The 144,179-nt window shown below is 39.6% G+C and overlaps 5 protein-coding genes across 7 annotated transcripts; 3 read left to right on the plus strand and 2 right to left on the minus strand.

The window, feature by feature from the left end:
- The first annotated feature begins 40,918 nt into the window (after positions 1-40,918).
- Positions 40,919-62,537, plus strand: LOC127620023 (importin subunit alpha-7-like). Its single transcript, XM_052093089.1, has 14 exons — positions 40,919-41,038; positions 48,829-48,962; positions 49,164-49,259; positions 49,466-49,565; positions 49,670-49,764; positions 50,516-50,647; positions 50,766-50,854; positions 51,002-51,101; positions 51,463-51,626; positions 54,456-54,534; positions 54,668-54,793; positions 55,000-55,127; positions 57,611-57,789; positions 58,609-62,537. Exons 1-14 carry the CDS (start codon positions 41,035-41,037, stop codon positions 58,794-58,796), a joined length of 1,614 nt encoding a protein of 537 aa, XP_051949049.1. The 5' UTR covers positions 40,919-41,034; the 3' UTR covers positions 58,797-62,537.
- A 3,524-nt stretch (positions 62,538-66,061) lies between these two features.
- Positions 66,062-81,757, plus strand: txlna (taxilin alpha). 3 transcript variants are annotated; one of them, XM_052093054.1, is made up of 11 exons: positions 66,062-66,162; positions 66,712-66,867; positions 66,986-67,237; positions 69,551-69,642; positions 71,259-71,429; positions 74,551-74,745; positions 74,830-74,949; positions 75,052-75,126; positions 78,391-78,483; positions 79,691-79,786; positions 79,912-81,757. In XM_052093054.1, the coding sequence occupies exons 2-11, from the start codon at positions 66,714-66,716 to the stop codon at positions 80,224-80,226; spliced, it is 1,563 nt and encodes a 520-aa protein (XP_051949014.1). In that variant the 5' UTR covers positions 66,062-66,162; positions 66,712-66,713; the 3' UTR covers positions 80,227-81,757. The 3 variants fall into 3 exon arrangements, with proteins under 3 accessions (XP_051949014.1, XP_051949012.1, XP_051949013.1); XM_052093052.1 differs by having other exon boundaries at positions 74,551-74,949; XM_052093053.1 differs by having other exon boundaries at positions 66,989-67,237; positions 74,551-74,949.
- Positions 81,758-82,472: 715 nt separating this feature from the next.
- On the plus strand, positions 82,473-91,334 carry LOC127619981 (eukaryotic translation initiation factor 3 subunit I). Its single transcript, XM_052093025.1, has 11 exons — positions 82,473-82,617; positions 82,939-83,031; positions 83,128-83,215; positions 83,337-83,402; positions 83,607-83,756; positions 87,842-87,969; positions 88,061-88,171; positions 88,277-88,366; positions 88,599-88,672; positions 90,733-90,825; positions 91,050-91,334. Exons 1-11 carry the CDS (start codon positions 82,615-82,617, stop codon positions 91,129-91,131), a joined length of 978 nt encoding a protein of 325 aa, XP_051948985.1. The 5' UTR covers positions 82,473-82,614; the 3' UTR covers positions 91,132-91,334.
- A 1,285-nt stretch (positions 91,335-92,619) lies between these two features.
- Positions 92,620-100,152, minus strand: LOC127619899 (probable histone deacetylase 1-B). Its single transcript, XM_052092930.1, has 14 exons — positions 100,020-100,152; positions 99,156-99,268; positions 98,961-99,078; positions 98,684-98,758; positions 98,425-98,563; positions 97,031-97,172; positions 96,795-96,887; positions 96,536-96,644; positions 95,431-95,571; positions 95,231-95,339; positions 94,001-94,128; positions 93,737-93,895; positions 93,536-93,581; positions 92,620-93,311 (listed from the first exon to the last, which is right to left on the minus strand). Exons 1-14 carry the CDS (start codon positions 100,069-100,071, stop codon positions 93,284-93,286), a joined length of 1,452 nt encoding a protein of 483 aa, XP_051948890.1. The 5' UTR covers positions 100,072-100,152; the 3' UTR covers positions 92,620-93,283.
- Positions 100,153-103,269: 3,117 nt separating this feature from the next.
- On the minus strand, positions 103,270-105,892 carry LOC127620026 (MARCKS-related protein 1-B-like). Its single transcript, XM_052093092.1, has 2 exons — positions 105,622-105,892; positions 103,270-104,566 (listed from the first exon to the last, which is right to left on the minus strand). The coding sequence occupies exons 1-2, from the start codon at positions 105,706-105,708 to the stop codon at positions 104,042-104,044; spliced, it is 612 nt and encodes a 203-aa protein (XP_051949052.1). The 5' UTR covers positions 105,709-105,892; the 3' UTR covers positions 103,270-104,041.
- Between the last annotated feature and the right edge of the window lie 38,287 nt (positions 105,893-144,179).

The following is a 144,179-nucleotide window of genomic DNA, read 5'->3' on the forward strand; positions in this document are numbered from 1 at the left end:
CATCCAGTCATTTTGGCTAAAGACCAACATATCTCCACTCTCATTCTTTGCCACATTCATGAGAAGTTAGGACATTGTGGAAGAAATCAACTGCTTTCTAGACTTCGTCAGCGGTATTGGATCACCAGTGCAAATGCCGCTGCTGGAAAGATCATTTCATCCTGCGTTATTTGTAGACGTTTTAGAGGAAAGCTGGGTGAACAAAAGATGGCAGATTTGCCGAAAGACAGACTTCAACCTGACCTCCCTCCATTCACGAATGTGGGTGTTGATTACTTCGGGCCTTTTGAAGTGAAGAGAGGCCGCAGCTTTATAAAACGCTATGGTGTTATTTTCACCTGCATGGCCAGCAGTGCATTTGGAAATGGCATATTCATTAGATACCAGTTCTTGCATCAATGCATTGCGCAGATTTATATCCAGAAGAGGCCAGGTATCGCACATCAGATCAGACAACGGAACTAATTTTGTAGGAACAGAACGTGAGCTGAGAGAGGCTCTATCTGCTCTTAATCACCAAAAAATTCAAAATGCATTACTTCAGTCAGGAGTGAAATGGAGCTTCAACACTCCTGCTGCTTCACATCATGGCGGAACATGGGAACGAATCATTCGCATGGTCAGACAGGTGCTGAACTCAGTCCTTCATCAGCAAAGTGTGGATGATGAGGGGTTACAAACTCTTCTATGTGAGGTGGAAGCCATATTAAATGACCGTCCCATCACCAAAGTGTCAAATGATCCTAACGATCTGGAACCCTTGACCCCAAATCACATCCTCCTGTTGAAAGGCAAACCTGCACTCCCATCTGGGCTTTTCGAGAAGAGTGATTTATACACGAAACGACGTTGGAGGCAAGTTCAGTTCTTACTGGATCTCTTCTGGTACAGATGGATCCGGGAGTACTTACCTCTGTTACAGGAACGACAACGGTGGTCCAAGGACAAGAGAAGCTTCATCATTGGAGACATAGTCATTGTGGCGGACTCTACTGCCCCTCGCGGATCCTGGTTGTTAGGGAAGGTACTGCAGACCTTTGCTGACTCACGAGGACTTGTGCGGTCTGTTAAAGTCCAGACCAAATCCAACATTCTGGAGAGACCAGTCACAAAGATTTGTCTTCTGCAAGAAGCTGGATAAAGACTGGGGTATTAGACATATGTATGTACTGTATACATGGACATTATGAACTGAAAGCACACATGTGCATGATGGATATTTTATTGGCTCCTTTGTTTGTATGGTGTTTAATTGTTATGTTATTATAGAGTAACAATTAGGGGCCGGTGTGTTGTAGCCAATTTTGATATGTGTTATATGTTTTTTGTTGGTGGTAAGTTGTGAGGGGTGACGCTCTTCCACCTGCACACCAGGGGGCATAGGCATGAAGTCACAGTGGTTACGTTGGCTACATAAGAAAGTCACGGGAATAGCGATGGGGAATTACGATCTGGAGAAGCCACACAGTTTTTCAACCGTACATGTGTGTATGCGTGGATGTTCGTGGTGGATTTTATCATGTCTGTTTTTCACATCAGAAATGCAAGCATTGTTTTTTAAGTAACTTTAATACAAATAAAGTGTTGATCGAACACCATGGTAGACCCAGTTTCTTGCACCATTACGCGTTGAAGATGACTTCAAATTCCCTCAAGTGTTTTTTTGTGGTACGATCGCCACTACAAAAAGATCCGTAAAGTTGTGTATTTAAAAATGTATACAAAGGCAAAGATGCTGCGATATATATATGTTATATTAAACATATAAGAGAACTCATGTAAGATTAAATGCAAAGGTGAAACAATGCAGCAATATGGAATAAATTATGAAGACAATCTACATAAGATCAGATCATATTTAAAAGGGATGCAAGGCAGCGATGCAGCATTATCATTTAAATGTTAAGATAACCCATATACGTTTTTATGGCATTTGATGCAAATTTAATACACATCCTCAGTACTAGTTTAGGATTTCTTCCACAAGTTACTTCACCTTTTAATGTTGGTGGTCAAAACAGCTTTAGTGCCTCCTGTTACTCTGGTTCTAGTAACTGCAACAGCAAGCGTCTTCTCACTTTCAACTGCTTTTATTTTCAGCAAAATGAATATGTGTAAATATTTGTATGAACATAAAATGATTCAACAACTAAGACATAAACAGAACAAGTTTCACAGACATGTGACTAACAAAAATGGAATAATGTCCCTGAACAACGGGGGTGGTGACTGCACCAGATTTGCCAGTTCTTGCTGTGAGATATTACCCCACTCTTCCACCAAGGCACTTGCAAGTTCCCGGACATTTATGAGGGGAATTGGCCCTAGCCCTCACCCTCTGATCCAACAGGTCCCAGACGTGCTCAGTGGGATTGAGATCCAGGCTCTTCGTTGGCCATGGCAGAACACTGACATTCCTGTCTTCACACACAGAATGAGCAGTATGGCTGGTGGCATTGTCATGCTGGAGGGTCATGTTAGGATGAGCCTATAGGAAGGGTACCACATGAGGGAGGAGGATGTACAAAGTACAGGCCTCAGTGTAACTCTCATTCCTTCGACGATAAATGCGAGTCCGGCTATCACCCTGGTGAGACAAAAGATTGACTCGTCAGTGAAGAGCACTTTTTGCCAGTATTGTCTGGTCCAGCGAAGATGGCTTTGTGCCCGCAGGTGACATAGTTGCCGGTGATGTCTGATAAGGACCTTCCTTACAACAGGCCTACAAGCCCTCACACCAGCCTCTCTCAGCCTATTGTGGACAGTCTTATGTTTAATTGAACAAGCATGGAAAAACCCCTTTACAAACGATGTGTAAATTCGTTCAGATTTTTACAAAATTATCTTTAAAATACAGTGTCCTGAAAAGTGACTTTCGTTTTTTTGCTGAGTTTGTATTATTAGTCTGGGCATTTCTACGACAGGTGACGAAAAAACATAGACACTCATCTTAAAAAATGTGTTTCACTCTAGGTGAGAATGGCTTGTTAGGAATCTATTGTTTCGATTCAAAATGTTGATCGTGGCAAGAAATCTCACAGAACTTTACATTGCATAAAGAAACCAAAACACACAGCAATATGCATAAAAGCACTCAGAACATATTAGCAAATGTATTGCAATGTCCTGGCAACCACCCACAACACCCTAGAATTGTAAGTACATTGTACAAATTTAAAGATCTAATTCAAATCACTGTTCATGGACATGAGCATTGCTGTATCCTCAGCTGTACTTTATTTGCTACACCTTAAATCTATCCAGCACAAAATTTCCCATAAAGAAATCAAATATATGACAATACAGTACATGCAAAAAAAAAAACATGTTATATGTATGTTCGTATATGTTTCCACTCTGGCACAGAGTTTTTCCTTTCCCCCTAATTTCTGGAAGGCTCTGCTCTGTGAAAGGTGTTGAGTGGTTTATAAGGGGAAAAGGTGACTGTGACAGGTATAACTCTGTCTGTAGCAGTGACAGGCCTGACTGAAAGAGAAATGGAGAGAGCTTGGTTTGGTGACCCTCACCTTTACCTCTCTTGTGCTGAAAATTATTTTCATCCTCCCATGAAACCAGAAGAGCTTTTTTCCCAGATACAGAGCACTGTCATAAAAGTGCTCTTTTCATTCGTAGTCAAAAATAAATATGCAGTCATCCAGCTAACATTACTTAGCATTAGAATTAACTTTTAAAAAGCTATACTATATTTAGTAGTATTTACATTTGCAAGGTACTGCCATGGTATTGTCATGGTACTGTTACGTCTGAATAATGAGGCTGACGAAGAGATGCGGATCCAAACGCAGTTTGAGTTTATTTGGTAACAAAACACTAAATGAACAAAAGAACAACCCACGATGGGGAAAAGAAACATAAACTAGATAAGGTAACCACGGTAGAGACAAACAGGGAACAAGGGAGAGACGCAAACATCAGGCAAACATCAAACAACGATCGACAAAGACTGAACAAAGACACGGGGTATAAATACACAAAACATGGGAAAAGGGGCCAATGAAAGAACAGAACTCAAACAAGATAACGAGGTGATTAACAGAAACCAAAGGCAAATTAACAGGGGCAGGTGTAAACAATGAAAAGTGAACACGTAACGCTAACAAGGACTATGGAGTTACATAAGGGACTAAAGTGAAAACTAAGAAATGCAAAAGTGACAACAAATGGTAAACAAAAGGGCAACAGAGAAACAAGACAGGGTAATCGTTACATAGCCCCCTTTAAAGATCGGATTCCAGACGATCCTAACAAACACACAACAAAAGACAAAAGTCCATAAGAACAACATGAGGGCACCAGGGGCAAACAGACAGTACAAGTGGGCACATAGGTAGACAGGCAGAACAGGGGGAACACTGGGCAGGCAGGAAATCCGGGGCAGACAGGCAGACCAGGGGGGCACAAGAACAAGGAGGCAGTCCGAGGGGCACAGAGGGCAGGCAGGAAGTCCGGGGGGCCACGAGGGGAAATGAGACAGTCCACGAGGGCGCAAAGGGATATGCGACAGTCCACGGGGGGCACAAAGGGAGATGAGACAGTCCACGGGGGCACAAGGGACAACCAGGCAGTCCACGGGGGCACAAAGGGACAGGTCCAGGAGGCCGGGGCGGCATCGACCGGGCGGGGACAGGCCTCAGTGGTCTGGGAGCTGGCCACAGGGCAAGGACAGGTTTGGGGGACCAGGGAGGAGGCCAATGGACAGGGACTGGGTCAGGAGGCCTGGGGGAAGGCCTCAGGACGGGAACAGGGTCAGGAGGCCTGGGTGGAGGCCACCGGACAGGGACTGGGTCGGGGGCCTGGGAAGAGGCCACGGGACTGAGGCTGGCAGAGCCGTGTGAGGCGGAGCCAAGGAGGACTTCGGAGGCGGAGCCATAGAAGACTTAGGAGGCGGCGCCAAAGGAGGCTTAGGCAGGGCCATGGCAGACTCAGGTGGTAAGGCCTTGGGCAGGTCAGGAGGCGGAACAGAGTTGGGCGGAGCCAAGGGAGGCGGAGCCGAAGGTGGCGAGGGCGAAGAAGGCTCTGAAGACGGAGCCAATGGAGGCTTCGGAGGCGGAGCCGGGAGAGGCTCGGGAGGCTCAGGAGGTGGAGCTGAGAGAGGCTCAGGAGGCGGAGCCGAGGTAGGCGGCTCCGTGGGAGGCTCTAGGAGCGGAGACCAGGAAGACTCTGGAGTCTCTGGGGGTAGAGACGTAGGAGGCTCTGAGGGTGGAGCCGCCAAAGGCTTGAGTGGCTTGAGAGGCGGTGCCGGAGGAGGCTCGGGAGGCAGAGCCATAGGAGGCTCTGAGGGCGGTGCCGTCGAAGGCTTGAGTGGCTCGAGCGGCGGAGCCGTAGGAGGCTCGGGAGGCGGTGCCATCGAAGGCTTGAGTGGCACGAGAGGGGAAGCCGGAGGAGTCTCGGGAGGTGGAGCCATAGGAGGCTCGGGAGGTTCTGAGGGCGGAGCCGTCGAAGGCTTGAGTGGCTCGAGAGGCAGAGCCGTAGGAGGCTCAAGAGGCTCTGGGGGCGGAGCCGTCAAAGGCTTGAGTGGCTCGAGAGGCGGAGCCGTAGGAGGCTCAAGAGGCTCTGGGGGCGGAGCCGTCAAAGGCTTGAGTGGATCGAGAGGCGGAGCAATCGGAGGCTCTGGAGGCGGAGCCGTAGGAGGCCCCGTAGGCGGAGCTGCAGGAGGCTCGAGAGGCTCTGGGGGTGGAGCCGTAGGAGGCTCAAGAGGCTCTGGGGGCGGAGCCGTAGGAGACTCGGGGGGCGGAGCCCTGGAAGGCTCGAGAGGTTCAGGAGGCGGAGCCCTGGGAGGCTCGAGAGGTTCGAGGGGCGGAGCCCTGGGAGGCTCGAGAGGCTTGAGGGGCGGAGCCCTGGCAGGCTCGAGAGGCTTGAGGGGCGGAGCCCTGGCAGGCTCGAGAGGCGGAGTTCTGGAAAGCTTGGGAGGCTTGAGAGACGGAGTCCTGGAAGACTCGAGAGACTTGAGGGGCGGAGCCCTGGGAGGCTCGAGAGGCTTGAGGGGCGGAGCCCTGGCAGGCTCGAGAGGCTTGAGGGGCGGAGCCCTGGCAGGCTCGAGAGGCGGAGTTCTGGAAAGCTTGGGAGGCTTGAGAGATGGAGTCCTGGAAGACTCGAGAGACTTGAGGGGCGGAGCCCTGGTTGGCTCAAGAGGGTTGAGAGGCAGAGCCCTGGAAGGCTCGAGAGGCTTGAGAGGCGGGGTTCTGGGAAGCTCGGAGGGCGGAGCTCTGGAAAGCTCAGGAGGCTTGAGAGACGGAGCCCTGGAAGACTCGAGAGACTTGAGAGGCGGAGCCCTAGGAGGCTCGAGAGGCTTGAGGGGCGGACCCCTGGTAGGCTCGAGAGGCTTGAGAGGCGGAGCCCTGGAAGGCTCGGGAGGCTTGAGAGGTGGAGCTCTGGAAAGCTCGGGAGGCTGAGCTCTGGAAAGCTCGGGAGGCTTGCGAGACGGAGCCCTGGAAGACTCGAGAGACTTGAGAGGCGGAGCCCTAGGAGGCTCGAGAGGCTTGAGGGGCGGACCCCTGGTAGGCTCGAGAGGCGGAGCCCTGGAAGGCTTGAGAGGCTTGAGAGGCAGAGCTCTGGAAAGCTCGGGAGGCGGAGCTCTGGAAAGCTCGGGGGCGGAGCTCTGGAAAGCTCGGGAGGCGGAGCTCTGGAAAGCTCGGGAAACTCGGAAGGCGGAGCTCTGAAAAGCTCGGGAAACTCGGAAGGCTGAGCTCTGGAAAGCTCGGGAAACTCGGATGGCTGAGCTCTGGAAAGCTCGGAAACTCGGATGGCTGAGCTCTGGAATGCTCGGAAACTCGGATGGCTGAGCTCTGGAAAGCTCGGAAACTCGGATGGCGGAGCTCTGGAAAGCTCGGAAACTCGGATGGCGGAGCTCTGGAAAGCTCGGGAAACTCGGATGGCTGAGCTCTGGAAAGCTCGGGAGGAGGAGCCCTGGAAGGCTCGAGAGACTTGAGAGACTTGGGAGGCGGAACCCTAGGGGGCTCGAGAGGCGCTGGCTCTTGGACGGTCACGGCCATTGGCACTGGCACTGGCTCTTGGACGGTCATGGCTACTGGCACTGGCTCTTGGACAGTCAAGGCTTCTGGCACTGGCTCTTGGACGGTCACGGCTACTGGCACTGGCTCTTGGACGGTCGTGGCTTTGGGCACTGGCTCTTGGACGGTCGTGGCTTTGGGCACTGGCTCTTGGACGGTCATGGCTACTGGCACTGGCTCTTGGACGGTCGAGGCCACAGGCGCTGGCTCAGGGACGGTCGAGGCTACAGGCGCTGGCTCAGGGATGGTCGAGGCTACAGGCGCTGGCTCAGGGACGGTCGAGGCTACAGGCGCTGGCTCAGGGACGGTCGAGGCTACAGGCACTGGCTCATTGACGTTTGAGGCTTGCGGCACTGGCTCATTGACGTTTGAGGCTACAGGCACTGGCTCGGGGATGGTCGAGGGCTCAGGCTCACTCACAGTGACATGCGTGGGCTTTAGCTCGCTCACCGTGACATCGTGGGCTCTGGCTCGCAGACCGGGCTGGCGCGGGCCGGAGGCGGAAGCCCGTCTTCTCTCCTCCTCCGGGCAGATGCAGTGGGCCGCGCTGGCTCATGGAAGGCGACTGGCGTGGGGACGGGCTCGCTGACAGGTGGGGCTGGTGCGACAGGAAGTGCCAAGGACGATTGGGGAGTCACCACAGTGGGAGGAGAGGTGGAATCCTCCTCGGCGAAGACCACGGTGTAGGGTGAGCCGCAGACCAGTAAGGTCGCCTCCAGGAAGTCGTGGAGAGTCCAACCAAGCGTTGCCGGCGGCAAACGCTCCCTGAGCGAACCGTGTAAAGTGTCCCTGAAGAAGACCACCAGGGCTGAGTCCGAGAAGTCTGTGAACTTCGCCAGCGCGAGGAAGTCGCTGATGTGGTCTTCAACAGGGCGGCCCTCTTGTTTGAGGTTGAGCAACCGGCAGTTGGCCCGTATAACTGCTGGATCCATAGTGGTCGATCGTTCTGTTACGTCTGAATAATGAGGCTGACGAAGAGATGCGGATCCAAACGCAGTTTGAGTTTATTTGGTAACAAAACACTAAATGAACAAAAGAACAACCCACGATGGGGAAAAGAAACATAAACTAGATAAGGTAACCACGGTAGAGACAAACAGGGAACAAGGGAGAGACGCAAACATCAGGCAAACATCAAACAACGATCGACAAAGACTGAACAAAGACACGGGGTATAAATACACAAAACATGGGAAAAGGGGCCAATGAAAGAACAGAACTCAAACAAGATAACGAGGTGATTAACAGAAACCAAAGGCAAATTAACAGGGGCAGGTGTAAACAATGAAAAGTGAACACGAACGCTAACAAGGACTATGGAGTTACATAAGGGACTAAAGTGAAAACTAAGAAATGCAAAAGTGACAACAAATGGTAAACAAAAGGGCAACAGAGAAACAAGACAGGGTAATCGTTACAGGTACGTTCAATTAAAAAAACACATGGCATTATTATGGTATCATGTCCAAAAAACGTCTCGGGTTACATGTGTAACCCTTGTTCCCTGAAAAAGGCAGAACGAGATGTTGCGATGCTAAGCGCTAGGGGAACAATCTTGCATTGTGAGCAGCTGTGAATTTGTGTGAAACACGTCAATGAACATTGACCTGAATTTATAGCCTCGGCTGGTGAAGATCATTAGATGCACCTGTGGCCAGGCTATAAAATAGAGGCGTCACCAGCGTGTCGACAGATACCTTTTTCTGAAGAGCAATCCTGGGACGTCCCAGTGCGGCAAAGCAGCGCAACATCTCGTTCCGCCTTTTTCAGGGAACAAGGGTTACACACGTAACCCGAGACGTTCCCTTTACAAAAGGCTTCACTACAATGTTGCGCTGCTAAGCGCTAGGGGAACGCAATAACCACGACGCCGCACTTGGGGCTGTCCGGACCCCTACGGTTGTGCAGTGTACTCACAAAAACACGAGAGGTCTCAGACATGAGCTTGAGATGTCGGCTCAAGGGCATAGGAGCCCGGAGTAGCATAAACATCCAAGCCATTCATTTTTGATCAGCCTGCCGCATCACAAACTTGTTCAGGCATGAGCTGAGATGTCGACTCAAGGACATAAGAGTCCGGAGTAGCAAAGCATCTAACCCATAAAGTTCGATGAATGTGTGCGAAGAGAACCCTATGGCAACACAAACTTGTCATAAAAACTGATGAATGTGAGCGGAGAGGACCAGCCTGCCGCATCATAAACTTGTTCAGTCATGAGCTGAGATGTCGACTCAAGGGCATAGGAGCCCGGAGTAGCATGAACATCCAAACTATAGAATCTGATGAATGTGTGCGGAGAGGACCAGCCTGCCGCATCACAAACTTGTTCAGGCATGAGCCTGTCATAAAAACTGAAGAATGTGCGCGGAGAGGACCAGCCTGCCGCGTCACAAACTTGTTCAGGCATGAGTTTGGGATGTCGACTCAAGGACGTAAGAATCCGGAGTAGCAGAAACATCTAACCCATGAAGACTGATGAACGTGTGCAGAAAGGACCAGCCTGCCGCATCACGAATGTGTTCAGGCACGAGCCTGAGATAAAAAAACTAAGAATGTGCGTGGAGAGGACCAGCCTTCCGCGTCACAAACCCGTTCAGGCATGAGCTTGGGATGTCGACTCAAGGACGTAAGAGCCCGGAGTAGCATGAACATCCAAACTATAAAATCTGATGAATGTGTGCGGAGAGGACCAGCCTGCCGCATCACAAACCTGCTGCAGAGGGACCCCTCTAGCCAAGGCTTTAGAGGCGGCGACCCCTCTGGTGGAGTGAGCCCTGACACCTACTGGCGAAGCTTGACCGCGCGCCTCATAGGCCAGGGCAATAGCATCCCTCACCCAATGTGACATAGTCTGCTTGGTAGCGGCTGCCCCCCTGTTGCGGCCCCCAAAGCAGACAAACAATTGCCCAGACTTACGCCACTGGCTAGTGCGGTGGACATAAGTTTGAAGGGCACTGACTGGGCAGAGTCCGTGAAGACTTTCCTGCTCCGGCGTTAAAAACGGCGGGGAGCAGAAGGCTTCCAGAGTGACAGGGTGTAGTGTCGAAAAAGGCACCTTAGGAAGGTAGTCAGGATGAGGATGCAGGATAGCTTTGGCCATACCTGGGGCAAACTCTAAACAGGCCGGCAAAACAGACAGAGCCTGTAGATCCCCGATTCTCTTAAGAGAGGTAATCGCCACAAGAAAAACCAGCTTGAGAGTCAGAAGTCTATCAGACGCTGACTCTAGAGGTTCAAAGGGGGTTTCGGCCAGACCCTCCAGGACTATTGCTAAGTCCCATGAGGGAGTTCTGGTCCTAACAGGGGGCCTCAGTCGCCTGGCTCCACGAATGAAGCGAGCGAGAAGAGGGTGCCTCCCCAAAGGCGTCCATCAAGGCGTGGCAAGCCGAAATGGCGGCCACATAAACCCTGAGAGTAGCGGGGCATATGCCTGCTGACAGTTTTTCCTGCAGAAAGTCCAGAACTGAAACAATTTGGCAGTGAACTGGATCTGCACCATGTAAACTGCACCACCTTTCGAAGACACCCCATTTATTGGTGTAGATTCTTCTGGTGGAGGGAGCCCTAGCACTAAGAATGGTCTCGATAACTTCAGGTGACAGCCCTGTGTTCCTCAGTTGGTACCCTTCAGGGGCCAAACATGAAGTTTCCACAATTCGGGCCGGGGATGAAATATCGTCCCCTGTGCCTGAGACAGAAGGTCCCTCCTGTCCGGAATCGCCCAAGGCGAGCCGTCGAGGAGAGATATAATTTCTGAGAACCAAATCCTGTTCGGCCAGTGAGGCGCTATCAGTAAGAGGCAAGACCCTTGCTGGCGAACTCTGGCTAAGACTCCCGGGAGCAGAGAAACCGGGGGAAAAGCATACAGACACATTCTGGGCCATGTATGCGCCATCGCGTCCAGACCCAGGGGGGCTGGGTGACTCAGAGAGAAGTAGAGGGGACATTGCGCAGTCTCTTGAGAGGCGAAGAGGTCCACTTCTGCTCTGTAAAATCTCTCCCAAATTTGTTGTACTACCTCAGGGTGGAGTTTCCACTCGCCCCTCGGTATGTTCTGTTTGGACAGCAAATCTGCTCCCACATTTAGGCGTCCAGGGATGTAAATTGCCCTGAGTGACAGGAGCTTGCCCTGGGCCCAAAAGAGAATCCGACGTGCCAGTAAATTCAGGTGGCGAGAGCGTAGACCTCCTTGACGGTTTATGTAGGAGACTGCTGCTGTGTTGTCCACCCGCACAAGGACATGGCAGCCTCTGAGATGTTGGAGGAAGTATTTCAGGGCCAGAAATACCGCCATCAGCTCGAGGCAGTTGATGTGCCAATCGAGCTGATGACCCTCCCATTCCCCTTGGGCTGGACGACCACTTAAGATCGCACCCCAACCCATCAGGGAGGCGTCTGTCGTTAGCATCCTGCGACGACATAATGCACCGAGAGTGGGACCCAAGGTAAGGAACCGGGGTCTGAGCCACATAGAAAGGGAACGAAGCGCTCGGCGCGTAACCCTTATTTGCCTTAGGGGACTGGCCCTTGGATGAAATCCCCTGGCTTTTAGCCACAGCTGAAACGGTCTCATATGGAGAAGGCCCAAAGGAATAACCGTGGACGCAGACGCCATGAGACCTAGTATTCGTTGATACTGAAGAACAGTGCAACTTTGACCTAGCCTGAGATTGCTCAGGGAGTTCAGGATGGAGCTGACACGAGCGGGAGACAACCGTGCCCGCATCGTGAACGAGTTCCATATAATCCCTAGATAGGTAATTTCCTGGGTTGGAGCAAGAACGCTCTTCTGGACGTTGAGTCTCAGACCCAGAGAACCTAGATGAGCCAAGACGATATCCCTGTGCTGTACTGCCAGTTCTTGAGATTGTGCTAGTATCAGCCAGTCGTCTAAATAATTCAGAATGCGGATGCCCTGGAGTCGCAAAGGAGCCAGTGCTGCATCCATGCATTTCGTGAATGTGCGAGGTGATAGGGCTAGGCCGAATGGAAGAACCTGATACTGGAAGGCTTCGTCCCCGAAAGCGAACCTCAGGAACTTCCTGTGCTGTGGCAGAATTCCAATATGGAAATATGCATCCATGAGATCGATCGTGACCAGCCAATCGTAACGTTGGATCTGAGACACGACCGACTTGACAGTTAGCATCTTGAACTTGAGCACCCTGACTGAGCGGTTCAAGCCTCGAAGTCTAGAATCGGACGCAACACCCCACCCTTCTTGGGAACCAGGAAGTATCTGCTGTAATAGCCTGACTCTTTCTCTGGAGGGGGAACCTGTTCTATGGCCCCTTTTGCCAAGAGATTCTGCAGTTCTTTCCACAGTAGACATGCCTGCTCCGGTCTTACGGTAGTGGGAACCACGCCATTGAAACGCGGAGGGCGGCGAGTGAATTGAATTCTGTAGCCTTTTTCTACTGTCTTTAGAACCCACATAGAAATACCTGGCAGAAGTTTCCACGCTGCCAGGTTCTCTGAGATGGGTACTAATTTCAACACTTCCTGTTGAGGGGGTGTTGAGTGTTCCGTGTCCTGGACTAAGGCAGGAAGCAACGGTACACCCAACTCTTCGTTGGAAGCCTCTATCACCCGAAACACCAAAGGCGGTGGGAGTGAAGAGGTTTCGTGAGGGTATCGGGAGGGCCGAAGTGGATGATACACGCGCCCCGTCTTGAAGGGAACTACCCTCACAAAGTTGGGCACAAGAACGTCAGGGCTTCTTTCTTTTAGAGATCACAGCCCTGAGGTCCTTCTTGGGCGGCTGCTGAGGGCGACGAGCCTGGCCCCAGTCCCTACGAGGGGGAGCACGACTCGCCACGCTCTGTTTTTGAGCCTCTCTCCTAGCAGAGGCGGGGCGAGACTGGGTGGCCGACGGCCCCGCCCCCTGAGTGCGGGGAGGAAGAAACTGCCCAAAGGCTTCCTCATGGCTTTTCGCCTCCTGGAATCTGGAGATAACCGTATTCATGGCGTCTCCGAAGAGACCAGAAGGCGAAACCGGGGCGTCGATTAGGAAAACTCTGTCCCTATCTCGGATGCCTGACAGGTTAAGCCATAAATGCCTCTCCGTGCTGACTAAAGCGGACATAGACCGGCCAATGGCACGGGCTGACTGCTTGGTCGTGCGGAGAGACAAATCCGTAGCTCGACGAAGCTCTGAAAAGGCCTCTTCGTCGAGAGTTTTGCCCGCACTCAGATCTTTTAGCAGGTCAGCCTGGTACGCCTGTAACACAGCCATGGTGTGCAGCGCAGCACCAGCCTGACCTGCCGCTTGATAAGCCCTCCCCACTAGCATGGAGGTAGTCCTGCATGGCTTAGAGGGGAGAGCAGGTTTTTTCAAGGACGATGCCGAACCCGGCGAGAGATAACCCGCAAGTGTCTCTTCGACCGGCGGCATCCTCGAATACCCTCGTGCCTCAGCACCCACGATAGTCGAATATAACGACGTCGAGGGCATGTGAACGCACGAGGTATAAGGGTTCCTCCACGAACGAGCAAGCTCATCGTGGAGGTCATCAGAGAAGGGAAGGGACTGATGAGGTGTTCCCTTCCCTTGGCCATCAGACAGAAATCTATCCTGTAATTTGGAGCGTTTGGGGGTTTCTTGGTCACGTGGCCAGTCTAATTGAAGTCTGGCCACAGCACGAGTCACCACATCGAGTAACTCCTCAGAGGATTTTGCATCCTGCTTTGAGTGCTCTGATGTGGGTAACTCGAAATCTATAGACCCAAGGGAATCGAGGTCCCCCTCCTGAACTGAAGAGGCGCCGGAGCGTGCTTCAAGAACACGAGAAGAACCAGCCGGATCTGGGGAGAGAGCGAGCGAAAGGGACGCACCCGTCTCTCGCTCCTCAGCCAGATCCATACGAGAGCCCCACGAATGAAGTGCGGGTGCTGGCTCTCGGAAGCGAGGCGAGCGCGAAGCATCCCGACCGAAAGAAGGTCACAATGCGCGCACCCGCCCCGCCCCAACGCAAGAGCCGCGTGCTCTTCCCCCAAACAAACAAAGCAAAACTCATGCGTGTCCTTGTTCGTCATGAGACGTTGACAAGGAAACACGCATCGTTTGCTCTGTTTCTCCGTCATTTTCTCTTTTTTTCTCTTTTTTCTTTTTTATATATTTATATATATATATATATATATATATATATATATATATATATATATATATATATATATATATATACTCTTTCAGAGTAGAGAGAGAAAGAAAGAAAGTTCTGCGCCTATAAATTCAGGTCAATGTTCATTGACGTGTTTCACACAAATTCACAGCTGCTCACAATGCAAGATTGTTCCCCTAGCGCTTAGCAGCGCAACATTGTAGTGAAGCCTTTTGTAAAGGGAACGTCTAGGTTACTATTTTAACCTCCATCGGAGGGAACGAGACGTTGTGTCGGAAAAGCGACACTAGGAGTCTCTCTTGAGAGCCTCATGCATCTCTGAACTTGAGAAATGGTCAATGACAAATTGGCAGAAAGAATTTGCATGTCCCGCCCCTGGACATACGGGTACAAAGGGAGGGAAATGCATCTGTCCATTTAGGATTTTGCCTGAGGATCGCTCGTGAGGGGACCATACCGTGGGAGCACCTATTCCAGTACGGAGTAATTTGAGTACTCATAATGGGTCTGGTCGGGGAATTCCTCTGCTGAATTCACAGACCAGAGGGCTAGGAAGGAGTCATCCAGGTAGCCGAGTTAGTGGGATGTCCTGGGATAAGAGCACATGATATTACCTCAATGGAGTGAAAGGGCACTAGGTGCAAGCGGTACACCCAGTCAGTTGTTACCGCGTTACCGAGTTCTACCGGCTTGGACCTGAGAGAACACAGGATGAAACCGACTCAACCCTGAGATTGTAAAATCTCGTAAGGTATTGGGTGTTTCCCAACCTGCTGCTCTGCATATGTCTGCTAAGGAGGTGCCTTTGGCCAGTGCCCACGAGGATGCCACACTTCTCGTTGAGTGTGCTCGAACCCGCAAGGGGGCAGGCACGGCCTAGGTGTGATAGGCCAATGCTATGGTGTCAAACACCCAGTGAGAAAGCCTCTGTTTTGAGACAGCATTCCCTTTCCGCTGTCCACCAAATCAGACAAAGAGCTGCTCAGAATGTCTAAAGCTCTGCGTGCGGTCCAAATACATATGCAAAGCACGTACCGGACACAGCAACGAAGGGGCTGGGTCTGCCTCCTCCCGGGGCAGCACTTGCAGGTTCACTGTCTGGTATCTGAAGGGAGGCTTAGGAACCTTGGGCACGTAGCCCGGTCGTGGTCTTAGGGTGACGTGAGTGTCTGCCGGACCGAACTCAAGGCAGGTGTCACTGACAGAGAACACTTGCAGGTCCCCAACCCTCTTGATGGAGGCGAGCGTGATCAGGAGGGCCATCTTCAAGGAGAGGGCCTCAAGTTCAACTGAGACAAGCGGCTCAAAGGGGGGTCTCTGAAGGCCCAAGAGAACCACTGAGAGAACCCAGTAGGGAAACAGGCTTGGCCGGGGATGATTCAACTTCCAGCGCCTCTAAGGAACCTGATAATCAAGTCGCGCTTACCCAAGGACTTGCCGTCCACTGCGTCGTGGAAAGTTGCCTGGTAGAGGGAGCTTTGGCTTGGTTGATATTGTCTATGACGGCAGGTGGTAGGCCAATTAGATCTTCTGCATCAGGGGCCAGACGTGGAGTTTCCAGAGGTCTGGGTGCGGATGCCAGAGGGTGCCCCGTCCCTGAGAAAGAGGTCCTTCCTCAGGGGAATTCGCCAGGGATTGGCTGTCGTGAGGAGCACCAGATCCGAGAACCAAGTCCGAGTGGGCCAGTAGGGGGCCACCAGAATTACTTGTTCCTAATCCTCCCTGACCTTGCACAGCACCCGTGCAACAAGGCTCACGGGAGAAAATGCGTACTTGCGCAGCCCCCGGGGCCAGCTGTGTGCCAGTGCATCTGACCCGAGGGAAGCCTCCATTAGGGAGTACCAGAGCAGGCAGTGGGAGGTCTTTTGGGAAGCGATCAGGACTACCTGTGCTTTGCCAAACCGTTCCCAAATCAGCTGGACCAACTGGGGGTGAAGCCTCCACTCTCCCTGAGTTAACCTTGTCGCGACAGCACGTCCGCTGCTGTGTTGAGGCTGCCAGGGATGTGAGTGGCGCACAGCGATCTGAATCGCTGCTGGCTCCAAAGGAGGAGATGGCGGGTGAGTTGTGACGTGACGGGAGCGGAGACCACCTTAACTATCTATGTACGCTACCATCGCGGTGCTGTCTGAACAGATCAAGATGTGCTTGCCCCAGATTAGTGGGAGGAACCTCCATAGGGTAATAAATACTGCCAGCAACTCTAGGCAGTTGATGTGGCAACGCAGCGGGGGCCCTTTCCAAGAGCCAGCGGCTGCGTGACCAGAACGCGTCAGGACTCTTGTCCGTAAAAAACAGAGGTCAGTCCAGGGTTTGAAAGTCTGGCGGCAGGAGGGGGTGATAAACACATGGTGTTTGCCATGGCGCCATGACCGTCTCGGGACTCGAGTCTGGAGCCAGTACTGAAGCGGTCTCATATGCATCAACCCCAGTGGCGCGACTGCCGCGGAGGATGACATATGCCCCAGGAGCCTCTGGAAATGTTTTAGAGGAACCGCCGTGCCTGGTTTGAACAAGGTGAGGAATTTTAGCACTGACTGCATGCACTCGTTAGTGAAGTGCGCTATCATTGAGACTGAGTCTAACTCCATGCCGAGAAAAGAAATGCTCTGAACCGGGGCGAACTTGCTCTTTTCCCAGTTGACCTGAAGCCCTAGGCGGCTAAGGTGCCTGAGCACCTGGTCCCTGCGAATGCCTACTTCCTCTGGTGGGGCAAGGACTGCCTCTGCGACCCTCGTGAGGACCTTGTACTGATACGCCTGGCCGTCGAACATGACCCGTAGAGAGGGTCTGTGTCGAGGCAAGATAGAGACGTGGAAGTACGCGTCCTTCAGGTCTACCACTGCAGGTCCAGCCAGTGTGGCTGTGAGCAGTGCCCTAACCCGGGAACGATCATCTTGCCTGAAGGGTTCCGTTCCGGGCAAGCATAGCGGACATCTGCGTGTCAGGTTCACACTGGACGAGTAGACCCGGAGGTGGCAGCCCAGTCGAGTTATCAGCATCAGACGCCGCTGTGACGCTCTCCGATGCAGAGGCGAAATCATCATCCAGCTCACGGGGTCTGAGAGAGTAAACAGACTTGCCGTGAGGCAAGCTGCTCTCACCTCGAGCCCGGACGGAAGCAAAACAAGTGTGCTGGGGAGCGGGTGGTTGGTGGTCGGCAAAACCGAGCCCGCTGTATGCCCCAAATCGCCTTCAGCACCAGCCGCACTGGCCCCAATCCCGTAGGAAGGAGGCGAGGCGCGGGGGGCGGCTGAAGTGGCTTTCTCTCGTTTTGAGGGAAGAAAGCCGCAATAGCAACGTTGCCATGGCTATGTTCTCGCACTGAGAACATGAACCATTCATAAAACGCTGCCTGAGTGTGATCGCAGCCCAGGCACACGAGGCAGCACTCATGACTGTCAGAAGTGGAGAGAAATTCAACTGCATCCAGGAACTACACAGGGGCAGAAAAACATCTTTAAAAAGACGCGTCCTGAAAAGGATGTTCAACGCCAACTGTGTATTGCTCTTATAGAGAAATAAACTCTTTTAGGAAAACATTCTGTTTTAAAAGCGCTGTCGAAGCGTCCAGGGGCAAAGCTGCACTGCTGTGCAGAGAAGGAGATAGCCGCTGATATGCGCCGTAGATCCAACAGCATGCACTCATAGAGATGAAGTGAACAGCCTTGTTGTCACAGCAGCTCGCTGATCACACAACCATTCGGCTCCGAAGAAAATTTCGGAATGGACAGACGCATTTCCCTCCCTTTGTACCCATATGTCCGGAAGGCGGAACATGCCAATTCTGTCTGCCAATTTCTCATTGGCCTTTTCTCAAGTTCAGAGATGCGTGAAGCTCTCAAGAGAGACCCGTAGTGTCGCTTCTTCGACACAATGTCGAAGTGAGCGACAGACGGGAACTTGGTAGCACCATAAAATTGTTTGTAGTTTCTTAACAGTATAAGATCCTAGACTGATCCTTCATTAACCCAGTAGGCAAACGGTTGTCCTGTGAGTAGGGTTGGGAATCAAAAACTGGTTGTTATTCAAAACTGATTCTTGACAAAAAGATTATACAGCATGAATTAACACAAAGACAATAAATAGACAACACATATTTCTATTGTGCTGTCTTCGCTGGTTGCACGTAATAACAAACATACAGCAAGTCTAGTGTAGTTGGATAAATGAAAGAATGACTCTTATGGGCCAGTTTAAAAACCTGAATCAATGCTTTGAAATCGTGAAGTGGATTCAGTACCAGAATTGTTAAATTCTTTATGATTTCCATCCTTATCTGTACGCAAGGTAGGCAGTGTTCTGTTCTTCAATTTATAAAAAATATTTTCTAAATTTAGCTAGGGGTAATAAAATAAATGTAATGGTATAAATAAGATTCTAAGGGTATGCTGCTGTGCATCAGTTCTGAAAGGTGTTGTCAATGTGAGAAGTAATCAGGTGCCCCATGGGCTACACTCATAAATGAAGCCCCCCATCTCCCTGTCTGTTTTTCAGCACGTTTACAGATAATCCAGCTGCAGCTGCCATTTATCAGCTATGTCAGTGATGAGTGAGGGAGGAAGGGAGCAACTGAAGCATCAAGACACACATTGACATGTGAGAACAAGGAGAGATAAGCACATACAACCTGTGATTTCTGTGTCCATAATTTCTATTAGACTGATCACATCCTAAATTTCTTGGCAGGAGGCCAAAAGTTCTGCTTAAATCGGTCTGTGTGTACCATCATTTAAATGACTGCCTACAGTGGTCGAAGCTGGAAATGTTGTTTGGTTGAAATCTCCAAAGGGTGGCACCAAAATGAGTTTTTAGTTGGTAATGACATAATACATTCAGGAAGGCATATTTTATTCACTCTACAGCCTAACCCTAAACCTAGCCATCAGTGGAGAAAGTGTAATTTTAGAGGGAAAGATGTTTAATCATTGGTCTTTTATGTCAGATCATGTGATATAAATCTTAGGACTGGTTATGATTGTCAGCTTTGACGGAGTGTTTTATGTCATCAGTTATGTCATGTTCTGACGTCTTAATTTATACGTGAATTTAAAATGGTACCTGTGACTAGCAGGGCCAAGCGGGTACTTGGCAGAGCGAGGCTGGGAAGATAAGTGGTGAATGAGGTCCACCTGTGTGCTACACTGGTCTCACATTCCAGTGAGTTGCAGTGGGAGTATTTAAGCAGAGAAGACAGCAGCAGACGAAAGAGAGAGAGAGAGAGAGATGCACAAAGCTGTCTGTGTTTGCCTGCTTGTCAGCGTGGTGTTGCTGAAAAGCAAACCTTTTATGTACTGCTGAAAAGTGGCCTTATTGTGTGCGACTAAATAGTGCAACAATAAATGTCTATGTGTTTTGTCAAGCCGGCCTCAGCTTCCTCGTTTATCTGCCTGACAACGAACCTTTGTTACACTGGTGCTGAAACCCGGGAAGGAGGAAGAATGTCCTCACTGCTGACTGAGGATCACGATGCTGAGGGAGTGCTCGATCCGGTGGCACTGGAGCTCTGCATCAACTGGCAACCAAAAGGGATGGCTGAGGGGTCCAGTGCCATCACCCGGCGTCACAGATGGAAGCAGTACAGCGAGCTGAGGGCCAGTCAACAGCGTGTCCGTGGCCGGTGAGACCATCTCTCACTCCTCTCTCTCCCTTTTCTCTGCTTTTTCCACTCTCTCTTTTCTCCCCCTCTCCTCTCCCTCATCCTGTTTCCACTCCCAGGCACGTGCGGGTCGGACCCGGAGACAATCTTGACATCTCAGCGCTCCCTCCCTAGAAATGGGGGGTGGGTGGGGGGGGGGTAAGTATGTCACAAGCAGGAGAATTCCCCAACCTGAGTTTGGCGATGGGGATTTGTGGTGAGCAGGGTGGGGCCGAGCAGCATCTGGGCAGAGTGAGGCTGGGAAGATAAATGGTTAATGAGGTCCACCAGTGTGCCACACTGGTCTCGTGTTCCAGTGAGGGGTGGCAGGAGTATTTAAGGAGAGGAGACAGCAGCAGACGAGAGTGAGAGATGTACTAAGCTGTCTGTATGTGTCTGCGTGTCAGTGTGGTGTTGCTGAAAAGCAAACCTTTTGTGTATTGCTGAAAAGCAGCCTTATTTTGTGCAACTGAAAAATGTAACAATAAATGTCTGCGTGTTTTGTCAAGCCGGCCCCAGCTTCCTCCTTTCCTTAATTGTTACAGTACCAAAAAAACACTAGTGAGCCTTTGTTCTAATGTTAGCAATGTTTTCGTCATAGCCTCAGGTTCATCGGAAAAACATTTTTGAAGAGGTGCATGTCAGACTGCAGCGTGGGCAATGCCATGAAGTCGACGCAGAAGTATAAATCGGCCTTACGGGCTTTCACACTAGAGAAAGCTCAAATGGAGCTTTTGGCACATGGGAGAGCAAAAGTTCAGTTTGGAAGGTATGTATCACAGAGCGAAGGGGCGGTCATGGACAGAGATACTATTTAAAAGGCTCCCTCTCCACAGTGAATATCTTTTTAGCATGACAGAGAAATATAATAGAGGACCAGAGTGTGTTGCAGCAAAAGTTTAAATATTTTCATTTTTTGGTTGCATGATGGAGCTTCACTATCAGAAACCCTTGCGTTTTCCCTCTCAATGCATTCACAGTATTCTCTGACGCAGCATAATCTCTAGTTTAGACACCCTAATGTGGTGTTTAGTGGAGCGCTGATGCCTCTTCTAAAGTCATTGAAAATGCAATCTACAATGACCAAAGGACATTATTGAAACTCAAAATGATTATTTTATATATTAGGCTATTATTGTTGTCTTTTCTGATCAAATTCATGTTCAGCAGTTGAAATACTGTAGAAAAATGATACCGTGAATCTGCTTTTTTTTTTATAATGCTTTCTACTGAAGTCAGTAGATTTTACATGCTAATTTGAATAAAGGATAAGGTAAGGACGTTATTGATACTCATTATTATTATTAGACTATTATTGTGGTCTTTTTGGATAAAAAGTCATGCTCAGCAGTTCACAAACTGAACGGAAATTATAGATCTGCTTTGTTCTTATAGTGTTTAATTGCTATAAAGTCTCTCGGCAGATTTCGGTTGTGAACATCTCAAAATGATTCAATGACTCACTCATAGCACATTACACTTTCATTTTTTGCCACCAAGTATCATCTCCAGTGGGATGAAACTGAATACCTTTGTAAAACCGAAACAAGCCACACCAAAATATCCTTTGTTTTTGCTGCTAATTCTAGACAAATGTGTAGATATTTTTCTATACTTGAATCATTAAAATAGCTTAAGTTGGAGCTTTTATCTTATTCTTTAAAAAAAAACTTTTTTTTTTTAAATGAAAACATGTCCGTGGAACTGTGATTGTCATAGATGGAAAATGACATACTGTATTTGGATGAAAATGAATGTTTGAATGTACAATTAATCAAATAAAATTGTGAAATGTCCTAGTGTGATAATTAAACTAAAAATTGTCTGATTTAATTGAATGAATAAATAATCTGCAAGTGATGCTCATTTAAAAATTAATGTGTAGAGCTGAAAACATCTTACCATCACTCACGCGCTTGTGTGGGTGAGATGACAGTGAGCACTCTGAAGTGCACAGCACATACAGACTATGTATTTATTTAATTAAATCACAGCTTTACGGGGAATAATAATAACACTGGGCCATGGATCAAACTGCTTATCTGGAGGTGAGAAACTACTGTCAAAAACACACAGAAACGCAAAAATAAAAGTTATATTTAAATGGACGCATGTGTTTTTGCTTAAATATTATGCATGCTGAGTACATAAAATGTCTTGGGAAATTGTGGCTTGAAAAGACTGAGAACCCTGATTTGCCCTACGACAGAATAAATCTTTTATAATTCCTGAAATTTGTCTCAGATGGCAAAATTGTGACAAAAATCATACAGTGTGCAGTGATTTACAAAGAAATCCTTTCTGCTTGTGTTCATGAATGAGGCCCAGTGAGCTCATATTTTACTTCAGGTGACAGATGTCAAAATAATGATGCTGTATTAATGCATCCATTCTCACATTTTCCCCCAAAGAGCCAATTAGTGTCCCTGCAAGTATATTTTAAGCAAAGTTTTTAGTAAAATCATATAATCGATTCAGGCTCAGGTTCAGGTTCAAGTTAATTTATTTATACCCATAGGTATTTGGTTTGCAGTGGGTGAGTTCATACGTTTGACACATTTATTACAAAAACAACACATTCCTACTGTTTATCCAGACTCCACATATGATCCTTATCTGCAAATAACTTAACCAGTGTGGATAGTTGAACCTTTAGAGAAAATGTTTCAATGGACCTCAGATTTCAAATAATTTACTGTGTGCCCAACCAAAAGTTGTCACAAATATTCAGTCATCTCAAGAATGCCTCTGGGTTACAAAGCTATAGGGTATAAATTGGCTAAATTAGTTTAGACAGATTGTGAATGATCCAGGCTAATGTATAAACATGAACACTGAACTCACTCTTCTCAACATTTCTTTCTGGAGATGGTCAAGTGTTTGACTGCTGAGACACACTATTGTTTCCGCCACTCTTTAATTAATATTGACTCTGTGCTCCAACATGTAATTTTGTCAAAACAGTTAGACAAGCCATGTGGTCATGTTTATTCATAGCCACACTAACTCAAAAACATCATTCTTGATGTTTTGGAGTGCCAAATTATGCAAATGAATTTTCCCACAAACACTTCAGTTGCACAATGACAAAGCCACTTCAAGTGAATGTTGCGGGTAGTCTCAAAATGGCAAGCCATTATGTGAGAAACTATTATCGAAACGCACACTAGTACAGACAATATCCAGCATGCCAAACTAAGTTCTTTCAGCATAAGACACTTAAAAGCCAATGAACCTAGGTGCATCCCAAATTATTGCTGAAAGTAGATACATTTTTGTCTCGAAAATATATGTTAAAAGACCTGAGTGCATTAGCAAGGTCGCGGTCCATTTAGCAGAGAATTATGCATGCATAGTGAAATAGCACCTGCAGTGTGCAGCAGGAAAATGGGGATGAGGTTTTGTTTTAACATATTTTTTTCTTTTTTTACTGGTTCAACGGATCCCTGGCCAGTCTTAGGCTATGGCTCTCCCAGCATGGAGCCCCTGATTGGACCCTTTTTGAAGGCCTCCAGGCGATGAAAAGTGATGACCTGGATGCCCACTGCTGTTAGATGAAGTGCCACATACTTGAAAGGTAGAGGTAATTAGTTGCCATGTTGTACCACCCTGCTCTCTTCATTAGAGATGAAGAAGGATTTGAAAATGTGTGTGTTGGTGAATGTGGGTGGGTGCATCATGGATACAGTTATTATACAAAAATTATACAATATTTCCTGAACACACACTATGATGATGTGCAGTTCAAACTGAGTAAAATGTATCTGCCTGCAAACCATACATTTATATATATGCAGATTTAACATGATGAGAAATCAGCATGCTGCTTCCGAATATTCATCTGCATACTGAAATAGACCCTATTTTGCTGAATTACTGACAAGCATCATCCTCCAATTAATTGAAATATGTTCACCTTTTCCTGTGGTGTTACTGATAGCATGTTGCTCAAGAAATCTCAGAAACATTGTTTCTGATCTTGTGAAAACCAGGAAGTAATTGCATTGACATAATCAATGATGAGCATGATTCAGAGGTTGCATTTTTACTGCACTGATGCTAAAGTTTTGGGTTGTTAATAAAATATGCATTCATGTTGACTGTATTAGGTCATTTACATCTAAAAAATGCAACTTGCTTTTGGCACCACCATGTGGACATTTCACCCCATCAACACTTCAAGTTTTGGCCACTGGGAGCTATTACCCCAGACTGTTAAACATCAGCCCAACTGGATGAGTTGGAAAGCATGCAAATTAGGCTTCTAATTTAAATGTCGGCAAATGTTAATATATCAATGCCTCAAAAATATATCGATAAAATAACGTGCTGATCAATAATCGATATATCTATACTCTATGCCTAATTACATGCCTAATTTTTGTGTAAATGAATTTATGTGCTCAGTGGTGCCACATAAAAAGGTCTGTGTAAGCTCTCTGCGATTCCCTTAACTACATCAGATGCTCCATATCCTCTATATTTTCTTTTATCTCAGGCTGTGTATCTGCTATAAAAAGCTCTCCTCTTGGGGCTGCCGTTTTTACTGCAGCAGCAGCAACAGCTGCTGGGTTTCTCTGGTGGAGACTGGTGCAGTGCGTAGCACACCTGCCCCTCCACACAGCCCTGCATCTGCTCCCACCCTCTCCAGGCAAGACTACTGTATGTACTAAATCATAAAATGAACATAATATGTCATTAGAGAATTAGGAAACTTGTGAAATTGAAATACTGGCTTCTCCGATAACAATGCTACAGCCAGTATATTATACTTTGAAATTTCCATTCCGGGTTAAGAATTTCTATTTATGTTTTGGCCTGTGTGATCCCGCCCACTGCCCACTCACCAATAGTTTTTTGACACTACCGGGTTGCCAGAATTTAATAAGTTTGCAGGCAAACAGCACTGCATGCTGCAGCCATGGAAGCAGCAAACGAACTGGATCAGAGATAACAGATTCCACCCAACCTAAAAAGCCACGCCATCCATCTAAAAACCACTATGACCAGAGGCATAGTAAAACAAGGATAAATATTGGAGATGCCTTTGGAAGATGGAAACAGCTTAAAGCCCAGAAATCCTTTAAAACTGATGCTGAGTTGGCTAATTTGCATGTCAACATTCAGGCAACCCAGCATGAGCTTCGAGTCTGGGGCGGGACAGACAACCCTCCAATATTTTGAATTTGGACTGCAGTACCATTTCAAACACTTATTGTCAATCTTACATATAGCAAGTTTAAAGAAGCATTTAAAGGTTTAAAATTTTTCTTCATTTCTAAATTAATTGGTTTTATTCAAGTAAAAAATATTTTTAAATGTAACCAAATCAACCTGACAACATTAGGTTAAAACAACGAAAATAAGTTTTGAGGGTTAGGTCAAGTAAAACCACGATTGAATTGGGAGTCTTGCAGCCCAATAGACATTGGTTTCAAGACCGCTATTATTAGAGCTTTTTCCTCCTAGAGCTTTTAAGCTACAGGCACCAAACTCGGCACAGACCTTCAGACTAATCCCGAATAGTGTGCTATATCTTTTCTAACTGATCGGACTTACGGTTTTCCTAAAAATGACGATCAAACTCGGAAAAAACTCCCATTGACTTAACATTGCGGAATGTTCAGAAATTTAAATCCCAACTGACATTTTCACACACACAGACAAAAAGGGCCTGTCAGCCCTGCATCTCTCCCTCTCTCTCTCCCTCAGAGGATTTCTTTTATCAAGCAGCCAAAAAGTAATGACCTAAAATCTTCATAGCCACACGCTAAAACATGCTAAAAATGTGCTAGCATCATGCTAACACATGCAAGCATTGACTAGTGAAGTGTTAAAACAAGCTAAAAATGTGTTAGCATCATGTTAAAATCGCCTAGCGAAGTGCTAAAACGTGCTAGCATCATGTTAACACATGTTAGCATCGCCTAGCGAAGTGCTAAAACATGCTAAAAACGTGCTAGCATCGCCTAGCGAAGTGCAAAAAAATGCTAAAAACGTGCTAGCATCATGCTAACACATGCTAGTATCACCTAGCGAAGTGCTAAAACATGCTAAAAACGTGCTAGCATCATGCTAACACATGCTAGCATCGCCTAGCGAAGTGCTAAAACATGCTAAAAACGTGTTAACATCATGCTAACACATGTTAGCATCGCCTAACGAAGTGCAAAAAATGCTAAAAACGTGCTAGCATAATGCTAACACATGCTAGCATCGCCTAGCGAAGTGTTAAAACATGCTAAAAACGTGCTAGCATCATGCTAACGCATGCTAGCATCGCCTAGCGAAGTGCTAAAACATGCTAAAGACGTGTTAACATCATGCTAACACATGCTAGCATCGCCTAGTGAAGTGCTAAAACATGCTAAAAACGTGCTAACATCATGCTAACACATGCTAGCATCGCCTAGCGAAGTGCTGAAAAATGCTAAAAACGTGCTAATATCGCCTAGCGAAGTGCTAAAAGATGCTAAAAACGTGCTAGCATCATGCTAACACATGCTAGCATAGCCTAGCGAAGTGCTAAAACATGCTAAAAATGTGCTAGCATCATGCTAACACATGCTAGCATCGCCTAGCGGAGTGTTGAAACATGCTAAAAACGTGCTAGCATCATGCTAACACATGCTAGCTTCGCCTAGCAAAGTGCTAAAACATGCTAAAAACGTGTCTATCTATCTATGTATCTATCTGACTGTCTATCTCTCTATCTATCTATCTATCTATCTAGCAACTAAGTTAAACTTCAAACTACTTTAAACTTCTTCAAACTTTCTGGTCCAAACTTTCACAAGCCAACTTAAATTTGTCTCGATGAACTTTTTTTTCTAGTTATGGTAACACTTTACAATAAAGTTCCATTAATTAACTTTAGTTAATGCATTAGGTATCATGAACTAATAATGCATATTTATTACAGCATTTATTACAGCATTTATTAAGCTTTGTTAATAATAATTAAAAAAACAATTGTTCAATGTTAATTCATGTTAGTTCATAGTACATTAACTGATGTACACATATACAAATTTTGATTTAAAAAATGTATTATTGTATGTTGAAATTAACATTAACCAAGATTTACAAATACTATAGAAATATTGTTCATTGTGAGCCATGTTAACAAATGTTGTTAACTAATGTTTTACAGATGGAACCTTATTGTAAATTTTTACCATTATTATTAATAATAATAATAATAGTAAAAAAAAAGATTCTATTTGGGTTTTCGTAGGCTACGTTGTGCATAAATAGAACTGATTGGTTTTTGCCCTATTTGATATTGGCAACTCATTGAAATGGTTAGAATAAAAGAAACACAACCTAATTTACTCTCAGGATTTTATCTTGTGAGCTTATCTTAATGCAACAACTGGAGGGTAAATAGGCTAATGGTAATAACAAAAATGTGTTTAGTTATTTGGTAAACAAAAAGGATTATGATTGTCAACTTTTAAAATATTTTTGTCCTCCACACATTTTATGGAGAAGATCAACCTCATTAAATTTAATAAAGGAGCAACTTCCATACAGCTGCTGCCATTAAGGCCATATGGCAAAGGCAATTTTAAATTCAATACATGATAAGATACAGCATATTTAGCATAAGATATAAGATTCATGATAAGATATTTGTGGCACTGCATCTTTCTTTTTTTAGTGCAAGAGAACATTTGCTGTGAGCACCCTATTTCTCTTTTTCAATCCAACATCTTTAAGTGATGACAACACTGGATGCACGAAACACCATGAAGCATAACGAGGGCCATTTATTACTTTCAAAATTAAATATATTGTACAATAATAATATGATATTTTAAAGGGCTCTTATTAATTTAATTGGCTATTTATTTGCCCCTGGGAAAAATCCAGCTGCTCCCGATGTTCAATCCGACCCTGAGTAGAACTAGATTGTTAAGCTAACAATTGCATGTTGCCACTTTTTACAGTGACAGATCGAATTGCTCTGTTTGATTGATTCAACAAGGGGGTGGGACTACGTGATTTTCCATTTGGGGAGACTGCCTGTTTATCTGAACAATGATAGATAGGGGCGAGGCAAAAGGTACAGTTGGAGTGTTTGGTAAACCTGGTTAGAAACAAACATTATTTTGCATTTCCGTGTGATGCTGCAAGAGGCACAGAAATGAAACTCTTCACCTTTTTTTTTAGCTCAGATTAAAATATTTTGCTTTGACAGTTCTAATATTGGCCTAAAAATAAGTGCATACAGACATGTAGAAAAACGTCAACGTCATATACAATATATATATGATGATACATATACTATGCTATTGACTCTTATATTTTGCTATATATATATATAACTCTATAGCTTTGGAGTGGTTGCACTTTCACTTCATTTTGCCAAGTACCTTGAAGTGCATGTCTCCACCCCCTACCAATGCTTCAGTGCGTCCTCTGTAGTGCTTCAGAGTGAAGCCAGCCAAAGGAAAAACTACTGACAGATGCTGCAGATAATCCACACACAGACACACATAAACACAGTTCAAATATTGAAGAAATCAAAGGGTGAAACACTCTTTCTCCCAGAAAGAGCCTGCTGTGAGAGGCAGTCTTTTCTCAATTCTATAGAAATCTCTCATTTGCCCTCTGAATAGCATAATATTTTGTTTATCATTGCCTTTAGAGTGTGTGTATGAGAAGAAAGAGAGTGTGTGGGCTGAAGAGGGCAGGAGGATAAGCAGGGTTTACTCAGCAGCAAGACATGTGTGCATCAGTATGCAGTGGCACAGGCAGAGCATGACCATAAAAGCATCTCTGATATAATGTTTCAGAACTGTCAGAAAAAGTCTGTGGGTTTTAACTAGTTTGCCTGCATGCAGTTCTTTCCTGTAGACCTAGTTAGACTGGTCTACTTTTGAAAATACACTTGAAGAGGTACAGTTTTTCCTCGTTCAACCCCCTTGTTCACTCCTAATAATAATAGTAATAATAACAATAATAATAATATGTTTATTTATATAGTATACTTTCCAAAGTTCAAAGATGCCATGCATAAATTAAATATTAAACAGAGAAATATACTGTATAACAACTGTACATTACAAAACAATGGGAGGAACACACAGCATATTTCAAGCAGGTGAGACACAGGTGTGCAGGACGAAAGCAAACAGTCCCAGAGAGGCCAATAGAGAGAGAACATACATCATATACATTGTGATCAGGAGAAGCGCAGGCGACAATACAGACACAGAGCAGGGGATGCATTGCATACAGCCCATTTACACAATTAACAATAAAATTAACTTTGTGCTTTTTGCCAGCAGCTGATGTGAAGCGTGACGTAAACGCGTCAGCGAGTTCACATGAGAATCCGGAAGCAGCGCTCACTTACAACAGAAGAACGAACATCAAACAAGAGTTCGGCCATTTCTAACGGCATCAGAGCCCTGGATGGAAGCTTTAATTTAAAGGTAAAAACATTTTAAGTATCAACTTATTTTTTACATTAGCCTATCGATTTGCTTCTGAAGACATTCATTAATTGACTGGAGTCTCATGCATTACTTTTATGCTGCCTAAATGTGACTTTTGGACCGTCAAAGTGCTGGCACCCTTGTACTTCCATTATAAGGACCTGACAGAACTCTATCTTCTTCTTAAAATATTCATTTGTGTTCATTATTCCTTTAAGACCGACACTGAGCAGAAGAGGTTGTCAAAAATAACAGCAGCAAAATAGCGCCCTCAACTGACAACTGTTATGAACAACATGGCATAAAAATAACTTTAAGCCCCAATAATTAGCTGCAACTACAATACTTTGAGAATGCACTAAATGATTAACAGGCAGAAAGCATTTTTATTCACTGTTTTCAGAGTCTAGAGCGGTCACAGAGACCAGTGAGAAATCTCATTACCCTTATTTCATGAATATCTTTCAAGGATTAGGAAAAATGTTTGCATACCTTTCCATAAAAAAAATCACTTACAGAATATAGTAGAGACTTGGGGACAACCATCTTGTAACCTAACAGAACAACCATATAGCAGCAAGCTAAAATCACTCAGAACTCATTAGCAACCACATAGCAACGTCCTATAAACCACTCAGAAGGGCATAACAACCAAGTCATAATTTGTATTTGTATATTTTTACAACACACATTGTTTCAAAGCAGCTTCAAAACAGAAAATCATGCTTTAACTGAAAAGGAAGCTGTAATATATACAGATCAGCCACAACATTAAAACCACCTGCCTAATTTTGTGTTGGTCCCCCTCAGGGGCGTCGGACTGGGGGGGTAAAGGGTACCGAGTACCCAGGGCCCGAGGCAGGGGGGGCCCCTTAGAAGTCAGTTTTCTATACATACATATTTGGTACGGGGGCCCAGCAAGATGGTTTGTACCCAGGGCCCAAAATTTGGTGCTACTCCCCTGGTCCCCCTCGTGCTTCCAAAACAGCGCCAACCCGCATCCCAGAATAGCATTCTGAGATCCTATTCTCACCACAATTGTACAGAGCAGTTATCTGAGTTACTGTAGACGTTTAGAGGTCAACAGAGAATGGCCAGACTGGTTCGAACTGACAAAGTCTATAGTTACTCAAATAGCCGCTCTGTACAATTGAGATGAGAAGAATAGCTGTAGGTTGGCACTGTGTTGGCGGCATGAGGGGGACCTACACAATATTAGGCAGGTGGTTTTGATGTTGTGGCTGATCGGTGGATGTAATGTCAGAGTCATCATTGTGCAGTTTGATAAAAACATGATTATCTTGTCTTCATAAAAACAAAATTATAATAATAATAATTAAATAAATAAATAAATAATATTTATATTTAGACCCCCAGAGAGCAACCAAAAGTGACTGTGGCAAGGAACACAAAACAAGATGTTTGTATTATGGAGAAAAATAACCTTGGGAGAAACCAGGCTCACTGTGGGAGCCAGTGCCCCTCTGGCTAAACGGCATGACTATAATTCCAATATTAGTTATGTATGTGCAGTACAAGTAATGGTTTAAAATTGGTAAACTAAATAAATGTTTAAACAAAAGATTTTGTATGAACCGTAAAATTGGTTACTAATGTCTTTGAAGTCCATACTGGATTAACTGCGGAAGTATTGTCCTATGTTATTTAGCTGATGAAGGCTTTGGTTTAATTTATTATCTAAGTATTCAATTTTAAGAATGTAGTCCATCCTTTGAACAAGGTGATGCAGGCAGAGATCAGTGAGGTGCACTGCTGTTTGAATGGCAGCATATGGCAGTTCATTTTGGTAAGGTCCATCGCATTTAGACTGGTAGCTTGTCAGAGCACCTTAGCAACCATAGCAATAAGTTGATATCAATCAGAACACCTGAACAACCACATAGCAACATGCTAAAAACAACTCAGAACACATTAGCAAGCAACTACATAGCAACATGCTAAAAAACACTCATTACACAAACACGTCACAGTAAGCTAAAACCACTCAGAATGCCTTAGCAACCACATTGTTGAATAAGAATTGTGATGGCAACTTTTGCACAGACAAGCACCATTCATATATTCTTCAGATAATGTGATATCCTTTTGAAATATGTACAAGGGTCAATGACAATACATTCTTATTCTGGCCATCTATTTAGGTTTAGGGTTATTTAAAAATATATATATATATTTATATATAATTTTAAAGTAAAGTACAGTATATGTAGTAGGCTACCTGTACAATATATGAAACCAATCAATTTAGATGTTACACAACACATTTATTTCAGGTTACCTAAGAAGGTTTTTTGTTCAGCAATGTGTGTGTGATATACAGACAGAGACAGGAAACATTGGAGGGTGTTATTTTTCAGCTCAGTGTGATATTCTCTCTCTCTCTCTCTCTCCATATGTTCTTCTGGGCCTAACCTGAGGTGCGACTGTTTTGGATGTGTCTAGCAGACACTGGGCCGAGACAGTGTCTGGGACTCATGCAGGGCTTGGTACTGGCAGGAAAGCAGCATCCACTCACCCCACTGCGGAAAGAGACAAACAGCCCAATGCAAAATACTCATCATTCAACAATCCCATAATCCATCACTGCTCTGTGTTTAAGAAGAGAACAAGAGGACTGTTTTTAAATCACACTGCAGCGTCAGCACCAATGGAAATCAAGCTGCTAAGATATTCAAACCCCTCAGTAATTTCAGTGAATATACCTGACGGTGAGCTTTTCAAGTGACTGAGGATGTATTTCTTTTCTTCTTTTTTTTACATTTAAAGTATTTACAAGTGATTGTTGTCTTTTAAGCAGTTTTCTCATAAGTGCAGACCCCCCCCCCCACACACACACACACACACACACACACTCACCCCCCAATCGGATGATCTAATTATGACTGTTTAAAAACTATTATGACAGAAGCATGTATAAGAAGACCTTTTAATCATTAAAAACTTCAGCACAGATTGCACATGGTGAGAGAGTCTGCGGGGAGCTGGGATGATGGAAAACAATTAAAAGACAGATGAAGACAAATACTGAACAGAACATACTGGAAATCCTCGTAGGTATTGAGATATTTGTTTAGAGAAATTCATTATATGAGGAATTTACATTAGTTTCTCCAAGCAATTTGATCTAGTTTGTCAATTATACGTGATATATTGGTTGAATGAAGCACAACAAAGGACAGGTGAGTGAAGGAAACTCATGGGAAATGATCAAAAGGTGTTCATTGCAAAGTCACATAGAGAAGTGTTTCTTAAAGCTGAAGTGTATAATTTCTACATCACTAGCATCATCAAATGGAATTACAAAAATAAATCGCTGTTTTCAAAGACATTATTTCCCCCGTTTTCCATTAGATGTACAAATACTGTAGAAAGGCCTGCCCCAAACCAACACCATTGGTTGAGCCAATGTTGCTGGGTCAAGGCCACTCAAATAAATAGAGGAATGTTTTAAAGGTGCATTCATTAATATTTTCCTCATAATTAGATTTTTAATTTTTTACTTCTAAAGAAATGAATTCCAATTTTGAAATGCAATGACTCACATGAGAAAATGACTCCATTTATTTAAGTAAAATGATGAAAGCTTTATTTTACATGGAGAGTGTCCCTCATGGAGGCAGCCATGTTAGAATCACATGACCAGCCGAATACTACTCGCTTAACCTCAGTAACCATCTTGCTATTGGGCACTTTCACTTATGGGTTAAATTAACCATGGCTGTATATAGCGATTTTCTACAATGGTATCTGTAACTGAAAACTATTGGGTTTGAATGATGCTGCATCCACCCCCTTAAAGGGTCACAACACCCCCTGTTTCAGCACAGTTGAGCTCTCACCACATAGGTGTGATCAGCAGCGGAATGAGGGGAGAAGGGGGAGTGAACCCAACAACTGTCTGTTCCACTCACTCAGTTTTGTTTTAATAATGTAGGTAACAGCATCAAAGATTCTCACAGTTGCTTGTAACAGAATGCACAAATAAATTATAAACTGTTTAAGCTCACAATACTTACACTGGTAATTTATATCTGTAATTTAATACGCAAATAAATGCCAAGCCATGAACTCTGTATCGAAAATATTTTAATGGTTTTTACATTTTAACAACTTTTTAGACTTATTCCAAGAAAATTATTTACAAATATAAGTGCTTAGATCGTATAGCACACTTTCATTAGGGATGGATGGATGAATGGATCATGGATGGATGGATGGCGTTTGTGTCTAGCACAATCAATGTAAACCATGTCTCTATCGAGTCCCAAGTTAGAGACACTGCACATCACTGCATATCTCAAAACACTCATGTTAATAATTGCGTGCTGCGTGAACATTGAAAAGGTGTTGCCTTTGAATGAAAGCCTGTTCTGTCTCTCTGTCAGCAGCGCACGAGTGGGGTGGACTTGTGTCACAGTACTATCAACTCTCTCATCTGACTAATGGTGCTTAAGAGTTTGAAGCGTTGGTCACATCCATGGCAACAACTCGCTTGTCAAAGGGTAAAGGCCATGCCTTCTCATGAATAAAATGCTTTCGGCAGCCAATAATTTGCATTGTGGTCACCACAAATCATGAGTTGTATATTGTTTTATCTTGCATATTTTTTATTCAGAATTTTTGAGGAAAAGTCTTCTACTAAGTGACAGATTAAGTTATCAAAATACTGTAGTGTTTGATTGGATGCACAGCCTTTGACCTCAACAGCAAAAGATATGGGAAATGTTGTTTTTGTTATAATGTTATAATGTTGTTTAATGTTATATTTGTTTTGTTTTCATAACTATGCACAATTATATGGGTAGTTGCAATTCATTACTTGCATTTTGGGTTGTGACTAATAAGTTGAGAGCCACTAGAGTGACCTGATACTTCATTTACCTCAACAAACTGCATACACAACAATTACATTTAACTATAAATAGCGATCACACAAGGGCTCCCAGGGGATTTGTTTTGTACACCCTTTAGTTTGACAGTCTAAGTTTTTATAGTCCCATTGATCCTGAGGCTGGTGCAGTCTTATGTTTGAAGATTTATAATGTTGTAAGGGTCCTGCAACTTGTGGCAAGGGATTTTCATTAAGGATTTATTAGGGCTGACCTGTCTCTAGGGTCCAGTGATCAGGCAGGACTGGGGTTTGGTCCAGGGCATGGCTGATTTAGTGAGGGAGAAGGAGATGTTGGCCCCAGGCCTCTTGGTCTCTCATGTCCACTGATCCAAGATAACTATGAGGATTTATGAGTACGCCTGCCTGACTAGTGCAGCTCAGTCTAATAATGAGATCACCTTCAGGGGCCGCAGCTACCTCAGCACATTACTCTTCGCACACTTTTTTCTTTATATGTGTTTGGCTTGAGTGGTCTTGGAAGGATATTCTCTCATGAACTCTCATGACAAATTAGCATGTTTATTGCCTAAAGCCAATTCTCTGATATGCGCTCACTTCATTCTTCAAAATCGATGCCCTCCAAATCTTTTATTTATGCGTTTCTGTGTTAATTTCTCATTTTATCAATAGTGTCTGGTAATTTAATAAATATGCACTGCTTTTATGTGAGGAAATATAAACCGCAATGATGTATTGTGATTTATTGAATTTATTTGATCCTTTTATAATGATGTTGTAGATGCCTGTAAAGCAATAACACTCCTCAAGTGTCTTTATCAATTTTCATTTCTAGACAATAATTGTGGCGCATTGATCCGAGACTGTTTATCTCTGAACATAGCTAAGTGTTTTCCAATGTAAATTGTCACTTTGTCGCATCCTGCTGCATAAAGTGCTATTTACAGCTGTGCTTCTGAGGATAAACGCATGTAAGGCCTAAACATACTCTACGCAACTACGTGAACGCAAGCGCACCTTGATACACAAGCTCGATTTCACGCGTTGTTGTGTTGTGAAATGCGTCAGTGCTCAATTCATCAAATAATGCAAGTATGCGCTGCATTTTCAGCATTGCCGTAAAGGGCGCTTTAGCTGATTTTCTTCTTTCAATCAACAACTGTCATGGTGGACACGGGCAGCAATTTGAGTTGAAATATATAGAATTTTTTGAAAAATATATACATCCATTCAAACGAACATGTTTTTGGACACAGCACCGATTTTGTGGTCATGCCTAAAATATTTATTGCCCTCTTGTGGTCTGAGGTTTGTAACCACCAGAGCAACGCAAGAGCTCACGTAATGCATGTTCAACGGGACCACGTGTTGGACATGCATTGGTCAAGCATTTGCATACTTAGGTATTACATTGGTCAAGCATTTGCATACTTAGGTATTACATTGGTCAAGCATTTGCATACTTAGGTATAAAAGTATGTTTCGGCCTTTTCAATGCAGCCTGAGGAAAAAGTTTCCCTCTGTTGTGCATTTAAATCATGGGTTGTAAAAACATACAGCAGCCACATAGCTTAAAACTATTTTCCTGGAAAAATAATTTGTGGGGGCCATGATATCTGTTGCAGGGCTCCTTGTTCTTCTATTCTAATCTTTTCTATTTGCATAAGGAATGTTTGGGAGTCTAACATTTATATTTCCTATTGACACAGTAAAGTAGCAGATATAAATATCTATCTTAAGACAAATGATTTTGTGAAACATTATGTGCCAAAGAATTTGCACAGTACTGTAGATGTTCTTTAAACTTTGGCTTTGAGTACGACTAACTCAAAATTATCAGGTACAAATGTGGAATACCCATAAGCCATTGTGCTTGAATAAATTATGTGTGTTTGGTCAAAACAAGGGAACTTAATAAATAATAGTAATAATTAATAGTAAAAATAATAATTGTTATTTAAATTGTGCAGATTAAAAGTGCAGATTCATGTTTACTAAGAAGAACTGAGGTGAATCTAATGTGCCATATGGCTATCCGTACATTTCCACTGGCATGTGGTAAGTGAAGGTTAGTGAGTGTTTTCAGTTAATTGGAAGTGGAGCGCCACGCCGCGAGGTGGATTGTGGGACAGACAGCGGAGCAAACGTTGAAAGACTCCGATACCATCAAAAAAGTAGAGAAATGCTCAGTTTTATTCAAATGAGAAGTGTAAAATGCCAGGCAACAGCCAATCACTATGAGCTGAAGCAGTGATGTCTGTCATAAGCAATACAACATATGAAGATAATGCTGAAGTTTCTGCTGGATTAAGTGCTTAAATCACAAACAGACTTCAAATTATGATTGCATGCATTTATTGTGTCAATACTGTGGCTGGGTAAGCAAAAGTTAGAATCCAAACAGACTTGACAAATTATGATTGCATGCATTTATTGTGTCAATACTGTGGCTGGGTAAGCAAAAGTTAGAATCCAAACAGACTTGACAAATTATGATTGCATGCATTTATTGTGTCAATACTGTGGCTGGATAAAAAAGTACAATAAATCAACACATTCTTTATACTTTGGGCATTTGGATATAAAGTTTGCATTATTCTGACTGTAATCACACATATTTATGATGAGTATGCTGTGATTAAGAACGAGAACTGAAAACAACCACAATCTGAGTTTGAAATGTCACACTACCTACTACTCTTGACATTTCTGCCATAGACTGATGTAGCAGAAGCAGTAAAAGTAGCATGGATAGTATACCATTGCGATTGTATAGTATTGGATAGTACACCGCGCCAGTGGAACCTTACTGTAACTGAGATTCCAGTCATAATTTCCCTTATACTGTATAAGTCACACTATATCTCAATTTAAATAATAAAATAAAAACACTGATACTTTAATCAAAGATGAGTTAAGTTTACTTGTAACTAGTTTACATTACTTAAATAATTTAATTAATTTTACTTGAGCCAAGTAGGTATGCTTACTTTAAAAAAAGCATGCAAACCGATTGCCTTAACAAATCTAAGTTAGGTCAACTATTTCGATTTTACAGTATATATATACTGTATATATCATTTTATATAGCTTATGGGTCAAGGTCTCACAGCTTCAGAGACACACAGAGCATTATATCAAAATACTCTGAAAATCATTAAGGTGAATAAATAATGACAGAATTTTCATTTTTGGGTGAGCTCTCCCTCCTAGAGTCCATCTAAAAACATGACATCGCAATATCAAAGTCTGTCACTCAAAATGACAGCTCATGTTGTCATATCAGTCCTGCTGGTTGTGGCACTTAAAACTAGCATAGATCCCTCTTGATTAGGGAAACACAAAGCTCTGCTCGCAGAGGATCCAAAGATAGACGTCTGTGTGACAGGCAGTCAACCCACATCCTTGAGTATGTTAGAGGCTGGTTATTAGCATATGGCGTATAATTGAATCAGCAAATTACGAAACGCACTTCCAAACTGTTTCAGATAGTTATCTTGTTATTTTGCAAATGGTACATTGAAGGCTTGATTAGCCAAAATTAACAAGCAAACTGTGTGGTTGACAAGGTTGCTTTTCATCAACAAACATGCATGTACAATAGAAAATGAGCACAGCCAGCACTGTTGATTTTATTAAGTCTAAACGGTTGAATTAAATTAAGTCTAAAGGGAACTTAATCTTTATTTAATCTTAATTACTACTTGGCTCCCTAATGCTTGGAGCAAATGCAATACTGTGAAGTGTAAATACTTGTGTATAGGACTGTAGCCACAATATGTAGGACTAGTTATTGATTAGAATGATGGGAATGCTGGCAGGTTTCACAAGTATGGAGGAAAACAATTAATATTTCTAAAAAATATTGTAAAAGCCTTTGTTCCTTGTCTTACTTCATGGCTGAGGGAATATAGATACCATTAGGGCAGATATGTAAATTTCATCAGAATATAAGAGACAACGTTCTAGTCTATTTACATAGAAATTGCAGGTTCCAAGAAATACAGAAAAACTCAACTGAAACATATTGCTTATGCCAGATGTCTGAATTTCTTTCTTGGGGTCACAACTCACCTTTTGAGACATGGCACTGATAAATCAGCCTGTATAATGTCCCTATTCTCTTAAACTGCCTAGCTACACAAGATCAGGTTTGATGGTCCTTTAAATTGGGAATTGGTGGGAAACTGTAAACCACTGCAAGAAAACTGACACCAGCAGTGCTTATAAGGTTGCAGATCTAAGGACCCTATACATTTCACTATTTCATGTCACACAAAACGAGCCTTAAGTTACATTCTTTCTTTGCATGGTATAGATGTAGACCTACAGTCTCTTAGGAACATATTGATAAATGTATCTGCGTGGCGAGCCACCATTTGAGCCCTCACTGAGTTAATCCAACATTGCCCCCAAGTGTTCGTTGAAGGCAATGTTGTCAAAGGCCCAAACCCAGGAGCTGAACAATAATTTATCTCTACCTGCTTGCAGAGAGTTGAGTGCAGGTGCAACACACTCTGTTATTGCGTCACATTCAATTTGTACCGAGTAGAGCTGCATTAACGGAGTCACAAGGCTGCAAAGACCAATGTGTCTCCACATATTGCCACATTTAGGGCAGTATAAATGTATTGCGTCTTTGGTCTCAAGCAGAAAGAAAGAAAACAATTTAAATTGTAATCTTTTCATTCTTAGCAGCAAACATTGCATTATTAAATTCAAACTGGTATTACTTATTAAGAGATGAAGTCTAATTGGCTTGTTTATGTATAATTTGTATATTTACTAATATAAATACAAAAAAAAAAAAAAAAAACGTTTTTGTGGTTGTTAAAAAATAGGCCTATTTTGGGTGCTATTTTATGTTGTCCTTGTCTATTATTCTACAGAAACGTATATATAAGCTCCTATAGAGCTTTCAAGCTATATCCACAAAACTTAATTAATCTGAATATCATATTATTTCCCAAGGACTTGATGTTGTATTCTTCTAATCAGACCTGTTGTCTTTAGGTAATCTAATACAGCCTTAGTCACTTTTGAATTGTTATTCAATAAGTTCTGTAATGTTAAACTATTTATCCATTTGGATATTGCTTTAACATCTTTTCTGAGCTGAGATCTTTCTTTGCAATAACATATGCATTCTAATACAACATGTTCAACAGTTTCCGGTAATCCACAATTATTGCACAGTCCATCGTTATGCTTTCCTATTGAAATAGTGACTGCCACAAACTACTCTCTCATTTCCTAACTCTTTTTTAATTCCATATAGATGTCTTCCCTTTCTCTCCTGGGTCCTCATTTCTTGCCACCTCCTTTTGTCTCTTTAATTAAAACTTTCATTTTTACTTTGGTGCATTAATATCTATTCTTGGATACTCTAATGTCTGTTTAACCATTTCTTCTGCTAGTTCATTACCTTTTACCCCCACGTGTGCCAGCACCCACATGAAGAAAGTTTATAATACTGCAACAAGGGATAAAAACAATGTCTGAAGGTTTTCAAAAAAGAATATCCTTTCTAGAATTAGATATCCCATTCATTAAGCTGGAAATGCCAGAAAGAGTCAGACAGACAACCACATTTAGTTGGCTCTTCCACACACTGAAGAGACAACTGTATTGCTATAATTTCTGATGAGTAAACAGATACATTATTAGATGTTCTTTTCACTATTTTACAGTCAAACTGAGGAATAACTACTGCTGCTGCTGTATGTCCAGACTCTGGATCCTTTGAACTGTCAGTATAGATTTGTATAGAATAATAATACTCTTGATCTATTTATTGCCTAACTACCATATCCTTAAAAACTTTCTCCAGCAACTATAAACTGATGACATTGGAAACATCCTGGCATTGCCACTGTTGGGCTTACTTCAGCATTGAAAATTCCCATTCGGTGAGCCTCATTATTTGCATTCCATCCTAAACTTGCCAACTGTGTATATTCATACTCCCAACAGTTGTCCAGAACTTTCATTGATATCCAATAAACCAATTTCAAATGTAACCAGCACATTTGTAAAGGCATTTCTCCCACTTGAAGAACAGCTGCTGGTGAAGAATGCACCACAACAATGATAGTTGTTTGTTTTTTTTTTTTTTTTTTTTTTTAAATGCCTGGGATTGGATAACTTCAACCTTTTTTGAACAAAGCTGAACAACTGAAGCTCCTTACCCCTATCTACATGATTTTATGCATTGCTCTGCTGCCACATGATTGGCTAATTAAATGATTGCATGAATAAATAGGTGTACAGGTGTTCCTAATTAACTGCTCAGTGAGTGAAGAGATCATTGTAAATATCAAATCATATACTGGTTGTTTTAGAACTTAAGCTTCCTCACTGCAAAAAGTGCATTCTACCAACTTCTTCATCACTTTCCACTCAAAAATGTAAAGCAATCTAGTTTAAAGGATATATTCTAAGACTTTTTCTAAGTACATTTTCTTCTAACACTGTGAGAAATTACAAACAGTAGCTCATTGTTTGCTGATAGTGTTTGCATGTCATCTACTTTGGGCACTGGCAAATTTATTTAACAAATTTATCAAAGGAATACGCCGTGAGAGATACTATATTCTATTTATCAACGAGGGATTCTAATGTGAAATTCGTATTATTTGTACAATTATACCCTGGAACATGTGTTATAACTAACAGTTTAAAAATTATATTGTTCTAGTTGTGTCATTATTTTATAACTTCCCACATAGACCGATGACGAATCGTTCGTAGTTTGTCTGTCGTTTTGTATGGAACAAATTGGAAACGCTGTCATCACGTTTGTCTCCTTCGGCTTCCCGTAGACCAGCGACATATTGTTTGTAAGTAGCAAATTCTGGAAGAAGGAGTGTTAACATTATAGCTTTGCCAATACCAGTCAACAACACGTTAATCAGTAAAGAAAGTACGATGGGTAAGTAACCAATCTATACTGTTTTTGACGCGCTAATTCTGTGATTCGCGTCCTCCTGGAACCAACTCTGCATTCCAAACCCGACAGAAGCTACAACATGTCAGTTACAACATGAGCCAGTTAGCTTAGCACACTGATCTGCTCACTGTAAATATTTTACCAATGAGTATGCAAATATTTTTCTACTTTAATCTAGAACGGTATTCAAACAGGCCTTTGTGTGGTTTATTTGTGTTTTGCTGAATTGAATGGCTGATTTATACACTTGCCGGTGTAAACGCTTGGTCATGTTGCAGTCAGTGTTTGTGAAATCGTTTCATGATTGAGTCAACGCAGGTGATGATGAGGAAATGCTGCCTACCTAGACAGCATTTCTGGATATCATAGTTCACAGAAACGCATGCCTTTAATGTCCAAAATGCTATTTAGTTAGACAGCTCATGTCATTACGTTCCACCCCCGTCAGCCAGTTTACCTGTCAAAGTTATACGTTTTTATGTAACCTGATATCTGGTGTTATCTTTTGTTGTCGATGTAGACGATGTCGACGATGTCAATTTAAAAGTGAGTCGCAAAATTGAGATGCAGTACATGGGCTGTTCATTGTTGTTATCCTTTTTAATGAGCATTAAAACGTGGCATATCTCGTAAATTTTACATGTTGTCTTACAGTTCCTTTACCCATAGTTTCAGAGAATAATATTGAGTTCGTGTTGTTTGAAGGGAGGAAGAGGATGGGACAGGATGCAGGTACAGACAGGATGGTCAGATTAGGTTGCAGGCTAGCTGATATGGGTTTTTTAATTGATGATTCAGATTGCAGGGTGGCTGATATAATGCCGATAGATCACACAATTGAATATAATAGTAAATTACATATACATAAATTGTATAATCAAAATTGACTTATTATATTTACACAAACTTTCACATAAAACTTTGTACAAATAATAGTTCAAACAAATCTTAAAGATTTTGTTTGTATTATATGAAAGATAGCAGTTTCTCCTGGTTTCAGTTTTGTTTTAACATTTTGGTAATTTATTGCACAAATAAATTGTAATAGACCTACATCAGGAAGGAGGGAATAACAATAGTGCACTCCGTAGTACAGCTAACATGCACTCTATGTGAGCATTAGCAATCACATTTTTTCACAGAAAGACAGTCAAACTGTCGTATATTCAGTGCATAGTGAATATGACATTTTCGCATAGCTCACATAAAGTGCTTTTTCTTTGAAGTTGATCTTGCGCACTATTGTGGATCCAGGATCGGATCTCCTGCGTAAAGGGTCACAGACTGACCTTCACGCAACATTCATGAGTCAGAGGGACACAGTTTTGATCCAGGCTATAATAATACGTGCTTCAGAGGAAGATATACAGTGGCAAAAAAAATATGTGAACCCTTAGGAATTAGCTGGTTTTCTGTGTTAATGGGTCATAAAATGTGATATCTTCATCAAAGTCCTATGTATAGACAAACACAATGTGCTCAAGGCAACAACACACAAACAATTATAGTCTTTCATGTCTTTATTGAACACATCTCCTTAAACATTCACTGTGCTGTGGAAAAAGTATGTGAACCCTTAGAATAATAACTGGACGATCATCCTTTAGCAGCAATAACCTCAACCAAGCGTTTACGGTAGCAGCGGTTTAGACCTGCACAATGTTCAGAAGAAGTGTTGGACCATTCTTCCTTACAGAACTTCTATTCAGCCATACTCTTAGGATGTCTGGTGTGATCAGCTCTCTTGAGGTCATTCCACCGCATCTCTATTGGGTTAAGTTCTGGGCTCTGTCTGGCCCCACCAAAAGGTGGAATTTTCACTGTGGAGACTTGCTTACGTGCGCTAAACGTTTTATTTACACTAAACTGGCGCTTCCTGCGTGAAACGTTTTTTATTATTATCTGCGGTAGCAGCATCTCAGTCTCCGCAAGTCACAGGTATCATAATAATATTGTAGAGACCAGAAACATCTCTTCATTCGCCTGTCAATGTTTACCTCACGAGAGAGCGTGTCGCCCTTATTACACTCCCCACGGAAACAAGTGAAAGTGGAACTAATATTACCAACATTCAACAAAATGAAAAGGAACACGCATATAATAAATCTATATAAATTAATTCGTTACTATAATATAATGCATTGCTAAATTATATATAATAAAATAATGAATAAAAATAATTTAATTAAATGGTGAAAAACGAACCAAAATGTTCACAGTTCAACTTCATACAGTATATATACAGTAAAGAAAAGTTTGTGTAAGCCTACTAGTTTTTAAGGCCTAGAATAAAGAGTAACATTTATGTTTTGTGTATACTGAATTATTCAATAAATCAACATTATTTTTGACAGCAAAAACTAGGCAACAACTATGGTTTTACCAACAGGGAAATTCAGTTAACAGTGACATTGAGCAGAAAGCTTACATATAACCAGTTTTGACAGAGCTGCTGATAAAAAGTTAAATGATCAGCATTGATGAGATGAAAAGAAAATTGGAGATCGGTGTTGGATGTTAAAATCCTGATTTGCGCATCCCTAAAATTCAAGTTGACTGTTTCAAAAACTAATGATATGATGATTAGTGGGCTGAGATCCTGAAACAAAATGGACAAAAACAGGTACACAGTGGATGGTAACATTTGAATATGAAGAAGAATTTGTTTCACTGTTTATATATTTATTTGTTTGTGGTTGAACTGAAAAAAGGTCTCAGTTTGGTTCTTTTTAAGAGGGCTCAAGTGTGAAAACCCCAGTAGCCTTTTTGCAGTTGAACATGTGGAAAATATTACCATCATAATCGCAGCGCAAATCCCAATATTTTTCAAAATAATAGCAATATGACTTTTTGCCCATATCGTGCAGCCCTAATGGGAACCAACACTTTGTCCTCAATAGACATTTTGAATGATGTTCTTGGTCCAGGTGGGTGGAAGAATTGTAAAAAAAAAAAAATTACTTTTACATTTATGCATTTGGCAGACGCTTTTGTCCAAAGCGACTTACAGTGCACTTATTACAGGGACAATCCCGCCGGAGCAACCTGGAGTTAAGTGTCTTGCTCAAGGACACAATGGTGGTGGCTGTGGGGATCGAACCAGCAACCTTCTATTAACAGTTATGTGGTTTAGCCCACTACGTCACCATCACTCCCGTGAATGAAAATGTAACCGTTTCCCACGCTGATGTCCTCAGCCAATGGTGTGTCTTTAACACATTGAGTTTCTCAGCCAGAGAAACAGAGAATTCATCCCTTGGGAGAACGACAGTGATCATATCTGCTCTGTCAGTCATAACCCACTGCTTAAAGGTGATGTTATCAGGAAGTGTGTCATCTTTGTCTGACTCTTTGAGCATCTGCAGTAAGGCCTCTATACCTGGACAATGTTGAGCATGCAGTCTTAACTGTTTATGTCAAAGACTAGAAGTTGCAGCAGGTCCTTATAGTCCACATTAGCTTTGCTCACTCAACCAACAGCTTGATGTTCTGATGTTGTGTGCACAGACACAGAGAGTGTGAGTTCCAGATGGTCCTGCCAGCACACCATTTTGGCCTTAGTTCACAAATTTGTGATCTTCTCTTTAATGCTGTGTTCTGATTTTTAAACTCTAAAAAGATGTTTAAACTTTTTCTTCCCACTGTTGGAGTACTCAACAGGGAGAAAATGGATTTGGATAAGTTTTGTGAAGATTGTGAATGAAATCTGTTTCTAGAGATATTTGCATATTTTCATTTAATATGAAATATAATTTATATACAATTTTCAGTTTTATCTTTATACAAGACCATTAACAGTTACAGGGACTGTTAAGATTAGAGAGAGAATGAAACACCTAAGCACTTAAAACATTCAGAGCTCATACAAGCTCTGATATACTGGACCGTTTAAATGAGACTGTTGCACACTGGTCTATTAGTTTGGTATCAAGGTGGCACGTATAAACAAAACAAACTGTTATTGGTCATTTAAATGCCTCCGATGGCTACTTCAAGTGCAAGCAGGTGATTTTTCTACACTGCCGTAGCTTTAGAAACTAATTGGCCAAACAGGAAAATGGATTGGCTGTGGATAAAAAAAAACAAATATGGGCTGATTTATCAGCCTCAACGATATATCGGTCAACCACTCGATAAGGTGTCATAATCTGGCAGCTGCTGACTTGGCTCTTCCTGTCTTCCAGCCTACTAAAGAGATCTGACAACTTTTTATTATTTCTCACATCATAGCATTTTAGTTTGCAATTTGAAGATGCTGATGTTGGTTTCCTGGAAGCCAGCGTTCAGTTTGAAGCTATATTTTCAGATATTTCTTCAAAATGGACTTCTCGCAGCTTTTTGTGGTTCAACATTTAAGGCAATTATCCTGTAAGAGCTTTAATTAAATAAACATAAAGATGCATTAAATTCTGTTGCCTTTCAGTCATTTAAACCGATAATACCATGTTAACTATATTATTATAGGTCTTTAAAAGCACCAAAGCTCATTTTCAAGCTCAAAACCAGCTGTAGGTTGACCTTTTGGATAGTCTTCACTAGCCCTTATGCAAACACAGTTCTTTAAAATAGTTTCTGCAACAGGGGCCCAGCCTGCACTGCACTTTTGTGAGGCCCATGTGAGAGGAAACTATTTCTGTAATGGAGCGCTCGAGTGGGGTAGAACTACATCTTGCATCTAAATTTGTAAAACAGAGTCATTATGATGGCCTTCCTAGTCTTAAGTGGCATCTGTATTGGTGTTTAAGGGACAACTAAATAGAGTGTAACAGTGACTGTCTAGTTTTTCAGCACCTTGGTTCCTGAAGTTATTTTTCGAGGTTTTTATATAACCAAACAAACCAGGACCAAACTGAATAAAACCATTGCAACATTTGAATTGTATTGTAGAAAATTCAAAATATATAACTTGTTTGAGAGTTTAGTGAAACCAATTTAAGTAATTCACAATGCTTCTTGGTAGTTTGTGAATCTCTGCTGAATTCCTTTGAGTTCCCGGTTTCTGTTTTGCATAGTAACAGTAACTTTACTAATTAGTGTATCTCTCTTAAGGATTATGGTTAGTGTAGTTCTTCACCGGGAATTCAGCAGTTTAACATTATAAAAAAAGAAAACATATGTTGAAATCACATGGCTTTTACAGAGTTTAACAATCGTTTTCCCCATGGAAAAAATGAATCAGATTGTTAGTTCTGGAACATTGCAGTGCAAGGCACGCCCACTTTTTTAGCTGTCTTGGTTTCTGGAAGTATTTGATCCATTAATTTTTTCCACAGGGGTTTTACAAGTGTTGTAAACCCTGAACCAAACCAACGAACTCCAATGTAAATAAAATAAAGAATTTACAGTTGAAGCCATATTGCATTATACTTTAAAAAAAAAATAACAAAAAAAACGTTTGAGGAATGACTGTGTAATTTATAGAACAAAATGTCTGAATATAGTCAAGTAATGTTTGTCACAGACCTTTTTTTACACAAGTAAAAAAAAAAACATAAGAACATCCAGAGGGAACCCATGGTGAATTAGAATTCCGGGTTCGCCTACAAATTGACGTCACTGCTGAAAAGCTCTTTCACAGCTACCATGTTTATGGTAGTTTTTCCACATTAACTTGAGAATGACAGTGTAAAAATTTACATTCTTAAGCATGCCAACCTTCATATTGAGTGTGTTATAAATTAATTATAAATAAACCATCGATTTTACATATCAATATATTGAATATAGGCAGCCTTAACTGATACATCGGTGCATCCCTAGTTTATAAGTTATTGTTAAAAATCTGTTCCCCTATGGAGAAAATGAATGGTATTTTTACTAACTGTTACTGAACCAGTCCATTGCACTCTGTTGAAAAGTATGGAACCTTCCATATGTTTTGAAGGACTCACCCCTGATTTGTATAGGCAGCAGTCAAGCTGGTTCTTGTGAAAGTAGTCTGCCTCAAACTGCAGATATTTACAAATTTAAGGTCACAGAGCCATATTCACATGGTACCAGTGCTGACTTGGAATTATTATTATTACATTCAGATGCTGATGAACAAGATTATACAGACAGGACAGGGGAATAGTCCAAGATCAGCATCTGTACTCAAAATGCTTTGATTGCGCCCTGGTGCGCAGACGGTAACTTTAGCCAATAGTTGTTCAAAGCGTCCTCTATACTCAGTGCTATTCAAATGCTGAGACAGGCCACTTTAGCTGCTTGCTCATGCAAACCGCATTTAGAAACCCCAAATAAAAGTGGTTTTGCTAACTAACTACCGATTGCTCTGTGAAAGTGCATTGTGCTCCACATAAACAGAGCAATGTGAGTAATGAACGTGGAGATGCTGCTGAAATTGCTCAAGAATTTCTCCTGCGTTCATGGTTAGGTTTTGAAGGGAAGGGTTTAATAAGCTTTACACTTTCATATCCATTTTCATGGAATAATTGATGGCATGTGTGCTCTTGCAGATGGCAACAACAATTTAAATTGTCATAACTGCTTTGTTTTGCTGTCAGGGTTCCTAAATACATGAATATCTCATTTGTCAGGACAGTCTGTGCAGATCTTGCACTCATACTTGACTCATTAGCAAGTTTTTGACAGAAAATTTACTTTCTAATTTTTATCAACCGTATGACACTAATTCGGCTTTGTATGACTAACTTTGTATACTTATACTAGAGCTGGGTGATTGTTTCGATTTTTTTCCTATTCATTAGGAAAATCAATAACCTTCTGCTTAACAGTGCTTTAGCCCACTACACCACCACCATTCCATGTTTACTGTACAATGTATATTAGTATTGTGTTGTGTAAGTATATGTACTTTTGATATGTAAATTATGTTGTGTAAATATGTTGTTTATTGTAATTGGTATATGTCTCGCCACTTTCATGACTGCTGTGTTGCTCAGAACTGCACACAAGACTTTCACCTACTGTTGCACTTGTGTACATATTAGTGTGACAATAAAGTGATTTGATTTGATATAATGAAAAAAAAAATAATAATTCTAACCAGGTTGCCTTGCTTTCTGATAAGGAACATGTTATTTCAATGAAGTTAATTCTTTGAAAAATACATTTTAAATGTATGAAAATCAAATCGAGAATCGTAAATCGTAAACCGTCCTTAAGTTTGAAAAAAAAAAATTGAGATTAGATTTTTTTGACATATCACTCAGCCCTAACTTACATTATTCATTAAAAGTGTGGATATGTTCAGAATGGAGTTGCGTACTAGCTTGCAGGGAGTATGTTGCTGTCTGCTATTTCTTAAAAAAAAAAAAAATTGTAAGTGGGATTAGGGATTGTGAGCTGTAATAACTGAAAAAGCGTGCATGAATGCGTACTTTCAAAATCCACTGGAAGTGGGTTACCATCAAGGCCCCATTGGCCTCCTGTTTACATCGGACTTTGGCTTTCTTACTCCATTATGCCTACTACCCCTCCTGGGGTATAGGCCACCAACCAAGAGGTTGTGGTTTCGGCACCAGGTGTTCTTGGCCTTCCTCTTTTCCTTTTCCCTTGAGGGTCCTAGGTCAGTGCATGCCTGGTGGGCTTGCAGACTTTGATTTGGGGCCTAATAATTGTAATCTTGCATGCCATTTTGCACAGATGGTATGCGAATTGAGATGCAGCTAGAGACTCCATAAAACCCAGTGTATTTTGTGTAGAAGTGAGCTAATCATTTCTCATCACCACTGGATGAGGCAGCGCCATTTGTCATTGATGTGTCTTTGGGATTGTCCTTAATCAGTTTCTAACATCCCACTCTGTAGAGCCCTCAGCAAGTCCTGCAAAGGATAATTTCAGGATGAACCGCTACAAGAACAAAGCACTCAATCTGGAGGAGATGCGTCGGAGACGAGAAGAGGAAGGCGTTCAGCTGAGGAAACAAAAGAGAGAGCAACAGGTAACTATCCACTACCATCACCATGGACTTTTCACTCTCTCCATTTATATTTATTTCTCATCAAATACCCTTTTTCACTTGGAAATCCCTCAAATTACTGAAGTAAACTTGATTGTGAATGTCATTTCATGTTAACTTGTGTAGCCAGGTCAAAATGACATAATATCGCCCATTGATTTCTCTATATATATCTCTTGACAGCTGTTTAAGAGGAGAAATGTGGAGCTACTCGGTGAAGAAGTTGGAATGTTTGACAGTACTCTAATGGACTCCAATGTCACATCCACCACATCTCCAGTGAGTTCAAACCCAATGCATAGTTTGCTTCCCCCATCAGATCAGTTACATGGTGAGGTATCTGTTGGACTGTTGTTAGTAGTGTATTATATGACCCCTTAATTCAATAAGGACTTGATTTAGACCTCTTAGAGGTGTAAACCTCGACTGGAAACAAAATAATGGATAGATGTGTTTTGAAATACGGTGTCCTCATGTCTTATTAGGATGGAGTGATCACAAGAGATATGGTTGAAATGCTTTTCTCAGAAGATCCTGAACTACAACTGGTCACAACACAGAGGTTCAGAAAACTGCTTTCCAAAGGTATCAAACACATGTCTTTCTCATCACAGTTTCACAGCCTACAAACTTTTTAACAATTCAACAATTCATTTATTTAATTTCAACAATCATCTTTGTGTTACCAGAACCTAACCCACCTATTGACGAGGTGATAAGCACACTAGGGGTTGTAAACAGATTTGTCGAGTTCCTTCAAAAAAGTACCAATTGCACATTACAGGTGAGATTTTAAAATGTAAAAAACAAAGTGGTGATTGCTATTGCTTATTGCTCATACTTTGGTTATTAAAGTTATTAACATCCTGCACCATTTATGCTATGGACATGTATGAAACCTCAAATCTTGAGGCTTGTTGAGGAGTGGTGTCCTATTATAGTTAAACAATCTGACATACAAAAAATTAATCTGGAGACAAAGCTGAAACATTTAGGAGCCAAACATTATCGCTTGATTTAGATGGTCGTTAATAAGCAAGATAGATAGTCAAAGAAAGACAGCTGATAACCAACTGACCTTTTGCCAATCCCCACCTTAAAATTTTGTTTCTGACCAAATTTATATTAGCATAGTTTAGAATGACACGAACACAAGCGGAGTGATACACACAGTGAAGCGTCTGAGTGCTGATCCTGTCAGACCATCAGTGCTTATGGGACATCTCTCGTCCAATCAGATTTGAGGACCGGAAATAACTGTTGTATATATGTGAAACATCACAGCTGTGAACAAATATTTGCATAGGGCTCGGTCACTCAAAAAATAACTGACTTTGGACTTGACCAGTAATTAAACACCCATTTAAAAACCCTAGCAACTGCATAGCAACACCCTAGCAACCACCCTAAACAACCTTGAATTGTGGCAGCACCACTCACATTGTCTTCAGAAAGTGTAAAATTCTAGTTTTTCCATTTAACGTTTCGAAATTGTTGCCTTGAATTTGTACAAAGTGTTTCTCTCCTCCCCTCAGTTTGAGGCTGCTTGGGCGCTGACCAACATCGCATCAGGAACATCACAGCAGACAAAGTTTGTGATTGAGGCTGGTGCTGTTCCTGTCTTCATTGAGCTTCTGAACTCGGAGTTTGAAGATGTACAGGAGCAGGTAATTGCATGGAATATGTTATAGTGTTCTTAGAAACAGAAATAAAGCAGATCACCTGGTTTTGTTTGATAAATGAAAATTAATCATATTTTAAGCTTTTAATGTTTCTGTGTCACAGGCTGTTTGGGCTTTGGGGAACATTGCGGGAGACAGTGCAGTGTGCAGAGATTATGTGCTAAACTGTAATATCCTTCCACCTCTGCTAATGTAAGTGCTTGTTTTTCTGTGTTAAGCACAAATAGCAATGAACTTAAATATCTGCCATATTAACTTACCTGTTGTGAACATTCTCAACTGAAAAATAATTTGTAGATAAGTGTAGATTATATGTTTTCTTAATATAATTTTCTCCAGGCTGCTGACCAAATCAACACGTCTCACAATGACCAGGAATGCTGTGTGGGCCTTGTCCAACCTCTGCAGAGGCAAAAGTCCACCCCCAGACTTTGAAAAGGTCTCGTTCTTTTTCTTATCTGTCTTGACAACAGTTTTCGTTTTGTTTAAGAAAGCACTTTACCAGCTAATGTTTTCCTGGTCGTGATGCGAACAGATGCAGCAGTTGTTTATCCGCATGAATCAGAGTAACCATCGGAGTACCCATGCTGTCTCCAGGCATTTATCCAATTATCACACTTGTCCAAAAGAGATGGATTTGTTTGAAGTTTTACAGCCAGATACAATATAGACCACAGTTTGTTTTCTACACATGTCACAAATATAAGTCCACTACAGTTTTAAAGTCAGATGAGCTAGATGTCATGTTTAGTCGTCATCCGAAGACTTCATATTGAAATCATTCTATTTTGCTCTTGTAGGTGTCTCCATGCCTACCTGTTCTGTCCCGTCTGTTGTTCAGCAGTGATCCAGACCTGCTGGCTGATGCCTGCTGGGCTCTGTCCTATCTTTCCGATGGACCCAACGAGAAGATCCAGGCAGTTATTGATTCAGGGGTCTGCAGGAGGCTGGTGGAACTGCTCATGTGAGTCTTACTGAGGACATCATAGAATCTGCTACTGTGACAAACATTGTCATATTTAAAGAAAACAAGTCTAACACTTATGTTCCATAATTTTGTACTTTTCAGAGTAAAACATAATACTCAGCGGGAAATAATTTAGACCTGCGGTTGGGCATTGTCAAATATTCATAAAATAATCATTATGATTTTACTGACGATTTAAAATCAAGCAATTTTGCGCTTTTTAAAAAAAAAAATTATGTGCGTTTTATTTGACCATTATGTTTCATAAAGAGCATCAGTAGACTCATTTCACAATCCTTAAGAGCTGCACAATTAATTAATTAAAGACCGATAAACATGGTTTGTGTGCCCTTTAGAATAAACAGGTGACGTGATCTGCTCGGGTATTGAGTGCTTTTAGAGCAGTTCACATGCATTGTGAAAGAAACGTATTGCAGGTTCAGGAATTCTCACAATTCCAAAAATGAGTAACCGCTACAAGTTGTTATACAAATCTACAAATGCGGCACAGTATAAAAGGATGAGATGACAGCATTTTACCAAATGTGGAACATTGTAAACTGTCAATCACTGGACTTACAGTGTCAAAATCAAAGCTCCAGGTGAAGATAAAATAAATAGGACAGAATTATATTAATTTTAAAACTAATCCAATCCTCAAAATGGTAATGATTATTTAGTATTATATTATAATAATAAACTTGACTGGGTCAAACAGTAATAATTTAGATTTATACAATGTGTATTAAATATATGAAGTTAAATAATGTGTTTTATTAGGCTATATATCATTGTAGATAAAATTTATTATTATAAAAGTGCATATCAATGAAAATGATTAAATCTCGTTCTATTTCATTTAGTGAAAAACATGCCTTCATTATTTTTAAATAGATTTTTATTCAATGCATTTAAAATATTGAATCAACTTGTCGTAAATGGCTGTTTGGATAAAATGATGGTTCCTCTGACTTATAAAAAAAACAACAACTCTTAAACCATTTCAGAGCAAGCATAATTATCGAGATATATAATATCATCCAAATGCTGAAAAATAGAGAGATATATTATTTTTTGAAGCCTTATCACCCAACACTTTGTAGTCCCTGTTGATTGTATCCATTGGAATTTGATTAGTTCATGAAAAGTAGGCTGGCATTGGTTCAAAGCGAAGTTCACCCAAAAATTTAATTCTGTTCATTCAATCACTTTCAGTAAATTAATGTTGTTCCAAACCGTTATGAATTTCTTCTGTGGGACACAAAAGTAGCTGTTTCATACAATAAAAACATACAGTGACTAGGGACTGTCAAGCTCCAAAAAGACAAAAAAAAACACCATAGATGTAGTATTGCACTTTAGTGTGCTGTATTTAAAATCTTCTGAACTCATATGAGAGCTTTGTGTGAGGGGGATTATTTAAAGGGATAGTTCATCCAAAAAGGAAAATTCTCTCATCATTTACTCACCCATGCCATCCCAGATGTGTATGTCTTTCTTCTGCTGAACACATTAAATATCATAATGTAAATATAAAAAAAGAATATCTTTGCTCTGAACTGTATGTAGGTCCATACAATGCAAGCAAACTTTGAAACTCCAAAATGCACTTAAAGCTGCTTGAAGGAAGACTCCAGTGGTTAAATCCGTGTCTTCAGAAGAATATTTTTGGTGTGGGTGAGATATGGATCAATATTTATGTCTTTTTTTTTTGCTATAAATCTGCACCTTTGACCAGCCCTAACCAGTAGGTGGCCTTATTCATGAAGAAATGCAAATAGCCAAAAAACAAAAGAAGAATGTGGAAGGAAAATTGTATTGTAAAAAGGACTTAAATATTTATCTGTTTCTCACATTCACCTATCATATTGTTTCAGAAGACATGGATTAAACCACTGGAGTCTTATGGATTCATTTAATGCTGCCTTAATGTGCTTTTTGGACCTTAAAAGTTCACTTGCATTGTATTGATCTACAAAGCATAAATATTCTTCTAAAATCTTTGGGTTCAGCAGAAGAAAGAAAATCACACACATCTGGGATGGCATGAGGGTGAGTTAATAATGAATTAAATTTTTTAGGTGAACTATCCCTTTAAGTCATCATTCACTTAGAAACCTTAAAAAACATTGCATTTTGAAGATCATGAAAGCAAAGCACTCTTTTTCCTTAGAGGAAAATATACTGATGAATTCTGCACAAAAACAACCAGAACATTCAGGCTGCGTTTACACTGTCAAAAATTTTTTATCAAACACCGATCAGATTTTGTTGCACACGTGTAAACAGAGAAAATTATTCATGAGATCAGATTTTTCACATCCAAAATGTGCCATTTTCAAATGTGGTTTTAAATCAGACTCAGGTTGGTAAATGAATGCTTACATGGGAATTCTTATGTGTAAATCATCTTCTTACTAGGAGTCATCTTCACCTTTAAAATAAATTATTGTAGGCAATTCTTGCGATTATCGATATTTCTGAAACAATGGCATGTAAAATAATGGCGTGTTTGTTGTTTTGAACTCTTATTAGGACTACTACTAAAACCATGCTTATGAGTACTGACATAGTGCTGACTGACAGCCTAGTATGTCTTGGTGGGCAATTCATGTAAACGCATAAACAAAAAAGTTGAAAATGGTTAAAAGTTTGAATTTGTGCTTTAAGCCTTGCAGTTTAAATGCAGCCTTATTAAGCAAGCAAATGGAGTTTGATTTGATTTAATTTTGTGTTTAATGACCAATATTACAATTTCAGAATGTGTATTGAGAGATAACTATAACTGTTTAAACTTTTTGTGACTTATGTTCTCATTTCTCTCAGGCATTCAGATTACAAGGTAGCCTCTCCTGCTCTGAGAGCTGTTGGAAACATTGTAACAGGAGATGACATTCAGACGCAGGTGTGTTTGTGTATGAGCGAATGTGTTTATTAGGCTTCATGTATGATTAATTCTCTTTTTAGGAATATGAGACTGATGTTCTGCTTTTTCCTCCCTCTCATCCTCTCGTTCTCTCTGGTGTGTTTCATTGCAGGTGGTGTTGAACTGCTCAGCTCTCCCCTGCCTCCTGCACCTGCTCAGTAGTGCCAAGGAGTCCATCAGGAAGGAGGCCTGCTGGACCATCTCCAACATCACCGCAGGAAATAGAGCCCAGATTCAGGTACACCCTGACCAACACTCACACACCTGCTACCTGGAGATGCATTCACAGGGCTCTTTTTGTTTATCATGCAGGGTAGGGTTATGACTGCACCTCCAAGCCTTCAAAGGAATTAACTTGTTTGTTGTGTCTACTTTGGATTTATTGGGATTTAGGGATGACATTAATCCTCTGTTTGTTTTCTCATACTTCCTCTCTGTCTGCAGGCAGTAATAGATTCAAACATCTTCCCTGTCCTGATAGAAATCCTACAAAAAGCAGAATTCCGCACCAGGAAAGAGGCAGCATGGGCGATCACTAATGCCACATCGGGTGGCACACCCGAGCAGATCAGGTAAGCTAGTGTGCAATTCTTAAAGTACACTGAAAACAATGCAACTTCCAGAACTCCAAACTTCTGATCAATACAATAACACATAACCACCCACATTTGCATGTCAATGCCTTTTGGGTGCTCTGAAACTTGGCTCAGTCAACCTCCGAGGTTATAGAATTAGAATAGATATCAATTGACCGAAAGAAAATGATTCCTTGACACCAGAACTAATGATTAAAATGTGGGAAAATCTGCCAAACCTTGTGCTGTTTCTGACTGTGTGTAGCACCTAGAGTTCTGCATAGCCTTCCAGAGGATTAGAGTATTCGAAAAGAGTGGCTTATGATTATTTTTATGTCCTTGATCATTTCAGTTCAATCATAACGGTTTCAGTCACATTTCAGTTTTGAATGTGTCACGATGTAATCCCGACTTTGCAAAAAGGCTGTTGTTGAAAGATGGGGCAATTGAAACTATACTGAAGCCGACGACAATCCGACTGGTTGTATGTGCATACGTTGTTGTATGATTGTGGTGGCATCAGTTTAATATTAGCTGTTTAGAGGGATAGTTCAACCATTAAAATAATTTTGGGCAAGAACCACTCATTTAGACAAGAGGTTATTTGACAACATTTAAAGGAAATGTTCACCAAAAATGTAATAGTTTTAGACCTCTTGTCTAAATGGGTGGTTCTTGTCCAAAATCTAAAATGTGGACCACATTTAAAAGGATAGTTCACCCAAAAATGTTAATTCTCTAATAATTTCCTTGCCCTCATATCATCCCAGATGTGCATGAAATTCTTCTGATGAACACAAGTGAAGATTTTTAGAAAAAGATCTCTGCTCTGTTGGTCCGCACAATGCAAGTGAATGTTGGCCAGAACTTTGAGGCTCTAAAAAGCACACAAAGGCTGCATAAACGTAATCCATAAGACTTCATAAATGGTTAAATATGTCTTTTAGAAGCAATATTATTAGTGTGTGTAAGAAACAGATCAGTATTTAAGTCTTTTTTTTTTTTTACTATAAATCTATTTATAGTAAAACATTATTGAAGTATTGATCTGTTTCACAGCCAAAGCTTATGGATTAGTTTTATGCTGCCTTTATATGGTTTTTGGAGCTTCAAAGTTCTGGCCACAATTCACCTTCATTGTATGGACCAAAATAGCTGAGATATTCTTCTAAAAATCAGCAGAAGAATGTCATGTACATCTGGGACAGCATGAAAGAAAGTAAATGATGAAAGAATTTCAATTTTTGGGTAAACTATCCCTTTAATACTGAAACTCAAATGTCTGGCTTGTGAGACTATATGTTGCATGACAACATTGGTTGGCGAAGTACTCCACACAAATCAAAATACAATCCAGATTAGCCTGACCTCAGAAATAAATTGTCTCAAGATTCCTGTTCTCCATCATAAGTTTAGCATGAGATCCCATTTATAGTGCTCCTTCAATCCCTGTCTGGCCAAGTTGGGGCGTCTCAAATAGCCATTAACCTGGAGCAGCACAAGTGCTAATCTTGGTAATGCAGACTTGTTCACCAGGGCCCACTTGGTATGTTTATCCAGATTAAATTACTGTATGGTCTTGCTTTCTCAGAAGAGTTTTTTAATGCTGTCTAGTGAGGTCACTTAGTCTTGAGGCCGCACTGTTCTTAAGTGATTTTTACAATGTGCAATTATAGCAAATGTCTTCAGAAATTGGTTTACCAGAGTACTGATACCATTTTTCCACGGCCAATGCCAGGCCCAAATTAGATTACCCTGTATAAGCTTATACATTTACTTTTATATAAAAATTAAATAACTTTGTCAACAATAGCTAACTCGTATTTTTACTTTTGTACATGCAGAACAAAAAATAACTACCAGTAGATTTCCATGCTGCACCTGTTCTAGAGGCAGTGGATGACAGGGAGAGCAATTGGAGACAGTTGATACCCAGTGTTGTTGTTTACTTTCTGACCTTGGAATGTTTGGCTCAGGTCCTGCGCTTCGGGGGGGCTCCGTGGCGATTGCTCCCGAGGGGACCCCAACCCCGAAGTTGACTGCTTGCTACCCCCTGCCCCCCAAATGAAAGGCAATTATCGCAATCGCAGCATTCTGTGGTCAAATATTTTTGTATAATGACTGCTGAAGTTTATAATGGACCATTGTCCCTGGCAACCAATCTCCTACAGTGTGCTGGTTTTATATCTCTCCATGTTTTCTTCTCACATGATAAAATAATTTCAACACGAGATCGATATTTCATGTACATTTATAAATGTATTTGGTAAGTAGCTATGTAATTAGTTGGATAATGAACAATCAGATGGTTTGAGCCCAAAAATAAACCACTTCAGGAGAATACAACTCCCTTCGAGTCACATCAGCGTCCTGATCACCCTGTCAGGTTAACGACCAGCACACTTTACATTATATGTACATATAACGTATGTGGTGACATGCATGTTGCTTCTGTTCTTATTCCTCATTCTTCTCTGCAGGTATCTAGTGAATTTGGCCTGCATTAAGCCTCTGTGTGATCTGTTGACGGTGATGGACTCTAAGATCGTGCTCGTGGCTCTAAACGGACTAGAGAACATTCTCAGACTGGGTGAGCAGGAGGCCAAACAGAACGGCAGTGGCGTCAACCCTTACTGCAGTCTCATAGAGGAGGCCTATGGTAACATTATTCACACAAATTACCCTTCATTATACATATGACCCAATAGACTTGGCCAAGCACCATTTTTATTGCTAGCAGTGAAATAAAAAATCTGTGGTTCTTAATAGAGTTATACTAATGTACCTTAAAGGGATAGTTCACCCCAAAATTTTAATTCTCTAATTTACTCGCCCTCATGCAATCCAAGATGTGTATGACATTTTCTTTAGCTGAACACATATATTTTTTTAAAGAATATTTCTGTTCTGTATGTTCATGCAATGCAAATGGTGACCAGAACTTTGAAAAGCAAAAAAGCACACAAATGCAGCAAAGAAAAGTAATCCATAAGACCCAAGTGGTTAAATACATGTCTTCAGAAGTAATAATGAGAAACAGATCAATATTTAAGTCCTTTTTTACTATAAAATATTGGTGGTGATATGCACAGAGATTGCGAATCGCCTACAACAAAAGACGACTTTAGAAGTGAAAGTGGAGATTTATGTAAAAAAAAAAAAAGTCTTAAATATTGATCTGTTTCTCACCCACAACTATCATATCACTTCTGAAGACATGGATTTAACCACTGGGTCTTATGGATTACTTTAATGCTGCCTTTGTTCTTTTTGGAATTTGTAAGGTCTGGTCATCATTCAGACCTGCAGAGCTGAAATATTCCTCTAAAAATCTTCATCATACACATTTGGGACAGCATGAGGGTGAGTAAATGATGAGAGAATTCACTTTTTGATGAACTATCCCTTTAATAGAGCTTGATTTGTTTTCAACTCAAACATTTACTTTCGACTCTCATTCTGTCTTCTTCTTTGCCAGGGTTGGACAAGATTGAATTCCTACATAGTCATGAAAATCAGGAGATCTACCAGAAAGCATCTGACCTCATTGAGCACTACTTTGGAGTAGAAGAGGAGGATCCTAGTCTGGCCCCACAGGTGGATGAGAACCAGCAGCAGTTCCTTTTCCCCCAACAGGAGGCCCCCATGGAGGGTTTCCAGCTATAAGCAGCCTTCAGACTCTTCCCGGCCACCCCCTGACCTTTACACCCTTCCCTGCACCCCGTACCGGTACTATAACATACGTCTGAAACACTGAGCACAACGGTTGACATCTGGGCAAACCAAATTGGCGACCTTGACACAGACTGATTTATTTAGGCACTGAGAGGTGTGTTTCATGCAGAGGAATGTTTCCACTGCCTTGTCACACCCAATAGAGGTTCATGAGCTGGATTTTATTTTTGTTTTTCTTTCACCTCTTGGTGATGCAGCTAAATAACCTTCCCCCTCAGGTAGAAATCGTGGCACTGTGTGATTTTTGGGGGGAAGTTTGCTTCAGTTTTTCCCCTTTCTCTGAATGATGAGAGAATTGTTTACTCATCCAATTGAAATTGGAAAATCGTGATCATCTTTTTCCTTATGATCCTGGTTTGATTTTCACCATTTTCATTGAATTTTGCATTGTAGAATTTACTTCCTTTTGTTCATATTTCATATCCTGGTAATTAAACAAGCCTGGTTGGGTTTGAAATGCCCATGCTTGATAGACGAAACTCTACAGTGGTATCTGCGGATGTGTTTTTTTTTTTATTTTTATTCACTCTTCATAGACTACCAAAAGTAATTTAATTTATCTTATTATTGTTCTTCATTGACTATCATTTCAGACTATGCTGGGTGTGGAAACGACAATTTAAGGAAAGTTTATTTGATGTGGTGGAGGGTGCTATTGAAATAATCCAGGTATTTTAGTAGAGGAGTATCCTAAAATGAGAAGTCATTACCGTTAAGGGATAGTTCAACAAAAAATTTGAATTCCGTCATTTACTCAACCTTATCAACATTCTTCCTAAAACACAAAAGTAAATGCAAGGCAGTGAGCAAGTCAGATGGGTTTGGATTGACGTTAGGGTGAATAAATGATTACAGAATTAAGGGGGAAACGACTGGTAAGGTGACTAAAGGGGGCCCAGAGAGCCTCTTTAGTAAGCATAATGCCCAGTTGACTTTGAAGTTGACTGAAGTCAAAGGTGAATATCTAGTTGTGGACTGTTCGTGGTATGCAGTGTTATGAATAACTTATCTTTTGATCTGAAGGCTTTAATTATGAAATGCGATCTGGGTGAATTAAGCACATATCTGAGGGCCAGTGTGACGCACATGATTTTTAGTGTGTTTTTACACACTGAGAGTCTTAATTTAGTTTTTCTTTGTTATAGTACTATTGGGTGTTTCTGATAGTGTGAAGGTGTTTGTTTTGTGCAGCCCTCAGAATGTGCCTGTTCGAGGTTTGCATGGCGTTCTATTGGTATACCAACTATCGTTTTTGTATCCCGTGCCAGATCTTCAAAACTGCTCATTCAGCGACTAACTTTTTTGCCAGTAGTCATATAATATATAGTCATGGGAGTAGTTCAAGGTTTTGTAGTTTTGCAGGTGCTGTTGGTATGGCAAGGAGTACATATTTAAATAATACGAAAATATATATATGAATATAATGTTATATTTGCACACACTTTGCACACATCCATACACTTCATAATCATGTACACATACAGATTTGAGCATAAAACCAAGGGGAAAATTACTTTCACACATCTCTGTATCTTTTCTTTAAATGTTTTCATTTTTATGTTGTTCTACATTTTGGCACTTTGAGTTGATGCACTAAAAGCCTAATTTAAAAAGATAACCTGCTGAGAAATAGACATTTTCCAAACAAACACACCTTGGTTAATTTCCCATAGGAAAGGCTTGATGTAGGACTGAAAAGTGGCTAAGGAATTTAAACAGAGATCATGAAAAAGTTTGGATATTAAACTCTACCCCCAAGCTCTTTCACAATTGACAGTGGTTTATGTCTCTAAGGAAAATAAAAACTGTTAGTTGTACATGCCATTATGGAAGTATTTTTCATCTACATCCATAATACACTGATTAAAGAATGCTTTTCTGAGTGAATGTGAGGGGTTATTTAATTCTGGATGGGGCCTGGATCTATGAAAACATAGTAAGACATTAACTGACGGATGATGTGTGAGGAGAAGGAAAGAGATGTAGTTCTTTGCTCATGTTAGCAGCTAGCATCTGATATTTAGGGTGTGACTTTCTGGCTTTGGTGCAGTTTTTTTGTTCATATTTTGGTTGACTAATATGAAGTCTGACTAACATGATTGTTCTTTGATAAGATGTCAATCTAGGGTGATTCATGCTCAGACAGGAGCTATCCATACTAATTTCAGTTCAAGAACCTTTTTTGAAATTGACATTTGATTATAACATTTTTGTAATATCTGATGTAATTCCATACAGGTTTTGTTTATTATTGTTTAAAATCCTGTTTTCTCTAAGATACTAGATGACATTTGTTGCATTTACAGGAAATTCATCTCAGCACAAGGATGCTACAGTCCAGTTTTCCATACAGATCAGAGATATGGGGAAAATAAGACTACAGGCAAAAAACTGCTTATAAAATATATCTAAGGGTCTAGAAGACCATGGGATGGGTTCATATCAAGTTGATAGAAAAAATAACTCTTAATGGAAATGCACTCCTATTCACAAAAGTGCCAATCAGACCAACAAAGATAAGAGGCTGATGCGTATCAATCTGTCTTTGATGTTTGTTTTCCTTTTTTTATTTACTTGAATGTGCACATATTTTGTGCAAATATTGCTGCTCTATTTTCTTATCTTATAAATTAGAGGTTACTTTGTCTGCCGCAGTTTCATTAGAGATGTGATGGTCTGCTATTTGTACACCAAATTGGTAAACTCGAGATAAAGGTATAAAGATAAAAATGCATAATGTATTGTGATAGACTAATCCATACTTTTAAACCAAGGCCAATGCAATGTTGAAATACTGTCTCAGTGTGTGTACTGTTTGCTTCGCTTGTGTTCCCTTTTTGAAACCATTTTATTGGCACAGAGGGACCGAGAAAGATAATAATGATTGAAGGAGAAACTCTTTACATTTGTCTTCCTTCCCCTTGTTGAAATCTTTCTGTGTTCCAGGTCAAATGTCCTTCTATGTCTAATCGTAGCACAATTACAGCAGTTAGACAAATAACCTTTATAAGTTCAGGCCTTTATGGCAGAATTGTTTTCTTATTTAAGGACTTTAAGGTGCCAATTATTGTTATTATTATTTCAATTCTGGATGTTGTACAATCAATGTATCTCTGTTAATGACATTTAAACAAGAAATGCAATGAATACATTGTTACATTGGCACAATGCAGTCCTACCACTTTTCCTTACTCATTAAAAAAATACTTCTGAGAAGTGCAGAAAACAATAAAACTAGGCCACAAATTATTAAAATTGGGTCTTTATGGTCTTCCGTCCTAGATCTTGTAGATGTTGAAAATTAAATCTTGAGAATTTTTGTCTCAACCACAACCTGAAGCAAATGCATAAGACTTGGCTGTGTCTAGTATTGCTGACCCACCCATGTTTACAAAGCTACATGTTCAAGTATTTTTCTTACATAAAATTGAGACTTGACCAGGTGAATATTGTATCCTGGTTCGGTAATTTCTTTTAAATGTATTTATATTTAAATCTTTTCCCCACATCCTCTGCCTACAAATGCCCATCTTATACTGTGACTGACTTGACTTTACCGACGATATGAATGAGTGACAGACACACAAACAGAACATGTCACACAAACATATACATGAGCAATTCTGAACAAATGTCTAAATTGTTTTGTCCAGATACAAATAAAATTATTTAAAAACCTTATGGCTTAAGAGCTTTATTCTGTAAAGGTAGTATTATGGTGATTAACTGGCGCTTCAAGAAGAGAAACATACTGTATGGAGATGTTTCAAGCTGTGTTGGGTGCAGTCCAATAAAGTAATTAGTTACTGTAATCTAAATACTTTTTAAGCAAAAGCAGTAGTTTAATGCATTACATTTTAAATTGTTGTAATCAGATTACAGTTACTGTCTTTCAATTAATTTCATCACTTTAATATCTATAGGGTTATGCTTATTTCTAATAAACACTCAGTAAGCACTTTATTAGGAACACCTGTACAACAAATTAATAATTAGATTATCTAATCAGCCAATCATGTGGCAGCATTGTAATGTTTAAAATCATGCAGATACGGGTCAGAAGCTTCAGTAAATGTTCACATCAATCATCAGAATGGGAAAAAATGTGATCTCAATTATTTGGACTGTGGCATGATGTTGGTGTTAGACGGGCTGGTCTGAGTATTTCTGTTTCTGCTGATCTTCTGGGATTTTCACACAACAGTCTCTAGAGATTACTCAGAATGGTGCCAAATATAAAAATACTCAGTGAACCGAAGTTCTGTGTATGAAAAACCCCTTGCTGAGAGAGGTCAACAGAGAATTGCCATACTGGTTTGTACTGACAAAGTCTATGGTAACTCGGATAACCGCTCTGTACAGATGCGGTGAGAAGAACATATTCTCAGACTGCACAACACATTGAATCTTGGGCTTATGGGCTACAACAGGATCACATCGGGGACCAAAGTGTTCCTAATAAAGTGCTCAGCGAGTGTATTATTTATTTACAATCCATGAATTATGACTCTGTAAAGAGTCATTGTGAAGGAGACATGTAACATGCTGAGTGTATTTTGTGTGTAATAACGAACAAGCAAGAAATATAGATATTATTTTGAATTTGGTAAGTTTAACGTTTTTTAGATAGTAAAGTAATTAATAAAGTAATCTGATTTCAGTGTTCTTGTCAAAATGTGTCCATAAGATGGCAACAGCCCAAGACCTTAAATATGTTCAAATATGATGTATATGATGAAACTTTCCAAGCAATATGTGTTTTTAGGTAGGCCAATAGCTACTGATCTCTTTGACTTTAATTTAGCCTCTACCGAATACTGCATAGAAATTCTATTGTTATTTTAAACTTATTTTTTATTTTATTTTATATTTATCATATTGTTCCAAAGCATCTTTTCAAAGATTTGTGCCTTCCCATACATGCTTTGGTACAATATGTATTGTGAAAAAACATGATCCAAAAATACATTATTTTAGAATTTAAATATTTAAAAATAACAAAATACAGTACTTAAAATATATTGTTTTTATGGTCCGTAATAATAACTAATTCCAAGATACCTGTCTTACAAAAATGTACCATGGTAAATTTGGTTTCTGATTTAAAAACAAAAACACCATAGTTACCTGATTTCCACAGATTTGGAAGACCTTGAAATATCTGGGAATTTTTAAAAAGTGTTTTCAGGCCTGGAAAAATAATGGAAATGTATTTTCTTTTTTCTTCTAGTTTTTTCTGGTCTAAGATATTTACTAACCTAGAAATGTATATTTTGTACACGTCAGCAATTGTGTGCTAATCGTTGTTTGACTTAAAATTGTAGGATTATTGGTCGTAATTATTCACAAATCAGTCTAAATGATTCATTAGCCTATTGGTCAGTTAAAATTATTTTGATTAAATCCAATTTCCAGTCATCAGAAACGACTGGAAATTAATTGGTCAAAAAGAACCCTATAGTTTATATATATAACAATATATACGATTATACATACATACATACATACATTTTATATATATATATACAGGTGAAACTCGAAAAATTAGAATATCGTGCAAAAGTTCATTAATTTCAGTAATTCAACTTAAAAGGTGAAACTAATATATTATATAGACTCATTACAAGCAAAGTAAGATATTTCAAGCCTTTATTTGATATAATTTTGATGATTATGGCTTACAGCTTATGAAAACCCCAAATTCAGAATCTCAGAAAATTAGAATATTACATGAAATCAATAAAAAAAGGATTTTAAATACAGAAATGTCGGCCCTCTGAAAAGTATAATCATGCATATGTACTCAGTACTTGGTTTGGGCCCCTTTTGCATTAATTACTGCCTCAATGCGCGTGGCATGGACGCTATCAGCCTGTGGCACTGCTGAGGTGTTATGGAAGACCAAGATGCTTCAATAGCGGCCTTCAGCTCTTCTGCATTGTTTGGTCTCATGGCTCTCATCTTTCTCTTGGCAATGCCCCATAGATTCTCTATGGGGTTCAGGTCAGGCGAGTTTGCTGGCCAATCAAGCACAGTAATACCATGGTCACTGAACCAGGTTTTGGTACTTTTGGCAGTGTGGGCAGGTGCCAAGTCCTGCTGGAAAATGAAGTCAGCATCTCCATAAAGCTTGTCTGCTGAAGGAAGCATGAAATGCTCTAAAATGTCCCGGTAGGCGGCTGCGTTGACTCTGGACTTAATAAAGCACAGTGGACCAACACCAGCCGATGACATGGCTCCCCAAACCAACACAGACTGTGGAAACTTCACACTGGACTTCAAGCATCTTGGATTGTGTGCCTCTCCATTCTTCCTCCAGACTCTGGGACCTTGGTTTCCAAATGAGATGCAAAATTTGCTCTCATCAGAAAAGAGGACTTTGGACCACTGAGCAACAGACCAGTTCTTTTTTTCTTTAGCCCAGGTAAGACATTTGACATTTGAAGCCCATGTCCAGGACCCATCTGTGTGTGGTGGCTCTTGATGCAGTAACTCCAGCCTCAGTCCACTCCTTGTGAAGCTCCCCACACATTTGAATGGCCTTTTCCTGACAATCCTCTCCAGGCTACGGTCATCCCTGCTGCTTTTGCACCTTTTTCTTCCACACTTTTCCCTTCCACTTAACTTTCTATTAATGTGCTTTGATACAGCACTTTGAGAACATCCAACTTCTTTTGCAATTACCTTTTGAGGCTTTCCCTCCTTGTGGAGGGTGTCAATGATGGTTTTCTGCACAACTGTCAGGTCAGCAGTCTTCCCCATGATTGTGAATTCAACTGAACCAGACTGAGAGACCATTTAAAGGCTCAGGAACCCTTTGCAGGTGTTTAGCTGATTAGAGTGTGACACTTTGAGCCTACAATACTGAACCTTTTCACAATATTCTAATTTTCTGAGATTCTGAATTTGGGGTTTTCATAAGCTGTAAGCCATAATCATCAAAATTATATCAAATAAAGGTTGAAATATCTTACTTGGCTTGTAATGAGTCTATATAATATATTAGTTTCACCTTTTAAGTTGAATTACTGAAATTAATGAACTTTTGCACGATATTGTAATTTTTCGAGTTTCACCTGTAAATACACACACATTTACGCAACGGTAAAGATTGTAGTCTTTTAGTTTGGCTGGTGTTTTCCCACCATGCCGTCGCACTGGTTTAGTGTAAGCGGAAGACTGCTTCCCCTCGACCAATCATCTTCGTGTGTTTCTGTGTCCGTTGGAGAAGCAGTTGGAAGTGAGAAGAGTGGCTACAAACATTTGAAGTTCTTACTTGGACCAAACTGAAACACTGGTATTATTATACTACTATTACTGTACAGCACAGTAACTCAGACTGACTGTCATGTGAAACTGTAAGACTGTACAATTAACAGATGTGTACTGTGCGTTTGGTTTGCGTCGACTGCTAAACAAGTCGAGCGAGATGCTACACACCTCCAGACTTTAATCTTACTTGTTCATTTATTAACAGTTATAGTTGGTGTAAAGCAACACGTTTTCTTTGCTTTTGAACATTTGCTGTTGTTGTCAAAGCAGTTGTATTGCTGACAGAAACTTGAACGAGCCATTTCAAAAACTGCCACTCGTTTGAAGTTCGTGTTTGGTGATTTGCGTGTGAAGACGGTGTTTGTAAAATTAGTTAAATAGTCAAGGCATTTGAATCTGGATTGTTTTACCTGTCTTAAACACACTAAACTCCTTATATACATCTAAAAGGTGCTGTGCAGCTCTCTCTCTCTCTCTCTTCTGAAATATAAACTGTTCAAGCTGTCGTAAAGTGCAAATGCGTCTTATTTCATTCATAACTAGGGTGTCTTTTTCGTATTTGTTTATGGCTCAGCAATGCAGAGGAGGGAAATGGAGGACCCAATTGCTGACAGCAGTGCAGATGATACTGAGGAGAGAACAGCAGCCTCTGAAATGACCAATAGCCCTAAAGAACCAGAATCACAGCCGGACGGCACAGCAAACCTTAACCCCCAAACGGATGAAGGCTGTAAGCCATCAGCCGAGAAACTGACATAATTTGTGTTCTAAAAACACATTATAATTATGGGCAGATCAGTTGTGGTTGTGGACTGACACTGTTGAGTGTTTCTTCATTTTGTTCTCAGTAGCAGAGGCTGGAGCTGTTTCTTCCTCCTGTGACATGGCTGAGGAACTGTGCAGACAGCTGGAGGACATCCTTAGCACATACTGCCATGCGGACGGAGGTGTTGGGACCAATGACCAGCCTGACGGTGTGGAAGTTAACGGTCTGTCCGAGAAGGAGGACAGCAAGCAGGAGGAGGCCAAATTGAACGGTAACGGATGCATGGAGAAGGACCAGAAGAAACAGCAGGAGAAGAAGAAAGTAAAGGGACTGGGTGAGTGAGTGCCTGACAAAAATATTGCCACTTAAGAATGTGCAAAGCCAGCCACTTGCACTTCTTCATGTTACCCTACAATTACACTTATAAAGGCTAAATAATGTGCATTAAAGTGTTTTGATATATAAAAAAAAGATTAGAGGTAGACCGATAAATCAGTTTTACCGATTAATCTGTGCCGATAGTTGCTTTTTGAAACTATCAGTTGTCTGCAATAATCTGTGGATAGTTTATCATTTAGTCATTTCAAAATAAGAGTCACTAATGTGTTTCGGGCTTGTTTATACTTAAAAGTCCCACGTTATATACCAAATCTTATTTTTTCCTGGTTATTATTGGGATTTTGGTTGAACAAAATATAGTAAAGAAAGAATATGATATTTTTTATTTTACATTCTTCAAATCAATTTGAAAAACGATCAACCAATTAATCGATATCAGCATTTCCCACACCTTAGTTATCGGAATAGGCAAAATTCACTATTCAGAACATCATCTTAGAAAAAAGCAGTTTCTGATTTGTTGTTTAGCTTGGAAAATAAGTAGGCAGGTAAGATTTGAAATATTTAAAATTATTTGTGGGATTATATTAAGCATTTTTAGACATATATTTTTATCAGTTATCTTTGTGATTAAGTATTTACGAACTGTTATTTAAGGCACGGTTACATTTACCCTTGCAAAGAGAAATTCTTTGTGCGAAGAAGGTGTGGGCGGATGTCTGCCATGTGTGAAACCAGCAAATAAGTAATTGTAAAGCAGCCTCTTTTTTTAATGCTGCACTTTATTCTTTGTGAGACTTCCGTTAAATAGAAACACGCCGGTAAAATGATATCCTTGTCCATAGTCGATATTCAGTGTAGCTGTGTACAGCACACCATTCACACAGAGGTCACTGCCAAACCAACCAACTTCCTTTTGGTCAACGCAAATTCGGCAGTCGAAGTTCACCAAACTTGAAATCTGTGAGAGGACATTCTTCAGCAACGGAAGTCCATTGTGCAAAATTAACTATCGCGCAGACTTGCATTGATATGGCTTTATTTCGCCATGTAGGTTTGTGTGACTGTGAATTTATGGTTGGGAACTTGGGGATTTTTGAATGTGCATTCCTCCACTCTGACAGTGTTGCCTGTGCAACCATTCAGCAGCACAATGACTAAATCAGCAGCACGAAACGCATATCATGACCAGTAAAGCCTGATTCACAAACTAATAAGGGGACCCTCTCCATGTAGAATAAAACTAAGGTTACTGAAATAACCTTCATCTCATGTGACTGCTCAATGCTTTGTACATATGTTTCAAAATTACAATTAATTTCTTTAGGATTAAAACTTTTTTTAATGAGGACAAAAATGCTGAGTGGACCTTTAAAGAAAGAGTTTACCCAAAAATTGCAAATCATTTACTCACCCTCATGCTATCCCAGATGGGTATGACTTTTTTCTTCTACAGAACACAAATTAAGATTTTTAGAAGAATATCTCAGCTATATATATATATAAACTATAAATCTCCACTTCCACTTTATTCTTGTTTTTGGTGATTCACCTTCATGCATATCGCCACCGACTGGGCGGGGAGGAGTATTTATAGTAAAAAATAACTTAAATATTGGTCTTTTTCTCCCCCACACCTATCATATGGCTTCAGAAGATATGGATTTAACCATTTGAGTCATATGGATTACTGTTATGCTGCATTTGTGCTTTTTGGACCTTCAAAGTTTTGGTCACCATTCACTTGCATTGTATGGACCTACAAAGCTTCAATATTCTTCTAAAAATCTTTGTGTTCAGCAGAAGAAAGAAAGTCATACACATCTGGGGTAGCATGAGGGTGAGTAAATAATGAGAGAAATTTAAATTTTGGGGTGAACTATCCCTTTATGATCGTTCTTTGGTTTACAATCCAAGCGAACCCACACACTTGATTTGAATGCAGCAGCGGCATTCCGAGTCTGATTTTCTACAGTGCTGACTTTCACCATGAAAGTTTACATACCTACATTCTCAAATGAAAGAACCCATGCATTTTGTTATACATACGATGAAAAATCAAAACATTTAAACATTGCAAAGTTGCTTTCATCAATTCTCTAGAATAACAGAAGAGTATTGTGGTACTACAGTGCATCGATTGTTCTATCCCACCTGTACTAGGCTTAAGACATAGCTGCACTTGTCATTGGCAGGATGAACTGGCCATTTGGTTATTTCCTCTGCCTTTTGTGTTGTATTAATCATACTTTGGCATTTTTATAACATGTACATTTTTAAAAGTAAATTATCTGCTTGTGTTTTGTAGGCAAGGAGATAACCCTCCTTATGCAGACCTTAAACACACTGAGCACTCCAGAGGAGAAACTGGCTGGCCTTTGTAAGAAGTATGCTGAGCTGGTAAGTTATTATGATCGTCGTCATCTAAAAAGATGAGGAATTTTGCAGATGTAGTTGGTTTCAGCTGATGTTGTTCATGAATTACAGTGTGCATTGGCTGAGATGGGACTTTGTGATAATGTGGTGATTAAGGGTTAATAGCACCATAGCAGCTAATAGCCCAGTGATTTTGGCACAAATTTCATCTGACTGGGCTTCAGCTTGACTACATGAAAACAATATCAGGAAATGCAGGCCATTTTCAGCCCATATTTTTCACATTAGTCCTTTCTCCATTATTATGCCCTCCATTTTTATTGGGAGCCCATTTGTGAGTTTTGCATGTCTTTGGATGTGTCACTGAGGGTGTTTTTGAAGATTTCATGTTTCACTGGCATACCCAAAATTAAATGCTTATAACTCAATGAAAAACAAGGAGTGTCAAGTGATTGGTATCATTGCAAATAAAACTTTTCAAATTAATTACTATATTTAAATTATGAGAATCTCCACCTAAGAAACTGCTTGAGCAAAAAATTTACTTTCTTATTTTTCAGACTTGACATTTATATATCTCTGGGTGACATTATATATATAAGGTGGCTCTGAAAAACTGCTTTTGTTTTGTTCCCAATCATGTAAACTAAAACTGAGTAAAATTGAGTTGATTCAACAAAGCAATCAAAAGTTATAGCATTACAAATAACCTAGGGTCTAAAAACTTCATAGGCAGAAGCTGTGTGCACCGTTCTTTTGTGCTTCATGTCAATTATCTAATGCTCTATGCATCTGATTACCTTTTGTGTGGGCTCGTTTGAAAGGTATCTGGCTCTAAATAATGGTATGTGATAGTTTAAATCCTGTTTATTTTTCATGAAGTTTTAAGTGAATACACGACAAATAAGCAACACCTGTTCACATGAAACATTAATGTCAAAGACATATACTTGGACATTACTCACTATATTTTTTTGTCTGAGTAAAAATAGGCTGGATGTATTCTACTCTTTGAGAGCTTTTCAATGACTTATGACACATGGCTATTTGATCAGTTTGAAGTTTATACCGATTACAATAATATGTTCAGTACAATTTTTCATAAATTATCAAAAAGGAAAACTTCTGATTTGTCTGCAAATTTCAAAGCACTTGTTCAGTTTTGGTCATAATGCATACATGCATTTTAAAGTAGAGTTTCTAAGCTTTAAACGATGCCTAATTTGTGTGGTTATTAATATTTTGACCAAAATAAAAATTCTTGCTAACCAGAATCTCTAATTATTATTGTTTCCCAATGCACGGTGGCCTTCCTAGGCCATGCATTATTATTATTATTATTATTATTCAGTCTTGCTTTCTCAAGCTCATGACTTATTTTATGGTATCCATGGGCAACCATGTTTTGAAATAATTGAATTTTGTTTGCAAATTGATGTTCTGTATATGTCAATTTGTTGATGTCGGTAATTGTCTGGGTTGCAATAAACCCCTTAAGTAAAAAAAAAAACGTAATCTTTAGTTATAATTTTACGTTTTTTTGCAACCCGGCCAGAAAACTGGAATTAACAGAGATAAACTGTTGAAAGTGCTGTATATGCAAACAAATTGTAATACCGCTCCTGTTTTGCCTTGCTTAGGTAGAGGAGCATCGCAATTCTCAGAAACAGATGCGAGCTCTGCAGAAGAAGCAGACACAGCTGATCCAGGAGAAAGATCACTTGCGAAATGAACACAGCAAGGCCATCCTGGCCCGCAGCAAGCTGGAGAGTCTCTGCAGAGAACTGCAGAGACACAACCGCACGCTTAAGGTACACTGTCTAACTCTGAATGCAAATTACAAGATCTCTGTAAGCTCCTACAGTAAGGAGTTTAATCCATTATGTGTACAATGCCAGCCTCCTGCGACGCCCTGAATGTATCATGATGCATCATTGTTTTGGAGAGCCCTTTTAACCCTTTTGTGTCAATAAAAAAAAGTTACTCATAGGTCCTTAGAGGACAAATGTCCACGTCAAAAAACTGCCATAATAGTACTGATATATTAATAATTTCACTAATATTTTTTAACCAACATCAGTCCTGATCATAACTACCAAATACAGTCCCTGACAAAAGTCTTGTCGCTTGTGTACAAATTGACCTGAAGGGCCGCTGAAATATATTTCTAATCAAGATTTTTTTACAAGAAATGGCTCATTTTAATCCCAGCAGCTTTTGTAATAATGTTTCAGTGCAAAACGAAACTGTTAAAGTATTCTAAAATTCACAGCTTGGTAAAGCCCATTGAGTCAATTTTTGCAAAGACATAAGTGTTGTCGCCTTGTCATATGAGCTTCACCTGTGACTAATAATGGATCAATTAGGTCTCAGGTGTGTATAAAAACAACCCCAGTACACTAGACCTTCACATCAACTGCAACTAGACCTCTGCAAACATGCCTAAGTTTCGCCCAGAGACTAAAGTTTTGATTATCAAGAGGCTGAAGACCAGATCCACTGCTGATGTGGCAGACACCTTCAATGTGTCTCAGCGTCAAGTACAGAGGATAAAAAAAACATCTGAAGACACTGGAGACATTTTTGACAAGCCCAGATCAGGCAGACCCCGCAAGACAACTGCTCAAGAGGACCGTTTGTTGGCTCGAAAATCCAAGGCCAGCCCATTTTCCACTGCAGCAGAGCTCCACGAGACCTGGTCACCTGAAGTCCCTGTGTCAACCAGAACAGTTTGTCGGATTCTGTCTCGAAATGGCCTCCATGTTCGAATAGACCCACAGCCTGCTAAAAGGATGGACGCTGGAAAAGTGGAAGAAGGTGGATTTTTCAGATGAATCTTCTGTTGAATTACACCACAGTTGCCGCAAATATTGCAGGAGACCTACTGGAGCCCGCATGGATCCGAGATTCACCCAGAAAACAGTGAAGTTTGGTGGCGGAAAAATCATGGTCTGGGGTTACAAGCAGTATGGGAGTGTGCGAGAGATCTGCAGGGTGGAAGGCAACATCAATAGTCTAAAATACCAAGAAATCTTAGCTACCTCTTATATTCCCAACCATAAAAGAGGCCAAATTCTGCAGCAGGATGGTGCTCCATTGCATACTTCCATCTCCACATCAAAGTTCCTCAAGGCGAAGAAGATCAAGATGCTCCAGGATTGGCCAGCCCAGTCACCAGACATGAACATCATTGAGCGTATGTGGTGTAGGATGAAAGAGGAAGCATGGAAGACGAAACCAAAGAATATTGATGAACTCTGGGAGGCATGCAAGACTGCTTTCTTTGCTATTCCTGATGACTTCATCAATAAATTGTATGAATCCTTGCCAAACCGCATGGATGCAGTCCTTCAAGCTCATGGAAGTCATACAAGATATTAAATTTGGATCTCACAACACCACTACTTAATTTGCTGACATATTTTTGTATTTACAGTAAATTTGTTCAATTTCTGTATAGGCGACAAAACTTTTGTCTTGCCAAAATTTGACCTTTCTGTCTTGTTTAAATGATAAATCTTTTTTCAGTGAAACTAATTTATTTCAGTGCATTAATCATCATTTGGGAGGGTTTTAGCTTTTCATATGAGCTATTTCTAACACCAATTGATTAATTAAAAGTCAGGTTAATAGCAGGTGTTTCTACAAAATAGATAAGCGACAAGACTTTTGTCAGGGACTGTATTCATTCATTTTCATGATTTAACCACTGTTGTTTTTACACACACACACACACACACATTTCTCAGTACAAACATACAAAACATACTGACATCCATACTAACACACCCACACAATTTTAGCTGCATCATTTATTCAATTGGGCTGCAGTGCTCTGTATTAAAGCAAACAGAAAATGGGGAAAAAGCATGTATTTGCTCCATAGGCTACACGAGAAAAATTGCGCCATCTGGTGGAAAATATTAAACATTTACATTTTGAAGCCATGGGTCTGGAATGAAAGCATATCATATAATTCATGATTTTATGCTTTAATGGCACTGGGATTAAATAAAAATGTTTTAATGGGTTTCAATAGGGACATTTTTGTCCTTAAGTCCCTGAGTGTAACTATTTTGTGTACACAGTGTAGTATAGATGTATTGGAGGTTGAAATATCAAAATTCCCCCCAAAATATACACATTTGGCACAATTTATGCCGTTTGCATTAGCACAGCCAAAATTTCGAAGAAAAAAAAAATGTAGTGATATACAATTATATTGGCCAGTTTTTTACCAATTTGAGATGTTTTCTTTAAGTTGTATTATTGTATAGATCAGCATAATTTCGGCCATCAACCACCCTTCTCTCTAGATGGCAGCATCGGCCATTAACTTAAACTCTGTGGAAAAAGGGGTGCTATATCGCAAAAAAGGTATACACTTAAAATGCTTAAGTCCAGTATACATAAGTCAGACTGTAACGACTTGAAGTAGGGAGGGAAAGGAGGACACAGGGAACTAGATTCTTCAACTCAAAGGTATAGCTTTAATAAACAAACTTAAATGGCTTTTCAGCACAACACTCTTTAGCTTAACTTCTAGACAGTCTCTTTCAGATGGGTTGCTCTCTATCTCTGGTGTGGTCCAATAAAATAAGACTATTTGGAGGGAGATGGGGTGAACAGAACCAAAATTACATGGTTACAAATTAAGGACAACAAAAGTTTATTCAGATTATCGTAAGTTTATAAAGGCGTACAATATATTTATTAATATTTGGAGTCTTTTTATTTGAGGAGTTATATGAAAAATGAGCATTTTTTTCACTATGTTTAAATGGTGAGTTTTTATTGCTTCAGTTTAAGAGGTTAAAAACCCATTACGGCCAATTACTGCTTTAAAGTGCATTTAAATTCAAGATGGTTCAGAATCTTGGTAGAATCTGTAACTTGTGATGTGATGGCTGTATTGGTGCTTCTCCCTGGCAGGAGGATGGTGTGCAGCGGGCCCGATTAGAAGAAGAGAAAAGGAAGGAAGTGACCTCACACTTCCAGGTAACGCTGAATGACATCCAGGCTCAGATGGAGCAGCACAATGAGCGTAATGCAAACCTGAGACAGGAGAACATGGAGCTGACTGACAAACTCAAGAAGCTTATTGAGCAGTATGAGCTCAGAGAGGAGGTGGGAATAAAGAGAATGAGGGGAAGGTATATGAGTGGGAGCTGTAGGATTGACGGTGATCCAAACTTGTGTTTTCTCTTGCAGCATATTGACAAAGTGTTTAAGCACAAAGACCTGCAACAGCAGCTGGTAGATGCAAAGCTTCACCAGGCACAGGCGCTGCTCAAAGACTCGGAGGACCGTCACCAAAAGGAGAAAGAGTTTGTGAGTTTAATGAATGTACTGTAGATGGTTTACAGTTTATCCATGCAGATATAATGGATCTGAGCTGTCAGTCTCAAGATTTGACTCTCGTTTCTCTAACAGCTCTTGAAAGAGGCATCAGAGTCTCAGAGGATGTATGAACTTATGAAACAGCAGGAAGTTCATCTGAAACAACAGGTGAGGAATTTATGTTGATTTGCCAGTCAGGCACAGTTGCTGATAATCTCCAAATAAGAGATACAACTAGTGATAAGGCACATGCATCTACTATCACAGTCCCAGTTATGATTGTTACTAAGGCTGGGTAAAAATATAAATTTTCTGATGCATTGTGATCTACGATTGAGTGACCTCAGTATTGATTCTTAAATCCCTAGATCGGTCTTTCACTCTATATAGTAACCCTATATAATGCAAGTAAATCGCATATGCAAGCAAAACGCATGAGCTACCAAATCTCGTGCTATGCGACTAAAAATTTCTATGTCTGTGAATGTTCAGATTTCACTCACCAGTAGTTGAGTAGTGTAGTGAAGAAGTTATTAGCACCGAGGTCCTTTAACTGCAGGTTGAGAGTAAAAGTTTGGTTTAACTCATTCTGTGTGTCCCAAGAGCCACAGATCCATATGTCATTGAATAATGCTTCTTTTAATACCATTTCTGTTTTTTTTGTTTGATTTGAAAGAGAAGTACAATTTTAATCACACATTGATTCCCTAAAACAATTACGGACATCATCTCTCGTTATATGTGCTTACTGGCTGATGATCTTAAAGAGACCGTACCTATTAAGCATGTGTTCTACATTCCAATTTAAATATTTTTAAAAAGTACAAATTATGCACATAAACAATTATATATATGCATGCATACATGCATGCGCAGCATAATTGTATTTTCAAGACACTAATTGATTAAATATTTTAGCTTTTGAAAATTTTTCAAATTCAGTCTGACCAATCTGATGAAAAATGAATGATAAAATACAATTTGTAAAATTAATATTTTCAAATTGCACCTTGAAGGGTTGCCTAGAATCTTAATTTATAATTAAGAGCATTAACTGGGTGAGAATGGATTAATCTAACGATATTAGAACAACTATTCTGCGATTATTGCAACGATTAATCATTAGCTCTTAACTGATTATTCAACTTGTGCCCCAACTTAAAAGGTTGTATTAAACTTGCTTACTAATTCTAAAGAGGACAAAATCATCTTTTAAAAATATCTCTAAATGATATTCACTGAATTAAATATATGTATATATATATATATTTTATTAAGTTTCATTCAGTAAAGAAATTCACTGCACAAAATCCTATTGTTATCAACTGTTTTTGTCTTGTTTTTCATTTACAATTGTCTAAAAATCCTTAAAACAAGATACATTATTGCATGTATCTTGATACATGAAGTAAAAAATAAGTTATTTGTTAATGTACTTGTTTTAAGAGAATGTATCTTAAATATACAGTAAGTGTATTTTGTATATAAGTGTATTTTTTCACTTGGTTATACTTCATAGTAAAGACAAAATATACTTGTATTCAAGATCTTTTCTCTAAAAGCAAGTCTAAATATCGTATATGCTGCTGCTCAGGTGAATGCATTTTTTTTTTTTTTTAAAGGGTATTTAGATATTTAAAAATATTTGTATTTTTCATATTCTATTCAACATTCTCAGATAACAATTTTTTTTTTAAAGACAATTTACGTGGTTTTAATTAGTTTAGATATTTATATTGGAAAACAAGCAAAAACAAATCAATTATTTATTTTGTTGCAGTGTATAATGGGGTGAAGACTACCCTTTCTCACATTTTTGTTCACTTCAATCCATCTTTAACTAACAGAAGGCAAACTCTCTCTCATTAATAAAGCTGCGTATTACCAATTTTCTTCACGATGAGCAATGCACAGTGACACATATTATGATAATAAATAGCGAGCCATCATGTTATAATCTAGCTGCATTAAATGTGTGCATCAGATAAAGCATGTGCATCAGCCAGGAGGAGTTTCAATCTCTCCCCTTTAGATCAGAACATCCTCGCAACTCATAGAAGAAGTGCTGACCGCACAGAGAAATGCCAGTTTTGGAGTTTGAAGTTATTTACATGACCTGCTTCCATATTATTTGTACTTTAATAAAGCTATAACGTATTAAATATAACTGCATTAAAGATGTAACTCCAACATGCATGTTTTGCTTCAGCGGAGCGGCAGCTCCAGCTCCACTTATTCCACAACGAGAGTGCTTTTGTATTTACTTGTTTTGAATTTTTGCACTATCATTCCTTCATACTTTGCGGTCTATATCACCTGAAGCTGTTTGGAAAGTTTAGAGTGCATCTGGACTGTGAGTAAACTTGAAACACATCACAGAAAAAAGTAATAATGTGCAATCCATCTGAATCATCATGGCAAAAAGAGTGGTGGATGTTTGATTCTCCCATTTATAGCCTCTCCATGATTTGAAATGAAGTGCCAATAACTGTGGCATAACTACGCTTTTTTTATGGGTAAAAAGAAAAAAAGACCGTTCATCAACATGCGCACTCTAAAGCCAGTTATGGTCTTAAGCCGGTGTATACCTGCATGATGGACGAAGCTGAGCTACAATCATAATTCATTGACTGTGTTTTATATCAGTCTCCGTGTTGTTAACATGTCATATGGGGCGCACCACACATGTGCAGCTGATCAGATCAGGAGCGGCATTAAGACAAGCATTATGAATTCTTTGTCTCTTCCTTATTCAATCTTTGGTGGATTTACAGTTTATCTAACTATAGCATTTGCAATATTTTGTTTTGCAAAATCTCGATTTAAGAAAAAATTTTAATCCTGTCAAAATGCAAAAGTAGAATTAATCTGAAAAACTGCCCAGCCCTTATTGTAACAGAAATGTACCCATATGAATCGATATTGAATCAAGATAGAATCCAATTAAATTGAGAGCTTGTGAATCAGAATCAAATAGGGAAGTCTGTATCGATACCCAGCCCTAATTGTTACTGATTCTGATGTTTAGACTTCAATTCTTCTATTTTTTTTACATTTGCGGTTTTTGAATGTGGGAATGAACTAAAGAAGGGTAAACTTTTCTAGTGGTGAAACAGAGACCACAGCAAATACAATTTGTGCCTTATTTTATTATATATTCATATTTTCTCCAGCAGCAAAAGAAAATAAAATCCACTATTGTGACTTTTGCAAAAATAGGCATGGATTACTTGTCCTTTTTTATTATTATTTTATTTATTAATGCCAGGATATTAAAAAGCCAAGAAAAATATTATAAATGTACACCTAATATTTAAAATTGTATTAAAATTTATTTTTTTACTAAATAAGATGAAAATGCTCCATTTGCGGTTTGTGAAAAGAGTACATTGCAAGTCAGTCCAAGTCTAATATCTTTATTTTGTCTTCCAGTTGTCATTATATACAGAGAAGTTTGAGGAGTTTCAAAACACACTTTCCAAAAGCAATGAGGTGTTCACAACATTCAAACAGGAGATGGAAAAGGTAAAGAACTGTTTGCTTAATGGTTAAAGACTTTGACTTTACTCTCCCACACATTCTTGGTGAGTCTGCAATGCCATAATTTGTTACGGTTTATTTGCTTGTAGCTGAGGGTCTCTGACTGCCTGTGGCATCTTTCCTTCAGGCAGGGACTTAGCAGCCGCAAGCAACAGTGCATGTACACACACACACAATGTCTCTGTGTGAGTGAAAGACAACCTCTTGTCAATCTCTGCATTTTGTTACATTGTTTTAGGGCTGGTTTTCCCATATTCTGTTTGTTTCATGAGGCAAAAAACAGAAACTCAACAAAAAATGAATGTATGTTACTTTGGGGCAATCATTTTCACTTATTAATACATGAAACATAAACAGAATGTAGGAAATAGCACATTGTTACTTCAGAACAGCACTGTGATAAAAACAAGTCCCAACCCATCACTGTACATTGGTCTTGAAATAATTCTCAGTGAAGTGAGATGGCTAAAAACACATCTTTTTGAGTGAAATGAATGTGCTTTTTGTAATTTACGAGTTGAGGGTATTCGATCTTTATGATGTTACCTATTCCCATTATGATTGTTGTTCAAATTTCCCAAGTTATACAGTGGAACTGTCACAGAAGAGCGTTGTAACAAGCGTCTATGAATGACACGTCCATAAGCACACATGTATAACACACACAAACCACCAATGTACTCGCAGTCTGGTTGTGAAAATAAGTGTTACACCATGTATGCCGAGATTAGGGTTTGTATGTTTAGACTCATTTTGGTTTAATGCTGTCACAGCTGTTAGAAGTTCATTATACTCTCTCTGTTAGCGAGTCAACAGGATTACTGTAAACACTCATATAAATGGGCACCATATCATTTATGCAAGTGTATTTTCATTTATTTCTCATTCAAATCAGAATACATATGTAATATAGGCACATTTCTGGTTCAAGTAACAACTGCCAAACCAACAGCATGTCCAAATTCCATGTTTTTCAATGAATATTTGTATTTATTTTTTTAAATTAGAAGCTTTTAATAAAAAAAAATGCAGTTCCAAGTTAAAGGATTAAAAAGTAAAACGTAAAAAAAAAAAGTAACTTTTTAATTATTTGTTATTTATATCGTCCCATAAATTCCGTATCGGTGCATCCCTAAATAAAACTGGAGGGGCTAAAATGGTGTGCTGTAAATGTGTTTATTTCTGGTGACAGATGACAAAGAAGATCAAGAAGCTGGAGAAGGAAACAACCATGTACAGATCACGTTGGGAGAGCAGCAATAAAGCACTGCTGGAGATGGCAGAAGAGGTGAATGTTGTACTCAGATCTTTTAGTTTAAGGTCTATGCCACTGTTTACCTATAAACAATGCTTTTCCAGCACTGTTGAATACTCTCTGAAATGTGTAATCCCTCGTCTTTATGCCCCTTTTAGAAAACCCTACGAGACAAGGATTTTGAAAGTCTGCAGGTGAAGGTGCAGCGACTGGAAAAGCTCTGTAGGGCTTTACAAATAGAGCGTAATGAGCTGAGTAAGAAGGTTCAGGGGGTCTCTAACCCAGAGTGTCCAACAGGCACAGAGAGCAGATCAGAAACAGAGGCAGAGTCGCAACAAGAGGCCATAGACTCAGAGGAGGGCAGCCCTGTCCATCAGAACAGCCCAGAGCCAGAGACTTGTAGCCAGGCATGCCACTGTGCTCCAGACCTGGAAGCCGACACTCACAGAGAGGTTTGCTCAGCCCAGGATTGAGTCTTGATCTCTTTGGGTGGCCAGGACACACACAATCCTTCCCACCTCCTCAACCAGACCCCCGACCCTCCATCAGCAGTCAGTCCATTGCGGGAATTCTGATTTGTCTGCTCTGGGGGGGTTTACATTTTGTCAGGGGTTTGCATTTTGTCAGGGAAGATTGTGCCTTCAACATGATTCCTATGCTGCGTTTTTACTCTTTTGGTTTTTATGTTGCTTGCTTTGTTATTCACCTCCCACCCCCCCAAACAAATCTCAAATTCCATATTTGTGTTAAGAGGGGCAGGGAATGCTGCTGCTGTCTTGGAGTGCTATGTCTTTGTCCATTAAATGCTTATCTAGGAATGATTGTTACTCTTTTCCATTTGGCTGAAAAAGACAAACAGAAGGAATTAAAATAAAAGTAAAAACGTTATTATCTTTGCAGTTAAAGAGCAGATGTCCTCTTACAGGCCTTTTAAGGTGCTATTTTATTTAATTTCTCACGTTAAGTAATTGTTTCATGTAAAATGTGTATTCACACCTCCCAATTACCTTCTCTCTTGAGTTTAATTTTATAGAAAATGTATTTATCATCTTCAGGTTACAGAATTTATAACTGTAGACAACAGGTAAGCTAACATTGTTTCGAGTTTAGGGTTCTTCCAATCCGAACCCAGATTTCGTTATGCTTTTGCACAACACTCCATATATGTATCTTTTAACATTAGGTTACACAGTCTTTAAATCCCACTAGAATTAATAAATTGTTTTTGTATTTTCTTTCATCGGTTAATATAGCCTGTATTGTATACACATTCCTTTAACCCTTTGTAAAACTTTACATTAAGAGCATGCACTTGAATGCAATTATGACCACTAAAGTTTTTCATTTAATTTGTGATTTCCATGTGGACCGATCACACTGTTATCGTAAGTAGGTTCATTAATGTTTAGCGTAGTCAAGTTATTAAAATAATAAATGATAAATCCATCTCCTGCCCAACTGGACCAGATTAAAGATGATGTGAGAACACTATGCAATTCATCTGTTGTTATCTCTGTTTGGCATGTAAACATAGCAATGACATGCTGAGAAATTAATGTACAGATACCCACAAAGTGACTTCGTTCAGTTATATCTTTAAATGTCAACTCTGGATTTTGGGTTCTTCATTAATGATTTTATTTTTCAGTGTATTGAGAACATGCATAGTACTTTCTGACAGTAACTGCTGTTTGTACCATTTCAGTACCCTTCTGAGCGGAGTACAAATCTATTGACATTCAGTGTGCATATGGTGTCATGTTTTCATGTAAACTTCCATATTATCATTCCAGTCAATGTTTATGCACAGATTTAGAATTGTTGTGTTTGAACAAGTCTTTTTGTTTACAGATGTCTGTAACACAATCATTGTTTTCTCTTATATGCATTGTATTCTCTTTACTTGCTAAAATTTGAACTCCCATCTAAAAAGGTACCAAAGATAATTTGTCTCCCCCTCCTCTCCTCACAACCTGTATACATTATTTGCAAATTAAAATACTAAGAAAATCCAAATGTGATTTGTGTATTAATGATGCAAGTCTGAACTTCAAAGTGCTCATTTTATTTTTTTCGTGTTGTGAGAGAAAATTATTGAGCAATTTTGTATACATCTTGTATATCATTGTAATTTTATTATATATATATATATACTGTTTATAGATCTTGGGTCGTCCGTTGAAAAACCTATGTAAATAATTTGTATACATTTATAGTAAAATGGTAACAAGGTTCCATTAGTTAACATTACTTTTACAGCATTTATTTATCTTTGTTAATGCTAAGTTCAACATAAACTAAAAGCAATTTTAAATCTGAAGTTGTTTGTTAACATTCATGTAACATGAATTAACAATGAACGGAAGTATTATTAACAAAGATGAATAAATGCGATATATATATATATATATATATATATATATATATAATTGTTCATGATTTCTAATGCATTAACTAATGTTAACAAATATAACTTATTATAAAGTGTTACTGTAAAATGAATGGTTGACCCAAGGTAACGAGGCTCAAAATTAGAGCAATTAATAATGGAACCAAAAACATGTAACAACCATCAAGATCCATCTAATAGTGATATGTAGGAAATAATGTGTTTATTATGATACTAATGCTAACAAATAAACATATTACGCATCCTGTTCTCATTGTAACGCTTTTGAAATAACAAGACCGGAAAGTGTGCACAGTTCTTTGTTCTACAGGGACACAGTTTTACTCCGTAAAGGAAGTGACCCTCTCCTTTTCCGTTTTAACCGGGCGCGGTTGAGCACGCGTACACGATTTTCTGCACTAGATTAGAAATAAAATTACTGTAATATTGTGGCTGTATAAAGGAAGCGATAATGGTAAGAATAAAGCTATATATTATTGCAGTGGTAAAACTAAAAGCAAGCTCATCAGGAGTGTTTTTACTAGTTATTAGCATGTTATTAAGCTAACATGCTAAATGTTATATAAGGCCGAATAGGAACGTGCAACTTTAATACCAGATTACTAAGCAAAAGTCATATGTAATTAAATGTGTCGTTGATGGCCACATATTAGTCATTATGTATAATTATAGGCTGTACTACAACATTACAGCACCAATGAAATAGGGACTTTGTCTTTGCTATTGGATTCAAATGTAATTATACTCATGTCATTTTGTTTTATATTCCCTCTAGAAACCCATTCTTCTACAGGGCCATGAGAGGTCCATCACTCAGATAAAATACAACAGAGAGGGAGATTTGTTGTTCTCTGTAGCCAAGGATACAGTGAGTAAAATAAACAACAACAACAACGAAGAACATTTCAACAGCTTATTGTTTTCTTGTGACTACATTCTGTTTATATGTATATTTTCATTTCAGGTTGTCAATGCTTGGTACTCTGTCAATGGAGAGAGGCTGGGCACTTACAATGGACACACAGGTGCCGTTTGGTGTGTGGATGTTGACTGTATCCTTTCAAAAAAGACAATTGCATTGCAATGAATGAACACCAATTTTGAACGAAATACTGTTTATTTTTTGGCCTTTACTTCTCCATTTTGGAAAGTTTTTCTTAACATGTTTGTAAGGGGATACCAAGAACGTATTGACTGGATCTGCTGATAACAGCTGTAGACTCTGGGACTGTGAGACAGGTTGGCAAAGTGTTTACAATTCTCTTTTAGTGCCTAGTCTATTATAGTTGTGTTAGCTTAAAATGAGTTTCCTTTTGCAGACCCCTTACTCAATACAACTAATGTCTCATTTAATTTCACAGCAAAACAAGTAGTGTTTTTCCTATTTTCAAACTACTTACTTAAAAGCCTTCTTGAATTATGTTTGTGTATTGTCTTCCTCAGGAAAGCAGCTAGCTCTGCTGGAGACCAGTTCGGCGGTGAGAACGTGCGGCTTTGACTTCAGTGGGAACATTATAATGTTTTCTACAGACAAACAGATGGGCTATCAGTGCTTTCTCAACTATATTGACCTGCGAGACCCCCAACAAATTGGTTAGTATTGTGACCACTAGTAATTAGCCTTTATGTTGCATTCTGGTTATTTTGACCTCAATAGAGATTGCTAAGACATGTGACCAACTGGGCGGCAACGTCATCAGAACGCAAAGAATTATGGGTATGTTTGGCCCGTTTACATGGGCTGGCATAGCAGGCTAGTGTTCTGGCATGAAAATAATAAAAAATTAGCGTGAAAAACAGAATATAATCCTACAAAATGCAGCGGGATAAAGAAAACATTGTCGGACCATACCGCCTAAAACTAAATCCTAATGCAAAGACGAGATATGACGAGAAAATAAAGGGAATCAAAGGACTGGATCCTAACGAGCATAGTGACTGGTCAGGGGATGTCAACCTGTTGCCCAACTTCCAGCACCCTATATATATACACAACTACATGATATTAAGTGTTAGTGCATACACACACATGCACATGTCTGTGATTTATCACCCACAACCTACCTCATACATTTCCAGTTATCTTTTCTATGGACTCTTTATAATGTAAATGTATTCATCTAAATGTATTTACATGTTACATATGTAAAGAAACTGAAATTAAGTTGGTTGTTACTACTATTTAAGTTATGTAATTGTGTTTGCAACCAAATAACACTGATTTAGCACAATTCTTCCTAAATACAGATAAAGGAGGCAGAATTTCATTCAGTCTTTGTGTATTTTATTTACAGAAATGGCTAAAAATCATTACATGTGAGAAGTGACATTACAAAATCTTTTGAAAAAAAACCAAAAACATATTTACATATTAGATGTGAGCATGGTGCTTAATTCTAACATGACGGCTTCACAGCAATACTTGGACACATATTGGTCAAAGCACAGCACACAACCACAATTTTATCCAGCAAAGTCTTATCCTCCCCCTCACAAGGCACCACAAATCCCAGGCGTATTGTGTCATTTAATATGTTAAACTTAGAGCGCATACACCCTATCACTCGCTCCACGTGGATCCTGACATGAGCTAACTTCCTGGTCTGTTCCACATCTTTTGCATTAAGTTGGCTGTGGCTCCTGGTGAAGGCAGGTATTTTCAGTGTAGCACCCACAAGGGCAACACTTTCTTTAATATCAGTGCCCGGCGATGGGGGTGGATTCACGGGACCTTCCATATCAGTTGCAGGTGTAGTGTTCTCTGACAGTAACAATAAAAATAAATTTTGTCATATCACAACCTTTATTCCAAAGTAATCCAGATTAGATATACACAGGGGGCAACATATATTGTATTCTTTTACTATTTACCTGGGTATAAATGTGCTGCATTATCCAACTCAGCCTCAGGACCAGAGTTGTCAGTGCCTAGCGATGGGGGTTGCTGTTGTTGTGACCTCGTCGCTCTTCTCCTAAACCGCTTGAACCGGTCTGTGTTAGTAGCTTTGACCTCAGTATGGCCGAGGTACAGAGAAGGGGCCCAGTCAGGATCACACTCCAACATTTCATAGGCAGGTTTGCCTGCAAACACAGTCACCAAATAAATTGCTATGTAGCCTAAATGTACAACATTTAAAACTGATTAACGTTACGCTTTAGTACATTGGTAACTTAAGCTCATTTTCTAGCCATTTCATGATAGTTAACAGTTAACATTGGCCTAACGTCTAATCTAATGTTCTGGTTACATCAAACAAAACACGCTGGTTATTTGTCCACAACACAACATTTACAGAGAGTAATTAGAACTTACCTTTGTGAAAATGCTTTGAACACACCATCATGTGTGGTGGAGTGTTATCGAAGGTAATCTTGGGGCTCCTTACTGCTGCTATCCATGCCATTCGTCACCTTTTTGTCACCTCTGAAACATGGCTTGTACTATTATTTTTTCAGGCTGGAAAACGATAAAAGGATTTTCCGTTCTTAAGCTTTATGCCACTTCTATCGTGAGAACGAATATTGCAGTACACAGCAGGTAGACGGCATCTTGAACACTGCGTTCTTCCCTCCATGCTGGCCAGTCTGGCGCCTTCTGTTTGTGCCGCGGATTCCCAAAATGCTTTGCGTTCACCACTCGTAATACGTCACGATGACGTCACATTAGCAATCTCTATATCTTTTTTTACAATTACTTTTTTCTTTTTTATACTTAATACAATTGGAATACTATTTCTTGACTTTGTTGTATCTGAAAACACACACACACACACACAAAAAAGAATCTACAATTTTCTTTATATTTTAATGGTTTAATTTCACTTTGCTACTCCTAATTGAGGTGTTCCTGGTCAAAAATTGCAGTACAAAATATAGAAATAATAAGTGTTCAGGAGCATCCCAGTCCTTTAGATGAGCACATATGTAGATGTGTGTTTGCAAACACAAAGTCCTTGGACATATGCACACACACACGACACAAAACAACCACACACGCAACGTGTGCTGAGCACCCTTTTGTGCATCGTCTTTCCTACACTCGTTTGAATATTTCAAGATCTACTATTAAGTTGTGTGTCTAATCATTTGAATCGGAATAGTCTGATGTAAGTTACGATATGTCATTGTCTCATGTTATATGTATGTTTTAGGACAAAATAAGAAAAAAAGTGAGAGACACTCCTGTTAATTATATTTATGTGTGTCTGTGGGAATTTCATACTGCAGTTAGGCCTCTGAGTGGAACACATTTGCTCATTGCATTTTACTAATTGAGACTTTTCCAATGATTTTTAACACATGGTTATCTCATCTTTTTTTTTTTTAATGTTTTTACAAACTCTGAATATAATTGTTGTGACAATAAATTTGCTAATTATGAGAAGGGGGAAAAAAACAGTTCTTATTTATCAACAAATCAAAAACATAATTTAATTGGTAGGATTATGCCTCCTACACACTACATGCATTCAAAAATGTCGGATCGTGGTACCATTCACATTACACAACTGTTTGTCTTGTCATGGAAGTCGTGGCATTTTCAAATTACACCACGAATCAGTGACAGGGGTGAACACATTACAAAACATTTTGCTATTGACGAATCCCCGAGTACTTACGTTTCACAACAGAGTACACGCGAGAAGTGCTACAAGATAGGAAAACAAATGCATGATCATATGTTATGCATTTCAGAATATGATGTGTATGTTTTTAATCATATATTTTATTGGTTACAATATGAAAAAATACCTCCTACTGAAAAATCTTCTATTTGCTTACCTGACAGTCCAAGACAATTGGCAATTCCAACTCTTCTCTTTCTCTACCCGGTTGTAGTACAGTTCAGATCAAACATCAAATCTGGTGCTTCTGCCAATGTTCCACAAATTTTTCCTACATTTCTTCTGTCCAATGAGACTTTCTTGATATTGCAGCCATGCTAGTTGATGTTCTGTTGCAGGTACATCAGGACTGCTCCCTCTGAAACTTTCTTGCTCTCTCATTGGCTGTAGGTCAACGCTGCATTTGTATTCAGTCAAAACATATTTCACATTGCAGGATTTGGAATCGCAGACAAGTCCAAATATTTAACAGTCTAGATATCTCGCTGACATCAGCGATGCTCCGGCAACGTGTAGGTGATCGTGTCTTTGATAGTTCATACATTGCGTTCATCACTCATGGGAGAGAGCTCCGATTTGCCTACGATTTCAGGCTTTTGTTGGCAATCTCCACAAAACTGTCGGTGAGCGAAAATTGGGCTTAAAATCGTGTAGTGTAAACTCGGCATTAGCCATATGCATTGTAAGCTTTAAAATGACACCTATTATATTTAGATCAAGCAAGTTGTTATTAATGTATTACATAAAAAAAAATTCTGCATGGAGTCCTCCCCACTAGGCTGATATAAGCTCGGTCGAATGAATCCTTCTATCAATAAAAAATATATATATATATTAAAATATGTCCAAAAAATATGTCATAATTACTGAAAAAGAAGCTGAATAAAAGTTCGAATGCAATATGAAAGATTTATTAACAATCTTAGTGGGCCGGATATTTTTGACTGGGAACACAAAAGGTGTTAACACAAACGAACACAACACAAGAGTTATAGCAATACCAATGATACTGCTAGTCAGAAGCCTTACTATTTTCACTATTTTCTCCCACAGAGGACAACCACCCATATAAGTCAATACCCTGCAGTGAGTCAAAAATCACAAGTGCAGTGTGGGGTCCACTTGGACAATTTGTGATTGCTGGCCATGAAAATGGAGAAATCAATCAGTTTTGTGCTAAGGTTTGTGCCTTTTTCTTTCTCTTGTGCATTATTGAGTGGAATATTTGTGTATGTTGGTTGTCTAAAGATTAGTATGTGTTTGGTTATTTAGTCAGGGGACATTCTGAAGACTGCAAAGGAACACACCAAGCAGATTAATGACATCCAGTCATCTGTGGATCTCACAATGGTCATCAGTGCTTCTAAAGACTGTACGGCTAAGGTTTGTTTTGAAACTTGAATGGCAATTTAAGTCAGTCTTTAATGGTTAATTGTGGTTGGAATAATGCTTATCTAGATGTAACTTACAGAGTTCTTTATTTTGCAGTTGTTTGACTCAACAACACTTGACCACATCAAAACTTTCAAGACAGAGCGACCTGTCAACTCTTCAGCAGTTTCACCCAACATGGACCACGTAAGGGATCCTTAACCACTTACTTGTGTGACGCTTTTATCTATTTAGAAATTAGGAGCCTTTGAGTGTGTTGTCTGTTTTGATGCCCCAGCTGTATATTTTGATGACTTGTCCAATGTGTTGCATTTCTCTTGTGTTGTAGCTTTGCTAATAATTTGGGTTCTTAAACTGATAGCAGATCGGTTTAGACCACTACATTGCTAACATATATGTTCATTTATGTTTTGCTCAGGTGGTTATGGGAGGTGGTCAGGAGGCCATGGAAGTCACAACCACTTCCACTAGGATTGGCAAATTCGAGGCCAGGTTTGTTTTTTAGTCTGTGATTCCAGTAGGTCTGCAATAACTAATCGATAAAATCAATCATAATCACTAGTGGAAATCGTCTACAATGGATTTCATTTTCGATTAATTGGGAGCTCCATCAGTGATGTCAATTTACAGTAGTGATGCACTTAAATTATGAAACTCGTTTGAAAAATGGTGGAAAAATGTTGAGGTGGAACAGGAGCACTTTGCTAAACACTTAAAAAATATCATAAGCATATGGTTTAATGTGGAGCGGTTGTTGCGTCAGGTGCTTTGAAAGAGTGTTTGTGTGCTGTTTGATGCACTTAAGAATTGTTATTCTCCAGCGCATGACTTACATTTTACTGTTATGTTTTATTTTCTACAATGTATAAATATTATAAATTCAAAGCCAGGTGTTTATTTCCATCTTGCAAAACTTACTTTATCACAAGCGAATCTTCGTCAAGCTTGCATTGCATGCATCTGCGTTAACAGCGAAAAGGAGCACATTCATTTTGACTAAACTGTGCAGTTTAATAAAGGTTTTTACTACATTTAAGTGTTTGTAAAATTTCGTGCCGCCGAATCAAATTTAATAATATCTTGCGCAATCGCTAAATGCTTTTCATCTGAAACACAAATCTGTGTGTGACGCCTAGTTTCACATGCATGTCGCGTGATCCATCCAACCACTTATGCAAGTGATCTGCTCTGCACTATCCTGTCTCTGGAGCACCACAAAATGTATGCTACTTGTGAATTCGACTGAGAATTTTCTACTTTTAAAGCACTGTGGAGGAAGTCAAACACTTAAATGTCTATACAGGACGGATGAGAAAGAGACAACACTGGAGCCAACATAAATTGCAAGGCTTTGTAAACTGCTAAAATGTATCATTGTAAACTATACCAGAATTTTTTTTAAATGACATAATTTTGTATGTCTCATGAAGAATCTATCTACAAACGTGGTGTTTCTAAAAGTTGTTAGGCTGTCATTTTCCATAATAAATTGTAATAATTATTTTTTTATTTTCATATAGATTAGCCACACACCCAAACCACAGTAATGAGGGGCCATCCATGGTCTTACCTGTGGTTATTTATTATTACAAATGCACTGTTAAAAAAAATTAAAGATGCATGCTAAACATAAGGGTAAGACCAATAAAGGACTTTAAAGTCTGAATCTTTAAGAATTATGAACAAATAATGGATAAAGTTTTCCTCATTGGGAGCATGATGAAAAGAAAAAAAAAAAGAACTGTTGTGGAGTTGGGAACACACTTTCACTAGAAGCACTGTCCCAACTCAGTAAAGTAGTCTACTCATGGTACAGTCATAATGTTCTAACTTAAATTTGTTAGTTGGATTTCCCACAGGACCTTTAAGAAAGAGAAAAAAAACTCAATTTCAAAAGGTTCCAGATGTTTAGATTATCAAAAATAACCCATATATCCAAAGTTAACATTATATATAGAAACTCACTTTAAACTTGGTGCCAAAAACAAAAGCTGCGGTTGTTACAGAGCAATAACAGACCTCTAGATGACGCCATTGACCAATCAGAATAGAGTATTCTAGGCCGCCGTGTAATTATACACAATATATAGCATGTAATTATTATTATTTTGTTTTTAAATAAATGTTAATAAAATAATAGAAATAAAATGTGGTCGTTGCAGCCGTAGATTCCAGTACTCGATAAACATTCAAATAATATTCTGCAAGTCTCAAAATCACTCGTGTTTACTATCAGCCTTATTAAACAGAGAAGAGGTAGATTGATTTTACCATTTAATCGGTGCTAATATTTGCATTTTGTAACTATTGTTTATCTGCAAAACATCTATTCTGTCACTGCTGAACAGCTCCATTGGGACTACAAATCAGAAATTTGTTCTGATCACATTTCATGAATGACGACCACTGTCTTGCTTTCTATTAGTTTATATGCATATATTACCTAAATGTTATTTAAATGTTAACACATTTAGGTGTTAAATACTTGTATGATCCTCTGTCAGAACTGTATTCCTGATCTATGAATAATGTGCTCTCTCAAATATTTCCAGGTTTTTCCATGCAGCCTATGAAGAAGAGTTTGGGCGTGTGAAGGGACATTTTGGCCCCATCAATTGTGTGGCATTCCACCCAGATGGGAAAAGGTTAAAATTGCCAACCTTTCTATCAATATTGTGAATATTAATTACAATTCATATTAAAGGTTCTTAGGAAATCTTTGCTGTCTTTTATAAGCTACTGTGTTATTATTTGACTTCAAGTCATCTACAATAAATGGATAATGCTTTTAGCTAAACATGGTTACCCTAGTTTATTATATAGACTTGTCAGATCAAAATGTTTACACATGCCTTTTTCTCATTCACAGTTACAGCAGTGGAGGAGAGGATGGTTATGTCAGAATTCATTACTTCGATCCCCATTACTTTGATTTTGAGCTTGAGGCTTAGTAACTATGGTTATCACCCACTTTCAACAACACTTCTGTAACATCTGACTACCAGACCCTAACATCGGAGACAACACGGGGCTAAACATGCAGACTGCAATTTATACAATCACCTTCATACATATATTGCATTTAAATAATTTCAGGCCGTGTATTTAAGAAATGTAAGTTAACATTCTGAATAAACTTGGTTTGAGATATAAATGGTCTTATTTTGTAACTGCTTGTCTATTAACACAAAGAATAGATGTGCAAATTGTGCACACTATCACTGTTATTAAACCGATATTGTAATACTGATATGGTTGCACAAACAGTGTAACAGTGTCCATCTACATTTTTTTTAGCCATCTTGGTTGTTTTTTTTTTTCAGAGGAGTTTAAGCCATAAAACAAACAACCAACCAGCTTGGAGGTGATTCCCAACATTACAAACTTTGAAACCAAAAAATATAACTTAATTGGCCAAAAAGGTGCAAGTGTACTTTCATGAAGGAATTAACTACAATCCTGTAATGCATTGTGAATAACAGTAAATAAAAAATGTGTAAAAATATAAAAATATTGATTTAAAGTACAGAATCAAGTTAGCTAAATAGTCAGGATTGTACAAATAAGTAGTTTGAGAGTGTAGGAAGACCGACTCGATTGAATCATTCAGTGCATCATCAGAGTGGGCGGTCGCTGCTGAGATCTACTGCTAATGTTTGTTTAACAGGATTCTCTGGTGGGCCTTTCTATGCCAGATCATGTGTAGTTAATAATGGCTTCGACAGAAGCAGATGCCATCCCAACAATGAACAACCTCCGAGCTAATGTTAGGCCTGACTGTAAAGGTGTAAGAGGATGCCCACTCTTTTCAAGGTACAATTTTCCAGGACATTTTATACTTAGTGCACACTGCTCTGTCTTCTCACACACACGAACAATGATCATGAGGTGTTTGTGTATGAGCAGCCGGCTTCACGCGTTCATTTTGAAGAGCATATCACTTGCAGACTACATATGTATTCAATAAAATAACAAGACTTCTGCAGTTTAATTATTACACTAAGTCATATCACAATTTTAATTTGATTAATTGTGCATTCAAACATTATTTTCATTTCATATTCCAAGACATTCTGCATTTTAAAGCTAATGCCGTTTTATGACTAGATTCCGTATAATACATGTAACTGTTTGTGGTATAAGCAGACTTCGAACTTTTTTAAATTATTGAAAATTAATTTACACCAAGATGTGAAGGCCAAATCACCACACTGCCAACTCAGGGTGTGAATTGGTAAAAAACAAACGTGAGAACACGTCAAAATCAATTTCCCCATGGAAAAATAATGGGATCTTTACTCTTGGACCCACACCGTTGCACTCCTGCTTAATTTGCAAACATGGAACCAAAGGAAGTGATGCTCATCTTCTATTAAAAAAATTCTCAGAGTAATTGCATAATTAAAACTTTGAAGAAATGAAATACAGAAACATCTGAGATTTTTTATTTATTTTCTTTAACAAAGTCATTGTTATAATAAGGACATTTCACAACCACAGAACTCTGGAACTCCAAATGGCTAAATCCGGTCAGCCATGTGACTGACTTGCTAGAGCAACCACAATAGAAAGGAAAACTGGAATCTAACAGCAATACAGCAAGCCTTTGCCATGCCCCACCAGACAGGGGAAGTTCAGAACAGCCATCAATACAGACACCTTAATAAAAACGAGGTAAAAGACACTGAACAAACAGCATCCACAGTGAAAATCAAAACCAAATAAAGGAGACCTATATGTGCGAGTCCATGATTTAAAACAACTTCTAAAAAGAGGGGACCTCCGTGATGGGAGAGAAATATTTGTGCTGTCTCTGGTCCTGTTTGAGGTGCTATTGTTGGTAAAACAGTAACAAAGTCAAGGAAAAAAGGAGAGTTTTCAAAGCACTAAAAGAACAAAGAAAAAGGTACATATTTCATTTCACACTTATAATGTAAAAAAACCTTTATACTGCTTCATTAGATTACAAATAGTAAAATGAGTCTTACAAAATAATTTACAGTCTTTAGCTCTGGGGCTAACATCAAGCATGTTTGACGTGTGAGAAGATAAATGTGTATGTGAATGAAAGTTCATGCATCCGTGACGACCGAGCAGCCTTTTTCAGACTGGTTTTAATTCTTCTTTTGGCCTGTAAAAAACCAAAATGTTTTTAAAACACTGTAGAAACATTAGCGGTCAACACTGCTTAAATATTTTTAAAAGTCACCAATTCTCAAATGCATTGCGATTTGTAACAATAATAAAAAAATTAAAATGTCAAAAAAAGTTGCATGACCTGACCCAATCAAAGTCAATCACAACATATTTGATATTTAATAAATTTGTATTTGTATGCATAACATGATAACTCACCCCTTTGTGTCCATTTTCTCTTCTGGAGCCTTCTCCTCTTTAACATCTAGTACAGATTGGGAGAGAAATTGTGACACTATCCATGCTACATTATCTCATATGTTTTAAAACTGACTTTCAGTGATAACTGAAAACTGAAATAAACATGTCCGTTTCTCATGTTAATAGGTTTAAATCAAATATGAAGGAAATTGGCTGTACCTGTTGGCTCCCCTTTCTTCTCTTCTCCATCCTTTTCTTCTTCAGTCTTCACTCGTTTAGGCTTCTTGTAATTGGCCGCATTTCTCCGGCCGCCCTGTCCTTCATCCTCAGAGTCTGAGAACTCCTCATCACAGGCTATCCGCTTGTCATGGGCACGGACTTTTGGGACAAGAATAAACAACATTTAGTCATTCATCTGAAAAATGTGGCAGTGATAGAAGAATGGGTCATTGGGAAGCGACTAGACTGTGAGGTGGCACTAACTTGAAATGCGTTTGTCCTTGTCGTCCTCCTCATCTCCACTATCTTCCTGAACAGCATCCTCTGGGATTGCCTGCATCTGCACACCTGGGGCGTGTGGCAACATTCGCAGGTTCTCAAACAGACGCTGTCTGTATGGAAAAGAAACAAGACGGGCACAAAATATTTAGAGGTGTTCCAAGGAAATATCAGATCAGCTCAACTATGATGCATGTACAACTTGCATTCAAACCAAATCAAAACAATCAGTGAATCACGTGTTGCTATTTCTACTAGGTATGTGCATGAGTAATTGACTACTTGTTCTGCATCAGCTAGTCGACTATTAAAACCACTACTTGAATATCGCAAATTGATTTTTCCTTGGACAATGCTGAATTATCCTGTACTTTACTTCTGAGTCTCACAGTTACAATTATGTCCACTGGGGGCGCAGTGGATGTGTGTCGAGGTGTTTGATGAGAGAATACATGTTGGTATATTTGCTTTTGAAAGCAAAGCCTGGTTTAGCACTAGCAATACTTGTAATATTTTGATTCATATTAAATTCTACTCAAGATTCGGTTCTTAGAATCAAACAAAGAAAACAAGAGGATCTTATTTTATGGTGGAAACTATGAAGCAGTACGAGAAACTCAGAAACTTAACAGACCAGTATGTATGTGCACATTTTAAAAAACTTAACTTGTTTTTATGAATAATAACATCATGTGAAATGATAAAAATATGATTTTATGAGTTTATGTACGTACATTACCCTAATACAGACAGCATTTGTTTCTAAGTTATGGGTGAGTGCAAATGTTTTTAACTTCAAAATTATTTTATTATTAATGCATATTTATTTTTTCTCCAAATGAAAAGCATAGTTTGAAGTTACCTTATTTTTAATAAAATAGAATAAAACAAAATATGCATTTCACACGTGTGTCATACTTGTTATTTTAAATCAATTACTCCACTACAAAATTGCTCGAAACTGCGCATACCTAATTCCTACGCTTAAAATGGTTGTAATATCAACAGTATCAGAATTGTATGATTTTATGCCGTGCTGCATATAGCAATGTAAATGGTATAGCAAAATCTCTAATATCAGATCACGGCATATTTCTACCATCCCAGAGTATACCTGTATGCTATTATACCACCCAGCCATAAACAACACAATCTTAGTCAACTACCTAGCACTCTCTACTTGTTTATTTTGGCATGGCTATTCATCCCACTTACTTGATCTTTTCCAGATAGTCATTTGTGTTCTGATTGGTCATGTTGGAGGGGCTGATGTGGAGTTTGAAATCAGGTCCAAAATACTCAAAGTAGTCATTGTACGGGAGCTCTGATGTAACAAAAGAACAGGTTAAATTATACCTACCATCCAAAGAACACAACCCATTGCAAAAACAAACTAACAGCTGTAAGTGTCGCACCATTTGGAATGGTGCTGTCCAGTGCTACAGCAGTCTCGAAGGTCCAGCAGCGGGCCACATTCCTGATGGTGTAGCCTCCACCTCCCAGCATGAGCATGGGCAGGTTAAAGCTTTTCATGTACTCCACACATTTAGCATGTCCTAAAAGAAGAGGGGTTCAATTAGACAGTAAACTCTCCGTTAGTCCGTTTTACACCAATATCAATCACAGAGCCATTTTGCAAAATTGGAAAGGACGTCAATGTGTAAATCAGTTTCAATCTCTCCAAAAAATAACTGACGAAAACGTTTGAATGGTTTTAGATTTTTTCAACAGTAATGAAGTAGAAAAAGATGCATAATGATGATGTAGTAATATTAATTAAATATATGAGACAAAAAGATAAAGAAAATCTATAGACTTCCCTGTTTGAGCTAAACCAGTTAATTATCTCAATTAAACGCATTAGTAGCTGATACTTTACACATTATATGCCGTTTTCTTTTTTTTAAGAGTTCAGGTTTTAGAAATTGACATCTTTAATATGTTTGATACATGATTAAATAACTGTTTATAATTTTGTTTTAAATATTTGGTTGAGGGGGCTCAGCTGGGTAGCTCAGCAAGTATTGATGCTGACTATCACCTCTGGAGTCACGAGTTCAAATTCAGGGTGTGCGGAGTGATTCCATTCAGGTCTCCTAAGCAACCAAATTGGCCCGGTTGCTTGGGAGGATAGTCACATTGGGTAACCTCCTCGTGGTCACGATTAGTGGGTTTTGCTCTTAATGGTGCTTGTGGTAAATTGTGTGTGGATCGCGGAGAGTAGCATGAGCCTCCGCATGCTGGGAGTCTGCGAGGTGTCATGCACAGCGAGCCACGTAATAAGATGCACAGATTTTTTACCAAAAATATTTGATTGAAGTCTTTTACAATTTGCCATGTTTTTTTTTTGCCATTTTGCACATTATCATCAACTAAAATTGTATTTTGTTGGCACATTTTATGCAAAACTATATGTAAATTTAGAGTAAAACTGACTAAAATGTATAAATAGGACACATTTGCCAAAAGATAAAGGGTTTGACAAAAATGATCACGGTTGTGTGTGGTGTTTTGCAGTACCTTTGATGGTAAGGTTGAAGCAGCCCAATCTGTCTCCAGACAGAGAGTCAGCACCGCACTGCAGAACCACAGCACTCGGCTGGTACATCTCCATCACTTTGGCCATGATCTGTGGCACATTCACAAACATGTAAAGATTCAAAATACATTCATTTCTCTGTAATTCAATATTAGGATCATTAAAGTTGACAATCATATCTCAGGATTATTTTAAAGCAGGTTTTAGATCTTTTGGAAGACATAATATTTACAAACTTACAGGTTTGAATATGGCTTCATAAGATTCATCATCTATACCGTCCCTGAGTGGGTAATTCACAGCATAGTACTTTCCCTTTCCTGCACCAATATCCTGCAACAGAAAATGGGGAATATTTAGTTTTATGCCCATGTTTAAAAGTGGGTCCTCGCAAAAAAGCATTGGTTGGATTAAAATCTCAAAACTCAAATATAAGTAAAAACCTTTCTAAATTAGGTAACTGAAAAAGGACTTACTCTGAGGTCTCCTGTACCAGGAAAATACTCTCCATACTTGTGGAAGGACACAGTCATGACACGGTCTGTTGTGTAGAAGGCTTCCTCAACTCCATCACCATGATGAATGTCAATGTCAATGTACAGGACTCTTTGATGGTACCTAGAGAGGTTTACAAAAGCCTTTGATTAAAATGTCAAAAGTATGCGCAGCAACTAAATGGATTTTCTTTGTACAGATGCAGTATGCACTTATGAATTATATGAAATACAGCATTACAATATCATTATTAGTGGTCAACCAATGTTTGTTTTTTTTATATGGCAGATGCCGATATCCAGAGAGCAGGGTGGCCGATATATCAAGCAATTCAATATAATAGTAAATTACATATCTATGAATTGGCAAAAAAATAACTTTTATTTACCATTATATTTAAACAATTTCACACAAATCTTAAAATATATAAGATTTTATGAGTTTACATGACAGATAAGTTTGGCAGTCTCAGACTGTATGAAGTTGCTAACGATTAGGCTACGCCAGTCACCGTTGTCCAGGTTCGGACCCCGGATTGATTCCATCCGGACCACAAGACATCATGACGAAGGTTGTGCACTCACATTGTCTCTAGTGAGCAGCACAACAAAACGCCAGTGCGGTGTATACCAGATCTGATTTTTCTGCGCTGTATTCTTGAATATTTTTAGCACTGAACACACTTCATTTATGCCCTGTCCCGCTCCGCACACGTTGCCTCTTTTTCCAGCATGCAGGTAAATATGTGGTGCCGCGCAAATTAACGTGGTTCCACCTATAGACCAACATTTTTTCCTTCTAAATTTAGCTTTATTAATCAGCATGTTAAAAGATTTAATAATAAACAAGTAGATTTCTGTTCTAATATTGTGAAATAAATCAGATGTAATCTCTGGTATGGATCACAAGATAATACAATTACTAGTTTGTAGTGTAGTCTTTCTCAATTTAATGAAAATATAAAAATGGTCCAGTTCAGACTTTTACATTTTCTAAATTTCTCTCATGGGATACCCCTGAACCCCCATACAGTATTATTCCTCAGTCACAAACGCTTCTATGCCCCCTTACTTGCTATCTGAATGTAGCGGAATTCAAAATTATTTGAATGTAAAAAATGATCCGCTGTCATTATGCTGCAAAAGGAACAGATGGTCTTTGAACATTCATGTCCAACTGTACTCGATTGATAAACACTATAAAATTGTTTAATATTTTGGTAGATGAACCCCCAGACACAACTGCTTTGGCCGTCTCTGGGCCCCCAATTGTATAGACTATTTAGGAAAGAAAAAATAAATAAATATATATATATATATATGTTTTTTTTATGTTGCTGTAGTGATCATAATTTTGATTTCAGTGAAATGCATACTTGAGAAGTTCCAGAATGGCCAGTACGATGTCGTTTACATAGCAGAAACCAGATGCCTCAGATTTCTTGGCATGATGAAGACCTCCTGCCCAGTTAATAGCAATATCTGTCTGCTGTTTGTTGAGTTTCACTGCTCCAGCTGAGAATGACGAGGATGTAGTGTTAGATAAGAGTAAAAAAATGCAGCCATGCCGATACACACACGTAGTTACTCTGGATTAAAAAAACAACAACAACAACAACAACAAAAAACACTTACCAACAGAACCACCTGTTGAGAGCTGACAGAATTCAAATAAGCCATCAAAGACAGGACAATCCTCCCCTACATTAACTGCAGGGTCAAAACACATACAATTTTATGTATGTCCATGAAACAGAAAACTATTTTACGATTTCAAAAGTCAGTTCCAATACGGCTGAGATTTAAAACTTTTTTTACTTCAATCTTCAAATGAATTTAAGATACGTTTTGTCATGCGTGAAGGCAAGACCACACGTGGTCATTCTGAGCAAAGTGACAAGTAAAAACTTACATCTCTGCATCTGTTTGCTGTACTCAGACATGTTGTCTGGGCGGATTGAATGGAGGAACTTGATGTAGTCGTCACTGTGATACTTGGTCATCTCTTCAGCGTTGGCCTTATGAGGCCTCTGAACATGCAAACAAGTAATCAAATCAACTTTGTCCTCAAATTTTATGTAAAAATAAAATGACTTATTCTTCTTACATAAATTTCCATTTTCCTATAGAGGCCATAGTTAAGGAGGAGGTTGTGGGTCATGCGTATTCGGTGGGGTTTCATAGGGTGACCCTGTCCATAGTAGTAATTCCCAACATCACCTGGCAAAAAGATGCAGTACATTACAATCACAAATACAGATCCCTCTAGATATCCAGAACACGTTCTGAGAAATTTTATTGGAAACAAGCCTCAATTGCTTTCATTAATCCAGAGTGGAAAATAACTTTAGAATTAATTCTGGGTTTATGGAATATCTGTTCTGCTGACCCAGATATTCAATCAATTTCTGCAACAGGCCCAGAACTACAGAGGCAAAGCATGCTGCAAGCTTCAAACTGATTATTCATTTTATCACAATCTAAAGCATAATTTTCAAAATGGGACTATATAGGGAAATTGTGGTAAAAAGGAATGAAAGATAAATAGATTACAACTCGCACTATAAACTCGAGCATCATTCATAAACGCTCAGAGTTGACAATGCTACGGAATAAAGGCATCCTTAACTGCAAGAGGCTCATTTCAGTACTATTGTCGAGTTTCACAAAACGAACAGTTAATCGGACTCTCTATTCGCGTGAGATAAATAAAGCATGCGTTACATTTAACGCGGATATATTTTACTTGCAAAAAAAAGAGCCAAAATTGTGCTATAGTATTGCTGCTAACACTGTCCATCGGAACAACAGGATGCTAACACTAGCATTAGCACTGTGCTCGCGGTGCGGCTAAACCCGGCTGACAATTCACCCGCACTCAACGGGACAGATTTGATCCAGAACAGACACCGCGCTTTATTGCTCTGGTAATAAAACCTCGATGTTACGCCACTTTTAATGCCATTCTTACCATCATAATAATAGCAAACTTTCTTCTTTGTTCCTTGAGAACTCAGCGCCATTTTACTCTCCAATTACAGCCTGCGCCTGCCGGGCTTTCTTCACACTTAGGAACTTCACTAGCAACTTGTCACGGGTCGATTTGAGCCAATCACAGTTCAGATTTCCTCACGGGGGGCGTGACATTTGAAAGTCTCTACCAATCTTCTCTTCTGCTGTCTTAAGGATCTGAGTCTAACTCAACAACTGTTTAAATGCCCACCACTATATACTGCAAATATGGCAAATGTGTAATATTGGCAGTGAGGATGTCATTTTTTTCCCATAAAATATCTTAAAAACAAAAACGTATTTTCTGATACACATTCGTAGTAGATTCACCCAAAAAATCATGAACATTCTCCTATCATTTACTCACCTTCATGCCACCCCAGATGTGTTTGACTTTCTTTCTTCTGCTAAGCACATTATTTTTAGAAGAATATCTCAGCTTTGTAGGTCCATACAATGCAAGTGAATGGTGACCAGAACTTTAAAGCTCCAAAAAGCACACAAAGGCAGCATTGACGTTATCGATTAGACTCCAGTGCTTTAATCCACGTTGAAGCAATCTAATCAGTTTGGGGTGAGAACAGACTAAAATATAACCATATTTCTTGACATCAGCAGTCTCCTTAGCGATCATGATTTCAAGCTTGATTACACTTCATAGATTTTGACTCATGCGCTGAGTACTAGCAGAGCCCATCTGAAGGGGGAGCCCACAAGGTTAGCATAGAATAGCATAACGCAGCACTCCCATAGATATTATATTGCCGGCATACTGATGAGGAGACAAGAGACCATTCTTTTTTAATGGATGTCTTTGGAGGAGATGCTTCATAACACTGAATAATCAGTTAATAACTTAATTAATTGATCGCCTGTCCTCTAATCTTGAACTCATTTAACACTAAACAATCCTTTTGGGAAAAACTATGTGTGGAGTTTACTACAGTGAAATAGCTGTTTTATAAGAAAAAAAAAAACACTGACAATTTTGTCACAGGTTGGTGTCAGTTTACGGTTCTCCCCATTTTTGTTTGTTTGGTGCCTGCAAACTGTGACTTACTGTTGTAACACACTAGTTGACCGTTACGCTCTCTTTATTGTTAAAATAAAGTTGTGTGGAGGTTATATCTCTATATAGAAAATCTCTGGAGCAGAGCACTATGGTGCAAGGAAGAATAATCAAGCTTGAAATCATGATAGCCAAGGAGGCTGCTGTCAAGATGTACAGGGAAAAAGGTGTTACATTTTGTTCTGTTCTCACCCCAAATCAATTGAATCTCTTTTGAAAATATTGATTAAACCATTGGAGTCTTATGGATTACTTTTATGCTGACTTTATGTGCTTATTGGATCTTCAGAGTTCTGGTCACCATTCACTTGCAAGTGTTATTAATGCAAGCAAAGAAAATGGAAAATTACTTCACAACATCATCTTGTGATGCTGAAGACCTTGACATGGAGACAACTCCTAATCTCTAACTTGTGAAGACAATACAAACAAATACTTTTTAGCCCAAGACTGAGCACTTGTTGTATTAAAATGATTGTCAGAAATTTGAACACTCAAAATGGTGTATAAAGCAAAGGAAGTCCCACCTTGGGGGTAAAAGAGTCAATCACATTTTAGATACATTGACATGCCTGTCAATTAACTTGAAAACATGCATGCGCATTAGCTGATCAAGCCTGAAAAACAAACAAAAAAGAGTGTTTTTTTGTTTTTTATTTTTTATTTACGCGATCTGAGCTAAAGAAGCACAATTTATGGTACGTTTGTTGTCGTATTTAACTGCTGATTTGAAACATGTTCTTTGATCGTAATCATGACCAACCGTTTTGGAGACTATGGTCTTTCCACATTTAAGTAGACAGACTGTGCATGCGCTGAAATATTTGTAAACAATAGGATTGGATCAATATGTAAGTTACCTTTTTTACTCTAAATTCTCCTCCCTGCACAGTATGCACAAATAATGTGAATCTCCAAAAACAAAAGAAGAATATGAAAGTGGAGACTAATAGTAATAGTTTCTTACCCACATCTACCAAATCGCTACTGAAGACATGGATAAATCACTGGATTACTCTTATGCTGCATTCATGTGGTTTTTGGCCCTTCAACGTTCTGGCCACCATTGTGGTCAGCAAACGCAAGAAAGTCATACACATCTGGAATGAGGTGAGTACATTTTGAGAGAATTTTTGGATGAACTATCCCTTTAAACATATTTCCATAGTAGATGTGCATGGCAATAACATATCAGAACTGTTCCAACTAATAACATTTGTTTTAACAGTCTCATTCAGAAGCTCAAAACTACTAATGCCACAATAATCATATTTCTAAACTTCTTAATTCTAAAATGCTCAGTTTAAACTCTACAAATTTGCCTCGAGTAGATGATTACTGACATACCTCTACTTAACACACGATGGCGCCATATGCTTACGTTTGTCCTCAGCGATAACTCAATGGCCGTTTACAACAGCGGATGGACAACGACATACGATTCATTTAATTGTTTGTTTTTGTTTTTTTATAAATTCCGATAATTATTCAGCCAATGACCGTTAAAGAGAAAAACAGCAGAGTATAAGCAATTCATCCATGAATTAACTGTCAAATTATGTAAATGAATCGCTCACACGACCAAAGAATTAACAATCCTCCCTCAGAGAAATCCTTCACAGGCAAATTATTAGAAGTATATGAAAATTATCATAACCGTCATCATTAATCACTGAAAATGCATAATTTCTTTTTAAGCAAAATCATCAATGTATTTTTTGCTACATAAAATCCGTTCAATTAACCATGAATGAAAACGAAGCATAAGAATGTTAAAAAATAAAATAATTATAATTACAAAACACCATTGATTATTTGATTTGATCATTTTTTTTGTTAGGTCTTTAATATTCTACCAATTGCAGTATCTGTTCGTTTTAGATTTATTAGACTTGAAATGGGATTATTTCATTATGGTCTTAATCTTATATTCAGCCAATTGCATTCAAAGAAAAAAATTAATGACTTGTGAACTACTACATTATTTTACTTCCAGCATGCCTTCTCATACTCTAACATTGTGTGATGTGGCAATAATTATGCATGACTTGTGTAAATACACAGTTATAATGGGTGTGTGGAGTGGCTTTCCCTTGATAATACTCACTGTGGAGAAGGAAAAACACAAACTGACCATACGTAGGTAACCAACATTTATTTACCGTAATCAACTTTACAATAAAACCAGTAACATCTTTAAACGTTAGCAAAATAAAGAACAAAATTGGTCAAATGTATTTACAGAGACCAAAAAGCAGATCAAGGCTCACATTTAACACATAACAACTCTGCTTCTTTTAAAACTTCAAATGTGAACATAGCAAGCTCAAATGTGTTTTTATTTTGTTTGTTTTTTTAAGCCAAGATGAAAATTAAAATGCGATTTCAAACAAACGAGACAAAGTCTTCTGGATATTTAAAATGGTTCTCTATACACCACAAAATACTTAAATTTGGGTTAAAATATAGGAATGTAGAAAGTTGGCAAGTCTTTTTCAATTTCCTTTTTTTTTTTTAACAGTCATTGAATGTGGTGATGTTAATCTTGCACAATTTATCTATATCGTCGCATCTTATTCACTGGTGGGCTTCAAAGATGCTTCTCCTTGATCCCGTCCCCAAACTCTCAACTCACTCCTGCGTTGACATCCCATTTCCAAGAGGTATCGGCCTACACTCGGAATTCCAGATCTTTGAGCCATTATCAGGGAAGTGAACTAGTGAATCTAGTCTGTCATTTGTTATTAATCTTGAAGAAAGTGGCACGAGGAGTCTTTTTTTCACATACATGTGTATATATACATATACATATATCCATGTATATATACATATGTATACATATACACATATATATAAATATATATATTTTTTTTCTTGGAAAAACAGTTCACAAAGTCTTTTGTGAAGTACAATCACTCCTTCTGTTCGGATGGTGCAGGTGTTGAGCTGGTCTCCTCTGTTGGTTTTGTGGGCTCAGCAGCAGGTGCAGCAGCCTCTTCCTTGGGGGCAGCAGCAGCCTCTTCAGGTTTGTCTGCAGGCTCCTCTGCCTTGGGGGTCTCGACAGGGGCAGGTGTCTCCTCGGCCTTGGTCTCCACCTCCTTCTTCTCCTCAGGGGCTGCCCCGTTCTCCTCAGGCTTCTCTTCGGCGACCGGAGCGGCGGCCTCTTCCTTCACCTCTGCACTCTTCTTGTTCTTCTTCAGTGAGATGCCCTTGAATTTGAAGGAGTTCTTCAGGGAGAACTTCTTCTTCTTCTTCTTGGGGGTCTCCTTGGTGGCCTCGCCCTCAGGTTTTGCTGCTTCCGCTTCTGTGGCGGGTGCAGGCTCGATGGCATCGCCAGCTCCTGCCTCAGATTCCTTGGCTGCCTCTGCGGAGCCATTGGTGGTGGCAGCGTCTCCCTCTGCCTTGACGTCACCATTGGTCTTAACATGACCATTCTCCTGAAAGAGAATGAAATTCAGATTTATATAAATCTCACATCAGGAAACCCACTTCAAAATGAATTAATTGTAATACAGCCATACTATAGGCCTACATATATTAACATGCATGCATCAGGGGAACCCTTCAAACGTCGACGGTCACGTAAATAATGCATGCCTTAGAGGTGACGCCTTGCAGTACCACTCACTACCGAGCGAGGGCGACCGAGTCATATAAAATACACACAACAAATGCGACTCGAGACAGCAGCTTCGAAACAAAAGACGGAGACCGATCGAAGCACGATGGAGAATTTCATTGCGTCTGATTCACCATTTCGCCATCGACGATGCGATAAATCAAAATAGCATTTTCACAAATTAATACAAAATATAAGTACACTCATTGATGGGAAATCTTTTAGTAACATAAAACCGCTTATGCTTGACCAAGTGTGGACTCTCGCGCCTATGTCTAGACTTTAAAGACCGCGCGTCTGTAAATTAGACACCATGCGCTCAACAGAAAAAACGAATTAACATCCAAAAAATTTTTTTTAAAGAAAATTATAATTCTTACCTAAACTCTCAAATACCAATTTCAGTCAAAATTCCTTCCTGATAGATCTTAACCCCTGCTGTTAACCCATGCATAGTGAGTACGTGCAGCATCCTCCACCTACACTGACATTAATGGAGCTCGCATAGAAACAATACCGACGGTCTCCAAGCTCTCAAAATAAGACTTCAATGCTGTGATCATGTAAGAGAACAACCACTTTCATAGCTAAGCATGAAACATAAATATAAATGGCATCCGAGCGTGATGTCTCGCAAATGCTCAATTTTACCGCGTGCCAATGGAATGAAGATTTTTATTATTTTTAAACTGTAAAATTTTTAAAAGCCTTTTTATTTCTCTCTTTTGAATCAAAATCAGCACGTTCTACTTAAACCGTCTGGCTAAAATCGCTCGCGGTGTTTTCGCGACTCTCAGTGAAAAGCACTTGTTGGTCAGATGTGGGTGTGTCGCTGAGGATGAGATGGATTTATGCCTCTCGTCTTTTGCCTACCTGTCCGTTTGTCTTGACGGCAGCCGGGTCAGCAACGGCGGCTTTCCCCTCGACAGCCACTCCTCCCTTTGATGCCTGGGATCCCATTATGTTCAGTTTGGTTTATAAAGTAAAATGAAAAAGAACTCAAATTCAGTAAGGCGGGAAAAATAATCCAGACCAATGGGCTAGCAGCAATGCATCCAAAGGTGCGAATGAAGATCTCTCTCTCCTTTGTGAGGACACCTTGAGATGATCCACTCCTGTCTTCCACTCGTGTGCGTCGAGGGCGACCTACTACTACCAGTCTAGTTCTACAGCGCTTCAAGATAAAACAAGGCCCCGCCCACGGGCGTGTCTCGGTAAATCTAGCCAATCAGGAACAAGTTACCGCCCACTTCTGGACCCCCTATGTGTCCAACCTCTATTTGTTACCACATCAGATTCCTTGAAATAGAAAATGGCATCAAAATAGTAAGAAGACGGAAATGAACAGGGTGACTTGTTGAACTTTCTGGTTACTGAATGCAGTAGGGCTCCAATCTAGTTGAAAATATATCCAAAGTACACCAAAAGATTTGAGACCTATCCGTAGTCAATGTGCCCTGAATTAATTCATATCCTCATGACAACACTAAACTTTATGTTATTTGTGTTATATCAGCAAAATCATTAATTTAAACTTTTCTGACACCAACCCTGTACACGTGTACTCTGGAACTGAATTTACAATTAACCTGCACTGTATACTTGACCTTCTGGTTTATGTGGTTTACTTTTTTTTTTCTCATCCTTTTTATCCCCAATTTGGAATGCCCAATTTCTAATGTGCTCTAAGTCCTCATGGTGGCGTAGTGTCTTGCCTCAGTCCGGGTGGTGGAGGACGAATCTCAGTTGCCTCCGCATCTGAGACTGTTAATCCGCGCACCTTATCACGTGGCTTGTTGAGCGCGTTAACACGGAGACATAGGGCATGTGGAGGCTTCACGCTATTCTTCGCAGCATCCATGCACAACTCACCGCGTGCCCCACCGAAAGCGAGAACCACAATATAGTGACCATGAGGATGTTACCCCATGTGACTCCACCCTCCCTAGCAACCGGGCCAATTTGGTTACTTAGAAGGCCTGGCTGGAGTCACTAAAACACACCCTGGAATTCGCACTTGTGAACTCCAGGGGTGGTAGTCAGCGTCTTTACTCACTGAGCTACCCAGGCCCCCTTATTTATGCCTTTGGTAATAACACATGAGTGTATTCCTATCTAGAATTAAAGATCAAGGCATGTCAAAAAATAAATATATATATATATATATATATATATATATATATATATATATATATATATATATTTACATAAGTGGTACTCAACTGGTTTTACTTCAGAACCCAAATTTAACATTGGACTTCAAGTGGCGGCCCAACACAGTATGAAACTTCTGTAGTTTATTATTCAGAAGTATACTAAAAAGTCCTTAGCATCGAACATTGAAATGAATCAATATTACAATGACCTGCGTAGGCCCAACAATATGCAAAATGATCACCATCACATAGGCTGAATAGAAAAAATTATTATCTTGTTAATGGATAAGTTTGATTTACAAGCCTTACACATGGCATTATCCATATTACCAAGTGACCAATGAATTTGAAAAAGGGAACTTAAAAAAAAATATTAGCCAATTTTTATTAGCCGTTTTTATTAGCCACCGCTTCTTCTGTCTGCGACCTGCCGTTTGACAACTACTGTTTTACATAGTAATTGATCACTTTTCAGAGTCATGTTTAAGATAAGTCTGTTTTCTCGTGTAATATATCAGTTAACCTCATAAATCTCTTTTCCATCTGTCTCTCCTTCCTATTCACTTATTCTGTCTCCTCTCTGTCTCATACCCCACTGTTTCTTTTCCTTGGCCTTGTCAAATGACATGAAGTCTAAACTGTTTGTAGAGGAATGCAAGGCATCCAAACGCTCATGAAGAATTTTTCACAGCAGCTGCGTCTTGCTACTTTCTCAAAATGGTCAGCACCTTAGGGAGGGAGGGAATGGGGCAGAATATGTTTTGTGTGTGTCAGATGAGAGATTGTAATGAATAAGCTCATATACTGAAATAGTCTCCTCTTTTACTAGGGTTTAGTGTGACAGAGTGCAGAGAAGGAGGGAGGCTTCTTGTGCCCGGAGCTTTTGTGATGTGGTTCATATTCTTGATGGCGGGTCAGGACACATCATCTCATCGTCCATGCGTCAGACTCGTGCTTTTCACTTTCCTAATCAGCTGGTTGAAAGGCCTTTATTGTCACCCAATCATTCGAAAGTTTGAGGGCATTCCTCCATAATGAGGCATGCAGTTCACATCTTTTATCCAGAGGAGGATTTTGTATGGGCTGGTGTTTCAATTCCTGTGGAGCTGCATGACCAGACAACAAATAGCTCCAGCTGGAGCAACATCTCACACATAAATGTGAATAGGTGTGTTGGTATACCAATGATAAAGACATCAGACCGGGCAGGGCAGTTGAGAACTTGTTATCAGTCACTGTTCAGCTCTGTTTTGACCACAGCAGGGAGCGAAAGAGGAGGATGGTGATAGTGTGAACATAGGAGTGTGTGTGCCCTCGAGCAATAAGGTCTAAACTGAAACTAGAATCTGCCTACTTTAAAGAGTCCAGTTCAGGGTTGGGGGAAATTTGCCAAGAGAAGAATAAATGTCACATTGAGGTCTGATAGAATTGCTCTCAACCAAACTAAGAGTTTTTGGTAAGCTCAGTGGTTACCATTGTGACCTTTAGGTCAAGTGAGCAGAGTTCACATTCCTCAGAGTTTCCCAGATGCCCTGCATCTTCGCGGCTTAAACAGCCCATTAGAGAAATAATTTTCTGTCTCAATGTATTACAGCCTTTATGTGATATTCAATATGGATATGCTCTGAATTGTCTTAAAAGTAAGATTTCTTCCAATTAAAGGACTCGTAATTTCAATTAGATTCTAAATGTGTGTAAACGCTGTAAAAATAATACAGGCTTAATAATTCCATGGTTTTGCACTAAATTAACATTAGGAAGAATTATATTTAATCAATTAAATTTATATTCACCAAAATGTGTTTTTACTTACAGATTTACTATTTTAGTATATGAAAAATGCCTCACTGAAAAAGTTTTTTTTTTTTTTGTGATGGCACAAACTAATAACTGAATCAGAGTTTTGAACTGATTAATAGTTTGAACCGATTCAATAACCAATTTTACAACTTTGTTGCCAAGGTTTTTTCCGCACCCAAGATTTTTAAGATCTGCATTTAGATCTTGAAGGGAATAATTTCATCCACAGTGAAAGATCCAACTGTAGATGACCAGATAACTGAAAACATGTCTGTGTGTGTTTGTCGAGAGACTCTGGCTAAAGAACAGCATGATCTCAAGACCATGTGAGCTCTAGCGTGTGATCAGTTTGGGCGATGATAATTATATATGTTACATTTTTAGTGTAAGATCACTGGCGGAACTCAATGACTTAGCAGAGCACGTCACATTCTGGCCCTCAGCGTATGAGAGCAGATCGCTTTGAGACGGATTGCACTTTTAAACTTTCAAGCTGTCTGGATAAAAAATCAGTGATGTTGCTCCACTGTCCTTTGAGCAAACTTTGCCCCACTAGAAGTGAGAGCACAGGGAGAGGACATTAAGGGGAGGTGCGTGACCCACTCCAAATTCTCTCTATTTCTGATGCTTAATAGCATCTCTCTCTCTCTCTCTCTCTCTCTCTCTCTCTCTCTCTCTCTCTATCTCTCTCAGATATGGCCTTGAGGTAGTTGACTGGTTTCTGCAATACTCAACATAGGGCATCTTATCTCTTTCTTTATTTTTTCTACACAACACTCAATGGCTCTTTTTGTTTGGTTGCCCAGATTTCATGCTTGAACACAGAGTGAGATTTATATCCTCAAAAGGCCCTATTGTTCTCCATTCAGAAAGGCAACTGATGAGCATCGCAAGCCGGGGTGGGGGGAGGATAGAGAGAGAGGAGAGATGTAACATTGTATTGATTCATAAATCGATGTATCTCAAATTACTCACTCAATACAGTTTCACACATTGACAGACTGACAACACAAACATCCCTTTTTCCACTCTTAATGAACCAAAGCTATGACCAAACACTTTTACTAGTCATTTGAGAATTTCCATGTCACAGCGAAAGATGGGCCATCCTACAGTTTGTTTTATTGGTGGTTTTGTGAGTTTCTACAACCGGTGAGTTTTGTGTCATTGAACATATTCTCTTTTTATCCAAAACATGTCTGTTGCTTTAATCTGGCTACCATGATCAATCAGTAAGTAGAGATAAAAATCTTCAGTGACAATGGGACCATATGGCCACACTTTTTAAGAGACAGCTGTTCAATTCGGGCAAAGATAAAGGCAAGACAATAATCTTGACTTTAGCTATAAGCTTTCGTGTGGAGTTGCTGGGGGGTCAAAAGGCCAGAAGGTCACTCAGCTCTGGGGCCTTTTCTTAGATGTTTTGCATCAGGCCTGCATGTCTGGCATGTCACCATAATAAAGTATCTGGTGGATAAGCAAAGTTCAGGCTACCACACGCTGCCATATATGTGCTACTCCTCACCGGAGGTCTTGATGCAGCTCTCTGTGTTAAAATTACCTTAGATTCTTGAAGGAAAATTCTGTTCCTGATGCATTGTAGAGGTTTTTGGGGGCAATGACGACAAACAGCATTGGTTCTCCCATGTCTCATAACCGTTCGTGATGTGGCAAGTTTGAATATGCAGAAGCAATATCAAAAATGAGATTTGAGAGGATGAGATTTTCTGTCAATAATGACAACACTGGTCCAACCCGACCTTGTGACAAGTTGTAATAATTGTACAAGATGGTTCATCCAAAAAATGTACCACTTTTACTTCCACAGGGAAAATGAATGAACTAACAAATTAAGTTATTACGATTTATCCTAAATTTAACCACTAACCCAAATCTAAACCTAACCATGAAGTTAAACCCCTTACCCTAAATTAGAAAAATATATTTTAATTGGAAAATCACTGTTGTGTACAAAAGAAGAGAAACATCAGGGTTTTAAACAAGCGTTCTTAAATTTGTTTCTAAATTTAACCCCTAACCTAAACCTCAAAACCAAACCGAAACCTAAAAAATAAAGTGTAACCCCTTGCCCAAACCTGAAACCTAACCCAAATAACATTTGTATACAACAGAAGAAAGAAAAATGAGGGTTTTGGAAATACAAGGGAAGCATGTTACAGAATATCAGTGATTGTATTGCATAAATACATATGGAATGAGCTACTAAATTTGTTCACTGACATTTCCTTTCTTAAAATAAAGTGTTGCATATGAGGCTAGCTAAAATTTGATGCCTGTATTGTGTCGAAATGAAATTGTGTTTTTTGATCTCTTTATGGGAAAAAACAATTTACCTTTCAAGTCATTCAATATCTAACAATTTCATCATCTTGTATGAATTATTACAAGTTGTCATAAGAGTAAGTTGTTTCAGTCAGATACCCTCAGAAAGCTATTATATTGTTTCAGAAGATTTAGAATACAGTGCACAAGAATTCCTGATGTATTTTAAGGTACTTTTATGGTACTTTTGGTGTTTGACAACTTGTGACAATATGGTTTCTTTGTCTTGAAAAGAGCACTGATCTGGTAAACTGGTAAAACTCCTTTGGTGTTCCATGGAAGAAAGAAATTAATACATTTTTGACACGAAGCCTTGGTTTTCTTCAACACAAGTCAGGACTTACTACTTGTGTAGTAAGTCTCTACTAACTTTAGCTTCCCTTTTGTATAAAATTACAATGGTAGTAATAGTTTATTTTCAATATGCCAGCACACTGTTAGTTTCATTTTGATGTTGGGAAAACACCTGCTGTCCCCACACGAATGAGGAAAAATATTCATGCTGTTGAAGCAGGTACACAACTCACTTTGTTTGAAATCAACCAACATGTGGTATAAGCTTAAGGTGTTTTCCATGGCATGATATCCACTGGGAATTCCTTTGATGAGTTCATGATTGCAACACTTACTCTCAGAATGTGGCTTTCGTTTTGTCATATCTCTCAATGTCAGTTTCTGCTTTTACTTTCCCTTTTTGTGTAACCTCCTTGCGGCAAGCCATATCAGCAGTATCTGGGAAATTCCAGAGTGCAAATTCCAGCAAATATGCTAATTAGTCATTAAACAGCGAGATCAAATTTACCCAGGCATTTCTGCCTCAGTAAGTACCAGGCTATTCATTGAGCGGAAGATCCTATATTACATTAGAGGTGACTGCTGGCCATTTAATTGTGTTTACCCCGCATTTGCATTGTCATTCCGCAAGAGCTGACCACACCTCAATAAAGCTGGCTGTTTAAATAGCAAAACATGGTAAATGCATTGTTTACATTAAATGTTATTACCTGCCACCTACCTTAGATTTTCCTTGCCACTAACATGGTCCTCATGCCCTCTTATCACAGAGACTGTGGAGCAACTGTCTTACTGCAATCTCCAAATAAGAAAAAATATTTGTTTACCGCATTGAGAAGATATTTTGTGAATTAAATTACACTAAATGCTAAAGCGCTCAGTGTATTGTGAACAAATAGATGTTTTTTGGTAAATGGCTACTCTCTTTCTCTCTCGCTACATTCTCAGAGCATCAGAATATGGTTTGTCATTCTAGTTTTACAGTGTTAAATATTGATATATTCACACAGAGTTCTGTTATGAACAAGAGTGACATCTGCATTCTATAAGTGAAGTGACTACCTTACATTTTTTAGGATTCACAACCAAATTTTAAGGGTGAGTTTGGTTAACCTGTGCTGTATGAACACCTACTATAGGTGTCTGCCACATCATACAATAAGCCCCTTTGCATTTAGTTTTTTTAGTGGCATTCTGTTAACACAGAGAAGATATAGGGTGATTCTTATGAAAATCTCAAGAAAATGCCCTGGTCTTATTTTACTTATTTTTTAGGGGTCATTAAGATTCTTTTACATTGTGAAATGACAGTAAGGCACATTTAACCCCTGAATTCTTATTACAGCAATGTGAAAAAATATGGCCATTTTGATATTCTTATTATTCCATAAAAATAAAAATCTATATTTTTTTGTGATAATCAATATTATGCTGCCGATTGAGCTTAACTTGTATTGAACCCAAAATATTCATTTGAGTATGATACATCATAAATTGAAAACAATGGGTATAGTAAAAATTGCTGCACAGTTTGGGAGTCAAACTGTGTGAATGTTGGCCTGGTCTCACTTGCTCAGAAACCTCACACGCCTCCGGTTTCACACACCACATTAAACCACTGTATTCACAGTGTAATACTCAGAACTAACTAGATTGCCCGTGTAAAGACGGTGCCACGAATAGCCTGAGGCAGGAGATTGATACATGGAACACAATGCAGAAACAGGTGAGTCAAGAGATAATGTGCAGGCCAGCCACTGTGTCTGAGTCACTGCCATTTTGACGGACATTGGGGTGAATGGATTTTGCGGCACAGGCCAACCACCCTCCAAATATCTTCCCTCTAAAAAAAAAAAAAAAAAAATCTTTCTCCCCAGTGCCTTTCACTCGATTTTAATGGGTTTGGTTCTCCTGCCCATTCTTCTTGTTAGTCCTCTGCTGTTCGTTGCTAGATTTGGGAGAGGAAAAGAGAGAAATGTGAGGACGTGGGCTGAATCTACTCACACGTTAAAAAAAAAAAGGTTATTTTTATTTTTCTGTATGGGGAAGAGCTCCCTCCCCACACAAATACTTTCACCCACACAAATGCACACATGCGTGCATGAGGAAGTGAATGAGACTTCATAGGAAACACATCCGCATTTACAACTGATCCAAACAATGTGCATAACAAATGTTAATTTTATAGCATTATTTATAGCAAGATACTAATGAACAAAAGGAGAGGAATATAAATCAAGACTGTTATTATTGCTTTTTATTAATAGTGGTGCTAATATTATTGACTATAATTAGGGTTAGGGGTTTGTGCTAGCAACCACATAGTAACATGCTTAGAAACCATGTAGCACTAGCAACTACCCAGAACACCCTAGAAACCACTTAGAAATGTGCTAAAAAACTATTAGAGCACTTTAATAACCACATAGCAGCGCCCTGTCAACCACCCTCAACATCATAGCATCATTTTGCCATGGCCAGCCCTACTCACGTTTTCTTTAAAAATTTAAAAATCTAGTTTATTAAGTTGTAATTCATTAATTTAAAAAGATTTTTTTCATGTAATGTAATGTATTTCATTTGTAAAAGTATCTAAGCTGCATTGCAAAGCTGAGACATTTAAGAATGCCAACCGTGCCAACCTGGTTTTTAAATTTAAATTAAGCAGTGTGTTTTCGGTATTTGCATTTGTGCAACACACAAATAAAACTGTTTACAGCTGTTGTCATAGTAATAAGTTCAGTGGCGCACTCACGTGTCAAAAAGGATTTTCACTTTTTTCTCTCTGTTTAACCGTGCTGTGGACACAGTATTGTGTAACCCAGTGAAGTGCTACCTCCTGTGTCAGTAGGTAGAGGGTACTTCCTCCTTTCTATTAACATTGAATGACATAGTTTAGCCAAAAATGAAAATTCTGTCCCTCATGTTGTTCAAAAACCCCAATGACTTTCTTTCTTCCATGAAACAAATGGAGATATTTAGCAGAATGGCCAATCTACGCTTTTGCATAAAATGAAAGTGGATGGAGACCGGGACAGCGATGGTCACTATTCACTTTCATTGTGTGGAGAAGAGCAGCTTGGACATTCTGCTTGAAAAAAAGAAGTCATGCAGGTGAAAGGAGAGTGTGTAAATGAAGACATGATTTTCATTTTTGGACAAACTTTCCCTTAAAACACTGATGGTTATAGACAGAAAGGAAGAACGCGCTCCTGCTGACTGCCCAGGATAGTTTGGCATTTTTAAGCGTGATGTCCAACATGAAAGCATGTGGGAGGGAGGGCGAGAGAGAACAGAGATGCCGAATAGCACAATGGCACACTGACCCAGTAAGGCTGCAGCTGCAATGCCAATGGGCCTGCTCTGCCCTACTGAACCGCACATCCCCCCTTTACTAAACCCACACACAGACATTCACACCCAGCTGTCACTTATTTTGTCTGCTCATAATAACGCCCTATTAGACTCACCACGATGAAGATAGTGTAAAGAGAAGACATGGCTATTTATGCAAAAGAAACGGTGCCGACACACTGCTTTAATACAGCTTGACTATAAGATAGTATGCATGCTGAATACATAGGGAAAAGTATCCCTTTCCACCCACATCACAATGAAACAAAATGGAGGGGTGATGTGGAGACAAGGCAGGCATCTAAATGATGGAGGTGTGATTTTATATCCCAAACGCTCTGATAGTCAAAAGTGTGCTTTGGCTGCCCGGATGTGGACTTTCTGTGGAGAGAGAGATAAGCTTGATTTTAGTTGACAGGGGCTAAATCTATTTAATGGTGAATGGACAGAGCAATAACCCTCCCTTGTAAATGGCTGTATGTGTATGTGTGTGTGTGTGTGTGTGTGTGTGTGTGAGAGAGAGAGAGAGTGCTTGAAAATTTTGGGCTGAAGAACATTGTCTCTCCAGCCAAGAACAGTAATGAGGTGAGAAATACCACCAAACTTTTCTGTTTCTCTCTTTCTTATCATCATTATGGCTGAGTTTTCTTACCATCTTTTTCTATTTTCCCCCACAATTCTCTTCTCATTTCACTCCAGAATACCATTGCGATGTCTCCAGGTCAGGTTCAGGGGAAATGAGGATGCGGGAACCAGTTTAAACACTTCAGGGTTCTTTTATTTGATTTCCGCAGAACTGCTGGTCACTGGATGTTTTTGCACCATTCTGAGAAAACAATAGAGACTGTTGAGCATGAAATTCCCAGGAGATTAACAGTCAGAGAAATACTCAAACCAGCCCGTCTGGCACCAACGATCATGCCACGGTCGAAATCACTGAGAGAAATGTTTTTTTTTCTCCCCATTCTGATGGTTGATGTGAACAATTAACTGAAGCTCCTGACCCGTATCTGCTTGATTTTATGCATTGCACTGCTGCCAAATGATTGGCTGTTTAGATAATTGCATGAATATGTAGGTGTTCCTAATAAAATGTTCAGTGAGTGTGTTCATGTACAAAAAAGGATTGTGTTACTTGAATTAACAGCTTGATTGACTCTTTTATTTGCTGAAATAATTAAATGTGCAAAGATGAATATGTCATTTATATAGTAGTCTTTAAACAATCGCCACTATCAGATTTACACTTTTTAAAAATTAAAGTCTTTCTCTTCTCAGGAACACAGACCAAAAATGAATGACTCATCTGGCCCCACAGGCATATCCTAATTTTTTCCCCAAAAATGCAGTCTGGAGTGAGAAATGTGATGGAAATGAAAGGCTACTAGCTATTGGGTATACTGACAAACTGGCAATGTACCAGTGAACCACTAACATAAATGTCCTAGGGGTGGGACAATGTCCTCAGCAAGTTCTCAGAACAATAACATAGCAGTCTGGCTGGGACAAACCACAACTAGATTGCTCCCATAATATTCAATAATTCAATGGTCACCTGCACCTATATTTGTGGGGCTGCAATTGCACTCCAGCCACTTTATTTTTCCTGTCCACCTGAAATAAAATGATTTTAGAATTGTGCATCAATGCATTGCTATGACTTTTGTTTGATATATAGTTAAACAAATTCTGACTTTTACATCAAATCCAGCAAGTGATGGCATAAAGGCATGAATTTGCATGAAAATATTATTTTGGATATTGAAGTACGCACTCAAAGCTAGTTGTAAGCCTTGAACACAAAAACGTGATGTGGCATTTTTGTTTGTGGGCAGGTTGTGTTGTACCATAATCAGTTATGTCATCGTTTGGCTCTCAAGTCAGTGTAAGGTTTTAAGAGAGAAATTCTAAAAGGTTTTTGGTTGGAAGGAGGTATCTCTCCAAATTGCTTACTGTTGCTCCCAGACATTCTTCCTAACAGAGCATAGTTCATTTCATTTTTACACTCAGCCCCATTTCTTGTGTTTTGTAAAGTTCCACATCAGTAGCAGTGTGGCATCACCACTCCCTCTACCTCTTTAAACTACTTTCTCAGACTTGCAGCTGAATGGCAACGAAGTGGGAGCCATTATCCGCTCTTTTGTGCAATATGAAAACTATGTCAAAGGTTTCTCGCTTTTCAATGTGAATGGCAGCCAAAGTAGGTCACTGACCAAAATTTGAGGGAGAGCAGCACTCATGACAAACCAATTCAAGAGATGTACCAGAAGAACTCTGCTTCAAAACCTGGTGAGCTGTCTTGCTGTCTACTGCAGACACAGGCAGCTGCTTTCTAAGGCAGAATACTAACTGTAATGAAACCTATTAAGTGACTGAATTGGAACACTACATAGGCAGCAACTTTGCCTTTTCTGTGTGCCGCTCTGATCTGTAGTGTTTTACACATACACAGAACACATACAAGGTTAATGATGCAGTGTTTTAGCTGTCTCAGAGCAGTTTTGTACTTGATACACAAAATTAATTTCATCTCATACTCTGTTTATGTGTGTTTTGTTCAAAACAGCTCTGCTCTGACTTCGGTTCGGTTCGTGCACGTCACTAATATACGCTGGCCGCATTACATTTAAAGCTCTCCAGATTTACTTCAGTTGCACATTTACGTAAATACAAATATTCTTGGCCATTAGTAAAGTAATGATGATAATAGTTTAAAAATGGATCTATTAAATGGAACTCAAGTGCAAACATCCTACAGAGTAACTCTTTCTACTGGCAGTAAAGCATGGGTAAAGCATGACTTAATTTCGGTCAAAAGGAATAATTTACTACTTTTTAGTGTTAACACCATGTTCATCATGAGAGCTGTTCAGTGATGAATTAAATATATATAGTTAGACTGAAATGTTTCACTGAGCTCATCATTCTGTGTTGGAGATCTCAAACTTTGGCTACAAATTAAACCTGAGATTTTGCTGAAGCCTTTGGGATGATTTCCTGTTGCTTATCACATTTGCTGCAATAACAAAACAGCTGTTATCACTTAATTTTCTCCTTGGTGCTATGCCATCACCAAAATAGTCAGCTCAAAAAAGGAAGTGTAGGATCTGAGGAAGTTGCTCTGTTGGCCACTGTCAAAACAGCTTACAATTTTCATAATGGTTGTAACCCTGCTGAATTTCCAGATGCAAATGCCGCATCAAAGTGGCCACATGCTAGCTGCTGCTAAAATCTGGTCTTGTTAATCAGCTTTACACAGGGGTGTGAGACTAAGCGCCACCAGCCAGTAATGTCGTTAGAATAGGTTTGAACTACTGCTGCAGATCACTGTTGACCAGGAGCAACAAGCACCTATTTTTTTCAGAAAGGGCACTAGTCCTGGCTCACTGATTTCCCTAGGTCAAAATAAAACGACCAGTGAAAAAAAGCTTAGTAGTTCATCACTTAATTGTAGTTTAGTGATACAGTTTCCAATTGGCTTGCAAGGAGACCGGGTTCAAATCTTAACCTAACAAATACACTCACTGAGCACTTTAGTAGGAACACCTGTCCACTTACATATTCGTGTGATTATCTAATCAGCCAATCATGTGGGAGCAGTGCAATACATACAAATATGCAAATACGGGTCAGGAGCTTCAGTTAATGTTCACACCAACCATCAGACTGGGGAAAGAATGTGATATCAGTGATTTCGACTATGGCATGATTGTTGGTGTCAGACGGGCTGGTTTGAGTACTTCTGTAACTGCTGATCTCCTGGGATTTTCACAAACAACAGTCTCTCGAGTTTACTCAGAATGGTGCCCAAAACATCCAGTGAGTGGCAGTTCTGCAGACGGAAACACCTTGTTGATGAGAGAGGTCAATGAAGAATGGCCAGACTGGTTCGAGCTGACAGAAAGGCTACGGTAACTCAGATTTCCACCCTGTACAAGTGAGCAGTATAGCATCTCTGAATGAGCAACATGTCAAACCTTGAGGCGGATGGGCTGCTACAACAGAAGACTACGTGGGGCACTTTATTAGGACCATAGTGTTCCTAATAAAGTGCTCAATGAGCGTATATACAGTATATATATATATATATATATATATATATATATATATATATATATATATATATATATATATATATAATCGAATTACAAAATAAAGATGATTCAATATATAATAATTAAAATAATTCTAAATATAACATAAAATAAATATTATAATTCAAATACATCATATTATTCTGGCAGATGATTCATTGATTAGCAATACAAAAGGTGACATTAGAAGTCAATATATTGTTTTATTTCAGTATCATTGAACATGAACCTATCACTGGACTACAGTACACATTAATCCATTTTGCAATTGAGCTTGTCAATCTTTTTAAAGTTAGATTTCAGGGCTGTTCTCACAGGACACATTCTTTACTTGTGTCTATGTACACGTGTCAGACAGACGCTTTTGGTTTTCAGCGTCTCGCGCAATAAAATCAAGGGTAGGAAAAATCCTTATTACAGAATTTATGAATTCTTACGAGTCTTATGAGTTTTGAGCTGGTAATACTGACAAAATTTCTAGTTTAAAGCAAATGATCTGCAGAAGGAACGACTTGATTGAACTTACCAAATTTAGACTTGTGAATGGGTAATTTCTGCCACTATTTTTTACTTTTACAAACCTATAACTTTAACTCAAAATGGGCATGACACTTCTGCTGCTGACATGAGAACTGCATGACTGCTTATGGCAAAAGGCATTTTAGGCAATCCATCCTTGCCCCATCTGCCAGTACCCTATAGGGTATGACCTCTTTAAAAGCCAAGGTCATGGACTCACTGTCAATACAGTCCCCTAATTAAACAACAGCTCAATCCAAATGACTGTTTACCAAAGCTTATAGATTTAAATAAACGTTCAAGGCCTTTTCAATGACAATAATTGTGTAGAGCTGGTACAAGAGTAAGCTTTGTGAGACAGTCATTAAAATGATGTAATCATTATACATGATGTAATTATGGGAAAGGCCATTACTTTAAAAAATAGTAAATATTAAAAATATTAACTTAGGGACACAATTAAAAAATTGTTTTATAATACAAAAAAAAGGCTATATTTAAAAATAAATATATTTACTTGATTTTTTAGACATTGACAAATTTTTCAAAGAAAAGTTAGAAATAATGACTAACACATAATAAATGTTAACTTCAATGTATAGTCATTTTACACATATGTATATGAGGGACACAAATAGCACCTATTTTGTAGAATTACTCAGACTGCATTTAATAAGGGAAGTCGATTAACAGTAATCACTAAAATCTAGCTATAAAATCTCTAAAACACAGAAAGAAAAATGCACAGCAGTACATGTGCCCAAGATAAAAGAGTGAAACTATGTCTTGACACAGTAAGCCACTATATTTGTCTCTCTGTCTCAATATAGACGGTATGGATAGGCATTTAGTCTTGACTCGTTAGCACACAATACAATTTAAAGTAGGGCCACGTTTGCGTTTGATAGGCTGATAAGTATTTAAAACTCTCACAAATGACTTCAAAGTCATAAATAAATGGTGAGGCAGCCCAACAAAAGGACTTGAATGACTATTTGCATAGCTAACCATTCACACAGCCTCACAGTTTTGTCTCAGCTACAGCTTAAGTCCTGTGTTTGTATTTGGCTGTATTTGAGAGTGTTTTTCGATTGTTGGCTTTTCTTTACAATAAAAGATTTGCTATCAGGTTAATTCTTGAAAGACTGATTCTAATTCTTGAATCAGTCTTTTTTTCTCCTGATATTCGGGTATCAAGCAGTACTTCATCTATAGTAATGTAAATAAAAGCCACCCATTTGTACAGGATCAGCTGTGTATGGGAATATGCTGGATTTACAAGACACAGCGTGCTATGTTGGCATGTAAACACCCAAGTGGTGTGTTCAAAACATAGAGAAGATCCCTTTGATGGACCTTGGGGAATTTCTGTAATTCTCCCGGAATGCCTGGAATTTTGAGGGTGAAGAATATGGTCCACAGAGGAAAATGTCATAGTTGTTTCATTGCTCACTAGACAAAATGGAGTTTGCACATATGTTTCATTTAAGTATCAACTGTGTCTCAGATGATTTACCTTCAATTTAAAATGAATGTGAATAGTCCAGATATTTTGTTCTTGGAAATATTGGTAACATTTTACATTAAGGTTGTATTTGATAACATTATTAAATGCATAAGGTATCATGAACTAACAATGAACAATATTGTTATAAAGCATTTTTTTGCATTAATTTATGAAAATACAATGGTTCATTGTTAGTAGCATTAACTAATGTTAACATATACAAGTTTTAACTTTAGAAATGTTGTAGTAAATGTTGAAATGAACTTTTTAATGTATCAAGATCAATTAAGGCTGTAAAAGTAGTGTTTATTATGTGTTCATTTTGTTAACGAATGTAGTTAACTAAAATTAACGAATGCAACCCATAAAGTGTTTCCAAAGTATTTCACAAGAAATTCATATTACAGATCTCTTTTGATCTCAGACTTTGGTATCCTGCCAAATATAAGCACAGTCTGAGACATTGTTGAGATAATTTCTGAAACTCTATAGAGGAGAAACATGTGAGAGTGCTGGGGTCTTTTGCTCAGTAGAAAAATAGGCCTTTTCCCACCTACAGTCCTGGTATGTTTCCTATAGTAATGTTCTTGATGAGAACTCGTACGAGGAACGGAATACCCAACAAGACTTTTCCCCTGTTGCATTCGCATTCACATAGTTACCACTGTATTGATTTCATGTAGTATCGACCATTTTTATTCTGACGTGGTTGAACGTGCATTTCAGTATCAACAACACCGAAATCAACAATACCGACAGAAGACGTAGAGATTGGAGTTGCATTTTTTTAGGGATGTTTTACACAAGCTTTGGCTGCATCTGAAAACATAGGCAGCTGCCTATTCAGTTAATTATTTAAATGTTTTTGGATGAATGGAACTCTAAAGGGAACTGGTCTCTGAATGGTTTAAAAATCAACTTATTTCATCCTACCTCCTTATACAATCCCCTGAAGGTAGCATTTTTCCGTTTTTTGACACAGTCTGTGTCTTCAGGTTACAGTTTAAACTAGGCACGAGAGCTGTGCATGGGGAGCTCCGTGCTGTTGCAGCCGGAGTGAGAGATAAGACGATCGGTCAGACCACCATGTAGCACGCACTGAATTTAGTGGACAACATGTTGAAAGCATTATAAACCTATTTATCAACATAATCTTTTACCATAAAGACTTTTATGACATATATTACGGTACTGAAATACTCACTCATTGACTTAAAAAATATGTCTTGATGCAAGTTAACACACAGTAACAGACACGCTTCCCTCATGTAAATGGTTTAGTGTATAATAGAGTTCAATAACCCACTCTCGATAAACATTTGATTATTTATATCCATCATCCCAGGAAAAATACGATGTAGTAATCACACACACACACACACACACACACACACACACACACACACACACACACACACACACACACACACACACACACACACACACACACACACACACACACACACACACACACACACACACACACACACACACACACACACACACACATGTTGTGTTTCCATGTTTTATGGGGACTTTCCATAGACATAATGGTTTTTATACTGTACAAACTTTATATTCTATCCCCTAAACCTAACCCTACCCCTAAACCTAACCCTCACAGAAAACTTTCTGCATTTTTACATTTTCAAAAAACATAATTTAGTATGATTTATAAGCTGTTTTCCTCATGGGGACCGACAAAATGTCCCCACAAGGTCAAACATTTCGGGTTTTACTATCCTTATGGGGACATTTGGTCCCTACAAAGTGATAAATACACGCCACACACACACACACACACACACACACACACACACACACACACACACACACACACACACACACACACACACACACACACACACACACGTAGTGTTTCCATGTTTTATGGGGACTTTCCATAGACATAATGGTTTTTATACTGTACAAACTTTATATTCTATCCCCTAAACCTAACCCTCACAGAAAACTTTCTGCATTTTTACATTTTCAAAAACATAATTTAGTATGATTTATAAGCTGTTTTCCTCATGGGGACCGACAAAATGTCCCCACAAGGTCAAAAATTTCAGGTTTTACTATCCTTATGGGGACATTTGGTCCCCACAAAGTGATAAATACACGCTCACACACACACACACACACACACACACACACACACACACACACACACACACACACACACACACACACACACACACACACACACACACACATACATGAAATGGGTGATCCTCTTTGTATATTTTCTTGGTTTTATTTTATTTCTGTAATGGGAATTGCAAAATCCTCTGAGTAGCATGCTAGCAGCTAGTTGCTTTGGACTCCTCTCCTTTTTCAATGTTTTGTGAATCATATTTTGTCCAATCACAGGCTGCACTTCCCACAGTCTCCCACATTCCCATATTCACCCCCAAAGCACCTATTCCAGAGTAGGAGCTCAAATTCCCCCAAAACAGCTCCGAGAAACTATAGTTCCTTAGGTGCGAAAGCAACAAAAAGAACTAGTCCCTGGGAAAAGTACCTAAAGCGGGTTTAAGTACCATCAGGAGGAAAGGGCATATTATCTGAGAGCTAAAAAGCCTCTATTTGCCCTCCATTTGAATCACATTGGCGCCTAGTAGAGAATTGAGATATTAGATAAAAGATTGAGATATTAAAGTGATCTCATTTATTATTTTTCTGTCCTATTGAATCCATAGGTAACTTGTGGAATAGTGCTCATGTGACTAAACTGATGATATTTTAGACTGAATCTTTGTGGATGCAAATTGAATGATTATACATTTTATTATTGTTAGTAGTACAATTGTAACCACTGGATGTGAATGATCTATTTTAAATTTCTTTCTTCAGTGGAACAAAAAAGGAGACATTTGGCAGAATGGCCCAGTTTACACATGGTATTAAGATGGGCAATCAGTTTGAAATGGGACGACATTAAAGACAAGTGTAAACAGGGTCCAAACCGTTTTGAGATTTGTCCACTTCAACCACATTCATAGGTGGTCGAATCAGATAACCCAAAACGCATACTAATACCAGGTGTAAACAGGGCCAATGTTAACCTCAATCACCATTACATTTTATTGGATGGGAAAAAAGATCCAAAGAAAGTGAAAGTTCTGCCTAACATCTCCTTTTGTGTTCCACCAAAGAAAGAAAGTCAAGTGTGTTGGGTATGACATAATAGTTAGTAAATGAAGACAGAATTTAAAATTTTGGGTGAACTGTCCTTTAATTTCACAATTGATACCTCAAAAGTGATCAGCGTAATTAAAGGAATTTTCCAGGTTCAATACAAGTTAAGCTCAATCGACAGCATATATGTTATATATGATAGGCGGCATAATGTTGATTACCACAAAAAATACTCGTCAACTCGTCCATCCTTTTAAAAAATCAAGATTACAGTTACTTGCAATGGATGAGAACGGGGCCAATTTTTGGAGGGTTTAAAGACAGAAATGTGATGCTTATAATTATATAAAAGCACCTACTATTAATTCTTCTGTTAAAATTGTATTATTTGAGCTGTAAAAGTGTTTATATCATAATTTGCACAGTCTTTTTAGGGTTTTAGGGTTTGTTGACTACATCATCCTGGCAACGAAGATGTATAATTGGTTATAACTTTACACAAAAAAGGTTAGTAAGTGATTTTATCACACTAAAATCATGTTAACATGCATATTGTTTATGTCGTGTGGCTATACTTTTGAAACAGTGAATATTTTAACGTATTCCGATTGGCCCCCATTCACCTCCATTGTAAGTGCCTCACAGGAACACAGAAGAAAAGGAGGGGCAAGTCAAGATACATTTTTGTGGTAATCAACATTATGCCACAAATGCTGTCGATTGAGCTTAACTTGTATTGAACCCAGAATATTCCTTTAAATGAATGAAAAAAAAGACCCATGCATTCTCTGCAGCTTGCCAGATTTGTATTGTTTCTTTTTACTAATAATTGCAAATCTAAAAAGATCATTATCTAAAAGAAAATCCAAAGATCAACCCCCTCTCTGTTACCTAGTGGTGTGTCTCTGTGGTGGGGTGGGGTGGTGTCTCTGGGCAAGACGCAGGGGTCTGTGTCTGACTTCTCATTAGTCACGATCTCCCACTCACAGAGCGGCCATTAAAGCCCCTTCACCAACACAGACTAATCACCCAGCGCAGTCACCACTTACACGCCTGCGTCTCTCTTTCGTCTGACTCTCTCTCTTATTTTCTCTCCCTCCATCAAACCAAAATCTCATCACTTCTCCCTCATCTTCCTATCACTCGTTCATCATCTCATTGCCAGACAGTTATATGGGCTATTTACTCATCGGACTGACAATCCCGTATTATCTGGATGTCTGTAATCCCAATTGCACGCTGATATCTCCTCTCTTCTTCTCACTCCATACTCTCACCCTTGGGCATGCATCTCTCACCATCCATGTGCCAGTTGGTGGTGGGGTTTGTAGAGTGAGTGTGTGTGCTGAGGGAAGGTGACACCGAGGCAAGGCTAGGCAATGGTCAGTGTGTGTACTGAGTCAATAACACTGCTCTCTGTGTTAAAAAGGAACAATAGGAGTGGTGTGTGTGTGTGTGTGTGTGTGTGTGTGTGTGAGAGAGAGAGAGAGAGAGAGAGAGAGAGAGAGAGAGAGAGACAGAGAGAGAGAGAGAGAGAGAGAGATGGGTAGAGGGGGGCTGGGGTTGGGTAACAAGCCGACAGCTGGGATGCAGACATGCTTGCACATACTCACACATTTGTTTTTCTATGTCATGATGGGGACTTTCTATTGACTTCTGTTGTTTTTATACTGAGCTAATAATATTATCCCAAACCTCAACCCTAAACCTAACATGATAATTTTAGTTTTGCATTTTTATATTATCATTAAACATTACTTTTCATTTATTATGACATTTTCTCATGGGGACTATTGTTTGGTCCCCACAAGGCAGGCAAACCTGATCTACACAAACAGATTAAACACAAATGTGTGTGTCTGTGTGTTTTGTTTTGAAGAGGAATATGGTTGTTAGGTAGAAAAACATTGGCTCAATTTGAGAAACCCCAACATTTACTTTGTGGAAAATGAATACATTTCTCTCTTCCGTTTTAATTATTTTCCCATCAGTGATGAGTGACGGGTTTTGACTGCTAAAAGCCACCAGCTGAATCTCCCTGCCATTCTGACATTCCCCTCTGTGTGAATTACAATGGAAAAAGCCCAGACATGGCTGAGCTCACCCAATCAGGAACTGTCAAGTCAGTAAATGTTTATCATCCATCGATATTTCAGCCAATCAGAGACAGCCTCGCTAGTAAATGCTGAGCCACTACAGAAAGCAGAGCTGCTGGGGGCAAGACTGTTCCCCACTCACCCTCTCCTGGAGCATATCTCACCTTCAAAGGACTTCCCAACACAGTTTCTTTTCCAGCACATTTCAAATTCTGTGGAAGAAATGACGGTGATGGAAATTTGAAACATATTAAATAAAGCGGCCTCCTCCTTTGTCTTCATAGCTAACATGTTACTTATCCTAAATACATGCAGTTAAAAAATATTTTCACACTTGTATAATTTAACAAAATTATAGCTTGATTGGAAATAACACCCACAATTGTGATCACAAGTGATATTTACCTTGATTTTTCTTTATATATTTTTTAAATTTCACTTTGAAATATCTTATCCCAAGCATGATCTTTACTGACACTTTTATCAATTTGTTTGACAAATACACTCACCTTTGAAAAAATAAATAAAAATAAATAAATATTAGGGGCAGTTTGTTTGGTGTGCTGGAAATTATGAATAATTTATAGAAATAATTTTCACCTAAATATTGATATGGTTTTAATTATTTCACTCTTTGTTTACATTTTCATATTTTTTTATGTCATAATTTGTATTTTTATTATGGATTTTCATAGGTTAATATTAAAAGTCTGGGTTTATGACAGCTCATAAACAGTACAACATAAAAAGCATTTGAAAAGTACCAAAAAGAAATGATGATTGCCTGGTAAAAAGTTCCTAATTGAGTTTTAATAACACATTCATATATCCCTCAAAAATTAATTTATTACAATTAATTAACTGAATTTGATAATGTTTTTACAAGCAGTTTAATTTATTCCTTTCAAATTAAGTCAGTTTCATCCAGCATCATTTAGTTGGATTAGGTCAAATCTATGTACTATAGTAGTTTTAACAAAATTTTATTAGGTTTGTCAAACTAAATTTACTAATGTTTAATTTTATTTTATTATGCTGGACTGATTTTTTTATTGATCATTAGTATATGCCAGATAAGCAAGTGTAAGTACAGTGAAACTGTAGAGCTAAGAAGCACATGAAAGTGAAAGTCCATCCTCAACCTCAACACAAGACCCATTCTTCACCACTATGGTAACCCCCAAAACTCCAGCCTAACAGACACTTAGTGTCCATATATACCAATATAACAGAACATTAAACATTAATAAATCTCCTCCTATTCTCATCTAGCTCAAAAATGCATAAAATAACACGCCACAATTTTCACCAGATCCAGTCCCATGGGAAATAGAAATTCCCTGCCCAGCTTCATCAGGCTACAAAATGTATTCATGTAGTCCAAACTCAAGTAGATTAAGTAACCCTTAAAATTTTATAAGAAAGAACACAATGAAATGAAGTCTTGACAAAAGGTTCTTGAATTGTGTTGCTTTTATATTGTGGATGTTAAGCACTTTGTGATATCTGTTTTAGAAAGGTGCTATAGAAATAAAAATGACTTACTTCCTTTAGTTCATTTAATTAAGCAAACTGATCAACCAGCAAAAATCTTTTTTGTGTGTGTATAGCAAAAAGAAAAAAGTCAAAATCTGTTTTTTTCATAAAAATCAACCCTTGGGACATGGAAGTGCCTGAAGTTTAAGAAACACCATACCATAGACAATTATTTAAACTCATACCTTGGTTTGTCAAAACTAAACTAAACTAAACTGTGTGTACAGAATTGAAGCATCTGGGGATTGTACACATCATTTACAATGAAAGTATATGGGACAACCATTGTGCATTACTGTCAACACATTTGTTTGTTGATTTTTCTAATCAAATGAGATGATTTGAAATAATTTTCTGTGGTAATTGACAGCATACCACAGCACTGTAAAAAAATGATGTGGTAAAAGTTTAAGTTGTGTCAGAATGTTAAGTTACAGAAATTCTCAAACCAGCCCATCTGACACCAACAATCAGCCATGTTATTATCTAATCAGCCAATCGTGTGGCAGAAGTGCAGTGCATAAAATCATGCAGATACGGGTCAGGAGCTTCAGTTAATGTTCACGCCAACCATCAGAATGGGGAAAAATTAGGTCTCAGTGAATTGGACAATGGCATGATTGTTGGAGCCAGACGGGCTGGTTTGAGAATTTATGTAACTGCTGATCTCCTGGGATTTTTACACACAACAGTCTCTAGATTTTATTCCAAATGGTGCCAAAAACAAAACAAAAAAACATCCAGTGAGCAGCAGTTCTGCGGATAGAAATGCCTTGTTGTTGAGAGGTCAACAGAGAATGGCCAGACTGGTTCAAACTGACAAAGTATACGGTAACTAATATAACCGTTCTGTACAATATGAGAAGAATATAATCTCAGAATGCTATTCTGAGATGTGTGTTGGCGCTGTTTTGGCGCCACGAGGGGGGCCAACACAATATTAGGCAGGTGGTTTTAATTTTGTGGCTGAATGGTGTATACCTTCAGAACTGAAATGGTAAGTGTGGGTGAGAAACACTTTCATTTTTATGTCCTTTTTTCTGTTAATCCCACTCTCACTTTCACATTCTTCTTTTGTTTTTGGCGATTTGCATTCTTTGTGCATATAGACACCTTCTGGGCAGGGAGAATAATTTATAATAAAAATAGACTTAAAATGTATCTGTTTCTCTTTCACACCTATCATATCACTTCTGAAAACATGGATTAAACCTCTGGTGTCATTTGAATTACTTTTATGCTGCATTTATGTGCTTTTTGAAGCATCAACATTTTGGTACCATTCAACTGAAATATTATTTTAGAAATCTTTGTTCGTGTTCTGTAGAAGAAAGTCATACACATCTGAGGAACTTTAATGTCTTTTTAAGTAAACTTGACTATCTTAGTTCAATCAACTTCATTCTAATTCAATACAAAATGAATATAGCAGTGACATTTCTTATTATCATTTAATATTACTACTGATAGCCACATTTACTGTAGGTCTATACTATTGTCAGGTAAAATAAACTGCCATTTGATGTTAAATGCTCAACTGATGATCAGTGATCATAATTTCATCCCTCTGTCATATTGAAATTAAAGTTTGTCAGGGAGACATGTATGAGCCTCAATTGAATCACAATGATGGCGACAATCACCTAACACATCTGTAAAGGGATTAATGGAAAGGAGGAGGCGAGAACCGGCTTGACGATATAAGTAATATTTTAATTACAAACTGAACCAAAAAATCAAACACACACACACACACACACACACACACACACACACACACACACACACACACGTCGGACAGCTGTCCATAAATCACTCTCTGTCGCACTGCCATCTTCGGACGGCCTTTAGGCCTCTCAAGGGCTAATTTGCCTGATTAGAGGCCGGATGTGTAGCATCACGATCCGGCCCCGCCCTCCACCCTGCCACAACATCATTGTGTGAAATGATGAGCTTTGAATAACTGCTACATGGCAAAAAAACTGAAAGTAACAACAAACATAAACACCAACAACAAAAATAAAAGCAGCAAACTGTAAAACAATGAAAAGACAGTAACACTGCAATTTGTACACTTTATTCATGCTGCAGTGCATGCTGGGAAGCTGAATATGTGAGCATGATGTGCGTGTTTCTTTTGACTTACATTTGTATTTGAGCTGAATTTTGTTTCTAAGTTCATATAAAACTTAGATAAATGAACAGAATACTCCTTTCAATTTGCATTCAATGTTTTTTCTCTCCCCCCAGACAACACCATAGATGTAATGACCAATTTGCCATCAATTGTAAACATTTTCTCTTTTTACAAAGTACATTAGGGAAGGGTGAGATTTCCTCCATAAATAAACCTCACAATGGTAGACCTATACTATTATGCAGTCAGCTACTAAATCTATACAGTAGCCTCTCAGGAGTTAGAACGGACAGCTCTGACCTACATTAGCATCAGCGCTATGATCTGAAAACAGTATGGGCTGAGTAGGCATTCATTTCTAACTAATGCTTCCCATGTCCCACATTCCCACCACACTACTCCAACCATGTTCAACCAGGAGTCCCTAGCCAACTGGATGTTTAAGGTATAACAGCCAGGTGAGGCTCTGCTCTGGTGCCAAAGAGCTAAAGTCAGAGACATCATTAGTTATTAGTAGTAGTGTTTGTGCTATGGACATGTATGGTACCTAAAATCATGCAGAATATTGAGTAACTACTTTTCTAAGTGATCAGACTATGACTTGCAGATGATAAAAATGATGGGGGAATTTTTAATATACATGAACCTAGCAACCACCCAGAACACTCTAGCAACCACATAGCAACACATAAAAAACCCAGAACACCTTAGAAACTACATAGGAACGCTTTGTGGTGATGAGTTTTTCACAGGCAAGCACTGCTCATATTTTCTTCAGAAAATTTACAAATCTAGTTTGCAATCATGTGCAGTCAATCACACATGTGTTATGTATGATAATACATAATATGCACAGTATTATCACTCTGATAATGAATAGGAGGCTATTAGTTTTCACTTTTTTTCCTCTCTCCCAGGTTCTTTTTCTGTCTCTCTCCTAATAGTCAAGAAGAAACTACATTGTGATATGGGATACAAAAGCCTGATGTGAGATCTGATAAATTAAGACTGAATACTGCATCCCTATAACAGATAAAAATGACCTTTTGATGTATATTGCAGACCCAAATGCATCAATTTAACAGACAGTGTCTTTGTGTCAGTGTCTGACCTTCTCTAAACACTGTTTTAACCTAGTGTTCCACCCCAGCTCTTCTGTAAGTCAGGAAGACAGTAAGAAAGAGAAAAGGGAAGAGCGAATAGAAGAAAACAGGAGCGACTGAGATGTCAGATCGCCCAAGACTGCACTCAGCTGTGCCAGCTCTCATAAATCATACATGGCCTCTCAGATATGCCGCCATGTTATACTGTAATGATCAGCACAGGCCTCTTTGTTTACTCCTTCTCCCATGATTTCCTTGTTTAAAGGTTTCACCACTCTCAGAGCTTCAATGCTTGCTGGAAATACAGTGTTTCAGACTTTGTCCAAGCTGGGTTTACAGTAGATATTACAATGCATGAGCCCCAGACATTAGATACTCTTTTATGAAAATGTTTTCTATATTGCAAAATAATATTACATGGCTCCTTACATGTATTGGGGCAGTTCCAAGGTGAAATGTCCACTGAGTGGCGATAAAAGCGAGTTACATTTTCTCCTAAACAGATGAGGTTTTTGAGGTTAATGTTCTATCGAGTTTTGAATGAACAAAACGTCTCGATTACTGTTGTAACCTCCGTTCCATGATGGAGGGAACGAGACGTTGTGTCAATGTAGTGATACTTGAGGGGGTCGATCTTGAGAGCCCCAGACACCTTCAGATTTTCGAGAAAAGGCAATTGAGAATTGGCGAGTTGAATTTGCAAGCCACTCCCCCTGACATATGTTTATAAAAGGGAGCTGGAATGCGGATTCATTCAGGTTTTGCACTGAGGACCCGAGACAAGGAAACGGAGGTTACAACAGTAACCTAGATGTTCCAACAGTAACCTAGACGTTCCCCTTCTGTCACTCACTTGACGTTGTGTCTATGTAGTGACACTAGGGGTCCCTATACGAAACACCACATGGCTGAACTGTGTTACGTGAACTGCCGATGCAGGTGTAGGCAAGCTACATTGAGCGTAGGAACAGATGCACTCAGACATCACATGCCACCCCAGACCCCCCAAAAACGTTGTGTAGTTCCCAAGAACACAGAGGAGGGGGGAAGTAGACTTATTTAGTATGGGAGCAGGCCACGCCACAGCCTTTTCTCTCTATGTTTTTCTCTCCACAGAATATTAGATTTGGCTGGAGCCTTTAAATGCTCATAAAATGCACCGGTGAAGGCATTCTTTTCCCTTCCAATTCTTTCAGGGGAAAAAGACCCTGTGGAGACCACACCCTGCCCTGAAGAGTAGGGTAAAAAGTGGCGAATACGTCATATGAACATGAATGCTTCCTCAACGTGATTTTGGCCCAGGCACGTGAGGCAGTGATTGTGACCGTCAGATGCAGAGAGGTAACGACCGAATCTAGGAACTGCACAGAGATGGAAGGGCATCTTTAAAAAGATACGTCTTTAAAAAGACATTCAACGTCAATGTGCCTGCTATAACTGAGGAAATGTACTCTTTTAAAGTGCTGTCGAAGCGCCCAGGGGCGTAGTCTGCAGTGGAGTGTAGAGTGGAGAGAAAGCCACTGGAATGCGCCGTATTCTCATTGGCCTTTTCTCAAAGATCTGAAGGTGTCCGGGGCTCTCTAGATCGACCCCTAGACACAATGTCGAGTACGTAATAGAAGGGGAACCTACATTTTTCTCCTAAAGCTTAAACGTAACCGACTATGTTATAAAAACAACCTGGTCTCATAGAATTACTTTGCTATAACTATATTTTTGCTAAAGGACTTTTACGTGCCACACTAGAGGTGCAACATCAACTATGACTTTTATTAACTTTCACAAAAAAGTAAAACAGTAGATTAACCCTTCATAAACTCTGTTACTCACACAATGCTACCTTATGACATCAAAACACACTTACTATAAAGCATGATTTGAAAGATAATAGATTTTTAAAGCTTGCATTACATAACCAACTACATTCCAAGCATATTCCAACATGACTAAGATGTGCATAACTAAACTGTTAGAGAGTCGGGTTTTGAACACGGAAGACCGTGGATCGAGACCAGAAAAGAATCGACATGTGAACCGAATGTGTCTTAGAAGCACTACGAAAGGACGTGGTTGTTTCAACTACTGCGTTTTGAATCTCACAACATCGGTTAGGTTTAGGTGTCAGGTTTAGGGTAGGGATATCTGTTTTGTTTACCTCACATTTGTTTTCATGACACTATCGGTTAGGTTTAGGTATTGGGTTTAGTAGGGATGGGATGTCTGTTTTGTTTACCTCACATTTGCTTTTATGACACTATTGGTTAGGTTTAGGTATTGGGTTGAGAGTAGGTGTGTCTGTTTTTTTTACCTCACATTTGCTTTATGACACTATTTGTTAGGTTTAGGTAACAGGTTTAGGGTAGGGTTGTCTATTTTGTTCACCTCACAGTTGTTTTTCTGACACTATTGGTTAGGTTTAAGAATCGGGTTTAGAGTAGGGAAGTCTGTATTGTTTACCTCACATTTGTTTTATGACACTATCAGTTAGGCTTAGGTATCAAGTTTAGGGTAGGGATGTCTGTTTTGTTCCCCTCACAGTTGCTTTTATGACACTATCGGTTAGATTTATATATCGGGTTTAGAGTAGGGAAGTCTGTTTCATATACCACACATTTTATTTTATGACACTAATGGTAAAGGTTTAGGTATCAGATTTAGGGTAGGGATGTCTATTTTTTCACCTCACATTTGCTTTATGACACTATTGGTTAGGTTTAGGGATTGGGTTTAGGGTAGAAATGCCCGTTTTGTTTACCTCACATTTTCTTTAATGACACTATCACAAGGTATCTGGTTTAGGGTAGGGATATCTGTTTAATTTAAACACCATACAGCATTAACCTTAAAAACATTATCTGTTTGGGAGAACATTTACCTTGCTTTCCGTGCCCCTCAATGGACATTTCACCTCGAAACTGCAGTGATACATGTAATGAACCATGTAATGTCAGAACACACTAGCAACTGCACAGAAATGCCATGGAAACCACTCATCAACCTTAGCAACCATCTTAGCAACCACATAGCAACACCCTGGTAACCAACCAACCAACCAATAACACACCAACAATTTGACTGCACTAGCTTTGCACAAGCAAGTCCCACTCACATTTGCTTTAGGAAATATAAAAATATAGTAATTTATGCAAATTTTCTTTGCTTCCAAATGCCTCTGTGTGCTACGTCTCATATTTGTTTTCTTAACGCACTCATTTTAATGGCCCTTCCTTTTAGCCAGCATTCACCTGTGTTATGCCCTATGCCCACTGGCGAGTGGATCCATACACTTTAAGAGTGACTCTCTCCTTCATGCTTTAAAAACACTAGTGTCTCACACGTGAGGAAGCGAGAGACTTAAGGGGATGCATTCTGCTGTTCTCTCTCCCACTCCTCTGCCAGCTGCTCTTATGATGTGAAAGAGAATTTACAATTGAGTGGCTGAGGAGAAGAGATGAGAGGAGAGAAGCAAGAGAGAGAGAGAGAGAGAGAGAGAGAGAGGGAGGGGAAGGAGTGGAGGAGAAAGTGTTGACCTAATTCTGTACAAATGGCGGCTGCTCTGCTGTGGTAGGCAGCTCTCTCTCTTTCTCTCTCTCTCTATTTATCTCTCTCTTTTATAAATGTAATGCCTGAAAGTAGACTTTAGAAGGCATGGAGCTTGTGCCGAGTCCTTCTCTTGAGTCTTCTGTTAACAGTGTTGCTGGAAGGCTTTAAGCTTCTCTGCTGCAACTACATTTCTGCATGCTAAGAGTATGAGGATTCTTCATATAAACAAACATAAAAAAACACAATGTATGGTATAAAGTAGGCTACTGTAAAATTCAAAAAGCAACTAGATGGCATTGCACTTTCAAAGTGACCCTTCAAAAAGTCTTACTTATTTCAGTGTTACAAAAATAATGTGTGTTATAGCTTGATCTGGGATAGTGAACCCACTATTAGTGAATGAGACCCATTCACTCCATCCTTTTATCATTTTGTAAAAAGGTCCTGCTTTGGGTCTACACTTTTTTTAAAATACAGTGGAAAAACAATAATCAGGCATTCCCAGAAGCATTCCCTGCTTGATCCAACACATTTGTATTATATTTGATGGAAATAGTTATGCTTCTTATTTTACTTAGTTAAAGGTACACTCAATTGTCCCCCCACCCCACCCCATTTAAAAGGTTTTACCTCTAAACAAATGAATTGTAATTTTGAAACATATGTATACAATCATAAGGACTTACATGAGATGAATTCTCAAGTCATATCAGAAACTCATCAAAGCTGTTTTATTTTGCATGGAGAGGGTCCACTCATGGGGGCTGCCATGTTAGAATCACATCATTCTATACAGCTAGATACTACTCGCTTAATCTCAGCAACCGGCCTGTTATTAAATGCTTTTACTCAGGGATTAAATTTCATCCTGGCTGAATGTAAATAGTGAATTCCTACAATGGCATCTGTAACTAAAAACTATTGCATTTAAATAATGCTATATCAATGCCCTTAGGTGCCAGTGTAAGTCTGACATATGACTTAGTACACCTTTAATGTTTATTGCATTACTTAAGTGTCACATGTGTTACACTGATGGTGTTTTGTGTTCATGTGAGTGTAACAGGACTGGTGGTTGTGGGAATGAGGAAGCGTGGTTCAGGTATCTTCAAACACTGTATTCACCAAAATAAACACTCAATGGTTAGGTTTAAACACTTACACGTTGCACTGTTGTGTAGCACTCTCTCTCTCCCTGGATTCTGGCGAGGGCTCCTCTAATCACTCTTCAAGAAACATTTGTTTGACCAGATTTTCACCCAGGGATGAATCCTTACCGCTTTCCCTCGCCCCGAACAGCCGCACAACACGGTACATTTGAATATCTCCATGCACACACCACACCTTCACCCTCCGCCCCGTGCCCAAAGCCTTGTCTTAAACCAAACGGTAGATAGGGGTTTGATTACAACCGGTATCCACCAAGGCCATGTATTTCCCCTGATACTCACAGGTATGCGGTACATTCCAGCTCGATCGGGGACACCCCGTGGGTTGTTGGCAACCCGGACCAACACTCCCAATTCCATCATGAGGCACTGGTCCTGGAAGTGCCCTGGCTCCCCGCAACTCCAATAAGCTGGCCCAGATGCTATGCTCGTATCCATGGGAGCGGATTCTCCAATCTGGGGGGAAGAGCGAAAAAAGACAGGGGGAAACACCGGCTGGAAAAATTCCTATGAACGGGCAGCCAGTTTGGGGGTGACAGGGTGTGGACCAGACTTGGGGTACACCACCATATGGTCCTCAGCCAGCTGGACAGCCACCTCCAGTGATGCCAGGGGGTGGTGCTGAATTCATTCTGCTGTTTCGGTCAGCAGATGAGGGATGAACTACTCCAGCACCACCAGATAGATGACTTCCTCAGCGTCACGCTCCTCTGCCAGCAGCCATTTCCGGCAGGTGTCACGGAGCTGTTGGGCAAATGCAAACAAGCGGCCATGCTCGCGGAAGTGCTCTTGTTGTTGCTCTGGGCTGCGGCAGACCCATTGCAAGATGGCTTTCTTCCATACACCAGGAGGTTCGCTGCAGGCAGATTTTGGGCCACGAGCTGGGCTTCCCTAAAAACAGCGGAAAAAGGCGGGACACCCACTGTGACTTCGGCCATTTCCACAGCTTTGCTGTTTGCTCGAACAACTATATAAATGCCTCTGGTTCATCTTGCAGGCCCATTTTCATAAGGGTGAGCAGGGTTATGGAAGCTGTTGGGTCCGGGGTCGCGGTAGAGCTTTGCTCCTGGTGTATGAAGCTCCGGAGTGCCCGACAGTCCCCTGTTTGAGCCCGGAGAATCGCCTGGATACACTGGTCTTGGCCTCGACATAGCTCAAGCAGGGCCTAGTGTTGACCCTGGTGCATGCTGGCAAGGGATTTGATGATTCCGGCCAGTGGCGTGGACTCATGACAGCGTATTTTCTTCAAGATCCTGGGTTTCAGCACCACTGTAACAGGACTGGTCATTGTGGGAATGAGGAAGCTCCCCGGATTACTACAACAAGAAACAGCTGTTAGACCTAATTATCACCCGGACACTCAACCACGCTCTCGCCAAAGTGAGTAACAACAATGTTTTTTTAGCAAGTCAGTCCTCTGGTGGCCATCTTTGAAAAGATCTTGGGAAGCTATTTCCAGTCATGAAGTGCAGCTCCTATTTACTTGAATGGCAGAACACCAAAATAAAAAAATAAAATGGTTGGTCAACATTACAAATACAAAGAACATTTCAAATCAGCGGTAAAATCTGACAACACTTGTATCATAATTTGTGATTCTTTACCTTAGATTACGAAAAAACAAAACCAAATTTAGCTAATGCAAATGTGCGTTCTCGAGTTGATTGACAGGTGATGTCTGTATCTAAAAGGTGATTGGCTCTTTTACATGTACAACATCCGTTGATCACTGGCTGCATGCCATTAGGTGTTCCAATTTTCCCATTAATTTGAAAAGAAGTGGCCTGTCTCTGCTAAATACTCTAGTTACACTGTGCAGTGCATTAACATGTGTATTGGTCCTTGTTCCTGGAAGGGCCACTCTTGATGAACTTTAAGACATCATGTGGCTTTCTATTGTTAATATGGTGTTTAACCATACATTTTAAAGAGAAAAGGAGATTTGCATATTTCCAGAAGGTTAGTATATTAAGTTTATATCATTACATAATATTAACATTAGTGAACCATAAAACATACAGCATCAAAATTACATCCCATAATGCCTGAAACATGGTCACTGTTATTTTACTGTGAATTTCTGGCAACCACAGCTGCTATTATTTTACATTAAATTGAGCAGAATTGTGTAATTTGTGTTTACTTTACTTAATACACTTGATTTCACATTAGGTAGAATAAAATAGATGTTTTCTTTTTTGATGTGCACCATGATGTGTTCTAAATGACCCAAACTAAAAAGTGCAAGGCTGCAAAAGATGGGCTCCTGTTCTCTATGGGGTTTTAAGGGAAATATGTGTCCGTTCTCCCCATGTGTTGACAGGTGCTGTCTGGGGATAATTGGTTCCTATCAAAGTGCTACTCAGCACAGGGTCAAGCACTGGAAAAGGAGACACCACTTACCCCTCTGTCACAGTCTGTCATGGATACCACAGCAGGGTGCATGGGGGATAAAATCAACACCTTCTGAAAGGCCAAACAGAGATATCGTTTGTTATTTAATTAAACTCTCCGTACTACATTAACAGCAGACATACTGACATATTGTGGGTAATAAGGCCACCTGTAGTTGATTAGGACCCAACTCTCTGTCTAATTTTACAAAGAAGCAATTCTACTTCGGAGAGGTCACATTTTGTGTACCAATGTGCCTTGTGCATATTGTTAACTTCTTACATTTTTCGAGGTTTATTGCATGCCTGTGTAAAACTCACTGACATAATGGTAAGGTGTTGTGGGTGTTTGCAAAGGCGATGTTATGTGGTTCCTAAGCAGTTTTTTGTAGTTGCTTACGGTCAAATGAGCCAAGACAAATTATATTCTGGTTCATAGATATGGTTCAGGTTTTTTTAAATATAGCCTAAAATATACTCTATGCATGTATGTGAACGCAAATGCTTCTAGCTATGCAAGCATGATTTCATGATTGTTATGATCAGAAATGTGTCAGACTGCGATTCATAAGACAATGCAAATATGCAATGCATTCTCAAAATTTCCACAAGGGGCACTATAGCGGACATTACGTGAACTGATTGCTTCTACGGTGAGTATATAAGAGATTATTGCAGAGCAAGTTAAAGTCAATATATTTACAGAAACATACCTGAATAATAAAGCATCCAGTTCTATGGCACATACTTTGGAAGATAACTCTATCGACCTCTCGAGTTCTGAGGTTTGTTACCGCGGCAGTAACGCAAGAACACACGTTAAGTATGTTCAACCGGTGCTCACATCTGCTTAAGTGTGCTTGTATGTTTCTGGCCTGAAAGACAACATTTTTTGTACTAGTTTTATTATCTGCCAGGTGAAAATAGATCTGATTGCTTGGAAATGTAATAATTTCTCTGCAGAAGTTTAGTATTTAAGGTTAGTTAAAATCCCAAGTGCTTATAAGCTGTAATAATAGTGATGTTTGCCAAAAGCTCACTACTACTAAAAGGCCAGTTGGTTTTTGTAGCAGATTGCCTCTTTGCATTCTTGAGTGACTCTGAAGCACTCTTGATTGAGGGAGTAGTGTAGCCATGAATTAAGCTAAATAAATAAACAAATAGACATGTGTGATGAAGAGCTTTTCTCAGCCATGTGTTTGTTATCAAGCATCAATTAAGCTCCTTATTTTGCTTTGTGATGTAAATCACACTTGATCAATAGAATTGCATTTACCCTATCTGAAACCCCCTGATGACCATTATTACAGCTGCTGGGACCAATAAAATCAAAGCCGGACTCTCTTCTCTGCAAATATCCCATAAACACACACACAGTTGGAAAAACATTTACATTTAAGGCACTTAGCCGGTGCACATCTGGAGTGACTTAGAAAAGTGCTTTCGTTTCATGTAACAGACTGCCATTAAATACACTTTAGATTGAATAGACTCATATTGAAAATAATAAAGTTGTGTGAACGTGCTGGGAAAGCTTAAATTCCAAGCAAACAGACAATAAACAAAGCTGATCAGAAACAAACATTTGACTAGTGGATGGGGTTTTTGGATTCCAGACAGCGGTGGGTGGTCAGGTCTAATCAGTCAAGTCAAAGCACTGTGATGAGTGACAGGCAAACTGTGTGGATTAAATGAAAGGGGAGGATATAGGGTGATGCCCAACATACGGCCATATTATCCAAAGTAAGTAAATCAAAAAGCCACAGGGGGCTGAATGCAGGCCATTCTCCTACAGAGTGAGATGACAAACTAGAGCCTGTCTAGCCTCACACAAAAGTACCTGTGGGCATTCTGCATGCGTGATGAAATAAAAGACATTCATATTGTATATAATTTTAAATTGTGTTCATAATGTTTATTAATGCTTATAGCAGCTTTATAAAATTGATGGTTCCAGTCCTGAATGCTGACTGGTCAGTACAGCATTACAGCAATTTTAACATCCACAAAAATATTGCATGTTTGGTGGTAAACACCTGTTCACCATTATCACTGTGCAGCACAGTTGATTGCAATTTTTGTCACATAACAACCTTGGGCATCTATATCAGTATTTACTGAGAAAGCCCTCCATAGTATACAATCATTAAAATAATTATTAATATAAAATATAATAGCCAAGTATTATAATTCAAATATATTATATCATATACATATATTGTGCCAGCAGACAAGTTAAGCATGTAGACATTACGAAAAGTGTCTTTAAAAGTTAAAATAGTTTTATTACCATATCATTGTACTTAACATATTATCGGCCAAATTGTTTGTAATCATGTGTCAGATGGACATTTTTGGAGTATCTCACTTTAATTGTGCTGCTACTCACTAGTTTTCACCTTCTGTTGTAATTTGTGCTATGTTATTAGGACACTTTGTCAAGTTAAACCAGCCTGATCTCATGACATTTACGTGACGATAGCAACATTTTTGCAAACCAAAATGATGTGCTTCTTTACATGTTTGGCTGCAGTTACCCACAGAAGTGGAATAATGCTGTAATCAGACAACGTTTTTTAAGGTGAGTATTAGATGGATGTTTAATGAGTAAAACATACCTCCCAAACCTAAAACTGTAACCTAAACCTAACTGACAGTGTTTAAAAAGATAAATGAGAGGTGAACAAAACAGACATCCTTACCCATAACCAACAACTAAACCTAATCAATTAAGTTCATAAAGATAAATGAGAGGTAAACAAAACAGACATCCTTACCCTTAACCTAAGCAAATTCAACATGAAAAGCAACCATGTCATTTTGTGTCGCTAATATGGCACTTTTGCTTCACTTACCCTTTCGATTCGTGCACACTTGGCTGGGCTCAAGGCTCGGTCTCCACATTCAATGTCCAACACTCTATCAGGTGAGCTAGAGCCGAAGCTACTAATATTGGAATATGTGTGTAAATGTTGGCAATATAAACATTAAAATGGAAAGTTTTTTTAAATGATACGTTAAAATGTTTTGATGTAATATTCAGGGTTGGGAGGGTTACTTTTGAAATGTATTCTACTACAGATTACAGAATACATGCTGTAAATTGTAATTTGTAACATATTCCATTAGATTACTCAAGGTCAGTAACACATTCAAAATACTTTGGATTACTTCTTCAGCACTGGTAGATATTTTTCACTTGTTTTGACTTTAAAAACTCTGAGTACAGTAAGACAAAATACACATTAAAAAAACATTCCCTGAAAAACCTAAATATCTCATGCAATGTTGTTTCTTAAACAATCAATCAATCAATCAATCCATGCAAGCACGTCAACCGAGCTTCCCACAAAACGTGTGCTCCACACCAGTGACAGGATCAGTGCGAGCACATCAACCGGGCACTGCTTAAAATGTGAGCACTTGTGCAGCTCACATGCACAATTAATTCTGGCTTCCATCAATATCGTTGCACATGCGACCCATTCAAATTTTACATGATATATTGCTATTTTAAAGTACCATGGAGTAGTTCAACCATCATGTGAAATGTCTTGATAACACAGACATTCTGAATACACTAATGAGAGAAAGAGAAATCACCTGCTGCTCAGCACTAGCATCAGTTATAAGACTTTACGCATCTCCACATCAACACACTTACTACAATGTATCCCAGTTTACTGGAACATAATTTTTCATTACAACTGTGGAAGTTATTGCCAAGAAAACTGCGGATAGCACGGATAGTTGGAAACAACTTTAAATTGAACTTTGTACTTTGAACTGGATTAAACTGAAAAATTGGTGATTGGGAGCGTGCATGAGAGCCAGAGGGGGGTGATTGGGAGTGAACGTGTGAGCTCGGGGAGCGAGCCTGTGAGCTCGATGAAGCGGGGAGAACTAGAGGAGCGGGGTTCGTTACAGTACTCCCCCCTCTGCTACGGACGGCTCCGGATGGCCACGCTCGGTTGCGAGGAGCGCGACCTCTGGGAAGCGGTGCGGGACGATCGGGATGTTGGCGATGGTAGTCTAGCTTGAGAGCCTGGTCCAGGACATCTCTCGATCGTACCCACGACTGTTCCTCAGGTCCGTAGCCCTCCCAGTCGACCAGATACTGCAACTCGCCACCCCGACGTCGGGAGTCTAGCAAGGCCCGGACCGTATAGGCGGGTTGACCACCAACATCGAGTGGTGGAGGGGGTGTTTGGGCAGCCGTGGGCGGGAACATGGGGCTATAGAACACGGGCTTCAAAAGGGAAACATGAAACACAGGACAAATTTTGTAGCGGGGTGGCAAAAGTAATTGGTAAGTGACTGGGTTAATACGTTTAATAATTTTAAAAGGGCCGACATACCTGGGGCTTAGCTTCTTACACGGGAGACGGAGGCGGATGTCTCGGGTCGAGAGCCAAACCCTTTGGCCCGGATGGAACACGGGTGCAGGACGGCGTCGGCGGTCTGCCTTAGCCTTCTGGGTCTGGGTGGAGCGTTGAATCCGGTCATGGGTGGCTCTCCAGACCTGGGCACATCTTCGGGCCCAGGCATCCACCGCCGGAACGTCACTGGGATCCGCTTCCCATGGGAAAAGGGGTGGTTGGTAGCCCAGGACGCACTGGAAAGGGGTAAGACCAGTAGAAGTGCTGACCAGGCTGTTCTGGGCGTATTCGGCCCAGGGGAGATAGGTGTGCCAGCTGCCTTGGGTCTGGGTCAGGTACCTGCCAATCTCCTGGTTGAGATGCTCGGTCTGGCCATTGGTCTGGGGGTGGTATCCCGAGGAGAAGTTGAGTTGGATACCCAGTCTGTCACTGAAGGCCCGCCAGAAGCGAGATGTGAACTGGGTACCCCAATCCGAAGTGATCTCCTCGGGAATACCGAAGTTTCGGAAGATGTGGGTGATCATGTGGTCGGCCAGTTGTGTCGCATTGGGTAACCCGGGTAGGGGAATCAGGCGGCACATTTTGGAGAAATGGTCTATTACCACAAGAATCTCGGTCCGGCCGTCGGAGGGGGGCAAGTCGGTAATAAAGTCCATGGTGATGTGGGACCATGGTCGGTCAGGGATAGGTAACGGTTGGAGGAGTCCTGCGGGAAGGTGACGAGGTGTTTTGGACTGGGCACAGACCGGACATGAGAGGACGTAGTCGTGGACGTCGTCCTCGAGTGAGGGCCACCAAAATCTCCTAGCAAGGAGCTCGGTAGTACGGGTAATCCCCGGGTGGCCAGAACAGAGGGAAGTGTGAACCCATTGCATGAGCTGGGGGCGAATAATGGTGGGTACATACAGCCTGTTGGGGGGCGTTTGAGGAGGCGCGGGCTCGTCGCCTTGAGCCTGCAGGATGGCCTCTGTCAGTTCCCACCTAACGGGTGCGACGTCGCACGACGTGGGGAGGATTGTCTCCGACCCCGGGGGTTCTGAGTCATGGTCGAAGAGACGAGAGAGGGCGTCAGCCTTGATGTTCTGGGAGCCCGGGCGAAAAGTGACAGAAAAGTTAAAGCGGGTAAAGAACATCGCCCACCTGGCCTGTCGAGGGTTCAACCTCTTGGCTGAGCGGAGGTACTCCAGGTTCTTATGGTCGGTGAAAACGACGAAAGGGAACCTAGAGCCCTCCAACCAGTGACGCCACTCCAGGGCTAGCTTGATGGCCAGCAGCTCTCTATTCCCAATGTCGTAGTTCTGTTCGGGGGAGGACAGTTTATGGGAATAGAAAGCGCAAGGGTATAGCTTGGCGGGAGTCCCGTGTGGTTGGGAGAGTACAACTCCCACCCCCACCTCTGAGGCATCCACCTCTACCACGAACGGCAGAGTGGGGTCGGGTTGTTGGAGAACTGGGGAGGTTGTAAAGGCCTCCTTTAGGGCCTGGAAGGCCTGTTGGGCGGGTATGTTCCAAATGAGGAACTTCGGGTTGCCTCGGGTCAGGGACGTGAGGGGTGCGGCGATCTTGCCGAAGTTTCTAATAAAACGGCGGTAGTAGTTGGCGAAACCCAGGAATTGTTGGAGTTCTTTGAGCGTGCTGGGCACGGGCCAGGACAGGACTGCGGCAACCTTGTCGGTCTCCATCTCCATAGTTCCAGCAGATAAGACGTAGCCCAAGAAGGAGACGGAGGGGCGGTGAAAGGCACACTTCTCTGCCTTCACGAACAGGTCGTGTTCTCGCAGTCTCTGTAACACTCTCGAGACGTGAACTGTGTGTTCAGAGAGTGTGGAGGAGTAAATTAAAAGGTCGTCGATGTAGACGACGA

The sequence above is a fragment of the Xyrauchen texanus genome, chromosome 26, assembly GCF_025860055.1.
Source record: "Xyrauchen texanus isolate HMW12.3.18 chromosome 26, RBS_HiC_50CHRs, whole genome shotgun sequence".
NCBI classification, from domain to species: domain Eukaryota; kingdom Metazoa; phylum Chordata; class Actinopteri; order Cypriniformes; family Catostomidae; genus Xyrauchen; species Xyrauchen texanus.

What these genes read in the sequence shown, in the direction of transcription:
- LOC127619981 (XM_052093025.1), top strand. An exon ending in TCAATCAGTTTTGTGCTAAG is followed by an intron (nt 87,970 to 88,060) that starts GTTTGTGCCTTT and finishes TTGGTTATTTAG; the next exon opens with TCAGGGGACATTCTGAAGAC. An exon ending in ATTGGCAAATTCGAGGCCAG is followed by an intron (nt 88,673 to 90,732) that starts GTTTGTTTTTTA and finishes AAATATTTCCAG; the next exon opens with GTTTTTCCATGCAGCCTATG.
- LOC127620026 (XM_052093092.1), bottom strand. Translation starts at nt 105,708, where the DNA reads ATGGGATCCCAGGCATCAAAGGGAGGAGTGGCTGTCGAGGGGAAAGCC. An exon ending in CCGTCAAGACAAACGGACAG is followed by an intron (nt 104,567 to 105,621) that starts GTAGGCAAAAGA and finishes ATTCTCTTTCAG; the next exon opens with GAGAATGGTCATGTTAAGAC.
- LOC127620023 (XM_052093089.1), top strand. An exon ending in AGGCTGGTGGAACTGCTCAT is followed by an intron (nt 51,627 to 54,455) that starts GTGAGTCTTACT and finishes CATTTCTCTCAG; the next exon opens with GCATTCAGATTACAAGGTAG. An exon ending in GGCACACCCGAGCAGATCAG is followed by an intron (nt 55,128 to 57,610) that starts GTAAGCTAGTGT and finishes TCTTCTCTGCAG; the next exon opens with GTATCTAGTGAATTTGGCCT.
- LOC127619899 (XM_052092930.1), bottom strand. Translation starts at nt 100,071, where the DNA reads ATGGCGCTGAGTTCTCAAGGAACAAAGAAGAAAGTTTGCTATTATTAT. An exon ending in CTTCAACCTTACCATCAAAG is followed by an intron (nt 95,572 to 96,535) that starts GTACTGCAAAAC and finishes CTCTTCTTTTAG; the next exon opens with GACATGCTAAATGTGTGGAG. An exon ending in CAAGGACAAACGCATTTCAA is followed by an intron (nt 93,896 to 94,000) that starts GTTAGTGCCACC and finishes TTGTCCCAAAAG; the next exon opens with TCCGTGCCCATGACAAGCGG.
- txlna (XM_052093052.1), top strand. Translation starts at nt 66,714, where the DNA reads ATGCAGAGGAGGGAAATGGAGGACCCAATTGCTGACAGCAGTGCAGAT. An exon ending in CCCCCAAACGGATGAAGGCT is followed by an intron (nt 66,868 to 66,985) that starts GTAAGCCATCAG and finishes TTTTGTTCTCAG; the next exon opens with TAGCAGAGGCTGGAGCTGTT. An exon ending in GAAGAAAGTAAAGGGACTGG is followed by an intron (nt 67,238 to 69,550) that starts GTGAGTGAGTGC and finishes TGTGTTTTGTAG; the next exon opens with GCAAGGAGATAACCCTCCTT.